General features: G+C 49.3%; 1 protein-coding gene across 1 annotated transcript; it reads right to left on the reverse strand.

Moving 5' to 3' along the window:
• Window positions 1-21,119: 21,119 nt before the first annotated feature.
• nsmfb (NMDA receptor synaptonuclear signaling and neuronal migration factor b) lies at window positions 21,120-120,071 on the reverse strand. The gene is given in 15 exon segments (XM_070862860.1): window positions 21,120-31,239; window positions 32,924-32,999; window positions 46,913-47,015; window positions 50,689-50,768; window positions 51,693-51,763; window positions 60,682-60,715; window positions 62,665-62,748; window positions 66,956-67,080; window positions 69,834-69,923; window positions 78,607-78,659; window positions 79,988-80,056; window positions 97,997-98,078; window positions 104,488-104,958; window positions 118,208-118,275; window positions 119,826-120,071. Coding segments are annotated over 15 exon segments (1,575 nt in total). The 5' UTR covers window positions 119,897-120,071; the 3' UTR covers window positions 21,120-31,141.
• Between the last annotated feature and the right edge of the window lie 24,108 nt (window positions 120,072-144,179).

Here is a 144,179-nt window from a genome sequence, read left to right on the forward strand (position 1 = left end):
CAGCGGGATCCTCTATCGCGAGGAGCACGTCATCGGCGTAAGCCGAGAGGACGACCTCCACGCCCGGCCCTTGCAGAGCCAGTCCCGTCAACCTCGTCCGCAAGAGGCGCAGGAAAGGCTCCACGCAAACGGCGTATAACTGGCCGGACATGGGGCATCCCTGGCGCACCCCTCTCCTAAAGCGAAGGGGCGCCGTCAAGGACCCGTTAACCTTAATCAGACACTCCGCGGCGGCGTACAAAAGTCGGATCCGGGCGACGAAATGCGTCCCGAACCCGAAAGCGCGCAGAGTTCCGAGCAGATAGTCGTGATCCACCCTGTCGAACGCCTTCTCTTGGTCGAGGGATAGGAAGGCGACCGACAGACCAGCCTCCTGGGAGCAATGGATGAGGTCCCGGACCAGATGGATGTTGTCGTGGATTGTCCGGCCCGGGACCGTGTATGACTGGTCGGGGTGGATCATGTGGTCCAGCACGGCACCAAGGCGAGCAGACATCGCCCTGGCGAAGATTTTGTAGTCCGTGCTGAGGAGGGAGACCGGGCGCCAGTTCTTAAGGAGGCGGAGATCGCCCTTCTTAGGCAGCAGGACGATGACTGCCCTGCGCCAAGAGAGGGGCATCTCCCCGGTCGCCAGACTTTCCCCCAGGACCCGCGCGTAGTCGCTCCCCAGGACGTCCCAGAACGCCCTGTGGAACTCCACGGTCAGCCCGTCCAGCCCCGGGGATTTTCCCCTCGAGAGCCGGGCGAGGGCACCGGTCAGCTCCGCCAGGCTTAGCGGAGCTTCCAGATTTTCGGCGCCCTCCGGGCCGACCTTCGGCAGGTCCTCCCACAAAACTCTACGCGCTTCCTCGCTGGACGGATCCGGAGAGAACAGAGCCCCGTAATATTCACGGACCCTGTTGTTGACGCCCTCCGGATCCGAGACGAGAGAGCCGTCGTCGGCCAGCAGCGTCAAGAGCTGCTTACGGACACTCTGCCTTTTTTCCAGCGAGTAGAAGAAGGGGGAGCCGCGGTCCAGATCCCGCAGGAACCGGATCCGCGACCTCACGAACGCGCCTCGGGACCCGACGAGCTGCAGGTCCTTCAGCGCGGCCTTCTTCGCTTCGTACACCGTCCGCAGGGCCGGGTCCTGGACGACTTGACCGAGACGGGCTTCCAGGTCGAGCACCTCTTTTTCTAGGCGCCCGACTCTGGCCGCCCGCCTCTTGGTCGACCCCCTCGCGTACTCTTGACAGAAGACGCGGACGTGAGCCTTGCCCACGTCCCACCATAGCCTCAAGGAGGGGAAGCCCCCCTGCTTCCTTCTCCAGTCGGACCAGAATCGACGGAACGAGTCCTGGAACCGCACGTCCTCCAGCAGCCGGTTGTTAAAGTGCCAGTACGCGGACCCCGTCCTCGCGCGGAGCGAAGCGAGCTCCGCCCACACCAGGTGGTGGTCCGAACACGGCACCGGCCGCATGGAGGCCGCCGGGACGCAGGAAACGTACGCCCGAGACACGTAAAGGCGGTCGACTCTAGACCATCCAACTCCAGGCCTCACCCAAGTAAAGGCGCTGGAGTCGGGGTGGAGATTTCGCCAGACGTCCACCAAGTCGAAGGACCCGACCAGGTCCCTCAACTTCTCCATCGCCGTCATGCACTGCGGGGCACCGGAGCGGTCCCTCGCCTCGAGGGTGCAGTTAAAATCCCCCCCGAGGACAATGCAGTCGCCGACGTCGACGGAGCCAAGAAGAGCGGACACCTCTTCAAAGAAGCGCGTTTGCTGCGGGCCGGGATGAGGGGCGTACACGTTCACGAGATGGAGCGGCACGTCCCCCAGGCGAACCGTTACGTGCAGCAAGCGGCCTGGCACGGGCTCCTCGACCCCCAAGATCTCCGGCTGAAAATGCGGGCCCAGCAAGATGGCCACCCCACTAGAAATGGCGGTGAGGTGGCTCATGCGGACCTCTCCTTGCCATTCCAGGAGCCACGTGGCTTCGTCTCCCGGAACGGTGTGGGTTTCTTGCAGGAAGCACACCGCATATTTCCCCTCCCGCAGGAGCGAAAAATTGTCAAATCTACGGCGTGCCCCTCTGCCGCCGTTGATGTTGAGGCTGGCTATGGTTATCTTCATGGCAAAAGCATAGTGCAACCTCTACCTTAACCTATTGTGGGGGAGGGAGCGGAGTCTTTTGTTGAACTCCGCTCCCTCCGCAGCCCAGCGAGGAGTCCCTCGAGCTCGCGCAGCTCAAGGTGCTGCTCCTTTGTCAAGGGCCCGCCCGCGGCCAAGGTTTTAACGGCGGCGCGGACGGACCCCTTGATCAGCTCCGGCTCGGACCATTTTTCCAGGGCCAGTCGGGCTTGGTCGCGGCGACCCCGGCTCTGGGCCAAAAAGTCCCGGAGTTCCTTTGCAGGAACGAGGAGGGCCTCAGCGGCGGCCGCGAGCAGATCCACCGCCTCACTGGCGGTGGTCTCTAGGTCTTCACCCGCGTCCCCCACCGAGTCCCCGTCCTCCTCCGGGAGGTGGCCGCCAGCAGCCGGCCCATCGACCGCACAAGGTACGGCAAATGAACCGGCCGCTCCAACCGGCCCTGGCACTGCCCCGATCCCACCCCCAGGATCGTCGGCAGAGGAGTCCCCACTGGGCTCTTTTAAAAATGGTGCTGGGTCGGGAAATGACAGCGGAAGGGGTTCCCCCTCCGCCCCAGGAACCGGAGAACAAGGAGAGACCCGGCCATAGGAAATCCCCAGGCCCTCCAAGTGCTCCAGCTCCAAAGTAAGGGGCGAGGGTGGGTGTTCCTCCCCCTCCCCGCTGCCACCCCCCGGCCCAGCATCTACAGTTTCATTAAAATCAATATATTTTGTTTCTGCCGGGTCGAGCAACTCCCGGGGGAAGTTGGGTAATAGCTGGGCGGGCTCAGGTTCGGCCTTTTCGGCCTCGCCCGCCTCAGTCCCCGGGACGCCCGGCCCGGCGGCTACGCATTCCTCCGCGGTCCCCACGCCCCCCACGACAGGCAGATCTTCCACTCCATCCCCGGGAGGCAGAGGCTGGGCAGCCTCAACTGTCTCACCCTCCCCGGGGAAAGACTCCTCGCGCCTGCAGCGCAATTTGGGGGCGCTGGTGGGGGACGCGGGACACGCGGCGGGCACCGACTCCTCCGCGGAGGGATATTGTTCCCCCTCCGCGTCATTGGGGCGGTGCCTCTTTTTGTTCCTGGGGGTGCGCAAAGGCAGGGAGACCTCTGTGTCTGCCGAGGCCTCCCGCTCCGCCCCCCCCTTTTCCTTTTCTTGCCCGCGCCCGGGCCCCTCCGCGGTATTGGTCAAGGGCTCAGGCACGGGCTCAGGGCACCCCGCGCTCGCCGGTGACGGGGTTGGGCTGAGCGCGGTGGTCAAATTTTCCGGCGCACTGAGGGGACCCGCCTCGAGATGTTTCGCCTTCTTCCGCGCCTTCTTTCCGGTCGAACGCTCTCCCTCCCCCCCGCCGGAGGCCCTGAAAACAAAGGCCTCCGACGATGCCCGCGCACCCATGGCTCCCGGCACGCGGACGCAACTAGGGGGAGGGGTGGCGGCGGTGCCAGCCTTGGCCGCCTTCGGTGGTTTGGCGGCCTTGGAGGCGGGGCAGTTCTTACGAACATGCCCCACCTCCCTACAGGCATGGCACCGCACGCCGTCCGACGTCCAGAAGACGCGGTAGGCAGTCCCCTCGTGCACCACATTAAAGTTCCCCTCCGTCGTCTCCTCCCGCGCCAGCCGGACAAAGAGCTGGCGGTGGAAGGAGAACACGTGGCGCAGGCTGTTCTCCCTGAGGCCGAGCGGTATGGGGTTGATCCCCGACCTTACCTCCCCCAGTTGGTGTAGGTGAGGGAGGAGGAGCTCAGCGGGAACAAAGGGCGGGACGTTTGAAATGATGACCCTCTGCGCGGTGGCCTCGAGAGGGTCCACCGGCAGGAACGTCCCGCCCACCGTGAGCCCCTTTTCAAGGGCCAGGGACACCGCCCGCTCCGACCCCAGGAAGAACACGGCCTTCCCAGACATCTTGGAGGCTGCGACAATGGCCGAGGGGCCGACTACCCCAGCCATCGCCCGCACGCACTCCTCAATGCTCATTGTGGGGTGAGTGTAGCTCTTGACCCCGTGTTTTTTGGTTATAAGTCTGAACGGTGGCAGGGCAGCGGGTGGCGCAGGAGGTGCTGTGGAAGCGGTTGCCACCTGCGCATACGTCCTTGCTGGCCCTGCCACCGGCGTGGATGGGGTCGCCATCACGGGGTCCCTTTAAGGGCTACACCCACCCCAGAGTCACAGGCCTTAATGGTCTTTAATGGCCTCGTATGTTAACTGAGCAGAGGAGCCCTTAACGAGGCACCTCTCCCCTCGTTGACAATTGGGGAGAGGCCTTGCTCCCTCTGCTCAGTTGTCTTAATTGGTTTTTTTTTTTTTTATTAAATTTGGAAGGAAAGGGTTCTCAGAGAGAGAGGGGAGAAACAGAGTAGCAGAGAAAAGAGAGAGGGGGGTGGGAAGGGGGGGGGGGCTGCGAGGGCAGGTCTCTCCTCGCAGCTGTGGGTGGGTGCTCTCCCCAGATGGCAAAACACAAAAGTCTTTGAGGTGGTCTTCAGGTGGGGGGAGAAGATGTCTTCACCTGGGGTAGCTGGAGCCACCAGGCACTCCTAACGATCTTTAATAGGGTGATTAATAACAATCTTCAGCCTGGTAGCTCCAGCTATCCCAGGCTAGGCAAATGTGGGGGGTGGGGGGGGTTCCAATTGTGGGGGGGGGGCCTAGTTGTAAGCACGGCCCCCACGCACACTTCCACACACACACACACCCCCCGCGATGTTCCGGCCCTCAGTGGTCTTCTTTCCTCCCCCCACCGAAACAACAAAGTCTTTTGGGGAAATGCACCAACACCCACCTGTTGAAATGTAGAGTCTCCCTCCTTCCACACTGGATGGTTGTTGTGGTTTTTCCCCCTCTCTCCAACTCCTTGCAGAAATGATAAAGTTGTTTAAAGTTTTCTGCTTTCTCCTCCTCTCCCTCTGGATAAAGTTGGTGGTGAAACCCCTTCCTTCCTTCTGTTCCTGGGCTGGTCTCAGGGCTCCCCAGGCAGGAGCTCAAGTTGCTTGCTGCTTCCCTCACTGCTCACAGCTCCAACTGTGCAGGACACGCCTCCACTGCTTCACGATTGGTCCCTTGTGCATGAAACTCTTTTAGAGTCTACCTGTGAAAACATAAAACAATAACGGTGCCACCCAACCTGGGTGACACTCCAGACATTTACAAGGCCCTTTTTTTCCCCCCCTTTTTTTTTTTTTTGTGTTTTTCTTTTTTTTGGTTTTTTTTTGGGCACTAAAATCACAATTTTTCCCCAGTGCCCCCTATAAAAGGGAAGGGGACACTAAAAGCACCGGCAATTAAAACAAATTAACTTTAAAACGTAAAATCAAATTAAAATTTGGTTGCCGGGCGTGATGATGCACTCCAGTCCCTCCGGTGCCCACCTCTCGCGGAAGGCCGCGAGCGTACCGGTGGACACCGCGTGCTCCATCTCCAAGGACACCCTGGACCGGATGTAAGAGCGGAAGAGAGGCAGGCAGTCAGGTTGAACGACCCCCTCGACCGCCCGCTGCCTGGACCGGCTGATGGCACCCTTGGCCGTGCCCAGGAGCAGTCCTACGAGGAGGCCTTCGGACCTTCCCGCTCCCCTCCGCACAGGGTGCCCAAAGATCAGGAGGGTGGGACTGAAGTGCAGCCAGAATTTCAGGAGCAGCCCCTTCAAATAATGGAACAGGGGCTGCAGCCTCGTGCACTCAATAAAAACATGGAACACGGACTCCTCCAGACCGCAGAAATTGCAGGCGGCCTGGGAGTCCGTGAACCGGCTTAAAAATTTGTTGCACGGCACTGCTCCGTGCACCACCCTCCAGGCCAAGTCCCCGATGAATAGTGGGAGGACCCCTGCGTAGAGTGCCCTCCATCGGGGACCCCCGCCTCCTCCGGACGGCAAGATGGTACGCCATGGCGTGTCCGGACGGCCGGCGAGGATGGCAAAGTTGAGGGTGTGCAGGAGCAGCCCGTACAGGAAACCCCTCCGCGCGGAACTGAAAGGCACGGAGGGGATTTCCCCGAGGCGGCTCAAGTTGTGAGGCGCCGGCCCCCGAGGGAGGTTCCGGGGTTTGGCGCCGATGAGGAATTCCGTCCGGACGGGGGTCAGTTCGGACGGGATCTCCCCACGTGCTTGAGCCTCCTCGATGCACCTAACGGAGTCAGGGCCCAGAGCTGTTTTTAGCGACTCGATGGCATCGGCCGCGTGGCGGACGTTGGCAGAATTTAGGCGCCGCGCCAGCGTGACTGGCGCCATCCAGCCCGCTCCTCCGCCATCGAGCAGGTCCCTGACCCTGGTCACCTCACCAGCCACAGCCCTCTCTTCCGACCGCCACATGAAGCCTCGGCCGTGGAGGTACGGATTCCCGAGCAGCGGCTCCTGCAGGACGGCCGCCACTCCAGCCGGCGGAGAGCTGCGCTTGGTGGAGACTTTGTTCCAGACCCTGATGAGTTCCCTGTAAAAGACAGGCAGCTCCCGGAGGGCGGTCCTGGCACCCCCCAAGTTCACAAACAGGAGCTGCGTGTCATAATTGAGGTCGAGCTGCTGGCGGAAGAAATACCTCGCCAGAGCACACCACCTAGGAGGGGGCTCGACGTAAAGGTATCTCTGCAGGGTCTGAAGACGGAAAGTCGCGAGCTGGGCGCTGACGCACACCAACGACTGACCGCCCTCCTCAAGCGGGAGACTCAAGACCGCGACAGAGACCCAGTGCTTCCTGTTGTTCCAGAAGAAGTCCACCAGCTTCTTCTGTATCTTGGCGACAAACGCAGGGGGAGGGGTCAAAGTGACCAGCCGGTACCATAGCATTGCGGCCACCAGCTGGTTTATGACTAGCGCTCGACCCCTGTAGGACAGCACTCGGAGCAGTCCTGTCCAGCGCCCTAGGCGAGCGGCGACCTTGGCCTCCAGCTCCTGCCAGTTCGCCGGCCAGGCTTCCTCGTCGGGGCTAAGGTAGACTCCCAGATAGAGGAGATGGGTCGTGCTCCAGGCAAAAGGCCTGAGCTCCTCCGGCAGGGAGTCCACCCGCCACTGACCCACCAGGAGTCCGGAACATTTCTCCCAGTTGATCCTGGCGGAGGACGCGGCCGAGTAAATCTCCTGGCACTCACGCATCCTCCGCAGGTCAGCGGGATCCTCTACCGCGAGGAGCACGTCATCGGCGTAAGCCGAGAGGACGACCTCCACGCCCGGCCCTTGCAGAGCCAGTCCCGTCAACCTCGTCCGCAAGAGGCGCAGGAAAGGCTCCACGCAAACGGCGTATAACTGGCCGGACATGGGGCATCCCTGGCGCACCCCTCTCCTAAAGCGAAGGGGCGCCGTCAAGGACCCGTTAACCTTAATCAGACACTCCGCGGCGGCGTACAAAAGTCGGATCCGGGCGACGAAATGCGTCCCGAACCCGAAAGCGCGCAGAGTTCCGAGCAGATAGTCGTGATCCACCCTGTCGAACGCCTTCTCTTGGTCGAGGGATAGGAAGGCGACCGACAGACCAGCCTCCTGGGAGCAATGGATGAGGTCCCGGACCAGATGGATGTTGTCGTGGATCGTCCGGCCCGGGACCGTGTATGACTGGTCGGGGTGAATCATGTGGTCCAGCACGGCACCAAGGCGAGCAGACATCGCCCTGGCGAAGATTTTGTAGTCCGTGCTGAGGAGGGAGACCGGGCGCCAGTTCTTAAGGAGGCGGAGATCGCCCTTCTTAGGCAGCAGGACGATGACTGCCCTGCGCCAAGAGAGGGGCATCTCCCCGGTCGCCAGACTTTCCCCCAGGACCCGCGCGTAGTCGCTCCCCAGGACGTCCCAGAACGCCCTGTGGAACTCCACGGTCAGCCCGTCCAGCCCCGGGGATTTTCCCCTCGAGAGCCGGGCGAGGGCACCGGTCAGCTCCGCCAGGCTTAGCGGAGCTTCCAGATTTTCGGCGCCCTCCGGGCTGACCTTCGGCAGGTCCTCCCACAAAACTCTACGCGCTTCCTCGCTGGACGGATCCGGAGAGAACAGAGCCCCGTAATATTCACGGACCCTGTTGTTGACGCCCTCCGGATCCGAGACGAGAGAGCCGTCGTCGGCCAGCAGCGTCAAGAGCTGCTTACGGACACTCTGCCTTTTTTCCAGCGAGTAGAAGAAGGGGGAGCCGCGGTCCAGATCCCGCAGGAACCGGATCCGCGACCTCACGAACGCGCCTCGGGACCCGACGAGCTGCAGGTCCTTCAGCGCGGCCTTCTTCGCTTCGTACACCGTCCGCAGGGCCGGGTCCTGGACGACTTGACCGAGACGGGCTTCCAGGTCGAGCACCTCTTTTTCTAGGCGCCCGACTCTGGCCGCCCGCCTCTTGGTCGACCCCCTCGCGTACTCTTGACAGAAGACGCGGACGTGAGCCTTGCCCACGTCCCACCATAGCCTCAAGGAGGGGAAGCCCCCCTGCTTCCTTCTCCAGTCGGACCAGAATCGACGGAACGAGTCCTGGAACCGCACGTCCTCCAGCAGCCGGTTGTTAAAGTGCCAGTACGCGGACCCCGTCCTCGCGCGGAGCGAAGCGAGCTCCGCCCACACCAGGTGGTGGTCCGAACACGGCACCGGCCGCATGGAGGCCGCCGGGACGCAGGAAACGTACGCCCGAGACACGTAAAGGCGGTCGACTCTAGACCATCCAACTCCAGGCCTCACCCAAGTAAAGGCGCTGGAGTCGGGGTGGAGATTTCGCCAGACGTCCACCAAGTCGAAGGACCCGACCAGGTCCCTCAACTTCTCCATCGCCGTCATGCACTGCGGGGCACCGGAGCGGTCCCTCGCCTCGAGGGTGCAGTTAAAATCCCCCCCGAGGACAATGCAGTCGCCGACGTCGACGGAGCCAAGAAGAGCGGACACCTCTTCAAAGAAGCGCGTTTGCTGCGGGCCGGGATGAGGGGCGTACACGTTCACGAGATGGAGCGGCACGTCCCCCAGGCGAACCGTTACGTGCAGCAAGCGGCCTGGCACGGGCTCCTCGACCCTCAAGATCTCCGGCTGAAAATGCGGGCCCAGCAAGATGGCCACCCCACTAGAAATGGCGGTGAGGTGGCTCATGCGGACCTCTCCTTGCCATTCCAGGAGCCACGTGGCTTCGTCTCCCGGAACGGTGTGGGTTTCTTGCAGGAAGCACACCGCATATTTCCCCTCCCGCAGGAGCGAAAAATTGTCAAATCTACGGCGTGCCCCTCTGCCGCCGTTGATGTTGAGGCTGGCTATGGTTATCTTCATGGCAAAAGCATAGTGCAACCTCTACCTTAACCTATTGTGGGGGAGGGAGCGGAGTCTTTTGTTGAACTCCGCTCCCTCCGCAGCCCAGCGAGGAGTCCCTCGAGCTCGCGCAGCTCAAGGTGCTGCTCCTTTGTCAAGGGCCCGCCCGCGGCCAAGGTTTTAACGGCGGCGCGGACGGACCCCTTGATCAGCTCCGGCTCGGACCATTTTTCCAGGGCCAGTCGGGCTTGGTCGCGGCTACCCCGGCTCTGGGCCAAAAAGTCCCGGAGTTCCTTTGCAGGAACGAGGAGGGCCTCAGCGGCGGCCGCGAGTAGATCCACCGCCTCACTGGCGGTGGTCTCTAGGTCTTCACCCGCGTCCCCCACCGAGTCCCCGTCCTCCTCCGGGAGGTGGCCGCCAGCAGCCGGCCCATCGACCGCACAAGGTACGGCAAATGAACCGGCCGCTCCAACCGGCCCTGGCACTGCCCCGATCCCACCCCCAGGATCGTCGGCAGAGGAGTCCCCACTGGGCTCTTTTAAAAATGGTGCTGGGTCGGGAAATGACAGCGGAAGGGGTTCCCCCTCCGCCCCAGGAACCGGAGAACAAGGAGAGACCCGGCCATAGGAAATCCCCAGGCCCTCCAAGTGCTCCAGCTCCAAAGTAAGGGGCGAGGGTGGGTGTTCCTCCCCCTCCCCGCTGCCACCCCCCGGCCCAGCATCTACAGTGTCATAATTATTTGTTTCATTCTCTGCCGGGTCGAGCAAATCCCGGGGGAAGTTGGGTAATAGCTGGGCGGGCTCAGGTTCGGCCTTTTCGGCCTCGCCCGCCTCAGTCCCCGGGATGCCCGGCCCGGCGGCTACGCATTCCTCCGCGGTCCCCACGCCCCCCACGACAGGCAGATCTTCCACTCCATCCCCGGGAGGCAGAGGCTGGGCAGCCTCAACTGTCTCACCCTCCCCGGGGAAAGACTCCTCGCGCCTGCAGCGCAATTTGGGGGCGCTGGTGGGGGACGCGGGACACGCGGCGGGCACCGACTCCTCCGCGGAGGGATGTTGTTCCCCCTCCGCCTCATTGGGGCGGTGCCTCTTTTTGTTCCTGGGGGCGCGCGGAGTCAGGGAGACCTCCATGTCTGCCGAGGCCTCCCGCTCCGCCCCCCCCTTTTCCTTTTCTTGCCCGCGCCTGGGCCCCTCTGTGGTGGTATTCAAGGGCCCGGGCACGGGCTCGGGGCACCCCGCGCTCGCCGGTGACTGGGTTGGGCTGAGCGCGGTGGTCAGACTTTCCGGCGCACCGAGGGGACCCGCCTCGAGATGTTTCGCCTTCTTCCGCGCCTTCTTTCCGGTCGAACGCTCTCCCTCCCCCCCGCCGGAGGCCCTGAAAACAAAGGCCTCCGACGATGCCCGCGCACCCATGGCTCCCGGCACGCGGACGCAACTAGGGGGAGGGGTGGCGGCGGTGCCAGCCTTGGCCGCCTTCGGTGGTTTGGCGGCCTTGGAGGCGGGGCAGTTCTTACGAACATGCCCCACCTCCCTACAGGCATGGCACCGCACGCCGTCCGACGTCCAGAAGACGCGGTAGGCAGTCCCCTCGTGCACCACATTAAAGCTCCCCTCCGTCGTCTCCTCCCGCGCCAGCCGGACAAAGAGCTGGCGGCGGAAGGAGAACACGTGGCGCAGGCTGTTCTCCCTGAGGCCGAGCGGTATGGGGTTGATCCCCGACCTTACCTCCCCCAGTTGGTGTAGGTGAGGGAGGAGGAGCTCAGCGGGAACAAAGGGCGGGACGTTTGAAATGATGACCCTCTGCGCGGTGGCCTCGAGAGGGTCCACCGGCAGGAACGACCCGCCCACCGTGAGCCCCTTTTCAAGGGCCAGGGACACCGCCCGCTCCGACCCCAGGAAGAACACGGCCTTCCCAGACATCTTGGAGGCTGCGACAATGGCCGAGGGGCCGACTACCCCAGCCATCGCCCGCACGCACTCCTCGATGCTCATTGTGGGGTGAGTGTAGCTCTTGACCCCGTGTTTTTTTGTTATTAGTCTGAAAGGTGGCAGGGCAGCGGCTGGCGCAGGAGGTGCCGTGGATGTGGACACCGCCTGCGCATACGACCTTGCTGGCCCTGCCACCGGCGTGGATGGGGTCGCCATCACGGGGTCCCTTTAAGGGCTACACCCACCCCAAAGTCACAGGCCTTAATGGTCTTTATTAGGCCTCTTGTAGATTGACTGAGCAGAGGAGCCCTTAACGAGGCACCTCTCCCCTCGTTGACAATTGGGGAGAGGCCTTGCTCCCTCTGCTCAGTTGTCTTAATTGGGTTTTTTTTATTAATTTGGAAGGAAAGGGTTCTCAGAGAGAGAGGGGAGAAACAGAGGGTAACGGAGAAAGAGAGAGGGGGGTGGGAAGGGGGGGGGGCTGTGAGGGCAGGTCTCCCCTCGCAGCTGTGGGTGGGTGCACTCCCCAGATGGCAAAACACAAAAGTCTTTGGGGTGGTCTTCAGGTGGGGGGAGAAGATGTCTTCACCTGGGGTAGCTGGAGCCACCAGGCACTCCTAACGATCCTTAATTGGGTGATTAATGACAATCTTCAGCCTGGTAGCTCCAGCTATCCCAGGCTAGGCAAATGTGGGGGGGTGGGGGGGGTTCCAATTGTGGGGGGGGGCCTAGTTGTAAGCACGGCCCCCACGCACACTACCACACACACACACACCCCCCGCGATGTTCCGGCCCTCAGTGGTCTTCTTTCCTCCCCCCACCGATACAACAAAGTCTTTTTGGGAAATGCACCCACACCCACCTGTAGAAATGTTGAGTCTCCCTCCTTCCACACTGGATGTTGTTGTGGTTTTTCCCCCTCTCTCCAACTCCTTGCAGAATGGTAAAGTTGTTTAAAGGTTTTCTGTTCTCCTCCTCTCCCTCTGGATTAAAGTTGAAGGTGAAGCCCCTTCCTTCCTTCTATTCCTGGGCTGGTCTCAGGGCTCTCCAGGCAGGAGCTCAAGTTGCTAGCTGCTCCACTCACTGCTCACAGCTCCAACTGTGCAGGACACGCCTCCACTGCTTCACGATTGGTCCCTTGTGCATGAAACTCTTTTGAGTTTATCTGTGAAAACATAAAACATTAAACGGTGCCACCCGACCTGGGTGACACTCCAGACATTTACAAGGCCCATTTTTTTTTTTTTCCCCCTTTTTTGTGTTTTTTTTGTGTTTTTTCTTTTTTTTTTGTTTTTTTTTTTTTGGGCACTAAAATCACAATTTTTCCCCAGTGCCCCCTATAAAAGGGAAGGGGACACTAAAAGCACCGGCAATTAAAACAAATTAACTTTAAAACGTAAAATCAAATTAAAATTTGGTTGCCGGGCGTGATGATGCACTCCAGTCCCTCCGGTGCCCACCTCTCGCGGAAGGCCGCGAGCGTACCGGTGGACACCGCGTGCTCCATCTCCAAGGACACCCTGGACCGGATGTAAGAGCGGAAGAGAGGCAGGCAGTCAGGTTGAACGACCCCCTCGACCGCCCGCTGCCTGGACCGGCTGATGGCACCCTTGGCCGTGCCCAGGAGCAGTCCTACGAGGAGGCCTTCGGACCTACCCGCTCCCCTCCGCACAGGGTGCCCAAAGATCAGGAGAGTGGGACTGAAGTGCAGCCAGAATTTCAGGAGCAGCCCCTTCAAATAGTGGAACAGGGGCTGCAACCTCGTGCATTCAATAAAAACATGGAACACGGACTCCTCCAGACCGCAGAAATTGCAGGCGGCCTGGGAGTCCGTGAACCGGCTTAAAAATTTATTGCACGGCACTGCTCCGTGCACCACCCTCCAGGCCAAGTCCCCGATGAATAGTGGGAGGACCCCTGCGTAGAGTGCCCTCCATCGGGGACCCCCGCCTCCTCCGGACGGCAAGATGGTACGCCATGGCGTGTCCGGACGGCCGGCGAGGATGGCAAAGTTGAGGGTGTGCAGGAGCAGCCCGTACAGGAAACCCCTCCGCGCGGAACTGAAAGGCACGGAGGGGATTTCCCCGAGGCGGCTCAAGTTGTGAGGCGCCGGCCCCCGAGGGAGGTTCCGGGGTTTGGCGCCGATGAGGAATTCCGTCCGGACGGGGGTCAGTTCGGACGGGATCTCCCCACGTGCTTGAGCCTCCTCGATACACCTAACGGAGTCAGGGCCCAGAGCTGTTTTTAGCGACTCGATGGCATCGGCCGCGCGGCGGACGTTGGCAGAATTTAGGCGCCGCGCCAGCGTGACTGGCGCCATCCAGCCCGCTCCTCCGCCATCGAGCAGGTCCCTGACCCTGGTCACCTCACCAGCCACAGCCCTCTCTTCCGACCGCCACATAAAACCTCGGCCGTGGAGGTACGGATTCCCGAGCAGCGGCTCCTGCAGGACGGCCGCCACTCCAGCCGGTGGAGAGCTGCGCTTGGTGGAGACTTTGTTCCAGACCCTGATGAGTTCCCTGTAAAAGACAGGCAGCTCCCGGAGGGCGGTCCTGGCACCCCCCAAGTTCACAAACAGGAGCTGCGTGTCATAATTGAGGTCGAGCTGCTGGCGGAAGAAATACCTCGCCAGAGCACACCACCTAGGAGGGGGCTCGACGTAAAGGTATCTCTGCAGGGTCTGAAGACGGAAAGTCGCGAGCTGGGCGCTGACGCACACCAACGACTGACCGCCCTCCTCAAGCGGGAGACTCAAGACCGCGACAGAGACCCAGTGCTTCCTGTTGTTCCAGAAGAAGTCCACCAGCTTCTTCTGTATCTTGGCGACAAACGCAGGGGGAGGGGTCAAAGTGACCAGCCGGTACCACAGCATTGCGGCCACCAGCTGGTTTATGACTAGCGCTCGACCCCTGTAGGACAGCACTCGGAGCAGTCCTGTCCAGCGCCCTAGGCGAGCGGTGACCTTGGCCTCCAGCTCCTGCCAGTTCGCCGGCCAGGCTTCCTCGTCGGGGCTAAGGTAGACTCCCAGATAGAGGAGATGGGTCGTGCTCCAGGCAAAAGGCCTGAGCTCCTCCGGCAGGGAGTCCACCCGCCACTGACCCACCAGGAGTCCGGAACATTTCTCCCAGTTGATCCTGGCGGAGGACGCGGCCGAGTAAATCTCCTGGCACTCACGCATCCTCCGCAGGTCAGCGGGATCCTCTACCGCGAGGAGCACGTCATCGGCGTAAGCCGAGAGGACGACCTCCACGCCCGGCCCTTGCAGAGCCAGTCCCGTCAACCTCGTCCGCAAGAGGCGCAGGAAAGGCTCCACGCAAACAGCGTATAACTGGCCGGACATGGGGCATCCCTGGCGCACCCCTCTCCTAAAGCGAAGGGGCGCCGTCAAGGACCCGTTAACCTTAATCAGACACTCCGCGGCGGCGTACAAAAGTCGGATCCGGGCGACGAAATGCGTCCCGAACCCGAAAGCGCGCAGAGTTCCGAGCAGATAGTCGTGATCCACCCTGTCGAACGCCTTCTCTTGGTCGAGGGATAGGAAGGCGACCGACAGACCAGCCTCCTGGGAGCAATGGATGAGGTCCCGGACCAGATGGATGTTGTCGTGGATTGTCCGGCCCGGGACCGTGTAGGACTGGTCGGGGTGGATCATGTGGTCCAGCGCGGCACCAAGGCGAGCAGACATCGCCCTGGCGAAGATTTTGTAGTCCGTGCTGAGGAGGGAGACCGGGCGCCAGTTCTTAAGGAGGCGGAGATCGCCCTTCTTAGGCAGCAGGACGATGACTGCCCTGCGCCAAGAGAGGGGCATCTCCCCGGTCGCCAGACTTTCCCCCAGGACCCGCGCGTAGTCGCTCCCCAGGACGTCCCAGAACGCCCTGTGGAACTCCACGGTCAGCCCGTCCAGCCCCGGGGATTTTCCCCTCGAGAGCCGGGCGAGGGCACCGGTCAGCTCCGCCAGGCTTAGCGGAGCTTCCAGATTTTCGGCGCCCTCCGGGCTGACCTTCGGCAGGTCCTCCCACAAAACTCTACGCGCTTCCTCGCTGGACGGATCCGGAGAGAACAGAGCCCCGTAATATTCACGGACCCTGTTGTTGACGCCCTCCGGATCCGAGACGAGAGAGCCGTCGTCGGCCAGCAGCGTCAAGAGCTGCTTACGGACACTCTGCCTTTTTTCCAGCGAGTAGAAGAAGGGGGAGCCGCGGTCCAGATCCCGCAGGAACCGGATCCGCGACCTCACGAACGCGCCTCGGGACCCGACGAGCTGCAGGTCCTTCAGCGCGGCCTTCTTCGCTTCGTACACCGTCCGCAGGGCCGGGTCCTGGACGACTTGACCGAGACGGGCTTCCAGGTCGAGCACCTCTTTTTCTAGGCGCCCGACTCTGGCCGCCCGCCTCTTGGTCGACCCCCTCGCGTACTCTTGACAGAAGACGCGGACGTGAGCCTTGCCCACGTCCCACCATAGCCTCAAGGAGGGGAAGCCCCCCTGCTTCCTTCTCCAGTCGGACCAGAATCGACGGAACGAGTCCTGGAACCGCACGTCCTCCAGCAGCCGGTTGTTAAAGTGCCAGTACGCGGACCCCGTCCTCGCGCGGAGCGAAGCGAGCTCCGCCCACACCAGGTGGTGGTCCGAACACGGCACCGGCCGCATGGAGGCCGCCGGGACGCAGGAAACGTACGCCCGAGACACGTAAAGGCGGTCGACTCTAGACCATCCAACTCCAGGCCTCACCCAAGTAAAGGCGCTGGAGTCGGGGTGGAGATTTCGCCAGACGTCCACCAAGTCGAAGGACCCGACCAGGTCCCTCAACTTCTCCATCGCCGTCATGCACTGCGGGGCACCGGAGCGGTCCCTCGCCTCGAGGGTGCAGTTAAAATCCCCCCCGAGGACAATGCAGTCGCCGACGTCGACGGAGCCAAGAAGAGCGGACACCTCTTCAAAGAAGCGCGTTTGCTGCGGGCCGGGATGAGGGGCGTACACGTTCACGAGATGGAGCGGCACGTCCCCCAGGCGAACCGTTACGTGCAGCAAGCGGCCTGGCACGGGCTCCTCGACCCTCAAGATCTCCGGCTGAAAATGCGGGCCCAGCAAGATGGCCACCCCACTAGAAATGGCGGTGAGGTGGCTCATGCGGACCTCTCCTTGCCATTCCAGGAGCCACGTGGCTTCGTCTCCCGGAACGGTGTGGGTTTCTTGCAGGAAGCACACCGCATATTTCCCCTCCCGCAGGAGCGAAAAATTGTCAAATCTACGGCGTGCCCCTCTGCCGCCGTTGATGTTGAGGCTGGCTATGGTTATCTTCATGACAAAAGCATAGTGCAACCTCTACCTTAACCTATTGTGGGGGAGGGAGCGGAGTCTTTTGTTGAACTCCGCTCCCTCCGCAGCCCAGCGAGGAGTCCCTCGAGCTCGCGCAGCTCAAGGTGCTGCTCCTTTGTCAAGGGCCCGCCCGCGGCCAAGGTTTTAACGGCGGCGCGGACGGACCCCTTGATCAGCTCCGGCTCGGACCATTTTTCCAGGGCCAGTCGGGCTTGGTCGCGGCGACCCCGGCTCTGGGCCAAAAAGTCCCGGAGTTCCTTTGCAGGAACGAGGAGGGCCTCAGCGGCGGCCGCGAGCAGATCCACCGCCTCCCTGGCGGTGGTCTCTAGGTCTTCACCCGCGTCCCCCACCGAGTCCCCGTCCTCCTCCGGGAGGTGGCCGCCAGCAGCCGGCCCATCGACCGCACAAGGTACGGCAAATGAACCGGCCGCTCCAACCGGCCCTGGCACTGCCCCGATCCCACCCCCAGGATCGTCGGCAGAGGAGTCCCCACTGGGCTCTTTTAAAAATGGTGCCGGGTCGGGAAATGACAGCGGAAGGGGTCCCCCCTCCGCCCCAGGAACCGGAGAACAAGGAGAGACCCGGCCATAGAAAATCCCCAGGCCCTCCAAGCGCTCCAGCTCCAAAGTAAGGGGCGAGGGTGGGTGTTCCTCCCCCTCCCCGCTGCCACCCCCCGGCCCAGCATCTACAGTTTCATTAAAAACAGTAAATTGTGTTTCTGCCGGGTCGAGCGTCTCCCGGGGGAAGTTGGGTATTGGCTGGGCGGGCTCAGGTTCGGCCTTTTCGGCCTCGCCCGCCTCAGTCCCCGGGACGCCCGGCCCGGCGGCTACGCATTGCTCCGCGGTCCCCACGCCCCCCACGACAGGCAGATCTTCCACTCCATCCCCGGGAGGCAGAGGCTGGGCAGCCTCAACTGTCTCACCCTCCCCGGGGAAAGACTCCTCGCGCCTGCAGCGCAATTTGGGGGCGCTGGTGGGGGACGCGGGACACGCGGCGGGCACCGACTCCTCCGCGGAGGGATGTTGTTCCCCCTCCGCGTCATTGGGGCGGTGCCTCTTTTTGTTCCTGGGGGCGCGCGGAGTCAGGGAGACCTCCATGTCTGCCGAGGCCTCCCGCTCCGCCCCCCCCTTTTCCTTTTCTTGCCCGCGCCCGGGCCCCTCTGCGGTATTGGTCAAGGGCTCGGGCACGGGCTCGGGGCACCCCGCGCTCGCCGGTGGCTGGGTTGGGCCGAGCGCGGTGGTCAATCCTTCTGGCGCACTGAGGGGACCCGCCTCTAGATGTTTCTTCTTGTTCCGCGCCTTCTTTCCGCTCGGACGCTCTCCCTCCCCCCCGCCGGAGGCCCTGAAAACAAAGGCCTCCGACGATGCCCGCGCACCTACGGCTCCCGGCACGCGGACGCAACTAGGGGGAGGGGTGGCGGCGGCGCCAGCCTTGGCCGCCTTCGATGGTTTGGCGGCCTTGGAGGCGGGGCAGTTCTTGCGAACGTGCCCCACCTCCCTGCAGGCATGGCACCGCACGCCGTCCGACGTCCAGAAGACGCGGTAGGCAGTCCCCTCGTGCACCACATTAAAATCTCCCTCCGTCGTGTCCTCCCGCGCCAGCCGGACAAAGAGCTGGCGGCGGAAGGAGAACACGTGGCGCAGGCTGTTCTCCCTGAGGCCGAGCGGTATGGGGTTGATCCCCGACCTTACCTCCCCCAGTTGTTGTAGGTGAGGGAGGAGGAGCTCAGCGGGAACAAAGGGCGGGACGTTCGACACGATGACCCTCTGCGCGGTGGCCTCGAGAGGATCCACCGGCAGGAACGTCCCGCCCACCGTGAGCCCCCTTTCGAGGGCCAGGGACACCGCCCGCTCCGACCCCAGGAAGAACACGGCCTTCCCAGACATCTTGGAGGCTGCGACAATGGCCGAGGGGCCGACTACCCCAGCCATCGCCCGCACGCACTCCTCGATGGTCATTGTGGGGTGAGTGTAGCTCTTGACCCCGTGTTTTCTAGTAATTAATCTAAATGGTGGCAGGGCAGCGGGTGGCGCAGGAGGGGCCGTGGAAGCGGTTGCCACCTGCGCATACGTCCTTGCTGGCCCTGCCACCGGCGTGGATGGGGTCGCCATCACGGGGTCCCTTTAAGGGCTACACCCACCCCAAAGTCACAGGCCTTAATGGTCTTAATTGGCCTCTTGTATAATGACTGAGCAGAGGAGCCCTTAATGAGGCACACCTCTCCCCTAGTTGGCAATTGGGGAGGGGCCTTGCTCCCTCTGCTCAGTTGTCTTAAATGGGTTTTTTTTAAAAATTAAATTTGGAAGAAAGAGGCTCTCAGAGAGAGAGGGGAGAAACAGAGTAACAGAGAAAGAGAGAGGGGGGTGGGAAGGGGGGGACTGCGAGGGCAGGTCTCCCCTCGCAGCTGTGGGTGGGTGCACTCCCCAGATGGCAAAACACAAAAGTCTTTGAGGTGGTCTTCAGGTGGGGGGAGAAGATGTCTTCACCTGGGGTAGCTGGAGCCACCAGGCACTCCTAACGATCTTTAATTGGGTGATTAATTGAAAATCTTCAGCCTGGTAGCTCCAGCTATCCCAGGCTAGGCAATTGGGGGTGGGGGGGGTTTCAATTGTGGGGGGGGGCCTAGTTGTAAGCACAGCCCCCACGCACACTACCACACACACACACACACCCCCCGCGATGTTCCGGCCCTCAGTGGTCTTCTTTCCTCCCCCCACCGATACAACAAAGTCTGTTTGGGGAAATGCACCCACACCCACCTGTAGAAATGTTGAGTCTCCCTCCTTCCACACTGGATGTTGTTGGTTTTTCCCCCTCTCTCCAACTCTTTGCAGAATGGTAAAGTTGATGAAAGATTTCTGCTTTCTCCTCCTCTCCCTCTGGATAAAAGTTGTAGTGAAGCCCCTTCCTTCCTTCTATTCCTGGGCTGGTCTCAGGGCTCTCCAGGCAGGAGCTCAAGTTGCTAGCTGCTCCACTCACTGCTCACAGCTCCAACTGTGCAGGACACGCCTCCACTGCTTCACGATTGGTCCCTTGTGCATGAATCCCAAAAAGTTAGTTTGCAGGTGCAGCAGGTAATCAGGAAGGCGAATGGAATGTTGGCCTTCATTGCGAGAAGGATGGAGTACAAAAACAGAGGTCCTACTGCAACTGTACAGGGTATTGGTGAGGCCGCACCTGGAGTACTGCGTGCAGTTTTGGTCACCTTACTTAAGGAAGGATATACTAGCCTTGGAGGGGGTACAGAGACGATTCACTAGGCTGATTCAGGAGATGAGGGGGTTACCTTATGATGATAGATTGAGTAGACTGGGTCTTTACTCGTTGGAGTTCAGAAGGATGAGGGGTGATCTTATAGAAACACTTAAAATAATGAAAGGGATAGACAAGATAGAGGCAGAGAGGTTATTTCCACTGGTCGGGGAGACTAGAACTAGGGGGCACAGCCTCAAAATACGGGGGAGCCAATTTAAAACCGAATTGAGAAGGAATTTCTTCTCCCAGAGGGTTGTGAATCTGTGGAATTCTCTACCCAAGGAAGCAGTTGAGGCTAGCTCATTGAATGTATTCAAATCTCAGAGAGATAGATTTTTAACCAATAAGGGAATTAAGGGTTACGGGGAGCGGGCGGGTAAGTGGAGCTGAGTCCACGGCCAGATCAGCCATGATCTTGTTGAATGGCGGAGCAGGCTCGAGGGGCTAGATGGCCTACTCCTGTTCCTAATTCTTATGTTCTTATGTTCCATAGACTCAAGCACAAAATCTAGGCTGGCACTCTAGTGCAGTGCTGAGGGAGCGTTGCACAGTCGGAGGTGCCGTCCTTCAAATGAGGCGTTAAACCGAGACCCTGTCTGCCCTCTCAGGTGGATGTAAAAGATCCCATGGCACTATTTCAAATAGTAGCAAGGGAGTTCTGCCCGATGTCCCGGACAATATTTATGCCTCAACCCACATCACTAAAACAGATTATCTGGTCATTATCGCATTGCTGTCTGAGACCTCACTGTGCACAATTATCTGCCACATGTCCTATCTTACAACAGGGACTACACTTCAAAAGTACTTTGTTGGCTGTGAGGAGCGTTGGGGCATCCTGAGATTGTGAAAGGCGCTATAGAAATGGAAAAAAATCTTTCCCTTATGTCTTTTGGATGAGATATTAAACTCGGTAAATGTAGATGATTTCATGGCACTGTTTGAAGACTAGGGAGTTCTTTCTCCCAGTATCCTAGCCAAACTTTCTCCCTCAACCAACACCACCATAACAGATTAACTGGGCATTTGTTGGTTGTGGGACCTTACTGAGTGCAAATTAGCTGCTGCATTTGCCTGCACTCTTCCTCTTAGACCTGCGTATAAGTCCAACGCATTACGATGAGTATAAATGGATTCAAAGATTCTGGATGTCTCAAAGCACTTCGAAAGCTTCTATAGTCATGTTGGAAGGGGAGGAAGTTGAGTGTCTGACTCGCTGAACTGCTCAAAGCATCATCATTTCACGGCTGTCTGAGACAAGCAATAAATAAAAGCCAGCAAAAAAATATTTTTTCTCAAAATAGTTTATTAAATAACATCCTGAAACTGTAAAACGATAAAGATTATTCAACTTGGTATCGAATGTTAAATACAGAAAGTGCGGAGCTTTAGAGGTCCAGAAGGAAACCACTGTCTTTACATTTCTATATTAATCAGAGAGTGGTGGGTAAAAGACGCGGGGTTGAGGGAGATGGCGTCCCTTGGCCTGGTCAGGCTGCATTATAACTCATTTTTATAAAATGAATAAATGTTGCACAATATGCTCACACTTTGCAAAAGGACCTTTCGGTTTGGCTGCATTTTTTATTTCTTACGGCTAATCTTTTGCAAATGGTACACATTGTATTGTTTTTGGAAGACTAGACTACATGAGATGGCGGTTCAATGGGGAAGGGGCTGATCGCTCATCTCTCGCCAGGTTGCACTGGGTTTCTCTGGAGTCCTCTGAGCGTTCCTGACACTCGGCGAGAAGCTGAGATGAGGCGTGACTATTGGGACACCTGTTTGGCGTCAGATTTCCGAACAATGAGGCACGTTGGTAGGTTCCACACATTAAATGTCTGCCTCACAAAGCGCTGGATGCTTTCATTGTAAGACATGGACTAGAGAAGCAACACTGCCTGCACCAAACCGCAACTGGAGAAAAATAAACTGATCAATGTAGGAGGGAGGGTAGAGAGGGGACGAGGGTACAGGGGATGGGCAAAAGAACAAAGTAGCGGGTGCGGGGTAGAGTGAAGAAATGTCAATTGTTTTGAAGCTAAGGAAGAGAGTGGTTGGACGCAGGCGAGCGGATAAAATGAGCATGTTTTCAGGCAGCGCAGAGCAGGCTGACACCAGGGCCCAACCTGTAGCAATCAACATTGAGGGCAAGAGAGGGAAGAATGGGAATGTTTGGCTGAAACTGGAATCAACTCTGTTCTGAGCGGTTGCAAAATGCGATTAACATTAATAAGATGTTGAAAAGGTACAATTGCAAATTGAATCCAGCCAGATTGTAGAATTTGGCCAAGACCTTGCAGCTAGCTCAAAGTGGCAGTCTGCTTTGGATGGAGTTGGGTTTTTGTTGGTGATTTGTCAGAATGTCCACCCTCCCAAGCCTGAGGGTCTGTCACCGGGACAGAGAGCTGAAAAACTCAACACAGCCTAGGACTAGGATTTCAGCAAAGGGTTTAACCAACCAATAACCACCCAGTTGGGACCTATATGTCCCCGGTTAGAGCCGTTCCCCCTCCTGGTTAACCAGGTTACGTGCTTTCTCCTCGTTCCTTTTGCAATCACAGTACAAATAATAAGTGGTGGGATTGGTATGAGTGCAGCCTGTACAGGGGAGCGAGGGAGCCATCTCTCATAACGCCAGCACTGCAGTGTGACTTTATTGCTCCAAGTGTTCAACACAGTTATTTCACTGAGATAAAATAGAAAATCTGTGCTTTAAAGAAACTATATAAAGGCAAATTGAAACAAGCTCAGACATGACACATGGCAAAGGACCAAAGAAAGGCAGATCTGGTCAAACTCTCCTAACCAGCACCTCACCAAACATCAAACTCTCTTAACCAGCACCACACCAAACATTAAACTACCGTAATACCAACACCAAGCCAAACATCAAACTATCTTAACTAGTACCACGCCAATCAAACTCTCCCAACCAGCACCATGCCAAACATCAAACTATCTTAACCAGCACCACGCCAAACATCAAACTATCTTAACCAGCACCACACCAATCAAGCTCTCCAAACTAAAGTGTCGTGACCTACAGGGCTACGGACCAAGAGCTGCAAAGTGGGATTAGGTTGGATAGCTCTTGGTCAGCCGGCACGGACAGGATGGGCCGAAATGGCCTCCTTCCTTGCTGAAAATTTCTTTGATTCTAACTAGAATTATGCCAAATATCAAATTTCTAACAAGCACCATCCTAAATATCAAAAACTATTCTTAGTCAGTATGATGGCAAATAACAAACCATCATTGGCCAGCACGGTGCCAAACATCAAGCTCTCCTAACTAGCATTATCAAACACTTAACCAGGACAATGCCAATTAACAAACTCTTCTAACCAGCACTGTGCCACATCAGTTTATGATGTGTTGGTTTATGATATTGGTTTATGATACCCACAGCGGTTTATGATAGGCTGAAGGTGCACAGTGAAATTGAATCAGTTTACACGTTGTTTGAATTGCACCTTCCTGTGCCGAGAGAGTCATTTCAAAGGATCTGATCCCAGAAGCCTGATCAGGATGATTTATTCTTAACCTACTATTCCAAGCACAGTGTAGGTTGTAAGGACACAGGGAGTCAGAGAGGTGTCCTTCGCCGCGATGTTTAGAGTTTCCAGTGTTTGGCATTACTCTTTTAACATGTGGTTCATCTCGTGTTCTAACTCAGACCCGGCATTCTCACCACCTCTGCGACTTCTTGATCTGAAGTCATGGTATTTGGGCAGCAAATTGCACTGCATGCAATGTGTGCAGAAATTAGTGGGATTTACCGCAGGGGATCACACTGTGGCACCCATGGGTCAGTCCCAAAATAGCCAGGGAAAGGGAGGTTCAGGGAAAGGGGATTCGGAGACAGGTGAAAGGGAGGTTCAGGGGAAGGGAAAAGGGAGTTTCAGGGGAAGGGAATTCGGTTAACAGGAGAAGGGGAATTCAGGGAAAGGGTAACGGGGGAGTTAACACAAGGAAGATTTTTTTTGTAGTGCATTGAACTTGTTGGTAATATCAACTGTGGTTTAAATCGTAACTTGGCCTCCGACACAAGACGTGCCATCTTAAAGCTGGTAAATTCAGCCCAGCCGAGCCCTTCTTACCTGAAGCAGCAGGTGAAGTATGCACCCTCCCATTGCACATGGTCAGGTTGAGCAGCCTTTAAATGTACTGAGATTTAAACACCTGCTAATCAATAACCTAAACTCAATTATCACCATCTCACACTAATCTCACGAGGTGAATTCTTTATATACTGTACACTAGGACTGCAACCTGGCAAAACAATGATTCTTCACTTATTTATATGAAAGAGTACCCATCACTGGCGTCAGCCTCCGCCATCCTGTGTGATGTGTGAGTCAGCAGTTTATCCAGCAGGGCGAGGGGCACTCGCGTGACACTAAGAGTTTGGAACGCAGTAGCAAGTCAGCTGTGCCAACTTCCAATAACCCCCCTCTGACAGCAGCAGGGGGCGAGGGGGAGAAGTTAATGGGGTCGGGTGACCATTTCGGCACAATTAAAGAGACACGATCACTCTTCAGATATGAAGCTTAAAAAGGATTTTAAAGGGGCAGGGTTGGTGTGTCCATTTGATCACACTAACTGAATGACCCTGCTAACTGGCTCTAAGCTCACCTGTTCTCCTGTTTCTTTAAGGGGGGGGGGGCAGTGGTTAGATGTTTGTATTGTTTTATCACGCGTCTGAAAATGACGGATAGCTACCGATGCCCTCCAGTATTAGACCGCAGTCTCCAGATACAAACTCTGCCATCTGTGCAAAGACAATGCAGGCATGCTGGCGCTAACAGGGGCTCAACATCTTTCACTCAATCCGAGAGACCCCCAGCTTCGAGAGTCAATTAACAGTACGGAAATGAAGGACCTAGGAGCCCAAGGACTATTAATATCCCAAACAAACCCCGCTGCTGAGACCAAGATAATGTCAACAGGCAAGCAACGTATCCCAGGATGAGGCGTTGCCTTCAGGGATGGAGAATGTTAAATTGGCATTTGCTGTCAGCCATGGCTCAGTGGGTAGACCTCTCGCCTCTGCGTCAGAAGATTGTGGGTTCAAGGCCCACTCCAGAGACCTGAGCACATAATCTAGGCCGACATTCCAGTGCAGTGCTGAGGGAGTGCCACACTGTCAGAGATGCCATCTTTTGGATGAGACGTCAAACTGAGGCCCCGTCTGCCCTCTCGGGTGGATATAAAGGATCCCATGGCACTATTTCGAAGAGCAGAGGAGTTTTCACCGGTGTTTTTTTTAAATTTTTTTAAGGGCACTAAAAACAGAAATTATACAAGTGCCCCCTGGCTAAAAGGGGGGCAGGGGCATTAAAACCGGCAAATAAAACAAATTAAACTTTAAACTTAAATGATCAAATTAAAATTTGGTTGCCGAGGGTGATGATGCACTCCAGTCCCTCCGGCGCCCACGTCTCGCGGAAGGCCGCGAGCGTACCGGTGGACACCGTATACTCCATCTCCAGGGACACCCTGGCTCGGATGTAACCGCAGTTTTCACCAACAACCAACACCTAAAACAGATTATCGGGTCATTTATTTCATTGCTGTTTGTGGGACTTTTCTGTGTGCAAATTGGCTGTTTCCTTTCCTACATTACAACAATGAATACACTTGAAAAGTACTTCATTGACTGTAGAACACGTTGGGGCATCCGGACGTCATGAAAGGAGCTATAGACATGCAGTTTTTTTGTTATTTAGGATCTTCTCTTCAATAACAGAGGCCTGAGGTACTTCACAATGAAAACCCAGCTTCAGAACATCAACCCCACACTAACTTGTTTATTTAGGATGAGCCAAAGGCCAGCAGTTTAATTATGTTTAATCAGTTGTTCAAATCATTTTGAACTTGCAGTCCAGTCAGATTGAGACCTGGTGCTTGCACATGGAGCAGCGTCCCTAGCATGTCACTAGATCAAAACTTATGCCATTTTCTCTACGGTAGTTAACACTCATATTGCCTATTAATGACTATCAATTAATACTGTTAACAAGTGACCTGAGTATTGCACAATATAGATTCCCTGTACAACAAGCAGGACTGACCAAGGGCTTGCAGCCAAGACAAATCATACAAGAGTTGATCCGTCTCTTTGAAGCCAATCCACTTTGCTTCCTGTTGTAACGTCAAACGCAAATACAGACGGAGTACGTGACTGGGGTTACATGCTCACTTTCATACGTCATAGCATAAACAATCTAAGCCAACTGAAACCCAACCTATCTAGATAGCTTCCATGGGGACTGTTGCCGATGTTGTCACGAGGACTTCAAATAAAGTGTAATGGCGGGTGCATCAACAATATGGATTTATACAGGGCCCATCGTTTAGAAGATCTCAGAGTGTTTTACAAAGTGTGCGGGGAGAAAGTATAGAGTAGGAGATGGGAATGGTTAAGAGGTTTGGGGGGGGGGGGGGGTGAAGGAGAAGTGCTGAGCCTTTTTCATTTCAACAGTGAAAAGCATCGAGCAGTGCAATTATAGATTTTGTTTTTCCAAAATTAGGTTATGTCTCGAGAGAGAGGACCTGGAGCTGTATTCACTGGTGACGGCTGTGGTTGAAGCCATTACAGATGACCAATTAAGAGCATCATGCAGACATGTGAGATTTCGCTCATGTATTGTCGCCAATACACCTCAATAAACCTAAAGACAGCACTATAACGGCCCACTGCCAACCCCAATCAACAGTAACGCTTGTGCTGCACAGGATATCCTTGGAACCAATTTGAGGAGCTGTCATCTGTGTGGGAGAGGATGGTCCTTCTCCACTCCCTGCCAACTGATACCAGTGTGCATCGGTGTTCAACAAGCAGGCCTTCACTGTAAAGCACAGTCTGCACCAAAGTGGGGAAATCAAAGTTTTTTTATAACGGTATTTTAGCCCGGTGAACCACCACGCATTAAGCATGCACTGGTACCCAGGGAAAAGACCACAGCTTCATTTCAGATAATGTTTCCCCGCTGGTGACGGGAGCTGAGGGGCAGAGACATGCAGGGTCTTCACGTTTGACCCTTCCGCCTTGCTCAGACCTTTTCTTGGATGAGCTTTTTTTGTCATGAATTTAAGTGCAAAGTGTGTAGTGAGACCAACACTGACTTGCCATCTCCAATCTACTGCCCCTCGGTTACAAAGGCCTTTAAAAATCAATTCAGTTTCCTCCTTCCATAACCCTCCAGCCAATGTTTGGCCCCTCAAATACCCGTCACATTTACCAAACCTACAAAAATCTTTGCTCAATGTGACCCACAGAAATTCTTAATGCTGTACATCAAGCCGTTGGGATATCAAGAGCAACTCAAGGCGGGTGTGTTATAAGCAATACACAGACACTCATCACGATATCCCTCAGGCCAGTACTTTAACACGAATGACTCTTCATAATGAGAATTTAATGGGTTTCCGTTCTTACCAATCTAGTTTAATCAATAAAAAATTATTCTGCCCCAACAGTTAGTCAAACAGCCACAATTGTACTCTTGGGCTTTGCCTGTGAGGGCTCACATCTACTCTTGGCTTAATGTGCATGTATTTTAAATGATTATATCTCTATATTATACTGATTATAAGTACAAGATCTCCCGCTAATCCTCAATCTTGCTAGGCTCACGTCACCAATTTGATTGATCAGTGAAGATGTGAAGTCTGCCATAACAACTGCCTCCCCTCCTCCAAAACAAATATAGTAATCAAACACAGGCTAGCATTATTCCAAATAACACTACTCTATCTATTACAATTCATACTGGGTTGGTGGGAGTGACCATGAGGGATCTTCTTCCTGGGCTCACATGCGCTCTGGTGGCTTATAACTTCATCTGAAGCAATGTGTAAGCTCATCCACTTACCTCTTACCCTGCGCTTAACCTGCACCAGAGTTGGCCTAATGTTGGAGATCAAGGTAAATAAATAAAAACTCAGGTTTGCAAAAACAGTCCAACTCAATTGTGAAGGGATTGTTATAGGCTCTAGCAACTTTCAGGCCATTGCCTCAACATCAGGTTTAAAAGCGGCATCAAATGCAAGGATAGATCCATTAAGATATGATCGTAGTAACCACACAGGCCTCAATGTTGAGCGGCAGTAGGCCGTGGGGGTTATTTTTGTTGCCCACCATTCAATGCAGGCAGCAATGGAATGAGAGAACTCTGGACCACCATCTTAAAACATCCACACAGTTTATAAAATGTTTACATTTCTCCTTTCTCTCAGGTAGCGTTGCCACCTCCGTCAAGGCTAAAACTAGATGGGGGCAACGAATATGGCGGGCGGGGGTTGTGGGAGCAAGGCTCGAGTTCGGAGGTCTGCCTCAATGTTGATGACAAGCATCAATAACTCATGAGACATGGAAATGGGTGGGGAAAAATGTACTTATTTTAAAACGCGAACGATTACTGGACTTCTGATAACTGGACTGTCACTAAACTGGAGGTGGCAACCCAATTTTTAGAGAGTACTGTAAGAGGTGAGGAAAGAAAAGAAAGACTTGGATTTATATAGCGCCTTTCACGACCATCAGACGTATAAAAGCGCTGTACAGCCAATGAAGTACTTTTGGAGTGTAGTCACTGTTGTAATGTAGGAAAGGCGGCAGCCAATTTGCACACAGCAAGCTCGCATTAATAGCAATGTGATAATGACCACATCATCTGATTTTTTTGTTATGTTGATTGAGGGATAAATATTGGCCAGGATACCAGGGATAACTCCCCTGCTCTTCTTCGAAATAGCGCCGTGGGATCTTTTACACCCACTTGAGAGAGCAGACGAGGCCTCGGTTTAACGTCTCATCCGAAAGACGACACCCGACAGTGCGGTGCTCCTTCAGCATTGCACTGGGAGTGTCAGCCTAGATTTATGTGCTCAAGTCCCTAGAGTGGGATTTGAACCTTCTGACACAGAGGCGAGAGTGCTACCCACTGAGCCACGGCGGATTCTGACAAGACGGGACAGTTAAGGGAATGCACAAGTTAAATCTGCAATTTTAATTTTAATTAAACTGCGACAGTGGGACAGACGGCCACAGGTTGAAATCAGTAAAAGGTAAATGTAAAAGACTGAATTTCTGGGTGCGGTGGGGGGGGGATGTGTCTCCGATTGCCTTGCGTAATTCTGATGGAAGATCTGAGCTAGACCTGGAGAAATGAGGTAAGCATTGTTTACGTCATTTCTCCAGGGTTTCGGTGGATCTTATGCTGAAGTCACAACGGGGAACCCCTGAGGAAATTCAACCCCCAAGTCTGATTATCAGGAAGTTCTTCATGATACGGAGTGATCAATACTTGGAATGGACCCCCCCCCCCCCCCCACACACACAGAAGAAATCCCTGGAATCAATCCAAGAACCAAGCAGACACTGAAATGGCGAATGGTCGAGTGCTTCTGGAGGAATTCATTACGATGGGCTGACTGGCTTTCCTCATCCATAATTAACCTGCGATTCTTGCATTAACACATTGTTCCCACTGCATTCCATTACATGGAGACGACACGTTTCACTGACTAATGGCGCGTGATTAGGCTGAGCTTTATTAACATAAACACTTGAAGTGTATATCTGAAATTACCTCTTTGAATGTTAGTCCCTTTAAATAGTGAAAAAAAAAATCATCTGATACGATCACATTAAGTGTTTGCACGATAATATCGCACCATGTAATTTACGGGTTTATGTTGAGAAAATTGTGATTGAAAAATCCATTTGGTGCTCATAAACCTGAAAGTGGAACCCTTTGGGCCTCGGAGGGTTAAAGTCATTGATGTCTCCCCTCCATCCATCCCGGAACACAAAAGGAACAATTTGGCTATTGAAATTAGCCAAGTTGTTGGCATATTTCACCGTGACAGAAAATGAAACCTTACTGCTTAAAACGGTCTGACATCCCATCACAAGAATTGAAGGAGTTACCTGAAAGTAGCTGAATGAAAATGAGTTTGAGTGGTTCCCCTTCAAATGGCATAGACTACATGGCAATACATGCTAGAATATTCTTTACTGAAAGGCTTCGGGCTACAGTAATATCTTGAGTAAAGGGGCATCTTCTAACCTAGACAACCTAGCCTAAATCGCAACACTAAAAGATCTCCATGGCGATGTCAAGCAGCCATTTTACTACTACTAATTGCCATGACAATTTAATGGAGTGGAGTATAAATAATCTTTAAATGCAATCGATACCAGTGTATCTATCAATAATAGTCAATAGCTCACATTCAGACCTTCGCTAGTGCAACAGATCTATCCTGGAGTGGAGATGAATCCAGAATTGGACAACAAAGACTCTCCAATCAGGTAAAAACAATGCTGCTGGTATTCATGATGGATCTAATGACGCTTATATCACAATAGGTTTCACCCAGCTTCTTTCATAGTCAATACTTTTATTCATAATTTTACCCAATAAGCTCATTCTGGATTCTTCATGATTATGATGTCGCACCTTCAGCCACGTTTGTTTAAAACACAATAAAACTTACGTAGCTGTTACGACTACTCTCACACCTATTAGACACAAGGATGTTAGAACTGCAATCAACAAAGTAAAGACTATGAGGTTACTTCATCACAGAAAGGTACCCTATGATGCTTCTGCCTGGAGAATCGACCTTTGAACTTTGTGAACCATTGAATTGGTTCCTTTCATGCTTGTTGTCACTGCTTGACGGAAAACAATGTTAATGGGAATCCACTGCGTCATATTCTCAAATAGATGAAATATCCTCCTAACTACTGCGACATTCTTACCGAATAACTCTTATAATTACCACTATTTGATTAAAAATCCAATGTACCTATATTCAATAAAATCTTTAGCTATTGTTTTAATAACGAAACCGGTCTCTACACCAAGGTCCTCAAGAACATCTCGTGGACGCTCCAGGCCGCGCCCATGGATAATTTCCAATTTTCCATCGTTAGAACCTTCAAAGAACCTGGTTTGGCACGCTGTGGTTTTGCCAGGGTTTCAACAGCTGACCCGTCGGTCCCGTACTTTGCATAAGGACTTTAGGATGAAAAAAATAACCCAAGCTCTCCTGTCTTGACCTGGATTGGCCTCATTCTGCAGAAAGAAAAATTCAGATTCCTGCTCCAACTACTCAGAGACAAAGTCCTAACCTCTCTCTCCTTCATTCTTTACCACGTCTTCCGTTAAGTCTTTCTTCATCCGAATAAGATACAACAGAGATGTCTTCTGCCTCTTCTCCGTCTCTTCGGAGACCCTCTGTCATCTGGTTGCCTCCAGTACTGAGGAGACGTCTTTCTCGATAAGAGCGGTTACAAGTGATTATTCCAATTCTGAGTCTTCCTCAGCCTCACAAGATATCATCATAGTCCAGCAGCTTCGAGTGCTGCCTGGATTTCCAGAGTCTATAGAGACGAAAGTCAAAGTACGTCTCGATCATCCGCTTCCCTGTAATTCAACGTGACAACCGTCAGTAAACAGGTTAATGAAAGATAATGGTCATCAAATCATGAGAGTAAAATATTACATTCAAACATGAGAGCCAAATTATTACTGATCTTGTCATCCCATATTACTTGGTACTCAGGAATTCTGCACCTTGTGAAAGTTCCACTCAGGGTCCAACTGTTTTCTAACTTTTAGAGACTTCTTCTAAAGACGATGCCTAGAATTGAGCCCATGCCACACTTTGAGTAGAAGACATACGTTTCTAACTCTTATTGTAATTATGTATGTAATATTTTTCCCCCGTTTTCTTCCCTTCTTTCCTGCAAGTGCTACCTCATACTGGAGTATGGTTCCATGGCAACATCTCCTGTACCTCACCCAAGTGCCCAGTCTTTACGTGTGGGCCTTGATAGTCAGCACTGGCAGGCTAATTCACAGTGCAAGCCGTCACGGCCAAGTCCAATCTCGGCTTCACAAAACTTGCACCCTCAAACGTCCAGCAGGGCTCACTAGCACCAGGAGCCTCGGCTGATCTTTACTCTCGGTCTAGTTTAGGGATGCTGATAGAGGCCACGTAGTGTGGACTATGGGATTTTCTATCTGTGTGGTGCAGTCGACACCAGAGGGTGGTGGAGGATCTGGAACTCACTGTCTGAAAGGGTGGTAGAGGAAGAAACCCTCATCACATTTAAAAAGTCCTTGGATATGCACTTGAAGTTCCGCCACTTACAATGCTACGGATCAAGAGCGGGAAAGTGGGATTAAGCTGGATAGCTCTTTTTCAGCCTGCAAAGACACAATGGGGTATAAGGGCTACCTTCTGTACCATAAACTTCCATGATTAACCCCCTGAACTACTGAGGAGGACGTAATACCATTTTTAAATATATTTACCACATCCCATCTTTATGGCTGCCATTCCCCAAGCATAAAGGCAGTCTGTTTGACCCAGACCACTCAGGAGTGAAATCAGGAAGCACTTCTTCACTCCGAGTGTAGCAGAAATCCAGAACTCTAAGCCCCCAAAAAGCTGTTCAGGCGAAGTCAATTGAAACTTTCAAGACGGAGATCAACATATTTTTATTAGGTAAGTGGATCAAAGGATATGGAACAAAGGCAGGTAAATGGAGTTTAGATACAGATCAGCCATGATCTCATTGAATGGCAGAACAGGTTCAAGAGGCTGAATGGCCTCCTCCTGTTCCTATGTTCTACCAGTGGAGATGCTAGATTAACCAGATACTCTCGTTCCTCCTGAGCTCCCGTTACACTATCCTACACACTCTTCCTCCTCCCTGCATTCTCGCTGCATTGAACAGCATCCTACCCTATCTCATTGTACCCTTATTGTCCTCCTACACTTCATAGGTTTGTTTGGCATGACTGTGATAGGGATTTTGCATTTCCATCCTTGGCCCTTCGATCAGGTTTCTTAATTAAAAAAAAAAAGTGCAAGCATAAGCCACATTTTTCAGTAATACTTCCTTGGGGGTTGGAATGAACCAGCTGATTAGCCTTCAAAAGAGAACAAACCTGCTACTCATTAGCCCATTAATGAGTTCATCTCTCACCTCACCAATAGTATCAGGCATGTGTCGAAAGTCCCCAATTCTCCCAACATTTGCTGTGATGAACATTGAACAGTCGACTAACATATATCGACAGCAGGAAAACCTCGACCTACCTTGCGCTGAAAGCTCCAACGGAGACTCGAAGGATATTCGGTGAGGGGTCATGAGGTTTTTCAGGCTCTGAAAAAGCTGAAAGCAACAAACAGTGATTTAAATGTGTGAAAGAAGTTCCTGTGAACATGGAGTGTTTGAGTCCAATGATACAGTTGCTGAGAATCTGGGACAAGCCAGCCCATCAATTGCCGTTCTAAGCCCATGGTCCCTGTGGATCGATGGTAACCCAATTATAATAATGAATGTATCTAGGCCTGTGGAACAGTTGCCCTCAGTCAGACAACCCACCCTCCAACTGGCTCAAAGAGAGCTCACACCTGAATGGAAGTCCATTGCCCTGAACTGCCGCACAATCCTAAATGTTATATTGAGAGCTAGTGGCCTCACTGTGGTATACAAGTGCCTCGCTTAAGGCGATATCTGTCTGCTGACTCGAGATTCTCAGTCATCTCCTCTTCAGTATTTTATACGTTGAAGCTATTGATCAGACGCAATCAGTAGCAGAAATTTTGTTTAGTAATTTCATGAATGCGGACGATGGGTGGGGTAGGGGGGCAGAAAGAGAAAGAGAGAGAGATAGCATTCTCATAAAAAGAAAGAGAGAGAGAGAGGGGGGGGGGGAAAGAGGGAGAGGAAAAGAGAGAGGGGGGGGGGGGAAAGAGAAACAGCATTCATAGAGAGATGGACAGGACTCCCATGGAGAGGGAAAGAGATGGGCAGGACCAAAGTGGGGAGATGGAGTTATGATCTATATCTAATTGAATGGAGGGGCTGAATGACCTATTCTTGCTCCTATTCCTAGAAACAGTGGGAGGGTTGAAGAGCACTCAGAAACAGAGATGGACAGGACTCTCATAAAAAGGGCGAGATAGGTAGCACTCTCAGAGATAGAGAGGGACCAATGGACAGCACTCTGAACGTTTAGACATATTGAGGGGAAATTTCAGGCTGACCGTCCTTGGAATACACCGCAATAGATTCCTCTAGAAAACTGCTTGTATCGCCTGCAGTATTAATGTCTTACAATTTGTGCTTTTGTTTCAATTCAAATGATAATGATTTGAAAAAAACCTACAAGAAATTGCCAAGGAGGGTGAGGAGGATCAGGGTCCGAGACAGAACAGAGGATAGGATTCGTGTACTGTTGATGCTTTTAGTTCAAGCTCGAATCTGATGGGGAGACCCAATGAATTAAAAACAAAATCACTCAGCTCCTGGTGATGGGAGGTGCATTAGGTCAAAGGGCAGAGTCACAGAGCGGAACAGAAATGTTGTTTGACAGAGAGATGTCATCCACTTTGGACCCAAGAAAGATAAATGAGTATTTTCTAAACGGTGAGAATCTGGGAACTGTGGATGAGCAGATAGATTTAGGGGTTCATGGACAGAGATCACTAAAAGCTAGTGGGCAGGTATAGAAAATAATTAAAAAGGCGAATGGAATGTTGGCTTTTATCTTGGAATACAAAAGGGTGGAAATGATGTTATATAAAGCTCTGGTTAGACCCCATTAGAGAACTGTGTTCAGTTCTGGGCACGGCACCTCAGGAAGGATACATTGGCCTTGGAGGGTGCAGTGCAGATTCACCAGAATGATACCGGGGCTTAAAGGGTTAAATTAGTAGGACATCTTGCATAGACTTGGCTTGCATTCCCAAGAGTACAGAAGATTAAGGGGTAATCTAATTGTGGTGTTTAAGATGATTAAAGAGGTTGATAGGGTAAATAGAGAAACTATTTTCTTTGGTGGGGAGTGCAGAACAAGGGGGCGTAACCTTAAAATTTGAGCTAGGCTGTTTAGCTGTGATGTCACAAAGCACTTTTTCACACAAAGGGTAGTGGAAATCTGGAACTCTCTCCTCCAATAAACACTTGAGGGTAGGTGAATTGAAAATTTCAAAACTGAGATCGATAGATTTTTGTTAGGCAAGGGTAGTAAGGGTTACGGAACCAAGGCAGGTAGGGTAAGTGGAGTTAAGACACAGATCAGCCCATCATCATCATCATAGGCAGTCCCTTGGAATCGAGGAAGACTTGCTTCCACTACTAAAGTAAGTTCTTTGGTGGCTGAACAGTCCAACACGACAGCCACAGCCTCTGTCACAGGTGGGACAGATAGTCGTCGGGAGAAGGGGGGGTGGCACTGATTCACCACACGTTCCTTCCGCTGCCTGCGCCTGACTTCTTCACGCTCGCAGCATTGAGATTCGAGGAGCTCAACGCCCTCCCGGATGCACTTTCTCCACCTAGGGCGGCCTTCGGCCAGGGTCTCCCAGGTGTCAGTGGTGATGTCGCACTTTATCAGGGAGGCTTTGAGGGTGTCCTTGTAACGTTTCTGCTGCCCACCTTTGGCTCATTTGCCGTGAAGGAGCTCCGCATAGAGCAATTGCTTAGCGAGTCTCGTGTCTGGCATGCGAACTAAGTGGCCTGCCCAGCGAAGCTGATCGAGTATGGTCAGTGCTTCAATGCTGGGGATGTTAGACTGGGCGAGGACACTGATGTTGGTGCATCTGTCCTCCCAGGGGATTTGCAGGATCTTGCGGATCATTGGTGATATATCTCCAGTGACTTGATGTGTCTTCTGTACTTCGTCCATGCCTCTGATCCATACAGGAGGCTGGGAATACTACAGTCCTGTAGACCATGAGCTTGGTGGTACATTTGAGGACCTGGTCTTCAAACATTCTTTTCCTCAGGTAGCCAAAGGCTGCACTGGCGCACTGGAGGCGATGTTGAATCTCCGCATCAATGTCTGCCTTTGTTGACAAGAGACTCCCGAGGTATGGGAAATGGTCCACGTTGTCGAGGGCCGCGCCGTGAACCTTGATGACTGGGGGGCAGTGCTGTGCGGCGAGGACAGGCTGGTGGAGGACCTTTGTCTTACGGATGTTAAGCGTAAGGCCCATGCTTTCATATGCCTCGGTGAATACATCGTCTATATCCTGGAGTTCAGCCTCAGAATGTGCGCAGACGCAGGCGTCATCCGCGTACTGCAGTTCAACGACAGCGGTTTGGGTGATCTTGGACCTGACCTGGAGGCAGCGTAGGTTAAACAGCTTCCCACTGGTTCTGTAGTTTAGTTCCACTCTGGCGGGGAGCTTGTTGACAGTGAGGTGGAGCATGGCAACGAGGAAGATTGAGAAGAAGATTGGAGCGATGACGCAGCCCTGTTTGACCCTGGTCCGGACGTGGAATGGGTCTGTAATTGATCCGCTGGTAAGGATCACGGCCTGCATGTTGTCACGGAGCAGGCGAAGGATATTGACAAACTTTCAGGGGCATCCAAAACGGAGGAGGACGCTCCATAAGCCCTCACGGCAGACAGTATTCAAAGGCCTTTGTAAGGTTGAAAAAGGCCATGTATAAGGGCTGGCGCTGCTCCCTGCATTTTTCCTGCAGTTGTTGTGCTGCAAAGATCATGTCCGTTGTTCCCTGTAGGGGACGAAATCCGATCAGCCCATGATCTAATTGAACGACGGAAGAGGCTCGTGGGGTTGAATGACCTACTCCTGTTTATATTCCTATGTTCCAGAGATAGTCAGAAAGAGGCAGATAGTGAGAGAGACGGATAGACAGAGAACTAAACAGAGAGATACGAGACAGTGAAGAAGAAACAGAAAGAGATAGACACAGAGAAACAGGCAGACAGAGACATTCAGAGATATGCAGGGAGATATAGAGAGACAGCTAGACACACAGGAGGGATATAGAGAGAGAGACAGAGGCAGAAAGAGATAGAGACGGAGATTGACAGAGATATACATAATAACAAGTCAGAGAGATACAAAGAGTCAAACACAGAAAAAATAGACTAGATTGAGAGAGATAGAGATAGAAAGACACAGGTAAAATGAGCCAGAGTATAGAACCGGATATAAAAGGGGTCAGAGGGTCGAGTAAGGAGGAGGAACTGAGGGAAATCCTTATTAGTCGGGAAATTGTGTTGGGGAAATTGATGGGATTGAAGGCCGATAAATCCCCAGGGCCTGATGGACTGCATCCCAGAGTACTTAAGGAGGTGGCCTTGGAAATAGCGGATGCATTGACAGTCATTTTCCAACATTCCATTGACTCTGGATCAGTTCGTATCGAGTGGAGGGTAGCCAATGTAACCCCACTTTTTAAAAAAAGGAGGGAAGAGAGAAAACAGGGAATTATAGACCGGTCAGCCTGACATCGGTAGTGGGTAAAATGATGGAATCAATTATTAAGGATGTCATAGCAGCGCATTTGGAAAGAGGTGACATGATATGTCCAAGTCAGCATGGATTTGTGAAAGGGAAATCATGCTTAACAAATCTTCTGGAATTTTTTGAGGATGTTTCCAGTAGAGTGGACAAGGGAGAACCAGTTGATGTGGTATATTTGGACTTTCAGAAGGCTTTTGACAAGGTCCCACACAAAAGATTAATGTGCAAAGTTAAAGCACATGGGATTGGGGGTAGTGTGCTGACATGGATTGAGAACTGGTTGTCAGACAGGAAGCAAAGAGTAGGAGTAAATGGGGACTTTTCAGAATGGCAGGCAGTGACTAGTGGGGTACCGCAAGGTTCTGTGCTGGGGCCCCAGCTGTTTACACTGTACATTAATGATTTAGACGAGGGGATTAAATGTAGTATCTCCAAATTTGCGGATGACACTAAGTTGGGTGGCAGTGTGAGTTGCGAGGAGGATGCTATGAGGCTGCAGAGTGACTTGGATAGGTTAGGTGAGTGGGCAAATGCATGGCAGATGAAGTATAATGTGGATAAATGTGAGGTTATCCACTTTGGTGGTAAAAACAGAGAGACAGACTATTATCTGAATGGTGACAGATTAGGAAAAGGGGAGGTGCAACGAGACCTGGGTGTCATGGTACATCAGTCATTGAAGGTTGGCATGCTGGTACAGCAGGCAGTTAAGAAAGCAAATGGCATGTTGGCCTTCATAGAGAGGGGATTTGAGTACAGGGGCAGGGAGGTGTTGCTACAGTTGTACAGGGCCTTGGTGAAGCCACACCTGGAGTATTGTGTACAGTTTTGGTCTCCTAACCTGAGGAAGGACATTCTTGCTATTGAGGGAGTGCAGCGAAGGTTCACAAGACTGATTCCCGGGATGGCGGGACTGACATATCAAGAAAGACTGGATCAATTGGGCTTGTATTCACTGGAGTTCAGAAGAATGAGAGGGGACCTCATAGAAACGTTTAAAATTCTGATGGGTTCAGACAGGTTAGATGCAGGAAGAATGTTCCCAATGTTGGGGAAGTCCAGAACCAGGGATCACAGTCTAAGGACAAGGGGTAAGCCATTTAGGACCGAGATGAGGAGAAACTTCTTCACCCAGAGAGTGGTGAACCTGTGGAATTCTCTACCACAGAAAGTTGTTGAGGCCAGTTCACTAAATATATTCAAAAAGAAGTTAGATGAAGTCCTTACTACTAGGGGGATCAAGGGGTATGGCGAGAAAGCAGGAATGGGGTACTGAAGTTGCATGTTCAGCCATGAACTCATTGAATGGCGGTGCAGGCTAGAAGGGCCGAATGGCTTACTCCTGCACCTATTTTCTATGTTTCTATGTTTCTATGAGTCAGGAAGAGTCAGACAGATAGACAGAAAGAGATACAGACAGAAAATTACACAGGAGGCACAGAGATTAAAAACAGAGAAATACAGGCAGAGGGACAGATCAATAAGCAGAGAGATAAGTACACACATAAGTCAGCAGAGTGTGTGTGGAAGGGAGTCAGAAAGGTCAAACAAGGTAGAAAAAGAGAGGCAGACCGACAAAGAGAGAGAGACAGAGTCAAAAAGAGGGGAATAGCTAAAGTCATGGAGGGAAAACAGAAAAAAAAATTGAGTGTTAGGCAGACAAAGAGAGGCAGAGGGAGAGGGGATGGGAGATAAGATAGAGCGTGACAAATCAGGGAGATGGCAATCTGATTGTAAATGAAGTGACTGATGAAATCCTTTGTTATCGACTAATAAATACAATAAATAAATATAGCACGACAGGGAGTAAGGGTCAACAGTAAGTTACTCAAAAATTAAAAATTGTGTTTGTATTTGCTTCACAATTATCTGCACAATTGTACAAATATCTCAGTCTTGTGCCCGTGGCTTGAAGGGAATGAAATAATGTTATCTTCAGTGTGATCTGGACAAGATTGCAATTGCCTTCCCTGCAGGTAATTAAAAGCAGGCTCCCCGTCCACCCTTTCCTTCAACCACTATCTGTCCCACCTGCGACAGAGACTGTGCTTCCTGCATTGGACTGTATAGTCACCTGAGAACTCACTTTTAGCATGGCAGCACATCTTCCTCGATTTCGAGGGACTGCCTATGATGATGATGGAGTTAAAACAAAACAAATATCCAATGTAGATTGAGAAAAAGAGTCACCTCTTTAACCTTACCGGCACAGACATATTGGTTACATTTATGATCGTCACAAATGAGCCCGGTTTGTCAGTCTGGCTTATCAGGCATTGCTGCTCAAATGATGAATAATACATCACATTGCAACAGAAATGGAAAGACCTGCAGGCACTGAGAAGATTGGTAAATCAAATGTGTAGATAACTGCTTGGAGATTGCTGCCAATGCTGTTAGTCGCCATAGAGCACTACATAGAATCATACAGCACAGGAGGCCATTTGGCCCATTGTGCCTGTGCCAGCTCTTTGAAGGAGCGATCTGATTCGTCCCACTGCCCAGCTCTTTCCCCATAGCGCTGCATTTTTTTTCCTTTTCAATTACATATCCAATTCCCTTTTGAATGTTACAACTACCCTTGCAGGCTGCTTCCACCAGCCTTGCAGGCAGTGCATTCCAGATCATAGCAACTCACTGTGTAAAACAAATTCTCCTCATCAACCCACCCCCGCCTCCCTGTTCTTTTGCCAATTATCTTAAATCTGTGTCCTTTGATTGCCAACCCAACCGCCAGTGGAAACAGTTTCTCCCGATCTATTCTATCAAAACCCTATGTACTTTTGAACAGCAGTGTCAGCCATGGCTCAGTGGGTAGCCGGAGTCAGAAGATTGTGGGTTCAAGTCCCACTCCAGAGACTTGAGCACAAAAATTTAGGCTGACACTCCAGTACAGTGCTAAGGGAGTGCTGCACTGTCGGAGGTGCTGTCTTTTGGACGAGACATTAAACCGAGGCCCCGTCTACTCTCTCAAGTGGACGCAAACGATCCCATGGCACTATTTCGAAGAGGAGCAGGGAAGTTATCCCCGATGTCCTGGCCAATATTTATCCCTCAATCAACATTAAAAAAGCAGATTATCTGGTCATTATCACATTACTGTTTGTGGGAGCTTGCTGTGCGCAAATTGGCTGCTGCGTTTCCTACATTACAACAGTGACTGCACTCCAAAAATACTTCATTGGCTGTAAAGCGCTTTGAGATGTCCGGTGGTCGTGAAAGGTGCTATATGAATGCAAGTCTTTCTTTTTTCTTTTTCTATTACACCTCCTCTTAACCTTCTCTGCTCTGAAGGAGAGTAATCCCAGCTTCTCCAATTTCTTCACACAACTGAAGTCCCTAATCCCTGTATCATTCTGGTAAACATCCTCCGTACCCTGGCCAAGGCCTTGATATCCTTCCTAAAGTGTGGTGCACAGAATTGGCCACAATACTCCAGATGAAACCTAACCAGTGATTTATAAATATTTAGCATTAACTTCCTTGCTTTTGTGCTTTATACCTCTATTTATAAAACCAAACACCCCATATGCCTTTTAACAGACTTCTGAACTTGTCTTGCCACCTTCACCGATTTATGTCTGTGAACCCCCAGGGGTCTCTCTGTTCCTGCACCCTCTTGAAATTGTACCATGTAGTTTCTATTGCCTCTCTTCAGTCTTTACATTTCTCTGCATTAAATTTCATTTGCCACATGTCTGCCCATTTCACCAATTTATGTCCTCTGAAGTCTGATATTGTTAACTACATTTCCAGGTTTTGTGCAACTGCAAACACTGAAATTTATGCCTTTTATACCCAAGTCCAGGTCATTAATATATATCAAAGAGCAGTGAGCCCAACACTGACCCCTGAGGGACACCATTGTATACTTCCCTCTTGTCAAAAAACAACCATTCACCACGACTCTTTGTTTTATGTCTCAGAGCCAATGTTGTATCCACGCTGCCATTCTTTTAATCCCATGGCCTTCAACTTTGCTAACAAGTCTTTTACATGGCAACTTATCAAACACCTTCTGAAATTCTATATCCACACTACCCTCATCAACCTTTTCCATATTTCTTCCAAGAACTCAATCAATTTTCTTAAACGCGATTTGCTGTTAACACATCCGTGTTGGCGGTCATGAATTAACCCATGTTTTTTCCAAGCGAACATTAATTGTGTCCTGGATTATGATATCTAGAACTTTCCCCACCACTGATGTTAAGATGACTGGCTTGTAGTTACCAGGTTAATCCCTCTCCTGTTTTTTGAACAGGGATGTAACATTTGAAACCCTCCAGTCCTCGAACACCCCCATATCCAAGGAGATTGAAAGATTATGGCCAGAGTCTCTGCTATTTCCACTCTTACTTCCTTCAGTAAACTAGGATGCATCCCTTCCGGACTGTCGGACTTTTCCACTTTGAGCGCTGCTAACCTTTTAAGTATCTCCTTTTTATCCTATCTAACATCACTACTACCTCCTCCTATACTGAGACAGTGACAGCATCCTCTTTTCTAGTGAAGAGGGATGCAAAGTACTCATTTAATAATAACTTAGCCATGTCCTCTGCCTCCACAAGAAGATTTCCTTTTAGGATTCTAATCAGCCCCACCATCCTTGACCATCCTTTTACTCTTTGGGCTAGAATTTCCACTCCATTCCGGCCGGGTTTTTCGGTGGTGCTGCTCGTTTTCGGTGGAAAATCACCTGGCGAGAATTTACATAAGAACATAAGAATTAGGAACAGGAGTAGGCCATCTAGCCCCTCGAGCCTGCTCCGCCACTCAACAAGATCATGGCTGATCTGGCCGTGGACTCAGCTCCATTTCCCTGCCCGCTCCCCATAACCCTTAATTCCCTTATTGGTTAAAAATCTATCTATCTGTGATTTGAATACATTCAATGAGCTAGCCTCAACTGCTTCCCTGGGCAGAGAATTCCACAGATTCACAACCCTCTGGGAGAAGAAATTCCTTCTCAACTCGGTTTTAAATTGGCTGCCCCGTATTTTGAGGCTGTGCCCCCTAGTTCTAGACTCCCCGACCAGTGGAAACAACCTCTCTGCTTCTATCTTGTCTATCCCTTTCATTATTTTAAATGTTTCTATAAGATCACCCCTCATCCTTCTGAACTCCAACGAGTAAAGACCCAGTCTACTCAATCTATAATCATAAGGTAACCCCCTCATCTCCGGAATCAGCCTAGTGAATCGTCTCTGTACCCCCTCCAAAGCTAGTATATCCTTCCTTAAGTAAGGTGACAAAAACTGCACGCAGTACTCCAATACCCTATACAGTTGCAGCAGGACCTCCCTGCTTTTGTACTCCATCCCTCTCGCAATGAAGGCCAACATTCCATTCGCCTTCCTGATTACCTGCTGCACCTGCAAACTAACTTTTTGGGATTTATGCACAAGGACCCCCAGGACCCTCTCCACTGCAGCATGTTGTAATTTCTCCCCATTCAAATAATATTCCCTTTCACTGTTTTTTTTCTCCAAGGTGGATGACCTCACATTTTCAAACTCGTTGAATGGCGGTGCAGGCTAGAAGGGCTGAATGGCCTGCTCCTGCACCTATTTTCTATGTTTCTATGTTTCTATGTTTCCGACATTGTATTTCATCTGCCAAACCTTAGCCCATTCGCTTAACCTATCAAAATCTCTTTGCAGCCTCTCTACACAACCCGCTTTCTCACTAATCTTTGTGTCATCTGCAAATTTTGTTACACTACACTCAGTCCCCTCTTCCAGGTCATCTATGTATATTGTAAACAGTTGTGGTCCCAAAGAGTTCCGCCGGCGGTTTCAAAATACCGCTGGGGAGCGGACCGCCGGCATGTACCGCCGAAAAACCAATACTACCCAAGTTTGGTCTCAGCGGTGACTCGTGGGCGAGTAGAAAAAAAAAACGACCCATGAGAAAGCAGCCGGAGCTGGGCAGTAGGTACGTAGCCCTGCAAAGAAAAGGTAAGTTGAATGTTTTTTTACAATTCTTTTAAAATAATTTTACAGCAATTAAGTGGAAAAGGATCCCGAGAATGTTTTCTGATTTTTTATTTTTTGGAAAAAATGTGCGTGCTTTCCCCCCTCCCTAGGCCCAACACGCAGCCTCGGACTAAATTTGAGTAAGTACCGCCCAATTTTCCCAGGATCGCGTTTTCTTCCGGTAAGACCCATTTTTCCTGCCGGTCGGAATTTTTTCCTTTTTTTGTGCAATTTTTGGCCAGCGTTAATTTAATAATCTTAGTGGTTTTTTAGGCGGCAATCCGGCGGTGGAGGATTTTAATGGAAATCGAGTCCTTTATATATTTATAAAAGACTTGAGTTCACTTTTGTGTCACCCGCTAATCTTTTCTCATACATTCTCTTTGCTCCTTATTTCCTTCTCAGTTCTCCTCTGCACTTTTTGTATTCAGCTTGATTCTCTGCTGTATTATGAACTTGACATTTAATCATAAGCCTCCTTTTTCTGTTGCACCTTATTGAAGAATAGCAAGGAGTTTCCCAATGTCCTGGCCAACATTGATCCCTTAAATGACAACACTAAACTGATCATTTGTTAGATCTTACTCTGCACAATTTGCGACCTCGCTGGGTCCGTACAAAGTGCGCATGCGCCGAAAACCGGCTTTTCTGATCGGTCAAGATTTCTCTAGACAGATCCTCTGCATCCCCGGGAGAAGGACATCCGTGGGGCTATTTACCCACCTCATGCCCAGCGAAAGTCCTTCAAACTTTTACGCCTTGTAAAAGCAGGCGCATAGCTTACTTTGACCAATGTAACATTTTTAAAACATAGAAAAGTTAAGTTAAATCAAATCATTCATTTTTAAGTTAAAAAAACCCTATCCATTAAGGTAAGTTTACTTTTAACCCTATTAAAACACAAATAAAAATCCAAAAAACATATATTTTTCTAAAACATTTAATTATATTTCATTTCAATTAATTTTAAATATGTGGGTGTTTTAAAAACATAAGAAATAGGAGCAGGAGTAGGCCACCTGGCCCATCGAGCCTGCTCCGCCATTTAATAAGATCACGGCTGATCTGATCATGGACTCAGCTCCACTTCCCTGCCCGCTCCCCATAACCCTTTATTCCCTTATCGCTCAAACATCTGTCTGGCTATCTCTGCCTTAAATATATTCAATGACCCAGCCTCCACAACTCTCTGGGGCAGAGAATTCCATAGATTTACAACCTTCAGAGAAGAAATTCCTCCTCATCTCAGTTTTAAATGGGCGGCCCCTTATTCTGAGTATATAAGAACATAAGAATTAGGAACAGGAGTAGGCCATCTAGCCCCTCGAGCCTGCTCCGCCACTCAACAAGATCATGGCTGATCTGGCCATGGAATCAGCTCCACTTACCCGCCCGCTCCCCATAACCCTTAATTCCCCTATTGGTTAAAAATCTATCTATCTGTGATTTGAGTACATTCAATGAGCTAGCCTCAACTGCTTCCTTGGGTAGAGAATTCCACAGATTCACAACCGTCTGGGAGAAGAAATTCCTTCTCAACTCGGTTTTAAATTGGCTCCCCCGTATTTTGAGGCTGTGCCCCCTAGTTCTAGTCTCCCCGACCAGTGGAAACAACCTCTCTGCCTCTATCTTGTCTATCCCTTTCATTATTTTAAATGTTTCTGTAAGATCACCCCTCATCCTTCTGAACTCCAACGCATAAAGACCCAGTCTACTCAATCTATCATCATAAGGTAACCCCCTCATCTCCGGAATCAGCCTAGTGAATTGTCTCTGTACCCCCTCCAAGGCTAGTATATCCTTCCTTAAGTAAGGTGACCAAAACTGCACACAGTACTCCAGGTGAGGCCTCACCAATACCCTGTACAGTTGCAACAGGACCTCCCTGCTTTTGTACTCCATCCCTCTCGCAATGAAGGCCAACATTCCATTCGCCTTCCTGATTACCTGCTGCACCTGCAAACTAACTTTTTGGGATTCATGCACAAGGACCCCCAGGTCTCTCTGCACCGCAGCATGTTGTAATTTCTCCCCATTCAAATAATATTCCCTTTTACTGGTTTTTTTCCCCAAGGTGGATGACCTCACATTTTCCGACATTGTATTCCATCTGCCAAACCTTAGCCCATTCGCTTAACCTATCTAAATCTCTTTGCAGCCTCTCTCTGTCCTCTACACAATTCGCTTTCCCACTAATCTTTGTGTCATTTGCAAATTTTGTTACACTACACGCTGTCCCCTCTTCCAGGTCATCTATGTATATTGTAAACAGTTGTGGTCCCAGCACCAATCCCTGTGGCACACCACTAACCACCGATTTCCAACCCGAAAAGGACCCATTTATCCCAACTCTCTGCTTTCTGTTCGCCAGCCAATCTCGATCCATGCTAATACATTTCCTCTGACTCCGCGTACCTTTATCTTCTGCAGTAACCTTTTGTGTGGCACCTTATCGAATGCCTTTTGGAAATCTAAATACACCACATCCATCGGTACACCTCTATCCACCATGCTCGTTATATCCTCAAAGAATTCCAGTAAATTAGTTAAACAGGATTTCCCCTTCATGAATCCATGTTGCGTCTGCTTGATTGCACTATTCCTATCTCGATGTCCCGCTATTTCTTCCTTAATGATAGTTTCAAGCATTTTCCCCACTACAGATGTTAAACTAACCGGCCTATAGTTACCTGCCTTTTGTCTGCCCCCTTTTTTTTTTAAAAACAGAGGCGTTACATTAGTTGCTTTCCAATCCGATGGTACCTCCCGAGAGTCCAGAGAATTTTGGTAGATTATAACGAATGCTTCTTCTATAACTTCCGCCATCTCTTTTAATATCCTGGGATGCATTTCATCAGGACCAGGGGACTTGTCTACCTTGAGATCCATTAGCCTGTCTCAGCCATTTCCACATATCCCATTATTAAATCCCCCTTCTCATCTTCTAAGGGACCAACATTTACTTAGTCACTCTCTTCCGTTTTATATATCGGTAAAAGCTTTGTCCCCTAGTTTTAGTTTAGTGGAAACATCCTCTCCGCATCTACCTTGTCGAGCCCTCTCATTATCTTATATGTTTTCATAAGATCACCTCTCATTCTTCTGAACTATGAGTATAGGCCCAACCTTCCTTCATAAGTCAACCCCCTCATCTCTGGAATCAACCAAGTGAACTTTCTCTGAACAGCCTCCAATGCAAGTATATCCTTCCTTAAATATGGAGACCACAATTGTATGCAGTACTCCAGGTGTGGCCTCACCAATAGCCTGTACAGTTGTAGCAGGACTTCTCTGCTTTTATACTCTATCCCCCTTGCAACTTTCCATTTGCCTTCCTGATTTTTACATTTATTTTGTTGCGTTTCTTGTTTTAGAGGTTTCTTCTCATTGATAGTAATGGGAACTTGTACAAACAGAGTTCCCATTATGTTCAATGAGAATACTACCTAGTGATTGGTGGTCCAGGCCCATGTGATTCCAACATAGTCGACCTTACGAGAAAGACAGATCTCCATGCGTTGCACAATGAATGAAGGCCTCAGACCGGAATCGTACGTTTCTCCGGGAACAACAGTAATATTTTCAGAATCCTACACAAATTGCCTTCTTAAAACGTCATTTGTTAATAAATCATTTTCTTGTACTGAATATGTTCCTTAGAAAGTGCAGTAAGTGACAGAAGGTGGTCATTGGATCGGACCTATTGCTGGGTAGCGCTGCAGAGAGATGCTGGGGGCACCAACATGGAGAGCTTGGGCTCCTCCCCGTGCATTTGCTATTAAGAGGCTGCAAGGCTGGTTCCCTCCTCGGTGAGGCATACCTTTTCTCCGTTGGGGTTTCCCAGGATGTAGCAGCCCATTATATGGATGACATTTGGCTCTGGATTGATTTTACTCATCAGTCTGCTCAGTCGCTTCCAAAACCTGTAAGAGACGGGAACACAAAACCGTTACCAGACACTTCTGCCGCTGACAGGGAAAGCACAGCAACGGGAATCGGAACCCCAACCCCAAGTGGGCAACATGACAACGGCAGGATTACAGCACCGGGCCGTTTCCCCATTTCATTCTGGGCGAGAGAGAAAAAAAACTTCCTGACGTAAAAGGGCCGACCTTTCAAATGTGGTCCCATCCACCCTCCAGATGTGGAGCCGCACCCACTGCCAGCACATTTGGAGAAATCCGGGAGCGCTCTCCTCAACCACCAAAACATTGTTTGTGCCGTTGTGGCCTAAGGGCACTGCAGTAGACCTCAGTGCCTCGGAGTATAGAGACGAAAACATTCGGCCATCTGCACCCTGCCTTGAGATTCGGGTTTCCTGCCCCATCTCCTCCAGCCCTACAACCCTCCGTCAGCACAGCAGCCATTCCCAAATTGCTGCTTCCAGCGGGCAATTGCTCTGGCCCCAGAACCGCACTTGGAACATCAGCCCCTGAACGTGCTGTTTGGTGACAGGGTCCCTGCTGTTGGAATACTAACTTCATCACAGTCGAAAGAACAAACTTGCATTTATATAGCGCCTTTCACGGCCTCAGCATGTCCCAGAGTGCATTGGATGGTTAAAGTTCGCCATGGCACCTCCACAAATGCACCAATCACATAGTAACAGACTTGTAGCTTGGGCTATAAATATCACTGCTGTATATGTTATAGAGAGCCAAAGGTGGGCAGCAGAAGGACACCCTCAAAGCCTCCCTGGTAAAATGCGACATCACCACTGACACCTGGGAGACCCAGGCCGAAGACCGCCCTAGGTGGAGAAAGTGCATCCAGGAGGGCGTTGAGTTCTTTGAGCCTCAACGCAAAGAGTTCAAGCGCAGACAGCGGAAGGAGCGCATGGCAAACCAGCCCCACCCACCCCTTCCCTCGACGAATGTCTGTCCCACCTGTGACAGGGTCTGTGACTCTCGTATTGGACTGTTTAGCCACCAGAGAACTCACTTTAGGAGTGGAAGCAAGTCTTCCTCGATTCTGAGGGCCTGCCTATGATGATGATATATAAAGTAAATACAAAGCTATTTCCTTTGGCATTAGGCTTGGCAACCAAAGTAGACAGATTTAAGATACATTAAAAAAAAGAGGTTAGACAAAGAGAATTTGTGCAGAAGTGATTAGACAGGGAACAATCCCTGCAGTATCTGGCCCATACTTCACGTAAGAGCCTAGACAGTGAGTGTTGGCCTGGGGGACACTGCGGCAATGCATCACGGAGTCCTCACCAGATATCTACACGCCCCGCACTTTCCAGCCAGAGTCACTGGATGGCAGGAACAGGAACAGGAACACTGGCTCTGACTTCTCCCTTCATGGGTTTCAGAGTGCCTCAACCAATTGTAGTGTCCTTACCAGCCTCTCGGACACCACCGGCTGACTCACTGCAAATCAGGCACTGCATCTGCTGCCCTGCATGGCTCAGCTTCATCGTGGACTGTGCATTTACCAACTAATAACTCAAGGAGCCCTGGTTATTTTAATCCCATGGACACAAATTAATCTGAAGAATATACATCAACCTTTACAGGAATGAAAGTCTATCAACAAAGGTTCTCCACTGACGTTCCTTCTGTGCATTGCTTTCCCATTATCGCCCTGCCCTCTACTGCAGTCCAAACTTCAAAACACTGTTTAATTTAAAAGATTATTTTGTACTGTGCGTCCTTTTACAGAGCAGCTACATTCCGTGCTGTCACACGGACCTTCAGAGTGTAATTGCAGGCCGATGGAATTTTCATACTGTGCCCACTCGAGCTGCAAATGACACTAAGCAGTACGATTGAAGGTACATGCCCGTCCAAGCTTAGGCTGTGTCTGGAGAGACCATTATGAGCTGGTGCTAAGGTGAATTACTGGTGGTCACTGGTTTGTCGCTGGTACTGGCAGCAACTTGAGATGGCCAATTAAGGGCACCAGCCAAGAAGGGATTGGTCCATGGGTGATATCTCCCATAGAGTGCCAGCAGCAATACGCTAATATAACCCCATTTTTTAAAAAAGGAGGGAGAGAAAACAGGGAATTATAGACCGGTTAGCCAGACATCAGTAGTGGGGAAAATGTTGGAATTAAAAATATAAATCGCAGCGCATTTGGAAAGCAGTGACAGGATCGGTCCAAGTCAGCATGGATTTATGAAAGGGAAATCATGCTTGACAAATCTTCTAGAATTTTTTTTGAGGATGTAACTAATAGGGTGGACAAGGGAGAACCAGTTGATGTGGTGTATTTGGACTTTCAAACGGCTTTTGACAAGGTCCCACACAAGAGATTAGTGTGCAAAATTAAAGCACATGGTATTGTGGGTAAAATATTGACGTGGATAGAGAACTGGTTGGCAGACAGGAAGCAAAGAGTAGGAATAAACAGGTCCTTTTCAGAATGGCAGGCAGTGACTAGTGGGGTGCCGCAAGGTTCAGTGCTGGGACCCCAGCTATTTACAATATACATTAATGATTTGGACGAAGGAATTGAATGTAATATCTCCAAGTTTGCAGATGACACTAAGCTTGGTGGCAGTGTGAGCTGTGAGGAGGATGCTAAGAGGCTGCAGGATGACTTGGACAGGTTAGGTGAGTGGGCAAATGCATGGCAGATGCCGTATAATGTAGATAAATGTGAGGTTATCCACTTTGGTGGCAAAAACAGGAAGGCAGAATATTATCTGAATGGTGACAGATTAGGAAAAGGGGAGGTGCAACGAGACCTGGGTGTCATGGTTCATCGGTCATTGAAAGTTGGCATGCAGGTACAGCAGGTGGTGAAGGCAGCAAATGGCATGTTGGCCTTCATAGCGAGAGGATTTGAGGAGCAGGGAGGTCTTACTTCAGTTGTGCAGGGCCTTGGTGAGGCCACACCTTGAATATTGTGTACAGGATCAAGGGGTATGGCGAGAAAGCAGGAAAGGGGTACTGAGGTGAATGATCAGCCATGATCTTATTGAACGATGATGCAGGCTCGAAGGGCCGAATGGCCTACTCCTGCACCTATTTTCTATGTTTCTATGTTTTGGTCTCCTAATCTGAGGAAGGACATTCTTGCTATTGAGGGAGTGCAGCGAAGGTTCACCAGACTGATTCCCGGGATGGCAAGACTGACATATTAAGAAAGACTGGATTGACTAGGTTTATATTCACTGGAATTTAGAAGAATGAGAGGTGATCTCATAGAAACATAAAATTCTGACGGGATTGGACAGGTTAGATGTAGGAAGAATGTTCCCGATGTTGGGGAAGTCCAGAACCAGGGATCACAGTCTGAGGATAAGGGGTAAGCCATCTAGGACCGAGATGAGGAGAAACTTCTTCACTCAAAATTGTTTACCTGTGGAATTCTCTACCACAGTAAGTTGTTGAGGCCAGTTCATTAGATATATTCAAAAGGGAGTTAGACGTGGCCCTTACTGCTAAAGGGATCAAGGGATATGGAGAGAAAGCAGGAATGGGGTACTGAAGTTGCATGATCAGCCATGATCGTATTGAATGGTGGCGCAGGCTCGAAGGGCCGAATGGCCTGCTCCTGCACCTATTTTCTATGTTTCTAACACTGCACCAAGCTCGGGCCCGCCAGACACTAATTTGCATATGAAATGTCATTGGGGCTTACAGGATCAGGTCCTCCTCTTTCTCCACTTTCGCAAAGGTGGCAACCTTGTTCTTCAGCAGGTACAGGTGGCCAGGTCCCCCCTACAAATAAAACACAAACTGTCAATACGCAAAACATAGCCATGGCAACATCACATTAACGTCGCTCTGTGACAATGCACTTTAGGCAGATACAACAAATTGTGTCAAGAAGGCAATTTCCCACGATGCATTGGACTAGAAATTCGGGAGAGCTCGGTGTGTGGGTGTCGGGGGAGCGGGGTGGGTTGGATGCAGGGCAATGTTCCCTCTAATTTTTTTTTTGTGGGGGGGGGTGCCCTTTAACGGGCAGCGCGGCCCATTCAAAATTCCACACATGCGCGGTTTTTCTATTCAGAATCCAGCTCACTGGATGCGTGGGACCTCCAGAACACAAATACCCTGTGTTAAAATGGTGAGGTCCCAGATGTCACTGATAGTGGGACTCAGACCTCGGCGCAAGAGAGGAGGCATGGCATTACATTACAGCCGCCTGGTGAAGAGTGGGGGTGGGGCGCAAGACAACGCAGGTCGGGTCCGCAGATTGGGTCGGGGTCGGGGGGGCCTGGAGTTGCAGGACCCCACGCAGAGACAGATAAGGAGCACCTCGTGGAAATTCCGGCCAGATATCTTTTAGCCTTCGGCAAACAGCCTTCGAGTGCTGAGACCGGCGGCGATGCCGCTATAACACCAAAGGTGGAGTGACCGCACACACGTCCGTCCTCTGTCCAATGGCGTGCAGGATGCAGAGCGGGATGGTGGTTGAAGGGGCACGGTCGGTTCCGTGAAGGCTAGGAAGCAGGAACAGTGCAGAACTGACACTCGGCTCACTAACAACTAAAGGCTCTTGTCTGATGGCACATCCAGCGCAGTCCGCGGGCGGATCTGGTAAGATTCACCTGTGTTGCCGAGTGAGAGACCAAGTGGTGTCCCAACGACCATGGGCAGTGCCTGCGGTAGCTGGAATGGCATCACCGACACACTCACCTGACAGAAGATCAGCAGCTTACGGATCTTGCAGCCCCTCCGATAGGTGGTCAGCTTTTTCTCGATCTCCTCTGCAAAGAAACAGACAGGTCAGGCCACATTTCATGCACTTTCCCGAAAAACAACAAGACAAGCAGCAACACCTCGACATGATTTAATACCCCATTTAGATGAACATAAGAACATAAGAAATAGGAACAGGAGTGGGCCATACGGCCCCTCGGGCCTGCTCAGTCATTCAATAAGATCATGGCTGATCTGATCATGGACTCAGCTTCACTTCCCCGCCCGCTCCCCATAACCTCTTATCGTTTAAGAAACTGTCTATCTCTGTCTTAAATTTATTCAATGTCCCAGCTTCCACAGCTCCCTGAGGAAGCGAATTCCACAGATTTACAACCCTCAGAAGTAATTTCTCCTCATCTCAGTTTGAAATGGGCGGCCCCTTATTTTAAGATTATGCCCTCTAGTTCTAGTCTTCCCGCATCAGTGGAAACATCCTCTCTGCATTCACCTTGTCAAGCCCCCTCATAATCTTACACGTTTCGATAAGATCACCTCACATTCTTTTGAATTGCAATGAGTAGGGGTCCAACCTCCTCAACTTTTCCTCATAAGACAACCCCCTCATCCCTGGAATCAACCTAGTGAACCTTCTCTGAACTGCCTCCAAAGCAAGTATATCATAGCATTGCAGCTAAAGCCCCATCGCTGTTGTGGGAAAGGAGCGTGGAGTTTTATGCATCTCCTCTGGCAGGATAGGTGCAAATCTTACGCCCATTGTTCAGCCTGGGGCTGGGCTGAAAGCTCAGTCTCATCCATACAGAGTAGCAACAGCAGCAAATTATAGTCGCACTGACAACTTCTAAACAACCGGGGCGATGAGGGTTAAATGATGAGGACAGGTTGCATAGACTAGGCTTGTATTCGCTTGGGTATAGACGATGAAGGCGTGATCTGATTGAGGTGTTTAAGATGATTAAAGAAGTTGATAGGGTAGATAGAGAGAAACTATTTCCTCTGGTGGGGGAGTCCAGAGCAAGGGGGCATCACCTTAAAATTAGAGCTAGGCCGTTCAGGAGTGATATCAGGAAGAACTTCTTCACACAAAGGGTAGTGGAAATCTGGAACTCACTCCTTCAAAAAGCTGTTGAGACTGGGGTGGGGGGGGGGGGGTCAATTGAAAATGTCAAAACTGGGATTGATAGATTTTTGTTCGTCAAGGGTATTAAGGGTTTCGGAAGCAAGATGGGTAGATGGAGTTAAGATATAGATCATCAATGATGTAATTGAATGGTAGTGCAGGCTCGAGGTGCTGAATGGCCTCCACCTGAACGCATGTTCCTAAATGAGCCTGCTCACTATTGGCCCATGTGCTATTCTTTCTCCAACGAGCCAAAGGTTGCAGGTTCTACACCACCATAAGAACTTAAGAATTAGGAGCAGGAGTAGGCCATATGGCCCCTTAAACCTGCTCCTCCATTCACTATCATGGCTGATCTTTGACCTAAACTCCACCTTCCCGCACTATCCCAAAAACCTTCGATTCCCTTCATGCCCAAAAGTCTATCTATCTCAGTCTCGAATATACTCATCAACTGAGCATCCATATATCTCTGGGGTAGATAATTCCAAAGATTCACAACGCTCTAGAGTGAAGAAATTTCTCCTCATCTCAGTCCTTAATGGCCGACCCCTTATCCTGAGACTATTATCCCAAGTTCTAGACTCTCCAGCCAGGGGAAACATCCTCCGAGCATCCACCCGGTCAAGCCCTCTATAAATTTTATACGTTTGAATGGAGATCATCTCATTCTTCTAAATCCCAGAGAATATTGGCCCATTCTACTCAATCGCACCTCATAGGAAAAGTCCTTTCATCCCAGGAATCAATCTCCGAGGAGCCGCCGAGATGTTACACAACCACGTTAATTAGGGGTAATAAATGTGGTCGGGACCCAGGAGAGGCGTGAGTTCGGGCCAGGGGCCCAGGGCCAGCCCACACTGTGATATGTGTGCACACTAAGTCCATGCAGCACAGCAGGTCTCCAGTCGTCTTGGATAATCCTTGCCACTGGACCAAGACCTAGCTCGGTCAAGCCCGTGTGGTGGCTGGTGTGCAATGGCCACCACACATTAATAAAATCCATGCACAGGCATCTTCCACCCTTCAGGATGTAGTTCAGGACCTGGAATATTAGGTCCTTCATTGAAACACCTGGGAACTCATCTTTTTCTGGCGTGGAAGCTAGTCATCCTCGATTTGAAGGACTGCCTATGATGATGATGATGAATTAGGAGCAAAGCTGCGATATTGATCGGGTGTGAGAGACTGTGGACCCAGTGTAGGACAGAGGTAGAACATGGGCCATGCATGGCTGGGGGCGTCAGCACAGTGCAAAGATCCTGGTTATGCTACTGCAGTAAGTCTGGGAGTGAACTCTCGCAATCTCCCTGACCGTTTAATAGCAGTTTATTTTACTGTAAAGTTCCCTACAATTCTTCGGGACTGTTGTGTATCTGCAAAGCATGCACTCCCATGTTCCACCACCAGGGAGCGCATCCCCTGAAGTCCCAAGGGATCCCAGCATCCCTTGGGAGCACTGGATATAAACCGGCCCCTAAGGCCTGTTGCTCACTCTGGAGTGTCTTAATAAAGACTGAGGTCACTGTTACTTTAACCTCCCCGTCTGCAGTCTCATCTGTGTTAGGAACACAATAACTGGCGACATGTATACGAATCCAACGCAAAGATGCAGCAAACTGTGGGCATCCTGGAGAAGTTCTCGGAGGGTGAGGACTGGGAAGCCTATGTCGAACGGCTAGACCAGTACTTTGTAGCCAACGAGCTGGATGGAGAAGGAAGCGCTGCAAAAAGGAGAGCGATCCTCCTCACGGTCTGCGGGGCACCGACCTACAGCCTCATGAAGAATCTTCTGGCTCTGGTGAAACCCACAGATAAGTCGTATGAGGAGCTGTGTACACTGGTTCGGGAGCATCTTAACCCGAGGGAGAGCGTGCTGATGGCGAGGTATCGGTTCTACACGTGCCAGCGATCTGAAGGTCAGGAAGTGGCGAGCTATGTCGCCGAGCTAAGGCGACTTGCAGGACAATGTGAATTTGATGGCTACCTGGAGCAAATGCTCAGACTTTTTTGTACTGGGCATTGACCACCAGACCATCCTATGAAAACGTTTGACTGTAGAGACACCGACCCTCAGTAAGGCCATTGCGATAGCACAGGCGTTTATGTCCACCAGTGATAACACCAAACAAACCTCTCAGCACACAAGTGCTAGCAATGTTCATAAATTAACTGCAACTGTGTTTGCGAGCAGAAATGTACAGGGCAGAAACCACGAGTCTGCAACTGCCAGCAGGCCTCAGGTGACCCAGATGACTCAGATGAGCTGCAAGCTCTGCAAAACCACCACGTGGCAGAGGAAGATCAGTCCATGGTGGATCAAAGCAATTTCGAGCCTGACAGAGGAGGCAGATGCTGAAGTACATGGAGTGCACACATTTGAGACGAAATGTCCACCTATAATGCTAAATGTAAAATTGAATGGCATACCCATAGCCATGAAACTGGACACTGGCGCTAGCCAATCCATCATGAGTAAAAAGATGTTTGAGAGACTGTGGTGCAACAAGGCATTCAGACCAGCCCTGAGCCCCATTCACACGAAACTGAGAATATACACCAAAGAGCTCATCACTGTCCTGGGCAGCGCCATGGTCAAGGTCACCTACGAGGGCATGGTGCACGAACTGCCACTCTGGATTGTCCCGGGCGATGGCCCCACACTGCTTGGAAGGAGCTGGCTGGGCAAAATCCACTGGAACTGGGATGACATCCGAGCGCTATCACATGTCGATGAGGCCTCATGTACCCAGGTTCTTAACAAATTTCCTTCCCTTTTTGAGCCAGGCATTGGAAATTTTTCCGGGGCAAAGGTGCAGATCCACTTGGTCCCAGAGGCATGACCCATTCACCACAAGGCGCGAGCGGTACCTCACATGATGAGGGAGAGTGGAAATCGAGCTGGACAGGCTGCAATCGATGGCATCATCTCCCCAGTGGAATTCAGCGAGTGGGCCAGCCCAATTGTTCCAGCACTCAAAAGTGATGGCACGGTCAGGATTTGTGGCGATTATAAACTAATTAATAATCGTTTCTCGCTACAGGACCAATACCCGCTACCAAAGGCAGATGACCTATTTGCGACGCTGGCAGGAGGCAAGACGTTCACCAAGCTCGACCTGACTTTGGCCTACATGACGCAGGAGCTGGAGGAGTCTTCGAAGGGCCTCACCTGCATCAACACGCACAAGGGACTGTTCATCGACAACAGATGCCCGTTTGGAATTCGGTCGGCTGCAGCGATCTTCCAGAGAAACATGGAGAGTCTACTCAAGTCGGTACCACGCACGGTGGTTTTTCAGGATGACATATTGGTCATGGGTCGGGACACCACCGAGCACCGACAAAACTGGAGGAACTCCTCCAGCGACTGGATCGTGTAGGGTTGCGGCTGAAGAAGTCGAAATGCATCTTCATGGCAACAGAAGTGGAGTTTTTGGGGAGAAAGATCGCGGCAGACGGCATTCGGCCCAAAGACGCCAAGACCGAGGCTATCAGGAATGCGCCCAGGCCACAGAATGTCACGGAGCTGCGGTCGTTCCTGGGACTCAACTATTTTGGTAACTTCCTACCGGGGTTAAGCAGCCTCTTAGAGCCCCTACATGTGTTATTGCGTAAAGGTGAGAACGGGTATGGGGAAAAAAAACAAGTAACTGCTTTTGAGAAAGCCAGAAACATTTTATGCTCCAACAAGCTGCTTGTATTGTATAACCCGTGCAAAAGACTTGTGCTAGCATGTGATGCATCATCGTACGGAGTCGGGTGTGTATTACAACAAGCTAACATTGCGGGGAAGTTGCAACCTGTCGCCTATGCCTCCAGGAGCTTGTCTAAGGCTGAGAGGGCCTACAGCATGATTGAGAAAGAGGCATTAGTGTGTGTGTGTGTTCGGGGTAAAGAAAATGCATCAGTACCTGTTTGGCCTCAAATTTGAGCTGGAAACCGATCACAAGCCGCTCATATCCCTGTTCGCTGAAAACAGGGGGATAAATACTAATGCCTCAGCATACAAAGGTGGGCACTCGTGCTATCAGCGTATAACTATACCATCCGCCACAGGCCAGGCACCGAGAACTGTGCGGATGTTCTCAATCTGCTACCATTGCCCACCACGGGGGTAGAAATGACGCAGCCTGCAAACTTGCTGATGGTGGCGCAGCCCGCAGACTTGTTGATGGTCATGGAAGCGCTGGAAAATGATAAATCACCTGTCACAGCCTGCCAGATTAGGACTTGGACCAGTCAAGATCCTCTGCTGTCCCTAGTAAAAAACGGTGTACTGCATGGGAGGGAGCTGGGCCAGCATCCCTGTTGAAATGCAAGAGCTAATCATTCCAGCGGCAAAAGGACGAACTGTCCATTCAGGCAGACTGCCTGTTCTGGGGTAACCGCATAGTGCTACCCAAAAAGGGCAGGGAGACGTTCATCTCAGATCTCCAAAGCACACACCCGGGTATAGTAATGATGAAAGTGATAGCAAGATCCCACGTGTGGTGGCCCGGTATTGACTCTGACTTAAGAGTCCTGTGTACGGCAATGCAGCATGTGTGCTCAGTTGAGCAACGCGCCCAGAGAGGCACCACTACATTTGTGGTCCCTCCAGACCATGGTCAAGGATCCATGTCAACTATGCGGGCCCGTTTCTCGGTAAAATGTTCCTGGTGATGGTGGATGCTTTTTCAAAATGGATTGAATGTGAAATAATGTCGGGAAGCACCGCCACCGCTACCATTGAAAGCCTGAGGGCCATGTTTGCCACCCACGGCCTGCCTGACATACTGGTTAGTGACAACGGACCATGTTTCACCGGTGCCGAATTTAAAGAATTCATGACCCGCAATGGGATCAAACATGTCAGCTCGGCCCCGTTTAAATCAGCCTCCAATGGGCAGGCAGAGCGGACCGTACATCAAACAGAGCCTTAAACGAGTCACAGAAGGCTCACTCCAAACCTGCCTGTCCCGAGTACGGCTCAGCTACCACACGAGACCCCACTCGCTCACAGTGGTGCCCCGGCTGAGCTACTCATGAAAAGGACACTTAAAACCAGACTCTCGCTGGTTCACCCCAACCTGCATGATCAGGTAGAGAATAGGCGGCAGCAACAAAATGTAAACGATGGTCGTGCCACTCTGTCACGGGAAATTGATCTAAATTACCCTGTGTATGTGTTAAACTATGGACATGGTCCCAAGTGGATCGCGGGCACGGTGATAGCTAAAGAAGAGAGTAGGGTGTTTGTAGTCAAACTAGACAATGGACAAATTTGCAGAAAGCACCTAGACCAAACGAGGCTGCGGTTCACAGACTGCCCTGAACAACCCACAGCAGACACCACCTTTTTCGAGCCCACAACACACATCCAAAGGATGAACGACACCACCCCAGACCAGGAAATTGAACTCACCACGCTCAACAGCCCAGCAAGCCCAGGGTCACCCAGCAGCCCTGCAGGGCGAACAACACGCCAGCCCAGCGAGGGCACAGCCAACACACCAGAACAGGCATTTGTACCGAGGTGGTCCACCAGGGAAAGAAAGTCTCCCGACCGCTTCACCTTGTAAACAGTTTTCACTTTGACTTTGGCGGGGGAAGTGATGTTGTGTATCTGCAAAGCATGCACTCCCATGTTCTGCCACCAGGGAGCTCATCCCCTGAAGTCCCAAGGGATCCCAGCATCCCTTGGGAGCACTGGATATAAGCCGGCCCCTAAGGCCTGTTGCTCACTCTGGAGTGTCTTAATAAAGACTGAGGTCACTGTTACTTTAACCTCCCTGTGTGCAGTCTCATCTGTGTTAGGAACACAATAGTACCACGATGAGAGAGTTGGAGGTAGCCACCGAGAGGCTGCATTGTTAATCATAATGGCTGTAGTTTTGCAGGCAATTCTTTTTATTTAACAGACTCTAAAACAAAATGAATCTAAGAGTAGAGTGGACAGCATTAAAAAAAAAAACTTTTGCATTTATATAGTTCTTTTCAGCACATCCCAAAGTGCTTTACAGCCAATTTAATACTTCTGAAATGTTGTCATTGTACAAAACGTGGCAGCAAGGTCCCACAAACAACAATGTGATAATGACCTGATCATTTGTTTTAGTAATGATGATTGAGGGATAACTGTTGACCAGGACACTGTGGAGAACTCCCCTGCTCTTCTTCAAGTAGTGCCGTGGAATCTTTTAAATCCACTTGAGGGGGCAGACAGGACATTGGTTTAATGTCGCATCCGGAAGATAGCACTCCCAACAGTGCAGTACTCCGTCAGTACTGCACTGAAATCTCTGGTGTGGGACTTGAACCCACAACCTTCTGAGTCAGAGGCAAGTAGTAGCCCACTGAGTCAAGGCTGGCTCTTTAAGCTAGTGTTTCACAGCAATTCCTCCAAACTTGCTTAATGATGTTAGAAGCAACTCTGTATTAGGAGACAGTGTCTTACAGGGCACATTTTTGTCAGAAGGTTGTGGGTTCAAGCCCCACTCCAGAGTTTGAGCACAAATTCTATGCTGACTCTCCAGTGTAGTGTTGAGGAAGTGTTTCACTGTCGGTGGTGCCGTCTTTAAGGCAAGATGGTAAACCGAGGCCACATCTTTCTGTGCATGGTCAGATGTAAAAGAGCCCATGGCACTTCATTTGAAGAAGAGCAAAGGAGTTCTCCTGGTGCCTTGGACAAAGTTATCCCTCAGTCAGCACCTCCGAACACAGATAAACTGGCTGTTCACCTATTGTTGTTTGTGCCACCTTGCTGTGAGCAACTGGCTGCCGCATGTGTCTACAAAATGAGAGCGGCGACATCTCGAAATTAATTTATTAGCTGTGAAGTAGTTTGGGTTGCGAAAGACGCTATATAAATAAATGCAAGTGCATTCTTTATTCTCAATAATCCAATGCAAATGTACAAGGGCCCAACATTCTTTGGGTGCTCTGATAAACATTATTTCAAATGGTTAAATTAAAAACCTGGGATTAAAACAGCTATCACCCGCTGGCAGTAATGGACGGACACTCAAACCAAGGATCCGAGGAGTGACCGACTTCAGGTCAACCCTCCTTTGTCCAACCTGTCCTCCATTTTGGAAGATGGCCCCACGAATTCACCCAATTGCTACAGGTCACACTGTCATACTGTCATCAAGGGGCAAACATTGCATGGGCTCTTAGAAAATGAATGCGTGCATTGCCTGAGGGAGCGGTCCAGTCATTGGCCAGTTGCTCTGAAGTGGTTCCGCTAATAAAGTCCTGCATTTATATAGCGCCTTTCACCACCTCAGGACATCCAAAGGGCTTCAGTCAATTAAGCACTTTTGAGGTGTAGTCACTATTTTAATGTAGGAAACACGGTAGACAATTTGCACACAGCAAGCTCCCACAAACAGCAATGAGATAATGACCAGATAATCTGTTTTTTTAAAAAAAACTGATGTTGATTGAGGGATAAATACTGGCCAGGAGACTGAGGTGAACTCCACTGCTCTTCTTCGAAATAGTGCCATGAGATCTTTTACATCCACCTGAGAGCGGATGGAGACTCAGTTTAACGTTTCATCTGAAAGACGGCACCTCTGACAGTGCAGCACTCCCTCAGCATTGCACTGGAGTGTCAGCCTAGATTTTTGTGCTCAAGTCTATGGAGTGGGACTCGAACCCACAACCTTCTGACTCAGAGGCGAGAGTGCTACCCACTAACGTTTAACTTTGTTGGCTACACCTCAGTGTAGCATTTCTCATGGATTTAGTTTAGGATCTGTAACTTAAGACAAGGTGAGGCTTTTAAACACTGCTCTCATTGGCTTCTAACCACCAAGTGATACCGACAACCAGTCAAACTTATTGAGACCCACTCACCTAAGATGTCATCAAATGTGGCATGTTCATGGTCCTGTAGGAGAAATGAAAGGTCTCGTTATTCTTGTAAACATTTAGTACCACTGAGTGACCCTCTGCCCATTGCTTTTCCTGTCTTTTTTTAAACTTTTCTGCTGGTATGGCCAAGCAAGGTGAAGTGTCAGACTAAAGCTCTGATCTCTCTTGTTTCAGAATGCTACTATGAAAAAGCTAACAAAATAAAAAATGCTTTGGAAGATGAACGTGCAGTGGGTTCGAGATTGTCCTTTCTCCAGCATAACACTGGTTCAAATCCAGCCCCGACTAATGCAATTCTGCTAGATGGCCAGTGAAGTGAGTTGGACAGTCTCAATCCAGTTCTTACTAGTGTAAGTCAAGAGTGCAAACGGGCAGCGATTTGTATTTGTTCTTGGGATGTGGGCAGTATTTATTGCCCACTCCTAATTGCCCCGAGGGTGCCAAGAATCAACCACGCAATGTGAACATAAGAAATAGGAGGAGTAGGCCACTTGGCCACTCGAGCTTGCTCTGCATGTGGGACTGAAGTCACATGTAGGCCACAGCCTGTAACCTTGTTAATTGGGCAATCTCACCCAGAGAGCCCACAAGGCACGGAGAATGTGAAGTCGTACTGGCAGTGCTTATCCGAGGCACATTGTTGGGTCGGAGTAAAAGGAGCTCTACCCTTCAAGCTGTCTCCTCCTAACTAGGAGAATCCCTGATGCTGGAGTCCCAAAATGTCTCAGTCCCCAGCGCTAATATATTTGATGAGAGCACAAAATTCACCGTCGAATCATACGGCACAGAAGGAGGCCATTTGGCCCATCATGCCTGTGCCGGCACTTTGAAAGAGCTGGTCAATTAGTCCCACTCCCCTGCTCTTTCCCCAGTCTTGCCAATTTGCCAAATATATATTTTTTCAGAAGCAGTGGCAGTGCCACCATCACAGCGATGGTGTGTCAGTGGCATTGAGTGAGGGCTAATCTCCCCTCAGGGCAAGTACCTATTGGAAGGAAGTCCCACACCTTTTTTTTTCCTAAGAGACAATAGTCACCATCAAGACCCCCTTTATGAAGAGGAAAGGCCTCCATTCAAACACTATTTAAATGTATTGGGCTCACTGGCCAGTATCATAACCACTGAAATAAAACCACACCTGGGAATCCCTGGCCCAAGACCGCTCAAAGTAGAGAGGCAGCATCCGGGAAGGCACCGAATACCTCGAGTCTCTTCGCCGGGAGCACGCTAAAGTCAAGCGCAAACAGTGGAAGGAACGCACAGCAACCCAAGCACCCCACCCACCCGTCCCTCCAGCCACCGTCTGCCCCACCTGTGACAGAGACTGTAGGTCCCACATTGGACTCAGTCACCTGAGAACTCAGTGTGGATACAAGTGATCCTCGACTCCGAGGGACTGCCTAAGAGAGAGAGAGAAATAAAACCCAGAAAGTGCTGGGTGTGCACTAGCAGGTCATCAGCACGAGAGAGAGATAGGTTCATGCTTTGGGAGAGATTATTCATGATTTTGTTTTCTTACGCAGTAAGTTATGATGATCTGGAATGCACTGTCTCAAAGGATGGTGGAAGCAAATCCAGTAATAACTTTCAAAAGGAAATTGGATAAATACGTGAAAGGGAAAAATTTGTAAGGCCATGGGGAAAGAGCGGGGGCGTGGGATTAATTGGATAGCTCTTTCAAAGAGCCTTTTCTTTGATCCTTCTCCAATATTTTTATAACTAACAAAACAAAACTGAAAAATACACACCATTTTTTTTTAATAAAAGATGTTGGATGTTGCTTGCAGAAGGGTCCTTGAGATTCACCTTTAATTCCTGGAGACTCCAGGGCAATCCTGGAGGGTTGGCAACCCTACCTGACCACTGCGCATGAGTAACCCCCCCCCCACCACACAGCTCTCGCTCACCCAGCGTGAACCAAGCCGAGATACCCGAAACCCAAGGCCCAAAACTCGCTGTACTCACGTAGAGGATGGGGATGACAGAGGGGTCGTCTCTGCGAATGATGGTCGGGATGTACTCCGCCTTGGGGACCTTGGATGAAATGAGCTGTGAATGAAGCAACGCAATTATCTGAAGTGATGGTCACAATGCGGGGCAACCTCATCTGAGAGTTGGTGTTGTCACACCACTCCGAGATCGCCAGAGTTACTGGCCAATTCAAAACTCTGCTCCAACACTTGCTTTACGGCGGGAAACAGCCCATTTGATTAACGCAGAATAAAGAAAATGAAAGTTTGATCAAACAGTTGTAATCCGGCAGTTTATAACATCACACATTTATATTGTTTTTTAAAACTACAGTGTTGAGAAATACTAGTGTGTTGGCAATAACAATTCCAACATTTGAAGGTGTATTGCTTTTAAACAATCTCATTGGCCAATTGTAATCACGTGATTTTACAATGCTTAGTGACACTTTTAAACAATCTCATTGGCCAAGTGATCATGTGACTGATCTGGTTGCATTGCTTTCTGGTAATCTCACTGGCTCCTGGTAAGCACCTGACTAACCCAGTTGTTCAGCGTCTGATTGGCGGGGCTCTGAACCAATGCCAGTAAAGGTAGGCCAAGTGGAAGGAGTAGGCTTCTCTATCTGTCGCAATGGGTTGCCCGCTCCGTTCCAGCCACTCCCACCATGGACTCCAGCTCCATGACAGCCCAGATAAAGCCACTGCCCCAGCCCCGCAGCTCTAAAGATTATGGGGCACTACCCAAGTTCAACAACAAGTTGGATTTATATAGCGCTTTTAACATAGAAAAACGTCCCAATGCGCATCATAGGAATGTTATCAGACAAAATTTAACACCGAGTCACATTGGGAGTTTGGTCAAATAGGTAGGTTTTAAGGAGCATTTTAAAGGAGGAGAGAGGTGTAGAGGTTTAGGGAGGGAATTCCAGAGCTTAGGGCTTAGACAGCTGAAGGCACGGCCGTCAATAGTTTGAGCAATTAAAATTGGGGATGCCTGAATTGTAGGAACGCAGTGATCTCGGAGGGTTGTAGGTGTGGTGTATGTAGGCACCTTTAGTAATGACTCCACAAGGCAGGGTATGATACTTAAACTGTGTAGACCTGCAGTCCTTTACTTGCAGCCCCTGAGTGACAAAAAGCTGTGAGTTCCCTTTTATACTGGTTTACTTGTCGTGTGCAGGCAACCCCTAGGTCTCCAGCAGCACCCTCTGGTGTAACGGTAAGGTGTGTACAGTATAAGGGTACATTCAATGTGGCATAACAGTGTTACAGACATCACACAGTAAACAGGCATGCATACACAACAATACTCCCCCCTGAGCATTTTTCATATCCTTATTGTAATGACCAGGGGAGGTGATCAGTGGTGGGCTATGGGAGGTTGTGGTGAGGGTTGTGTGGTTGTCAGGTGTGACCCCTGTGCTTGAGGCTGGCCTCGTACGTTTCCCCTCCCTCACACACAGACCAAGTGGGTGTCACTGTTGTGGGATCCCTCGGGAAGGTAGCCACAGCAGCAGTGGGTGGTGTGTATACACTGTGATGTGGGTAGTTGTGGGGTAGTGGGCAGGGCCACAAGACTGGGTGGGCTCCTTGTCCACCAATTGGGATGAGGGTCAGGTCATCCCAGGGTTTGCCAGGGAAGCTGGAGGGTATTGGCCTCATGCTCCTGGTGTTGGCCCTGGTGGCCAGGGGCTGGTCTGGTGCAGGTTACCATTGGTGGTGGTTGGGCTGCCCATTGACCACCGTCTTTGAAGTGGGTCTGCTCCCACTGCCCGAGTGTGTGTCCTGCAAGGGGCATCACATTCATTCCAAAGGTAGCCTGCTGGACCTGGGGGTCTCCCACAGGGGGATTCCATTGGCATCAGCATGGTCCCTGTAGGACCCAATGTCCTTTGGCAGTGTCCTACCGGAATACATGACACCTTGGCTCTGATCACACATTGTCGAGCCTGCATTATACATTCTAGCATTTGCATCACTTTTGGGTGGTCTGGTTTCAACAGACATGGTTACATTAGGCATTTCATAATCTCTATCATTATTGTTAAGCGTAACAAACTTGTTCTTAACCTTACTGACATCTGCATTCATATCATTAGTCACATTAGTTAAACCAGCATCACAATTCATTGTTACATTGCATACATTTTCATACTTGCACCCAAAATCGCATCTTTAGCTTTAAAGTCCGTGTACTCAAATAGTTGAAACTTCCCCTTTAAATTTCTTTGGTTACCGGTCTCCTTTAAGGGAGCCTTCAAATCCGATTGGCCGCTCGGTGTCATGTGATGCTCCTCCATGCTCACTGGTGGCATGGTGGTGGCCATTTTGATTACAAGTGTTTCTCCTTGTGCTGCAGCCATTTCCTGGCTTTTCTGCAGGAGGGCCGTGGTGGTCTTTTCTTCCACAGGGTCACTTCGCCTGATGTGGACCCGGCTCATCCAATTCCTGCCCAACAGCTTGGGACCGTCACCGACTACAATCCACAGGGGGAGTTTGTTTAACACGCCGCCCTGGGAGACCTGGACATCTACACTGCCAACGATTTGGATTTTACCTTTGGTATAGGTGAGCAGCTTTGCCTGGACAGGAGACAGTTTTGGTCGAGTGGCAGGATTCATCCAAATTTTTTCAAAGGTCATTTGGCTCATCACAGACTGGCTCGCCCCTGTGTCGCTCTCCATGGAGACTGGGACCCCATCAATGTCCACTTCCATCATCCACAGAGAACTTCCGGTGAACAGGTAAAGATTCCATACTCTTCTTCCAGGGTTTGAGCAGCTTCATCTTCATCTGTGTCGGAGCCCCGGTGATCAGCCAACTCATCAGAGACGCGGTGAGTACAGCTTTTTCTGCACATTCTCTGAAGGTGCCCTTTCTCTTTGCAGCCTTTGCATGCATAGTCTTTGTAGCGGCACTGGTGGGCCCTGTGGTTTCCTCCACAGCACCAGCACGGGGCCATCCGGTCTGCCCCATGTGGCGGACTCAGGGTTGCGGGACTCGGGGCAGATTTCTGTCTTTAGAAGTATCCATGAGGCGCACTGCGCTCGTCAGTTTAGAGTCCTGGGTCAGTATTCGCCTGGAGTCGCTGGCCGAAATCATATAGGCCTGGCTCACTTGAATTGCTTTCTGCAGGGTGACCGTGATGTCAGCCGAGAACAATTTGTGTAGGAGGCCTTCGTGGCCGATTCCGATGACAAATATGTCCCTTAATGCTTCATTAAGGTGGTTGCCAAAATCACACGGTGCAGCTAGTCTTCTTAAGTGTGCAGCATATTTGGCAATTTCTTGGCCCTCTGGTCCCCAGTAAGTGTAGGTGCCTGGCTGTGAGGATGCTTTCTTTTGGTTTTAGTTGTTCCTGTATGATTGTTACAAGTTCCTCATAGCTCTTGGTGGTTGTCTTCTCCGGGGCTAGTAAGTCCCTGATGAGACCGTAGACGGTGGGCCCACAACTGCTAAGCAGGATGGCCCTGCGTTTGTTCGGTAGTGTAGCTGGTGTGTCCCCATCCAGGTCGTTGGCTATAAAAAAGTGTTCCAATCTTTCCACAAAAGCGTCCCAATCTTCCCCCTCTGTAAATTGCTGAAGGTTGCTGAGGTTAGACATGTTGAGCGTGTAGTTCGTGACCTCGTATTCCCGTCGCCAGTTGTGGTGGATGTAGGCACCTTTAGTAATGAGGTAGGCAGGGTATGATACTTAAACTGTGTAGACCTGCAGTCCTTTACTTGCAGCTCCTGAGTGACGACAACAAGCTGTGAGTTCCCTTTTATACTGGGTTACCTGCTGTGTGCAGGCAACCCCTAGGTCTCCAGCAGCAGCACCCTCTGGTGTACCAGTAAGGTGTGTACAGTATAAGGGTACATTCAATGTGGCATAACAGTGTTACAGACATCACACAGTAAACAGGCATGCATACACAACAGTAGGGTTGAATGAGGTTACATAGGTAGGGAGGGAAGAGGCCATGGAGCAATTTGAACACAAGAATGACAGTTTTAAATCTGAGGCGTTATTGAACTGGGAGCCAATGTAGGTCAGCGAGCACAGGGGTGATGGTGAATGGGACCTGGTACGAGTCGGGACCTGGTATGAGTCAGGACACGGTCAGTATAAAGGACTCGAATTCCCCTTGGGAACCACCCAGAGAAAGATTTGTGACAATTGAATCCGGGCTACCATGGGGAGTGCTGCTCGAGAGCAGGAGCGACTACGTGAATCAGCTAACTTGGCTTCAGTGTTGAAAGGTTTGGACTTTGAACGCAGGGCTTCACACTGAAAATCTTACCATAATTTTGGGCGAGACAAAGTCTTCGCCGTCACATGACAACAGCTCCAACTCCTTCTCTGCCTCCCAGCTGAGATCGTCAAAGTCGTCATCTAAAGCACTGCACGAGCTCTGCAACTCCTGACCTGGTGTGATGCAAGGAGGAGATCAGACAAGGGTTACCATGGAGACGTAGGCTTGGTTCCAGCTGTGCGGCCTTTCGAATAAACCTTTCATAAAGCAACTCTGTTGGGGCTGGGTTCAAAAGAGGGCCCATCTGTTGCTCGGATGTTGTGCGTCTTCATTACGCACGGCAACGAGCATCTCTCCTGAGGAGACGCAGTTACAGAGACTCTGCAATGGCAGGGCCAGTGAGACAAACGATGAGCGCAACAACCAGCAATCTGGATTATCGGGTACCTTCAGGGACTAACAATCAGAAAGCACAGATCACACACACAATAGAACAAGACAGTCGTCTCCCCTTCATGAGTGCACTGGGTCACTGAAAGCAAATGGGCGATTGGTCACCTTACTATACAACAAGGATTTGTAACACAATTAAATAAACTGGGCTTGAATTCAATTTTGTTCCACTTTGGATGATTCAGTCCTGTTACTTTATATTTGACCTGGCCCCTGCCTATGCAATGCCTTATCGTCCATCTTCCACATTGGTGGCTATCACAGACAGCACAGCATTTATCCTCACTGTGCTTTGATTTAATATTTCTCTCCTAGTGTTCATCAGCTAAAGGATGCCTGAAGAAATATAGAATATTTTTCGGTTCTGTTATCATCAAATACTCCCAGGTACAGCATAGGCTAGATATAGGACGGGGAGAAATGGCTTCTCTCAGAGGGTTGTGAATTTTTGGACATCTCTACCCCAGAGGGCCGTGGATGCTCAGTCGCTGAGTATATTCATGACTAAGATCGACAGATTTTTGGGCAATAAGGGAATCAAGGGATATGGGGATAGGGCGAGAAAGTGGAGTTGGTGTAAAAGTTCAGCCATCAACATCATCATCATCATCATCATAGGCAGCCCCTCGAAATCGAGGAAGATTTGCTTCCACTCCAAAAGTGAGTTCTTAGGTGACTGAACAGTCCAATACAGGAATTACAGTCTCTGTCGTAGATGGGACAGTCGTTGAAGGAAAGGGTGGGTGGGGAGTCTGGTTTGCCGCACGCTCCTTCCGCTGTCTGCCCTTGTTTTCTGCATGCTCTGGATGACGAGACTCGAGGTGCTCAGCGCCCTCCCGGATGCTCTTCTTCTATTTAAGGCGGACTTTGACCAAGGACTCCCAGGTGTCGGTGGAGTGGCACTTTATCAGGGAGGCTTGGAGGTTGTCCTCGAAACGTTTTCTCTGCCCACCAGGGCTCGCTTGCTGTGTAGGAGTTCCAAGTAGAGCGCTTGCTTTGGGAGTCTCGTGTTGGGCATGCGGATGATGTGGCCTAGCCAACGGAGCTGGTCGAGTGTGGTCAGTGCTTCGATGCTGGGGATGTTGACCTGAGAGCATAAGAAATAGGAGCAGGAATAGGCCATACGACCCCTCAAGCTTGCTCCACAATTCAATAAGTTCAGCCATGATCTTATTGAATGGTGGAGCAAGCTTTAGGGGCCGTATGGCCTATTCCTGCTCCTATTTCTTATGTTCTGAGGATAGGTTTCCTTTACACTATCCTATCACACACTTCCAGGTTATGTACAACATGGGCTAGATATGTTGCAGATATAGAGTATGTTCCATTTACACTGTCACACATTCCCAGGTCAGGTACAATATGGGCTACATATAGAGTAGGTTCCATTTACACTGAACTATCACGCATTCCCAGGTTAGTTACAGCATAGGCTAGATATAATTTAAACTGTCCCATCAAGCCCACCAGGTCAGGCACAACATGGATTAGATACAGAGCAAGTTCCATTTAAACTCCCATCAAGCACCACAGCCAGATGTGTCAGATTTCTTCCAGAAGCTCTGAACCCAAAGTCTCAATTCTCCTGAGTACTCTTCCCAAGTGATTCCTTTGGACTGTGCTTTGGTTACCGTTAGAGACTGCGCCTGAACTATAGTCCGGTGTGACTGTGCAGGTAAAGACGTTGTGGTCAAATCCGTCTTGGTCTCGTATCAGGCAGCCCTGCAGCCTCACTATTCACCCACGGGTCCTTGTAACAGACTCATGTTAACTTTGGGCAATAGTGTAAAATGGCCAACATTGGATTATCCACCCGTTAAGACACCTTTGCCTATTCTTGTTCCCATTGAAGTCACTGTAAATGAGAATGACGAGGGATGGATAACGAGTGGCATATCTGATAACTCACGTTTTACAATATCGCCCAAAGTTCAAATGACCCACTTACTGTTTGCAACCCAACTACCTCATCAGACAGCTGGATTTCAGACACGAATTGGCAGCTTAAGGGGATGTGCAAGGTATAGAGAGAGAAAAGTTGCCGTTATATGACACTTCATCGTATTTTCAGGATGTCCCAAGGTGCATCACTTCCAACAGCTTCCTTCTGAAGTACAGTCATTGTTGTTCTGCCGGCAAACATGTCAGCTAGTTTGCTCAAAGCAAGATCCCACAAACAACCAATTAAATGATCAAATACGCTGTTTTGGTGGCGCTGTTTGAGGGAGGAATGTTGGCCAAAACCAGGAGACCTCTCGGCTCATTTTCAAGAAGTGTCCTGGGAGGCTTTATGTCCATGTGAGCAGGCGATATAACTCAGTTTGAGTCTCATCCGTAAGACAGCATCACCAACAATGCAGCACACCCTCAGCCTGAATTATGTGCTCAAGTCCCAAGTGGGGCTTGAACCCACGACCTTTTGAGTGAAAGATGAGACAAATAAAGTGAGGTGAAAAGTAATCGATGAACCTACTGTCTCGAGGGTCGCATATCAAATCGGACTTCACTGGTGTGGGGTCACTCCAGGAGCGGCCGAAATTCTTCTCATGTCGTTCAGAAAAACCTGCATATGGAAAAGAATATGGGATATACCAAGATGTATAGATACACGTATATAAAATGTATATCACATAATACATATACTGGTAGGGTACACAGACATATTATATAAATAAATATATATTATATAAATATATAAAATATATTATATATTAAATAAAAAAACATGGATCTGGTCATGAACACACTGCCCACAATTTCCCCATCCATTCATTTTATAATATGTAAATATAGTATGTACATATAATAGACATATATACATATAACACATATATAAAGATATGTGTAGACATATATGTTACACATGTGTACGTGAATCTAAGGTACACATGTGCATATAATGTATGTGTTTATAATAACCTATCCAATTCATTTAATACATAAATATATAATACATGTATAATTTATAGGCAGATATACAATATATAGGTGATGTAAATGCAACATATACAATGCACATATAACATGTATACTATATAATAGATAATGTAAACACATGTACACATCATAACTAATGTATAATATAATATATCAAAGCAAAATACTGCAGATGCTGGAATCTGAAATAAAAACAGAGAATGCTGGAAATCTCAGCGGGTCAGGCAGCATCTCTGGAGAGAAAATCAAAGTTAACGTTTTGGGTCGACGACCCTTCGTCAAGACTGCCGCAAAGATGTATATATGCACATAGATATAAATGTAAATAACATGTATAGTACACATGTATACAACACACACAACATACACACACAGCGTAAACATGAATAACACACATGTATCGTGTATATAACACTCTTATATAATAACATTTCTCCTGCTGTCATTTGCGTCCAGTTATAGGTCAGTTTTCCTACTCACCGATTTATCTCATTTATTTTATGCTCATCAAGTTGAGGGATGTCAGTGCTGGGGAATTGGGACTCTTCCCATTCTCACACCAAGCACAGGGCAGAGGTCAGGGGGTCGAGCAGAGAGGTCAGCTTGCACAGGGTAGAGGTCAGCTTGCACAGGGTAGAGGTCAGCTTGCACAGGTAAGAGGTGAGGGGGCCGAGGGGACAGGTCAGCGTGCACAGGGGAGGGGTCAGTGTTTGCACTCCTTGTGCTGCTGATACGCAGCAACTCTCTGTCAGCACTACGGAGCCTTGGCATCTAAATCGCACGGCTGACCGCTCACCACTAAGGTCCATTTTATTAATTTCCCCCACGTGCTGCAGTCATTAGTGCTGAGTCTCGCCAAGAGTAAGCTGCTCGGTGTTCTTAATCAAGTCTGACACTGACGCCCGAGGGGATGTCTTTAATTAGTCTGTAACATAAGCACGGCAATAATGTAGTTAAAGTGCAGATTACCGTTAAATAATGCATGAAAGGACTGGGCTGGGGACGGGTGACGTAATCCACTGGAGGATTTAATAAGCAACTATACACATACTCTGGCATCAGAACGGCTGCCCTGTCCTCTGTCGCAGCTCACAGTCGATTGTTAATCATTTTGCCCCTTTACTTTGCTTCTTCCTTTCCTGAGGTCATCGTCTTCACTTGGATTCCGCGGGTGCCAGTTGCCTGGTTAGCACCTCGGCCAAGTGGCAATTTCTCCGTGGGAGCGAGGGCGCTCTATTGCACCATGGGGGGCATCACAGTCTGATCCTGACCATGCCCAACCCCAGCAGATTGCAGGAAGGATCCTTCACCACAATTCAAGGGTAGGAGCCTTGAACCATTTCCCCCCTCTGTCTAGCCCAGGGTGGGCTGGCCTCTCCCTCCCTAACCGAAGGGATGCAGGAAAAACAGCAAGAAACAAGGAACTTGCAATTATGTCGCTCCTTGTCTCTGAGGCAATGAGTCACACCGTGCAGTTAGTGCGGTGATGTGGATAAACTGTCACACCACTAACAATGGGCCAGAACTTCACTTCAAATGGTACGTCATAGTCGGTAAAGCACTTTGGGACATCCTGAATTCATGAATGGCGCTATATAAATGTAAGTCTTTCGTTCTTTGGCACCTCTTGCCAACCGTAAACACGCAGGTCTTGCACCATCAACAGCAGGGGTGTATAAACGCCCCAGAAAGCCGGGGCTTGTTACATTGTGGTTAAGGTGGGATACCTGGGACCTGCTGACTGTCACACTGCCCAGTGCGCCTGTTGTCTGCATCAGGAAACACCCGTGTGGGTCTATGGAGTAGCGGGTCTCCCAAGTTTACAGTCGGCCTACACTGATGATCAGAAGCAGAAGGTACACCAGCGCACACAGATTGGTTTCCTGTTGCTACCCTGAGATCTGGACTAAAAGTAAATGTGGCTCGACTCCCCAGTCACTGACTGTGAAGATGCTCACAGGTTTGTAGAGCTGTTGCATTCTGAGTGGCTTAGCCAGTCACGTGATGTTCACAAGACTCAATAAAACCCCAGCCAGTTGGGTCTAGGTCATCCACGATGAGGCGTGCATTTGTGAGCCTGGTGGATGAACTGATAATGTGTTGTCTGATTGTTAAACCTTTTGTTAATAAACCAACTAGTTCTTAATAGCAATATGTTGCTATGAATTCCTAAGCATAGTGCCCAATGAGTACTCAGCTGTGAGGTTTTGCTAGGCCTACACACGGTTCTCGATCCTCCTCGTGTCGTCCGGTGAAGGAAAGAGAATGAATGGAATGATTTTGGACAGTGAGGCTATCCCATCATCCTTGGAGGAAGTGGAAGGGCCTAATTCAAACTACAGAACTTCTTGTTTCAATGTAAGCATCAATCCTTTTTGTTTAATGCATTCTCAGGATGTGGGCGTTGCTGGACCATCACTTGTTGCCCTGAGAAGGTGTTGGAAGGCCTACTTCTTGAACCGCTGTACTCCATGTGGTGAAGGTGCTCGTATTGGACTGTACAGCCACCCGAGAACTCATGTTAAGAGTGGAAGCAAGTCTTCCTCGATTCTGAGGTGGGGTGGGGGGGGAAAGAGATGGATGGATGGATGGTGATGGTGGTGGTGGCGGCGACAATGACGCTAGCAGTTTGATACAACCCGGTGGCTTGCTAGCTCACCTCAGAGAGTAGATAAGTGAACCACGTTGGTGTGGGACTGGAGTCACGTGTAGGCCAGACTGGGTAAGGACGGCAGACTTCCTTCCCTAAAGGACATTAGTGAACCTGTTGGATTTTTACAACACTGTACCGATGCCAGCTTTTTATTTCCAGATTTTTTAAACAATTGAATACAAATTCTCAAACTGCCATGGTGGGATTTGAACTTGCATTCTCTGGATTATTAGTCCAAGCTTCTGGATTAGTTCAATAACAGGACCACTACACTACCGTAATTAGAACTTAATAAAGCGCCCTCGCTCCCCCCACAGGACGTCACTTGGCAATTGCCCTGGGTACCATATTTGCAATCTGGAGCTCTCTGTGCGGGAATCATACAAATCATAGAAGTTTACAGCACGGAAGGCGGCCATTCGGCCTATCATGTCTGTGCCGGCCGACACAGAGCTATCCAGCCTAATCCCACTCTCCGGCTCTTGGTCCGTACCCCTGTAGGTTACGGCTCTTCAAGTGCACATCCAAGTACTTTATAAAAAGTGATGAGGGTTTCTGCCTCTATCACCCTTTTAGGCAGTGAGTTCCAGAACCGCACCACCAGCTGGGTGAAAACATTTCCCCTCAAATCCTCCTACCAATTACTTTAAATCTATGTCCCCTGGTTGTTGACCCCTCTGCGAAGGGAAATAGAGTGGACCTATCTAGGCCCCTCCTAATTTTATATGCCTCAATAAGGTCTCCCCTCAGCCTCCTCTGTTCCAAAGAAAACCCCAGCCTTTCCAAATAGCCAAAATTCTCCAGTCCAGGCAACATCCTTGTAAATCTTCTCTGTGCCCTCTCTAGTGCAATCACATCTCTCCTGTAATGTGGTGACCAGAACTGTGTGCAGTACTCCAGCTGTGGCCTAACTAGTGTTGGCCTGTGTCCCATCACCAGGTTTCTCAGGGTTGTCCTTGAGCTGTAGATTGTGCCCTGTGCCATGGAGTTGGTGAATAACACTGCTCACAGCAGGTTGGCCGCACCATTGTGTGATACAGCATCTGCTGCGTGATCGTCACTCTCTCCGGGACAAAGCGCCACTGCTACAACAGTTGTCTTGTTCGGGAGCGCCACATAAGCTGATGTATTCACTTTGTCTCGAAAACTCATTGAACGGCACCTGCTGAAAAGGCAGCCGGACAGGATCGAATGACGCACAGACAGCGACAAGTGAGGAGTGCGAACAGGAAGGTTCCATCCATTTGCTTCCACACGCTCCTTAAACCAGCAGACAGCAGGAGCAGTCCCAATGTGAAGAGAAGAGCTGACACCCTTGTCAACAATGCACTCCGATTAGCTCAGCTCCTGCCAGTGTTTCGGTACAGTGGAAATGGTTAATAAAGCAAGTCTCTCACTTTCGGAGCTCGGCCTGTATCGAGGCCCACAGAGCTGGTCAACAGGGACGTGTGTGGGAGGATCATGGGAACACCTTCAAACAGCTCTGGATATAAACACCGGAGCTGGTTTACGAGACGGAATCTCCTGAGATAAGGGCTTACGGGGTTGGGGATAATATATTAGCATGTACAGAGGATTGGCTAATGGACAGAAAACAGGGTAGGGATAAACAGGTCATTTTCCAGTTGGCAGGCTGTCATCATCATCATAGACAGTCCGTCGGAATCGAGGAAGACTTGCTTCCACTGCTGAAATGAGCTCTGTTATGTATGTAAACTTTACTAATGTGTAAGATTTGCCACCAGGGGACGCAGCTGTTGGAGACCCAAGGATCACCTGCACACCCTGAGCAAGCAGGTATAAAAGGCAGTCTACCATGCTGCTTCCTCACTCTGGAGTTACATTAAAGAGATCAAGATCACAACAGTTTGAGCTTACAGTATACAGTCTTGTGGAGTCATTCTGAACATAACAATTGGCGACGAGTAACAGATCACGAACTTTCATGTGGTTATGGCTGCCGTTGGTATTCGTGAGAGATTTGTTGAGGGTGATGATTGGGAAGCCTTTGTTGAGTGTCTTGACCAGTACTTCGTGGCCAACGAGCTGGATACGGAAGATACCGCGGTCAAGCGCAGGGTGATTCTCCGCACCATTTGTGGGTCCGTGATATATGGCCTCATCAAAAATCTGCTAGTACTGACGAAACCAACGGACAAGACATATTGCAGGGTTGTGCACGCTGGTTCAGGAACACTTCAAGCCGAAGGAGAGCACCTTAATGGCCAGGTATCGCTTTTACACGTACCATCGCTCTGAGGGCCAGAACGTGGCGAGCTACGTCGACGACCTAAGACGCCTTGCGGGACCGTGCAAATTTGCTGGATCTTTGGGGGAAATGTTGCGGGACTTTTTCGTGCTTGGATTCGGCCACGGGGTCATTCTTCGCAAACTGCTGTCTGCCGAATCCCTAGATCTGAGCAAGGCCATCACGATAGCCCAGGCTTTCATGTCCACGAACGATAACACTAAACAGATATCTTTGCAGCATCGAAGCTCACCGGCAAGTACTGTACGTAAAATAAAACCATCAGCAGGCAGAACTGTACATGGCAGGGTCTACATGCCTGCAGAGCCCAGACCTAGGATGACTCAGAGTCCGCCGTGGTGCGTGAATGCGAATCCATTAACACCATGTTGGCGCTGCAGGGGCAATCATCGAGCCCATCAATGTCGATCCAAGCACTACGTGTGCAAGGGCTGTGGAACAATGGGGCACCTCCAACGAATGTGCAAACGTACTGAGACTCACCACGTGGCATAGTCGGCAGAAGATGACCGATCTGGCGTGGATCACGTTGAACGAGTAAGAGAGGCAACTCAACCCGAGGCTGAAGAGGAAGTGTATGGGGTACACACCTTCACCACCAAAAGCCCTCCGATAATGTTAAAATTCAAATTAAACGGCATTCCAGTTTCCATGGAATTGGACTCAGGGCGAGTCAGTGAATTATGAGCCAGAAGGCTTTTGAGAAACTGTGGGCAACAAGGCACAAAGGCCAAAACTAAGCCTGATTCACACAAAGCTGCGCACTTACACCAAAGAGCTCATACCAGTCATTGGCAGTGAAGGTATCGTACGATGGGAGTTGTGCATGATTTATCACTATGGATTGTACCAACGCTGTTCGGCAGAAGCTGCCGAGGAAAGATCTGATGGAACTGAAACGACATCAAAGCACTGTCTTCGGTGGATGACGCCTCGTGCGTCCAAGTGCTAAACAAATCCCCCTCATTATTTGAGCCAGGCATTGGCAACTTCACAGGTGCCAAAGTGCAGATGCATCTAGTCCCTGATGCACGGCCCGTTCATCACAAGGCCCGAGCGGTTCCATATATGATGCAAGAGAAAGTCGAGATCGAGCTGGACAGACTTCAATGAGGGAATCATATCGCCAGTTGAGTTCAACGAGTGGGCCAGTCCAATTGCTCCAGTGTTGAAAAGTGATGGGACGGTCAGAATCTGCGGAGACTACAAGGTAACCATCAACCGAGTCTCGTTACAGGACCAGTACCCACTACCCAAAGTGGCCATCTTCCAGAGGAACATGGAGAGTCTGCTGAAATCGGTTCTGCGCACTGTGGTGTTTCAAGATGACATCCTGATCACTGGTTGCAACACCACCGAACACTTGCACAACCTGGAAGAGGTTCTAAAGCGACTGGACAGAGTGGGACTCAGGCTGAAACGCTCCAAGTGTGTTTTCCTGGCGCCAGAGGTCAAATTTTTTGGGAGAAAGATTGCAGCGGATGGCATCAGACCCACGGACTCCAAGACAGAGGCCATCAAGAATATACCCAGACCACAGAATGTGACAGAGCTGCGTTCGTTCCTGGGACTCCGCAACTATTTTGGTAACTTTCTACCGGGGTTGAGCACATTGCTGGAACCTTTGCATTTATTGCTACGCAAGGGGGACGACTGGGTTTGGGGTAAATCTCAAGAGACAGCCTTTGAGAAGGCCAGAAACTTGCTATGTTCTAACAAGTTACTTGTATTAGCTTGTGATGCATCTTCGTACGGGGTTGGTTGTGTGTTACAGCAAGCCAATGTGTCAGGAAAACTGCAACCGGTTGCATATGCGTCCAGAAGTTTATCGAAGGCTGAAAGAGCCTACAGAATGGCTGAGAAAGAAGCATTAGCATGCGTATACGGGGTTAAGAAAATGCCCCAATACCTTTTTGGACTCGGTTCGAGCTCGAAACCGACCACAAACCGCTAATTTTGCTGTTCTCAGAAAGCAAAGGTATTATCACCAATGCTTCGTCCCGCATCCAAAGATGGGCACTAACGTTATCTGTGTATGACTATGTAATCCGCCACAGACCAGGCACTGAGAACTGTGCTGATGCCCTCAGTCGGCTACCATTGCCCACCACCGGGGTGGAAATGGCGCAATCTGCAGACTTGCTTCTTGTAATGGATGTTTTTGAGAGCAAGGGGTCACCCGTCACGGCTCGCCAGATCAGGACCTGGACTAGCCAGGACCCTGTTCTATCACTAGTAAAAAGCTGTGTCCTCAATGGGAGCTGGTCGGCTGTTCCCAGGGAATTGCAAGACGAAATTAAGCCATTTTACCGACGCAAGGATGAAATGTCCATCCAGTCGGATTGTCTCTTATGGGGGAATCACGTGGTTTTGCCAAAAAAAGGCAGGGAAACGTTTAAACGCGAGCTACACAGTACCCACCCAGGCATAGACATGATGAAGGCTATCACCAGGTCGCACGTTTGGTGGTCCGGCATTGGCTCGGAATTGGAGTCATGCGTACACAATGTAACACTTGCTCACAGTTGAGCAATGCACCAAGGGAGGCCCCACTGAGTCTGTGGTCATGGCCCTCCAAACAGTGGTCCAGGGTCCTCGTAGATTTCACTGGCCCCTTTCTAGGAAAGATGTTCCTTGCAGCAGTAGACGCTTACTCTAAATGGATTGAATGTATAATAATGTCATGTACGTCCACTACCAACATTGAAAGCCTCTGGACCATGTTCGCCACCCATGGTTTGCCCAATGTCCTTGTTAGTGACAATGGACCATGTTTCACCAGCTCGGAATTCAACGAGTTCATGACCCGCAACGGCATCAAGCATGTCAAGTCTGTCCCGTTTAAGCCCGCATCCAATGGTCAAACAGAATGGGCAGTCCAAACTATCAAGCAGAGCTTGAAACGTGTGACTGACGGTTCCCTGCAGACCCAGTTATCTCGGGTTCTGCTCAGCTACCGGATGCAACCCCACTCGCTTACTGGTGTTCCCCGGCAGAATTGTTAATGAAGAGAGCACTCAAAACCAGGCTCTCCTTAGACCACCTAGATCTCAATGATCATGCAGAAACCCGGCGTCACCGGCATAATGTGTACCATGATCGCACAGCTGTATCACGTGACATTGAAGTTAATGACCCTGCCCTTTCAAAATCTGCAATGGAATCTTTTATATCTATCTGTACTTGCAGACAGGGCCCAACACTCATACAGGTCGAATGAGACAGACCAACTAACACACAAACAGGCAGACAGATACACACACGGCGAGTGAGACAGACAGACAGACATGTAAACAGGCAGAATGAGACAGAGTGACACACAAATGGAGAGTAATGGACAGACTGACACACACAGGCAGAGTGACAGACAGGCCACCCGTGACTTACTTTGAATTCTGATTCTTCGACTCCCAACCATTCGAAGATGTTTGCGGAAATTTCTGCAGGTAAAGAAAAGTACATTGAAGGTCGACAATAATTAATCTGAGTTTCTTAAAGGGCACAACTGTGCAATGACATCACTGTGACTTCTGTTGCATGTGGTTCTGTGCATTTTATTAGTGAAAATAACAGCCACGCAAAGCCACAATGTACTGGAGCAGCAGAGACTGTGCTGGGGATATCTCCAGGCGAGGGTCTGCACTGATTCACATTCCCAGTTCCCCATTGCAGCTGCATTGATCCAGGATGCTGTGCAATAGGCGAGAGAATTTATATCGGGTCTCCACCTGGTGGTTACATTCAGACCGACACAGGGCGCCTGGTAATGGGTCACTTGGTCACCCACAGATAGTGCCTGGCAATGGGGACATCACACCTGGTCAACGAAAGACACAGAGACAGTGCCTGGCAATGAGAACATCACACCTGGTCACCCACAGACAGCGCCTGGCAATGGGGACATCACACCTGGTCACCCAGAGACACAGAGACAATGCCTGGCAATGGGGACATCACACCTGGTCACTGAAAGACACAGAGACAGTGCCTGGCAATGAGAACATCACACCTGGTCACCCACAGACAGCGCCTGGCAATGGAGACATCACACCTGGTCACCCAGAGACACAGAGACAGTGCCTGGCAATGGGGACATCACACCTGGTCACCCTCTCGCCCACAGACAGCGCCTGGCAATGGGGACATCACACCTGGTCACCCACAGACAGAGGATGCCAATGCTCTGGAATGGAAGGCTCTCATTCAGGCACTCACTTTCAGTATCAAGCACCGCCAGACACAGCGTGAAGATTGCACTGCTCCGCTCCAGCAATGTGCCTCAGGTACAGCGGCCATCATTGCATCAATCGGAAATTTCTCCATCCCCCACGGAGGGGGCAAGATCCTGCCTCCACTGTCCTGGTGCATCCTGAGAATGCGCACCATTCCTGTGGTTGGCGACTTCCCATCCACTAAAATTAATGGCCAGGTGTTTGCAAATTCAGGATACATGCTCCCAGCATGCCCCAGGAGTGCGGGAGCAGAATATTTACTCCACGGTGTCAATTAGTGCTGAGTTAGAGTTAGGGGTAGGTTTGTGCTATCGCACCGACACCAGGAACTGGACTAAGGGGACCCAAAATATTCCTCACAGGACCCGAACTGCCAGCAGACTGAGGAGACGGTCATCTGCGCTAAGGCAGAAGGACAGTGTCAAGCCCCCTGGCACCACCACTCCCATTGGAGCACACCTTTTGGTTATGTGAAAGGCTGTTAAGTCTTCACTAAAAGGAGCCAATGGGATTCAGCAGGTGACACAGGCCCATACCTCTGGATCACAGTCGCACACTCGTTCTCCCGCTTCCTTCTCTTTCTGTCCGAGAAGCCACGGAAGGCCCTGAGGAAAGATGTGATCAACGTTCACCTCAAACTGAGTTGTAAAACGAAAATAATGCACAGGTTTTCCAGACAAAGAGGAAAGAGTTGCTATGGAAATAAACCAAAGTACTCACGATATCCTTTATGACAGACAGGTTGATGGGCAGGAAAAAAGAGAAAAGGAAAAGATCATATTAGTGATCCTCAGAAAATCATTAATTAACAGAGAGAGAGACCGTTACAGTTACAGCCCATTAACCCCCCCACTCACACAGACTGTTACACTTACAGCCCATAAACCCCCCCCACTCACACAGACTGTTACAGTTACAGCCCATAAACCCCCCCACTCACAGACGGTTACACTTACAGCCCATAACCCCCCCACCCCCACCCACACACACACCGACTGTTAGTTACAGCCCATAAACCCACCCTTTCCCTCAACGACTATCTGTCCGACCTGTGAGAGAGACTGTGGTTCTCATATTGGATTGTACAGCCACCTAAGAACTCATGCTAAGAGTGGAAGCAAGTCTTCCTCGATTCCGAGGGACTGCCTATGATGATGAAACCCACACACAGACTGTTAGTTACAGCCCATAAACCCACACACGCAGACTGTTACAGTGTCACTAAATATATACTCTACCCCTCCCCCACTTGCACACCCCTGACAATGGGCTCAATTTTCCCCAATTATCTCTGCCGTTTTTATTGCGAGCACAGCTTTTTTTGGAGTAAATTAAAATCTTCAAGTTTCCCCAAAGTTCCTGCACTAGAGTAATTCATTTAAGTAGGATGTTTTCAGGCTATGATTTTTTCACCTCATTGGGGGCGTAACCTGCCATCCGCGCCAATTCTGGCTACTTATGAAAGTTTGGCTAGTTCCGATTTACTATAATTTTTCTTAAGACGGTGTATGTGACCACTCTGGAAAAACCTTCGGGGCAGTTAACAAAATCGGCACAGGTAAAAAAATTAGTGCAGCAGATCCCGTTCCACGGCCGGGACAGCAGCAGCAAAGAGGGAGAGGAGAGAGCAGGGTGGGCCTTTCAGCTAGGGTTAGGAGCGGTACCCGGCCCCAGGAGGGGGAATAGACTTTTGGCATAAACACTAATAATTTAACGCTGGAATGCTGCTGCAATGTGCAAGGCGCTTGTTCAGGTTGCTGTGAGCTGGCCAGAATGTGTTGTATGTTTCACTTTCCAGCCTCAGCCCACAGTGTGTCCCTCGTTACCCTGGCAACCCAATCTTCTTGGCACAGATCTTAGGCTCCACTCCCAAAGCTAAAGGACAGGCAACGGGGCGCCAAAATCAACAATTCAAACGGGGAAAGCTGGATTTTTTTTGTGGTGTAGTTGGGCCCAAAAAAAACGGGCGTAATTCTTCAAGTATGCCAAAAAATAGCATTGGGGGAAAAGTGAGCCCATAAAATCCTCATTTCTCAGGTTTAAGGTGCGAGAGAAAACATTTTCCTATTTCGCTGTTTGATGAACCGCTCCTTCATTATTAGGAGCTTGAGGTGCCATTCAATCTGAAATGGTGTAGCGTAATATGGTGACGTGTGTTTTTTGTTATTGCTCATTCTGGGGATGTTGACATTGCTGGCAAGGCCAGAATTTAGTGCCCACCCCAACCTGCCCTGAGCAGGTGTTGTTGGGTCTACTTCTTGAACCGCTGGTAGTGGTTCGATACAACGGAGTGTGTTGCTGGGCCTTTTGAGAGGGCAGTTAAAAATCAACCACGTCAGTGTGGGTTTGGAGTCACATATAGGCCAGATCAGGTAAGGACTAAAGAACATTAGGACCAGAAAGGAAATAAAGGACATCTGATTAACACATTCAGATGAATTTCCTTTGTTAGCTATGTTAACTAATAACTTAACCGGTTTAAAAATATCATCTCAGTTAAATGGCAGACAGAGGACTTTTAGCCGAAAGCTTTATTCTTTGAGGACAAAAAATTGGTTAAAAGCAAGCACCAGTTCTGTGCTCATTACTAACATTGCACATGTTGGATTATGTGAAATTCTCTCCTCATAGACCCAGCTTGAAAGTAGCTGTTGCGGTATCTGTTGGGTTAACTATCCTGTTTATTCAGCGGGGAAAGGGTTAAGAGCGCCTGGTCATTATTTTACTTCTTTCACTCATCACTCCATATTCAGATCCACCTGGATTGTCGGTGTTGTACTGTTAGTGATTTTATTCAGTCGGATTGCTCCCTACAAACGGATGGTGTGACATATTAGAAACATAGGAAATAGGTGCAGGAGTAGGCCATTCAGCCCTTCGAGCCTGCACCGCCATTCAATGAGTTCATGGCTGAACATACAACTTCAGTACCCCATTCCTGCTTTCTCGCCATACCTCTTGATCCCCCTAGTAGTAAGGACTACATCTAACTCCTTTTTGAATATATTTAGTGAAATGGCCTCAACAACTTTCTGTGGTAGAGAAACCCAATGTGGGTGAAGAAGTTTCTCCTCATCTCAGTCCTAAATGGCTTACCCCTTATCCTTAGACTGTGATCCCTGGTTCTGGACTTCCCCAACATTGGGAACATTCTTCCTGCATCTAACCTGTCTAAACCCATCAGAATTTTAAACGTTTCTATGAGGTCCCCTCTCATTCTTCTGAACTCCAGTGAATACAAGCCCAGTTGATCCAGTCTTGCTTGATATGTCAGTCCCGCCATCCCGGGAATCAGTCTGGTGAACCTTCGTTGCACTCCCTCAATAGCAAGAATGTCCTTCCTCAAGTTAGGAGACCAAAACTGTACACAATACTCCAGGTGTGGCCTCACCAAGGCCCTGTACAACTGTAGTAACACCTCCCTGCCCAAGTACTCAAATCCCCTTGCTATGAAGGCCAACATGCCATTTGCTTTCTTAACCGCCTGCTGTACCTTCATGCCAAGCTTCAATGACTGATGTACCATGACACCCAGGTCTCGTTGCACCTCCACTTTTCCTAATCTGTCACCATTCAGATAATAGTCTGTCTCTCTGTTTTTACCACCAAAGTGGATAACCTCACATTTATCCACATTATACTTCATCTGCCATGCATTTGCCCACTCACCTAACCTATCCAAGTCACTCTGCAGCCTCATTGCATCCTCCTCGCAGCTCACACTGCCACCCAACTTAGTGTCATCCACAAATTTGGAGATACTACATTTAATCCCGTTGTCTAAATCATTAATGTACAATGTAAACAGCTGGGGCCCCAGCACAGAACCTTGTGGTACCCCATTAGTCACTGCCTGCCATTCTGAAAAGTCCCCATTTACTCCTACTCTTTGCTTCCTGTCTGCCAACCAGTTCTCAATCCACATCAGCACACTACCCCCAATCCCATGTGCTTTAACTTTGCACATTAATCTCTTGTGTGCCTTGTAATCCCTTGTCGAAAGCCTTCTGAAAGTCCAAATACACCATATCAACTGGTTCTCCCTTGTCCACTCTACTGGAAACATCCTCAAAAAATTCCAGAAGATTTGTCAAGCATGATTTCCCTTTCACAAATCCATGCTGACTTGGACCTATCATGTCACCTCTTTCCAAATGCGCTGCTATGACATCCTTAATAATTGATTCCATCATTTTACCCACTACCGATGTCAGGCTGACCGGTCTATAATTCCGTTTTCTCTCTCTCTCCTTTTTTAAAAAGTGGGGTTACATTGGCTACCCTCCACTCCATAGGAACTGATCCAGAGTCGATGGAATGTTGGAAAATGACCGTCAATGCATCTGCTATTTCCAAGGCCACCTCCTTAAGTACTCTGAGATGCAGTCCATCAGCCCCTGGGGATTTATCGGCCTTCAATCCCATCAATTTCCCCAACACAATTTCCCGACTAATAAAGATTTCCCTCAGTTCCTCCTTCTTACTAGACCCTCTGACCCCTTTTATATCCGGAAGGTTGTTTGTGTCCTCCTTAGTGAATACCGAACCAAAGTATTTGTTCAATTGGTCCGCCATTTCTTTGTTCCCCGATATGACTTCCCCTGATTCTGACTGCAGAGGACCTACGTTTGTCTTTACTAACCTTTTTCTCTTTACATATCTATCGAAACTTTTGCAGTCCGTCTTAATGTTCCCTGCAAGCTTCCTCTCGTACTCTATTTTCCCTGCCCTAAACAAACGCTTTGTCCTCCTCTGCTGAGTTCTAAATTTCTCCCAGTCCCCGGGTTCACTGCTATTTCTGGCCAATTTGTATGCCACTTCCTTGGCTTTAATACTATCCCTGATTTCCCTTGATAGGCACGGTTGAGCCGCCTTCCCTTTTTTATTTTTACGCCAGACAGGGATGTACAATTGTTGCAGTTCATCCATGCGGTCTCTAAATGTCTGCCATTGCCCATCCACTGTCAACCCCTCAAGTATCATTCGCCAATCTATCCTAGCCAATTCACGCCTCATACCTTCAAAGTTACCCTTCTTTAAGTTCTGGACCATGGTCTCTAAATTAACTGTTTCATTCTCCATCCTAATTAAGAATTCCACCATATTATGGTCACTCTTTCCCAAGGGGCCTCGCACAACGAGATTGCTAATTAATCCTCTCTCATTACACAACACCCAGTCTAAGATGGCCTCCCCCCTAGTTGGTTCCTCGACATATTGGTCTAGAAAACCATTCCTTATGCACTCCAGGAAATCCTCCTCCACTGTATTGCTTCCAGTTTGGTTAGCCCAATGATAACTGCTGCACCTTTTTTGCATGCACCCCTAATTTCCTGTCTGATGCCCTCCCCAACATTACTACTACTGTTTGGAGGTCTGTACACAACTCCCACTAACGTTTTTTGCCCTTTGGTGTTCTGCAGCTCTACCCATATAGATTCCACATCATCCAAGCTAATGTCCTTCCTAACTATTGCATTAATCTCCTCTTTAACCAGCAATGCTACCCCACCTCCTTTTCCTTTTATTCTATCCTTCCTGAATGTTGAATACCCATGGATGTTGAGTTCCCAGCCCTGATCATCCTGGAGCCACGTCTCTGTAATCCCAATCACATCATATCTGTTAACATCTATTTGCACAGTTAATTCATCCACCTTATTACGGATACTCCTTGCATTAAAACACAAAGCCTTCAGGCTTGTTTTTTTAACACCCTTTGTCCTTTTAGAATTATGATGTAGTGTGGCCCTTTTTATTTCTTGCCTTTGTTTACTCGGCCTTCCACTATTGCTTTTTACCTTTCTACCATCTGTTTCTGACTCCATATTACTTCGCCCTGTCTCGCTGCATAGGTTCCCATCCCCCTGCCATATTAGTTTAAACACTCCCGAACTGCAATAATGAGACAACACCAGCTAGGGTCTTGGCTGCGTCCTGTACATCAGTGATGCGGCACAAAGACGGTCTAGTCATGCTCGTCGTGCCTGAATGGGCATTGTGTAAGAGGCGGGTCCCTGGTCCTGAGCACGCTGCTGTTCTTTTGATGAACGGACCATTGATAATTTACATCTTCCCAACATGTGTTTAGCCGGATCGAGCACATTGGCACAAGCAGAGAAACCAGTGTTGACATGAAGCATGCCATCTGCCTGTCGTTTTGTGATTAAAATCCCTGATGGCCCCAGCGATATTAACTCTTCCACTCCATTCGGATTGTAGAACCCTTTGAAAGCGATTCTGCAATGGGGTGGGACTATGTCCCAAAATAAACCGGCAGCCCCAAAGGCAACCTTCTGTCTCCGTATCTTGGGGGCAAAATTCAATGCATTTGCACCTCCAGTTAGTGTCCGCAGGAAGCACTAACGGAGCATAAATGAATGACCAACCGGGCGCGGCATTGACAACGACAACTCCCACCATTTTGGGCGGGCGTTTAGTAGCACCGTTATGGCTTTGCGCCCCGATCTCCTGCGCCCGGAGATCGTGACGTCATCGCCGCGCGCATCGCCCCATTAGCGAGTTTCGGCCCCTGCAGCAACGCCGGGCGAAAAACACCGGCACCTGCAGGAGGCGGGGTAATTCCCGCCATTGGTCAGCACGGCGCTGTGGGGGATCTGGCTATGATCGCTCAGCCCAGCACTCTGCTGATCGCACAGCAACCCTGCTCTCTTGCGGGGGCGGGGGTCCAGCTCGGTCCTTTTTAATTTGCAGAGCCTGCAGCGTGGGCCCTTCCCTGTAAGTGAGGGAAAGGCCCTCGGACGGGACAGCGCTGCACGGCCTAGTGTGCAGCGTTGCTGAGGCAACCGCCTCGTTAGCGCCCCAGGAAGGAAGGGGACGCCTGATTTAATGCTCCACTTCCTTCCAGGAGCACTAATCCAAACTTTAGCGTCTGGCGGTAATACATTTCTGCCCACTTATCTTACCAGGGAACAGTAGCATTGTGGTTATGTTACTGGACTATTACTCCAGAGGCCTGGACTAATGATCTGGAGATAGGAGTTCAAATCCCCCACAGCAGCTGGGGAATTTTAATTCAGTTAACTAAATACATCTGGAATTTAAAAAGCTAGTATCAGGTGACCATGAAACTACCGGATTGTCGAAAAAACCCATCAGGTTCGCTAATGTCCTTTAGGGAAGGAAATCTGCCGTCCTTACCTGGTCTGGCCTATGTGACTCCAGACCCACAATGTGGTTGACTTTTAACCACCACTTAACTCTCAACTAGAAAGCCATTTGGTTGTACCAAACCGCTATGACAAAGTCAGCAACATGGGAGTAACTTTCAACACAATTTGGTTCAAGAAGGTGGCTCACCATTACCTTTTCAAAGGCAATTAGGAATGGGCAATAAATTCCGGCCTTACCATCGACGCCCACATCCTATGAGCGAATAAATTAAAAAGAAAATCTCCTTCCCCATCTCCCTCCTTCTCCACTCCACTTCCCTCTTTGCCCCTGCCCTGTCCTGCCCTGGCTGGGTCAAACAATTCCCCTTCTCGCTCTGAAATCTGCGCCTGGTCCTGACTCCCCATGTGCCACACCACGGGGAATCGACTCGTGGTTACTAAAGAAAGAAAAAATAACTTGCATTTATAGAGTGCTTTTCATGATCGGAGGACATCTCCAAGTGCTCGACAGCCAATGTAGAACTTTTGAAGTGCAGTCACTGTTGTAGGAAATACAGCAGCCAAGTTGCACACAGCAAGCTCCCACCAGATGATCAGATAATCTGTTTTAATGATGTTGGTTGAGGGATAAATATTGGCCATGATACTGGAAGAACTCCCCTGCTCTGCTTCGAATATTGCCATGGGATCTTTTATATCCAATTTGCATATAGAGCAATAGACAACAGTCATTGATGTATGTGGGAACTGAAATTACACTGTGGACTATGAGCACACAATGTGCTAAACTGTCCACATGAAAAGCCCCTGTTTTTCCATTGGCAAGTTGATACATTCATATCAAACAGCTTAACGTCACATCATAGATGTTTATAAGTGAACATAATCATGAAATTAACTCCTTGGGGGAGAAATTCCGTAGGGTTCCGTCTGGAGCGTTAACTTTTTACATTTTGAAAATTTAGCGCCAGGCACAAAGGAATCTTAACTGCTAAATTGGGCGCCCCAGGAAGGGGGGCAGTAAATCACGCGCTATTGACCTAAGTGGGGCGCTACAACCAGAGCGCTACTAAATGTCAGGTGACTTGCATTCAGCAATCATCCTTCAATCATTCACACTGGTTCCAGCTCTTAAAAGGGGAGGTTATGTAATGCTGCAGCTGCTCATTTTCACTAGTCCTGCATCTGAAAGAGACGGGAGAGGAACTGCAAGAACTTTTTGCTATGGCTGCTGCTAATCCAGCTGTAAGGGAGAGAGCTCATCGTTTTAATGACGTGGCATTGGAGGCTGTCGACAAAGGAGCGAAGCACTCTTCCCGGCATGTGGAAAGAGGCCATTGCCCCAGATCTTCAGGCCCACATGGAGGGAAGTGCACAGGAGGTGTCGGCCAGGACTGTCATTCAACGCAGCCTCACACAGTGCGGGAAGAAATTCAACGACCTCAGGCGGGTGGTGAAGGTGAGTACATGCTTCCACACCCCCTACATACCAGCCTCTGATCCTCTGTCTGTGCACACTGAGCAAAGCACCACTTCCCCCATCACTCAGCCACAAAACATGTGCTGCTACTCAAACTCACATCCTTATCCAACGCCTTGCCGACATTCATAGCTATTCAGTGATGGCAGGCATGTCTCCCACACACATAGCTGGACTCTGACTCTCACACATTCCTTTCTTTTGCAGGCCAAGATGTCACACAATAGGAGGACAGGCGAGGGTACACCTCTGCTTCAGCAGCTGTAAACCTGAGGAGCAAGTGCTGCAACTCATTGGCCATCGGCAACATCGCTGGGAGCAACAACGGTTTCTTCATCCCCTTTCCTTTTCTCATCCACATCCCCCTCACGCCTTTATGCATTCAGATAATCAGCAAGCAGATGAGCAGCCTGTCCCTGAGCCCCCCAATGGTAGTGAAGAGGAGGAGGACCCAAGCGCCGTGTCACTGCATCTCTTACCCGCAGTCGCCAGCTCAGAGACTGGCACTATGTGTCTGTTAGAGGCAAGCTGAGCAGAGGGGTCTGCACTGGGGACAAGCGGGCTGCAGCAAGGCCAAGGGGAAAGGGTAGCTCGGGAGCCAGCTCCCCGGAGGGAGAGTTCACATGCGAGTTCTGTTGCACTGGACTCAGATGAGGACCTCGATGGGGAGGCGTTCAGAGAGAGTGATGGCCATGCACACCGACATGATAGGGGCAATGGCAAGAGTCTCTCGGCAGTGGTAAGAAGCATGGAGGAGTCCGCCTCCAACATTACAGAGCTCTGCACACACCTTGGAGCCCAACATTTCTAATCTGCAGACGATGGCGGACTCCCAGAGACACTGTGGAGATCCAGACCATTACATGCGTCAAGGGCGATGTCGCAGCTTCCATTGCAGCACAGCCGGATACCACACGTAGTCTTAGTGTTGTCATACAGTCAATGACTGCTGGCATGGAAGTTCAGACTGCTCTCATACAGTCTCAGCTGGATGCCACACAAGCTCGGACTGCTACCATCACCGCTGGGTCCACCCCAGTCGACCAGGGATCTCACGGTGTCACAGCAGGCCACCAATCTGTGCTGCAGCAGGTTGGTGGGGATGTTGAGGTGCTGCCCGGGAGGAGTGGCAGTGGGTCAGTGGAGCGGGAACATTCTGTCCTCTCTCACGATGACCGCATTCCTGATCCCACCACTGCCACTCCGCCATTGCACTTGCCACTACCGGTCACCCAGCCTGAGGTGGTGCAGTCTACAACTGGGCCTTCCAGATCCTGAGCTGGTCGAGGGCGTCCTGCAAGGCCTTCTGTTGTCTCTGGCCGGGACACTCAGCAGCCTTTCACCAATGTGAAAAAGCAATATGGGTGCAGTCAATGGTGCCTTGCACCATGGGGAAGCCCACTATCCTGGCAAAGTCACATGCACACTCGTGCTGCTTCTCTCTGGTCATGGGGAAGGAAATGTATTCCCTTCTCCTTCAGTAGAGAGCGTCGGTGACCTCGCGGATGCAGCAACAGACGGTGCAATATGGGCGCTGTCTCCTGTTGTACACTGGAAGGATCCACTGGCGTAGAAATGGAGGGCAATGGTGACCTTGAATGCCACTGAATACCACGTCCTCACCCTGGTCTGAGGTGCGAGGTCTGGTTGCAGGAGGTGGCAGAGCTCTGTGACCACGTCCTTGGTGAAGCGCAGTCTTCGAACTCGCTGTTCCTCAGTGAAATTGATGTAGGAAAACTGTTGCCGGAATACCCTGGGAGGGTAAGGTCTCCTATTGACAGCTCTGTTGGCCCTCCTCTCTCTGGCCACATCTTGCTGTCTTTCTTTCTGCCTAAGTTGCCTCCGACGGTGATGTTGGGAGCGCAATGTCGAGTGCCAACACAGCCCCCATGAAACAATGTACATGTTGGATTTTCAAATCTGCCCTCAATGAAAGTCATAAATCAAAGTCATAAATCTTTAACAGCCAGAACTCTCCTACAATTGGGAGGTGCAAAGTAGCCCAATTTCTCCCCACTTGCCTTGACTGAAGTGCTCGTGTCGGGTCAGTGCCAGGAGCAGTGTGAACTGACCAGCATGAGTCCCGCTGTGCAAATATCCCTGGGAGACTGAGGGGCAATAAAGTGTCACGATCAGTCGATAAACAAACCGTGAACACAATGGTATCTGTGCCACAAGTGATTGGACAGGATGTCGTCTCACCTCGTTCTTAAATGAGGGAGGGTCTCACAAAAAAAAAACTATCCCTTCTCCATCTTCAACAAGGTCAAATATCTCACAATGGAACACACATCATGAGCTCACAGGGCAGTTAAGAATGAGGGAGGCTATTCTGGCCCACGTAGCTCATTCAACAGGCCGGAACTACTCTAGGATTCTATTGGATTATAAATGGTGGGTCTGAATATGAATCAATGAGTGAAAGAAGTAAAATTATGACCAGGCGCTCTTAACCCTTTCCCCGCTGAATAAACAGGATGGTTTACACAGTAGATACTACGACTGCTGGTTTTAAGCTGAGCCCCGTGAGGGGAGATTTTAATTTATAATCCAATGGAATCATAGAATGGTTGCAGCACAGGAGGCCATTCGACTCATTGAGCCTGTGCTGGCAGTCTGAAGAGCTCTTGCAGAGAGCCGGCACAGGCTCGATGGGCCGAATGGCCTCCTTCTGTGCTGTAACCGTTCTATGATTCTACAAACTATCGCTTCTCCATCTGCACAATTAACCCGCAACATGAGGAAGGCCATTCTGACCCATTTAGCTCAATCAACTGTTCCTTGAATGATTCCAGAGTGTTTCCGTTCTCCCCTCTGAGTCAGAAGGTTGTTGGTTCAGGGCTGCAGTACTGAGGTAGTGCAGCATGATTGGAGGTGCCAGCTTTCAAATGAGACATTAAACCAGGGATTTCTCCTGGTGTCCTTGCCAAAATTGATTCCTCATGCAACATCTAAAATGATGTTTAAGCACATTGTATGCTCGGGGAGCCGCATGGAGGCCCCGAACTGCGTGAGATCGCCAGAGGCAGGTCGGGGCCATAAAAGGAGCGGAGGTGAGTGGCCCGGAAGCAGCGTGGAGGCATACCACTTCAGGGAGCAGCAGGAGCTGGTGCAGGAGGGCGACGGCAGCGAAGAGTGATGTTATCAAGGTCCAGGTTGGTGATTGGAGCGTGGGCAGGTACAGCAGGATCAGCGAGATCGAGTCAAAGGAACAGCAAGAGACTGTAGAGGGACGTGATCGGGGCCCAGGGGCAGCACAGGCCAGCCCACACTATGATATGTGTGCGCATTAGGTCCGTGCAGCAGAGTTGGTCTCCAGTCGTCTTGGGTAATCCTTGCCACTGGACCAAGCCCGTGTGGTGGCTGGTGTGCAATGGTCACCACACGTTAAATAAATCCACGCACAGGCATCTTCCACCCTTGAGGATGTAGTTCGGGACCGTCATTGAAACACCTGTGAACTTACGTTTTTTTGGCTGGAAGCAAGTCATCCTCGTTTCGAGGGACCGTCTATGATGACGATGCTGCTCATATTGCAGAGTGTGTTTTTAGTTGTCCATATACATCTTTCTTTCTTTCCATTCCTCCCTCCGCCAATAACACCCCATGTCATTTATCTCATTCGCTATTTGTGGGAGCTTTCTGTACGCAAATTGGTGCCGCGATTCCTACATTCCAACAGTGACTACACTTCATTGGCTGCAAAACGCATTGGGACGTCCTGAGGTCATGAAAGGTGCTATATAAGAACAAGTCAGTCAGTCTTTCTTTCGTTCTCTCCGTCTGCCAATACCACCAAAACAGATTAACTGGTCATTTATCTAAATCGCTATTTGTTGGATCTTGCTGTATGCAAATCGGCTGCCACGTTTCCTACAGTGACTATTCTTCAGAACTATGTAATTGTCTGTACAGTGTTTTGGGATCTCCTGAGGTTTTGAAAGCTTTTTCTTTATTTCCATTCCTCCCTCTGCCAATACCACCAAAATTGGTCATTTATCTCGCTCACTGTTTGTGAGATCTTGCTGTGTGCAAAATTGGTTTCGCATTTGCCTAGAAAACAAGTGACAGCACTTCAAAAATAACGGGCTCAATGATCCTCAGTGATCTGCGCTGTTTTTTTGGAGCAAGCTGCTTTTTTTGGCCTAAGTTTAAAAAAATGCAGTTTCCCCCATCAATTTGCACCAGCGTAACTCAGTTAGTTACGATTTTATTAAGTAAGCTTTTTTTTCCAGCAACAGGGAGCATAACCTGCTACCCAACCCGGAACAGCACTCGGGGCTGGGGGAGCTGGAGCTGGAGCTGGACCAGCACTGGCAAGCAGCGGGCTAGGCAAGCAGAGCAGCAAGCCTTCTGCCAGGGCTAGGGGCGGGGAGCGGGACCGGCTTTAATAATTGGAGGTAAGTTGGCTGCAATGTGTTTTATGTGTTTCAGTTGATGCAGTGTGTATTAATGTGTTGGGAGCAGCTGTATGTTTTACTTTACAGCCTCAGCTCGCATTGTGTGCCTGGTTACCATGGCAACCCAATTTTTTGGGCACAGATCAAGGCTCCACCCCCAAAACTAAAGGACAGGTTAGGCCGCGCCAAAATGAACAAATCCAACGGGGAAACTTAGAACATTTTTTATTTGGCGTACTTGGGGCCCCCTAAAAAAATGGGCGTAAATCTTCAAGTACGCCAAAAAAAAGCTTTGGGGAAAAATGAGCCCAATTTGGGCGTCACGCAATTTAGGACGTCCTGAGAACCGGAGAGGCGCTACAGAAATGCGAGAGGTTTTATTTCTTTCTGCCTCCAGTCCTTACACAAAAGCCCATTCCACGTCTTTGCCTTTCATCGTGTGAAGCAAAGCATCCCGACATTCGTCCCGAATTAAATTCTGGCTGGTTTGTCTGCTTCTCCCACTGCCATGGTCACAATGACATTGTGCTCCAGATTTACTTTTTCTATCCCATTTTTTACGGTTTTAAACTTTTCCATAAGGTGCTTTCTTAGTCACCTCTATTCAAGGCTGACTAACCCTGGATTTCATAACTCGGGTGCCAGGGATCAGCCTCCTGACTCTTCTCCACATTATCTCCAGGGCTTGAAGGCCACCTTTGTGTCTCAGTGACCAAAACTGGCGGTGGTGCCCAAGGTGCTGCCGGACTGCACAGTTTAAGCCCCAGCGCTGACTCCAGCAACAAACTGGTATTTATTGGTACAAAATTGGCAATCACTCCATAAATAGTTGAGGCGGGAGATTGTATCGAGATGCCGTCTTTCGGATGAGACACTAAACAGAGGCCCAACCCCGTCTGCCCTCTCAGTTGGACGTAAAAGACCCCATGGCACTATCTCAAAGAAGAGCAGGGGAGTTATCCCCAGGTGTCCTGGCCAATATTTATCCGTCAATCAATATCATTAAAACAGTTTATCTGGTCATTATCACAACGCTGTTCATGGAAGCTTGCTGCGCGCAAATTGGCTGCCGCGTTTCCCACATTACAACAACTACTACACCCCAAAAGTACTTCAGTGGCTGTAAAGCACTTTGATATGTCTGGTGGTTGTGAAAGGCGCTATATAAATGCAAGTCTTTCTTTTCTTTTACACGTTCACATTAACTGAATGAAGCAGGTTAACAATTCACACCAAATCTCGCCTCACCATTGTTAACTCAGCCTGCCTTTGGAGTGATCGAGGGATTATACATGCGGAACCACAAGGCTCTGGTTCAGGCCACTCTTACACCCCTGGGTTATGCCAGTGTGCATGTATTTATAGGGCAGAGGGCATCAACTCCTGTAAAAGACATCAGACCCCTGAAAGGGGAAATTGTTGCCACTAAGCCCGAGGCAATGTCTACAGCACTTCTGTTAGTTAGTAACGAAGGTGGCAAAAGGATGAGCAACTTAAAAAAAAAGTTTAAACCATCGCCTAGGCAACAGAAAGAAATCCAGGCCACGTGAAATACAAGTGATATTATCAGGGCTTTGAAACCTCTCTGGATTCAAGATCAATGTAAGCACTTATCCCCTTCGTGACTTGATCTGTTCACTGCCACGGTGAATTATCATCAAGAAAGCAATTGGTGGAGAGGCTGGGGTTATTACATAATGCATGGTGCCCAGCTGGTGCATTAAATTTATACCCACTTGTAAATTCACAAATGGAGTGCGCGCTGTACATGCGAGCAGTCTGAACCCACTGCTATTAATATTCAGCGCGAGCTCATTAAACACCAAACTCAACTCTCAAGTGCTGGCATATCTCACATGTTTGACAAAACCCACTGATAGGTCAGAAGTGTTCCGGCAAAGGCTCGATTGATGGGCGACACCCAATTAGTTGCGGATTACTGGAATGCTACTTAGGGTGTAGGGAGCAGGAGTACCAGTGTTCAAGCCCCAGTAAGTAAGGGGTGCTTCTGTTACTACTGAATTCAGACACAGCTTCCTTTCATGTACTGGATAGAGAGAACAAATCACATCAGTAACTGTGCAGTTCATGCACGTCTCTGTGTCAGCTCCTTTACATAAACAGTACATACAAAACAAAAAAGGGAACGGTTCATTCCATCTGGTACTTTGCAGCTTCTGCATGTCTCCGTGTCAGCTCCTGTATATGTATTTAAGGCAAAAGGGAACGATGCATTTTCTGCTCCTTGTATCCTAACTCACACCAAGTCCCGTTCACCATTACTCCTATGTTTGCTGACTGGCATTGGCTCTCAGTCCCCGAATGTCCCAATTGTAAAATTCTGATCCTTGGGGTCAAATCCCTCCGTGGTCTCGTCCCATCTTCGCTCTGTAATCACCTCCAGCCCTACAATGCTCCTAGATCCCTGCGCTCCTCCAATTGTGGCCTCTTGTCTATCCCTCACTTCCTTCTCCCCAACCATTGGCAATTGTGCAGTCAGCAGTCTTGGCCCTAAGCTCTGGGATTCCCACCCTAAACCTCTCCACCTCTTTTAGGACACTCCTTAAAACCTACCTCTTTGAGCAAGCTGTTTTTCAAATGCCACCTTTTTTGGCTCCGTGTCAATTTTTTTGTCTGATTACATTCCTGCGTAATGCACTGGGACATTTTATTATGTTAAAAGGTGGTATACAAGTGCAAATTGTTGCTGTTGGTACTGTATGGCTTGTGTATGTTTGTGTACAGTACATACAAGGCAAAAAGGAATGATCCACTGCAGTGGGTACTGTACAGTCCGTGCAGGTCTCAGCTTCAATTCTTTTCAATATATAATGGTTTTAAAGGCAATAATTCATTCCAGTCAGGTACTGTACAGCTCGTGTGTGTCTCGGTATCAACTCCTGTGCACGCACTGTTTGAAAAAGGGACAGCTTTCTCCCATCCTATACAGCAACTTCCAGCACCTCCAACGTAGTAAAACGTTCAACGGGGCTTCACATGACCGCTACAGCTACCAGCATTGAAGCACTGACCACACTCGATCAGCTCCGCTGGGCAGGCCACATTGTTCGCATGCCAGACACGAGACTCCCAAAGCAAGCGTTCTACTCGGAACTCCTTCACGGCAAACGAGACAAAGGTGGGCAGAGGAAACATTCCAAGGACACCCTCAAAGCCTCCCTGATAAAGTGCGACATCCCCACTGACACCTGGGAGTCCCTGGCCAAAGACCGCCCTAAGTGGAGGAAGTGCATCCGGGAGGGTGCTGAGCACCTCGAGTCTCATCGCCGAGAGCATGCAGAAATCAAACGCAGGCAGCGGAAAGAGTGTGCGGCAAACCTGTCCCACCCACCCTTTCCCTCAACGACTATCTGTCCCACCTGTGACAGAGTCTGTGGTTCTCGTATTGGACTGTTCAGCCACCAAAGAACTCACTAAGAGTGGAAGCAAGTCTTCCTCGATGCCGAGGGACTGCCGATGATGATGACAGCTCCTGTGTTTGTGTCTCAGTGTCGGCTGCAGTGCACAGCAGGCAAGGGAGAATGACTCACTGCTGCCTGGTACGATACAACTGATGTGTGGCTCTTGTGTCTGAAGTTTGAACCCGGGAACATTATCTGCACATTGAAAGAGAAGCTTATGTCTGAAAGCACAATTCCTTTGTGAGGAATTCCCATGACAGGGAATTTTTAGCTTAGGAAGTCTCTTTTAGGTGTCAGCTGTGGCTCGGTAGGTAGCACTCTCGCCTCAGAGTCAGAGGTTGTGGGTTCACATCCCACTCCAGGGACTAGAGCACATAAATCTAGGCTGACACTCCAGCGCAGTGCTGAGAGAGCACTGCACTGTCGGAGGTAGCGTGTTTCAGATGAGACATTAAACCAGCTCTCTCAGGTGGATGTAAAAGATCCCATGGCACTATTTCGAAGAAGAGCAGGGAAATTATCACCGGTTTCCTGACCAATATTTTTCCCTTAATCAACATAACAAAAACAGATTATCTGGTCATTTTCACATTGTTGTTTGTGGGAGCTTGCTGTGCAGAAATTGGCTGCCGTGTTTCCTACATTACAACAGTGACTACACTCCAAAAGTACATCATTGGCTGTAAAGCACTTTGAGACGTCTGGTGGTCGTGAAAGGCGCTATATAAATGGAAATCTTTTGTTCTTGAGAGACGACAAAGCTACTTGTAAATAACATTTTACTGAGCCTAAAGACGACTTTCTACACCATCTGAATTATTGGTGCTTCTAACCAATGGTAGTCAATTAAAGAATTTGCATTTGTATAGCACCTTTCACACCTTTGTGACATCCCGAAGGACATCACAGCTAACTCATTACTCTGAAGGGCAGTCACCGTGCTCACGCAGGCAATTGCGGCAGCCAATGTCCCACAAACAGCACTCACATCAATGTTTTAGCGATGTTTATTGAGGGATGAATGTTGGCCAGGACAACCGGGCGAACTCCCCTGTTCTTCTTCAAATAGTGCCGTGGGATCTTTCACGTCCACCCGAGAGGAAAGACAAGAGCCTCGGTTTAAACATCTCACGTAAAAGATAGGAGCTCCAACAATGCAGCAATCCCATAACCAGAAAATAAATATAAATCTGGTTATAAATGCTGTTTTTAAGATGAAGCTGCAATCCTTTTTCGATCAGTTGAATATCATCAAGTTTAGAAACAGAGGTGACTTGGGCCAAGAAATTGGGTACCGCCCCGTTTGGGGGCTGTAACACTCACGAGGCGGGAGACTTTGCACCAGGTGCAGAGCTCTTGCCCCTCGCGATAAATTGGGGCTACCCAGGAAGGAAGTAACGTGCTTGATTTAATGCTCCACTACCCTTTTGAGAGTGGTGCGCATGGCTCAGCAGCGCTACGCACTGGGCCGTGTAGCGCTGACACATACAAGCGACTCTTCCCGGAGTTAAAGGGAAGGGCCCAAGCTGCATACACTGCGTAATAGGAACCCACTTACCTCGACCACCGGGGAGCAGAGGTGGATGCGCGATCAGCCCGCCACTGAAGCAGACTCAAGCGGCTGAGCGATCGCGGCACTGACCCTGCGTACAAAGCCTCACCAGCGCGGAAAGGAAAACGGTAGATTTTTTTGCAGCAGCAGTCAGCCAACTCCCTTTAAATCTTGTCCCGGTAGCAGCCGACTGCCGGGTACACGTCCCTTGAAGCTGTCTCTGTCATTGCCCTGCGCAGCTTCAGAGTACAAAACCCAATTTAGGGGCTGGGGCGCTAACGGGGCGATGACATCACTATCTCCAGGTGCAACGCTGTAGCGCTGCCGCTAAACTCCCGATGAATTTAGCGGGAATCGTTAGCGGTGCCGCCCCCAGTCGCAAACTCATTTGCGCCCCAATAGTGCCCCCAGAGCGCTAACGGGAGGCACAAATGTACCCAATTTCTCACCCTTTGTGTTTTCAGTGACACTGGCAGTCCTACAGTTACCGATTCTGTTTGTAGGCTTTTATATATCAATACAGCAGATTGATGAAAAATAATGATAATGTGTTATCACACTCACGCCTGCATTGTAGTGGTTGCCGTCTGGAAGTTGAAGAGGTTTTCCTTTGGGAACCAAGTCCGAATTGGAACGTCGTCTGAAAGAAACCACATTTCACTCCAGATTATCCAAAACAAGAGGAATTAGGAAAACGGTTCAGTAAAGATCACTTTAAAATGGAGAGCAGTGAACACCAGCCACTATTGCTGGCTGAAGACCAATTGTGGCAACTACCGGAGCCAAATCTCTATAGTCACCTCTTTCAAAACCCTAGGATGTAGGCCATCAGCTTTCAGTCCCATTAATTTCTCGAGTACTATTTTTTTTATTAATACTAATTTCTCCCAGTTCCTCATTTTCACTAAACCCTTGGTTCTCCACTATTTCCGGGAGATTTTTTGCATCTTCTTCTGTAAAAATAGACACAAAGTATTCGTTTAATTTCTCTGCCATTTCCTTACTCCCCATTATAATTTCTCCCGTCTCAGCCTGGAAGGGACCCACATTTACTTTCGCTAATCTTTTCCTTTTTACATAACCAGAGAGGCTTTTACAATCTGTTTTTAATGCTGGTAATCTCAGCAGGTCAGGCAGCATCTGTGGAGAGGAAGCAGAGTTAACGTTTTGGGTCAATGACCCTTCGTCAGAACTGGAGAGAGTGTTCAGAAAGAACAGATTCTTAACAAGCACTGAAAGGGAGAGGGGAAGAAAGAACAAAAGGGAAGGTCTTTGATAGGGTGGAAGACAGGAGAGATCAGAGAGACAAAAGGAATGATGGCCCAAATTGAAATGGTAATGCCAGGAGTTAGAAAAACATTAGTCAAGATAGGGTGGAATGGCGGGATAATGACCAGCTGCCATTAGAGACAAGGAGAGAAAAAAAGAAACAGGCTCGGGGGGGGGGGGGGGGGGAAACATGGGGCAAAGATTAGCAGTGGTTACGCTCTGAAATTGTTGAACGATGTTGAGTCCAGAAGGCTGTAAAGTGCCTAAACAAAATATGAGATGCTGTTCCGAGCTGGAGTTGGAAGAGTGTAGGAGCCAGAGGACGGAGAGGTCAGAGTGGGAGTGGAATGAAGAATTAAAGTGACAGGCGACTGGAAGCTCAGGGTCACGCTTGCAGACTGAACAGAGGTGCTCCGCAAAGCGGTCACCCAATCTAGGCTTGGTCTCCCCAATGTAGAGGAGACCGCATCGTAAAAAATATTAAGTACTAATCCCTGTTCCCATTGATTTGCATATATCCCAAGCTGCTGATACGAACAGAACTTGGTGTTCCGATTCTGGATTTATCCATCAATGAGGCAGTAACACCACGAACAGGATGCCCAAACCTCCGAGTCTTAAAGGCTGGATTGCCAGGGCTTGGGAGCCGCACGTGCCATAGGGCCTCAGGTTGGATATCCCTATCCTGGGAGACCTGCGCCCAGATCCTAAGAGCCTGTTCCCAGAATTTCATTGGCCTTTGTCACAAATCCTGGAAGACCTGTTTCCAGATTCCAGTAGTCTTGTCTCCAGCGTTACACAGGCCTGTCTCTCAATTGCAGGACACCCGGTCAGTGAGGGTTGTTTGCAGCCCAGAGTAGACTCAACTGCATAGCAACTGGTTGCAATCCTCCTCCTCCATTACATTAGATTGAACAACAGATTGCTATAGCGTCCACTTCTCATGTGTTTCAGGAGGAGGGAACTGGCAGAAAATGGCAATCGATTATTTTTATTGTGGGTAATAGTCGATTCTATTCACCAATACCCAGGGCTGAAGGACATCAGGTCATAGCTGCAATTCCCGTTGCCCATTTTCAGATCATTTAGCATTACACATATAATCATCCCAGTATGGATATTCAGCAAGACTGTAACCCAGTAACCCAGAGTATCTTACTATCGAGTGTATGCTGACTGTCAAGTTTCCTAGCAACCAATTGCAAATTATTTCGCAATAAGATTGCAGTCAAAGTGTCAGAATAGTAAGCCAACTGTTCCTGAACTTGTTTCAGTGGGGGAGAAGATACGATTGTCCCTGTTCTCCTCCGAACACCAAGGGCCTGGATTTACCTCGAGGGTGGGTTTGCCAACAGAGGCGGGTCTAGAGCAGGGCTTCTTCCTGCCGTCCTCCCGTTCCAATTTCCTGGGTTGCGGCTGGTTAATTATGCAAGGCAAATGGGGGGGGGGGGGGGGCAGAGTCCTGCCACACAGAGGGAGCCTAGCGCTGCAGCCATGGGTGAAATGAGATGGCACCGGTCACCAGCTGCAAAGCGCTGAAGGTCCAAGATGTCTGAAAGGAGGCGGGAATGCCCTGAAGAATTATTCCCGAAAATCTTTTTTTTCCCCCCCACCCCCCCAACATTTTTTTTTGTTAGGCCGCTTGACAGCAAGCATCAAGGGACTACCCATTGGCGATTCAGAAATTTCACCGGGGTCCTAGTGACAGCTCACGACCCCGACGTGCATAGGCTGATGAGATGCCTGCTTGTTTACAGCGAGGGCCTGTGTCACCTATTTTAAGGCTCCCACCAAAATGGTGGACATCTGAAGGAACAAGACAGTAAGTGCTAAATTGCCATTTTCATCGCGCGGTTACCCTCATCACGCCTCGTTGGGAGGTGGCAGAGGTGGGCGGGAGGATAAAAAGCAGCCCCACTATCTATCATACCCCTCAGTTACTGTCTATCCAATTGCTCCTCGAGTATGCCAACACTATCTGCCCCACTGCTTCCTCAGACAGATCTTCCCATACGTACAACAGCCTTTCACTTTGCTTACCTCCTTCCTAAAGGAATACTGAACCTCTCACATGAATCTGGCATCTTAAAGTGCCCGACTTTCCACTTGTGGGGGAGTCCAAAGTTAGGGGCCATTACTATAAAATAGTCTCTAATAAATCCAATAAGGAGTCCAGGAGAATTTTCTTCACTCCATAGTGGTGAGAATATGGAACTCACTGCCACACAATCATAAAGATGCATTTAAGGGGAAAACTAGATAAGCAAGAGGGAAAAAGGAATAGAAGGATGTGTGATAGAGGAAGATGAAGTAAGGTAGGAAGGAGTCTCATGTTGAGCATTAACACGAGCATAGACCAGTTGGGCCGAATGGCCTGTTTCTGTACTGTAAAATTCCATGGAGTTCTATGTAAATCTTTGACGAAGTAGCAGGGAGGGCTGGTGAGGGTAATGTACTTGATGCTATGTAGATAGAATTTCAAAAGGCACTTGACAAAGCACCACATAATAGAAGTGTTCGCAAAATTAAAGCCCATGGGATTAAAGGGATAGTGGCAGCATGGATACAAAATTGACGACGGGACAGAAAGCAGGGGTGACTGGTTGTTTTTCTGACTGGAGGCAAGTGTACAGTGGTGTTCCCCAGGGGTTGGTACTGGGATATATATTGAATGACCATGACTTGGGTATACAGGGCATAATGACACGAAACTCAGAAATGTAGTAAACAATGGAGGAGGATAGTAACAGACATCAGGAAGACTTAGCCAGACTGGTAAAATGGGCAGTCAGTGGCAGCTGAAATTAAGCGTGAAAAGTGTGAAATGATTCATTTTGCTAGGACAACTGAGGAGAGGCAATATGAACTAAATGGTACAATTTTAAAGAGAGGGTGCAGGAACAGAAAGACCTGGGGGTGTACGTACAGAAGTCTTTGAAGGTTGCAGGACAATTTGAGAAGGCTGTTAAAAAGCATATGGGATCCTTGGCTTTATTAATAGAGGAATAGAGTACAAAAGCAAGGATATTGTACTAAAACACTGTTAAGGCCTCAGCTGGAGTATTGTGTTCAGTTTTGGGCACCACACTTTACGACAGATGTCAAGACCTGAGAGAGGGTGCAGGAGGTTTATTTGAAGGTACCAGAGATGAGGTGCCATAGCTTCAGTTATATGGAGAAACTTGAGAAGCTGGGTGTGTTCTCCTTCAAGCAGTGAAGGTTAAGAGGAGATTTGATAGAGGTGTTCAAAATCATGAAGAGTTTTGATAGGGTAAATAAGGAGAAACGGGTTCCAGTGTCAGAAGGGTCAGTAACCAGGGGACACAGATTTGAGGGGCTTGGCAAAAGAACCAGAGGTGACATGAGGAAACATTTTTTTGTTTTTACACAGCGAGTTGTTGTGATCTAGAATGCAATGCCTGAATGGGTGGTGGAAGCACATGTGATGGTAACTTTCAAAAGAAAATTAGGTAAATACTTGAAGGGAAAAAAATTTATAGGGAAAGAGCGGGGGATTGGAACTAATTGCTAACCACTAACAAAGAGCTGGCACAGAGAATCACAGAAATTTACAGCACGGAAGAAGCCATTTCGGCCCATCGTGTCCGCACCGGCCGGCCAAGAGTTATCCAGCCTAATCCCACTTTCCAGCTCTTGGTCCGTAGCCCTGTAGATTACGGCACTTCAAGTGCACATCCAAGTATTTTTTTTTAAAAAGGTGGCGAGGATTTCTGCCTCTACCACCCTTTCAGGCAAGTGTGTCCCAGACCCCCACCACCCTCTGGGTAGAGAAATTTCCCCCGATATCTCCTTTATACCTCCCCCAATTACTTTAAATCTATGCCCCCTGGTTGTTGACCCCTCTGCCACGGGAAACAGGACCTTCCTAGACACTCTATCCAGGCCCCTCATAGTTTTATACACCTCAATCAGGTCTCCCTTCTGTTCCAAAGAAAATAGACCCAGCAGCTCCAATCTTTCCTCATAGCCAAAATTCTCCAGTCCAGGCAACATTCTTGTAAATCCCCTCTGCACCCTTTCCAGTGCAATCACATCCTTCCTGTAATGTGGTGAATGTGATTCGATGGCTCCAATGACCTCCGACTGAGCGGTGTCATTCTATGGGCTAGAATTCCATTAAATCCTCCACCCCCAGATTGCCACCCAAAAACCGCTAAGATTATTAAATTAACGCCAGTGAAAAATGGCACAAAAATAGGAAAAAATTCCACCCAGCAGGAAAAATGGGTCTTACACGCAGATTCTCGGTAGAAAATGCGATCCTGGGCAAATTGGGCGGTACTTACTCAAATTTAGTCCAAGGCTGTGGGTTGGGCCTAAGGAGGGGGGAAAATACAAAAAATATTTTTTCCAAAAAACAAAAACAAAAAATCAGAAAACATTCTCAGGACCATTTTCCACTTAATCGCTGTAAAATAATTTAAAAAGAATTATAAAAAATACTTTAACTTACCTTTTTTTGCAGGGCTACTTACCTACTGCCCAGCTCCCGCTGCTTTCTTGTGGCCATTTTTTTCCTACTCGCCTACGGGTCACCGCTGAGACTAAACTTGGGCAGTAGCAGTTTTGTCAGCGGTGCTTGCCAGCGGTCCGCTCCCCATTTTCCAAACCACCGGCGGAACTCTTTGTGGAAATTCTCGCCGGGTGGTTTTCCGCCGAAAACAAGCACTACCGCTGAAAAACCCGGCGGGAATGGAATGGAAATTCTAGCCCAATAAAAAGTTCTCTATTTCTACCCTGTCCAGTGTCTCTCCTTGTGGGGTAGACATGGTTACGTGTTTCGCCCATTCCTGGTGGCTGGCTGAAATCAGCATTAGACCAATTTAAATACGTCTACTTCAGGACCGTTCTACAAAATTCATGATAAAGTAGTCATACGCTGACTAGTGTTCCCAGTTCTACACCCTCAAAGCTTCCCTGATAAAATGCAGCATCCCCACTGACACCTGGGAGTCCCTGGCCAAAGACCGCCCTAAGTGGACTATCTGCCCCACCTGTGACAGAAACTGTGGTTCTCGCATTGCACTGCCACCTAAGAACTCATTTTAAGAGTGGAAGCAAGTCTTCCTCGATTCCGAGGGACTGCCTATGATGAGTGTTCCCAGCTCTACAATGGTCTAAGCCAGCTACACACCAGATACCCTGTCCACTGTCCATCCACTCCAGTTACTCACCGGATACCCTGTCCACACACTCCAGTTACTCACCGGATACCCTGTCCACTGTCCATTCACTCCAGTTACTTACCGGATACCCTGTCCACTGTCCATCCACTCCAGTTACTCACCGGATACCCTGTCCACACACTCCAGTTACTCACTGGTTACCCTGTCCACTGTCCATTCACTCCAGTTACTCACCGGATACCCTGTCCACTGTCCATCCACTCCAGTTACTCACTGGATACCCTGTCCACACACTCCAGTTACTCACTGGTTACCCTGTCCACTGTCCATTCACTCCAGTTACTCACTGGTTACCCTGTCCACTGTCCATTCACTCCAGTTACTCACCGGATACCCTGTCCACTGTCCATTCGCTCCAGTTACTCACTGGATACCCTGTCCACACTGTCCATTCACTCCAGTTACTCACCGGATACCCTGTCCACTGTCCATTCGGTCCAGTTACTCACTGGTTACCCTGTCCACTGTCCATTCGCTCCAGTTACTCACTGGATACCCTGTCCACACTGTCCATTCACTCCAGTTACTCACTGGATACCCTGTCCACACTGTCCATTCGGTCCAGTTACTCACCGGATACCCTGTCCACACTGTACATCCGCTCTAGCTTCTTGCGATGTCGGGCCGCCTCGCGGGACTGGAGGAGTTCGAGATCGAGGGAGTTCTGCGAGGAGGCGGGGGCCTTTGCGCAGCTGGGGCAGTCCCGGGAGCTCTGCCGGCTGCCGGCCCAGCTCCTGCAGCGCCCGGCCATGCTGTGCAAGCTGCCGAGGCCGTGAGGGGCTGGGTGCCCCGCCTTCCCGGGCCGCGTGCCCTTGGCCGCCGCTGACCCGCCTTCGTTCTGCCGCTCCGACAGCAGTTGGCTCTCCCCGGAGATGGTATACACCCGGGGCTTCTGGCCCTCGGCCGGCTTCTCCGCTCCTTCCTCCGAGAAGCTGCGCTCGAACCTGCCCCGCGAGATCATGGAGAGCCGCCGCTTGTTCTGCACAGGCTGCTGGAGCTGGGCGGGGTCCTCTGGGCCCATCAACGTCTCAGCCACTAGTTGATCTGAGAGGGAAGGAGAGGAGCAGATTATATCACTGGCCGCCAGTTCTCCTCTCGTCCAAAGTACCCCCCCCCCCCCCCGTCCCCGTCCCCGGCTCTCCTCTTGCCCAAATTTCCCTGAATTACCACAGCTGTCAGCCCTGGCTCAGTGGGTAGCACTCTCGTCTCTGGGTCAGAAGCAGAGAGGGTTGACTTATGAAGAAAGGTTGAGGAGGTTGGGCCTCTACTCATTGGAATTCAGAAGAATGAGAGGTGATCTTATCGAAAAGTACAAGATTATGAGGGGGCTTGACAAGGTGGAATCAGAGAGGATGTTTCCACTGATGGGGGAGACTAGAACTGGAGGGCATAATCTTAGAATAAGGGGCTGCCCATTTAAGACTGAGATGAAGAGAAATTTCTTCTCTGAGGGTTGTGGATCTGTGGAATTTGCTGCCTCAGAGAGCTGTGGAAGCTGGGACATTGAATAAATTTAAGGAAGAAATAGACAGTTTCTTAAACAATAAGGGAATAAAGGGTTATGGAGAGCAGGCAGGGAAGTGGAACGGAGTCCATGATCAGATCAGCCATGATCTTATTGAATGGCGGAGCAGGCTTGAGGGGCCATATGGCCTACTCCTGTTCCTAGTTCTCATGTTCTTATGTAGAAAATTGTGGCTTCAAGTCCCACTCCAGAGACTTGAGCACCTTGGCTGACACGCCAGTGCAGTGCTGAGGGAGCGCTGCACTGTTGGGAGGTGCCATCTTTCAGGTAAAACATTAAATCGAGGCCTCGCCTGCCCTCTCGGGTTGACTTGAGAGATCCCATGGCATTGTTTCGAAGATGACCAGATGAGTTATCTCCAGTGTCCTGGCCAATATTTATCCCTCAGCCGATATCACTAAAACAGATAATATGCTTATTATCACATTCCTGTTTGTGGGAGCTTGCTGTACACAAAATTGGCTACTACGCTTCCGACATTACAACAGTGACTTCAAAAAAATACGTAATTGGCTGTGAAGCGCTTTGGGACATCCTGGTCAATGTTCAGTGACCCCGCCCCCCCCGCTGGATGTTATGTGCGTGGATACTGGACGAGGGCAGGAGCAGACTCGATCGCGATGTGTGTGGATACTGGACGAGGGCAGGAGCAGACTCGATCGCGATGTGTGTGGATACTGGGCGAGGACAGGAGCAGACTCGATCGCGATGTGTGTGGATACTGGGCGAGGACAGGAGCAGACTCGATCGCGATGTGTGTGGATACTGGGCGAGGACAGGAGCAGACTCGATCGCAATGTGTGTGGATACTGGGCGAGGACAGGAGCAGACTCGATCGCAATGTGTGTGGATACTGGGCGAGGACAGGAGCAGACTCGATCGCAATGTGTGTGGATACTGGGCGAGGACAGGAGCAGACTCGATCGCGATGTGTGTGGATACTGGGCGAGGACAGGAGCAGACTCGATCGTGATGTGTGTGGATACTGGGCGAGGACAGGAGCAGACTCGATCGTGATGTGTGTGGATACTGGGCGAGGGCAGGAGCAGACTCGATCGCAATGCCACCCATGGTCACACAGCCTACCGATACCCGCTGTCCACACGGAGAATGACCACTTGGGTGACGAGGGCGGCGTGGACGTCCCGGCTGGAATCTGCCGACAGGAGAGGAAAGGGGTTTTTGTTGTTCAGTGTGTAATGTTACCAGTGCACAGCGCAGTGTGAACCGCAGAGAGCAGCTCAGATCTCAGCCTTGAATAAACTCAACAACTGAGCCTCCACAGCCCTCTGGGGCAGAGAATTCCAAAGATTCACTGCCCCAGAGTGAAGAAATTCCTCCTCACCTCAGTTTTAAATGGGTGGCCCCTTATTCTAAGATCATGCCCTCCAGTTCTAGTCTCCCCCATCAGTGGAAACATCCTCTCTGCATCCACCTTGTCAAGCACCCTCATAATCTTATACGTTTCAATAAGATCACTTCTCATTCTTCTGAACTCCAATGAGTAGAGACCTAACTTACTCAACATTTCCTCATAAGTCAACCCCCTCATCCCCGGAATCAACCTAGTGAACCTTCTCTGAACTGCCTCCAAAGCAGGTATATCTTTTTGTAAAAATAGAAACCAAAACTGCACGCAGTATTCCAGGTGTGGCCTCACCAATATCCTGGACATTTGTTAGTGCAGGTTAACAGCAGTATTTGATGAGCGATCATTGGGGCCACATGAACAGATGGAGTTTATCAGGATTATACAGTACCAGATATGCACTGAACAGACCCACAGCGAGTGCGGAGTAGACATCTTAGACTGGGTGTTGTGTAATGAGAGAGGATTAATTAGCAATCTCGTTGTGCGAGGCCCCTTGGGGAAGAGTGACCATAATATGGTGGAATTCTGCATTAGGATGGAGAATGAAACAGTTAATTCAGAGACCATGGTCCAGAACTTAAAGAAGGGTAACTTTGAAGGTATGAGGCGTGAATTGGCTAGGATAGATTGGCGAATGATACTGAAGGGGTTGACTGTGGATGGGCAATGGCAGACATTTAGAGACCGCATGGATGAACTACAATAATTGTACATTCCTGTCTGTCGTAAAAATAAAAAAGGGAAGGTGGCTCAACCGTGGCTATCAAGGGAAATCAGGGATAGCATTAAAGCCAAGGAAGTGGCATACAAATTGGCCAGAAATAGCAGCGAACCCGGGGACTGGGAGAAATTTAGAACTCAGCAGAGGAGGACAAAGGGTTTGATTAGGGCAGGGAAAATGGAGTACGAGAAGAAGCTTGCAGGGAAGATTAAGACGGATTGCAAAAGTTTCTATAGATATGTAAAGAGAAAAAGGTTAGTAAAGACAAACGTAGGTCCCCTGCAGTCAGAATCAGGAGAAGTCATAACGGGGAACAAAGAAATGGCGGACCAATTGAACAAGTACTTTGCTTCGGTATTCACTGAGGAGGACACAAACAACCTTCCGGATATAAAAGGGGTCGGAGGGTCTAGTAAGGAGGAGGAACTGAGGGAAATCCTTATTAGTCGGGAAATTGTGTTGGGGAAATTGATGGGATTGAAGGCCGATAAATCCCCAGGGCCTGATGGACTGCATCCCAGAGTACTTAAGGAGGTGGCCTTGGAAATAGTGGATGCATTGACAGTCATTTTCCAACATTCCATTGACTCTGGATCAGTTCCTATGGAGTGGAGGGTAGCCAATGTAACCCCACTTTTTAAAAAAGGAGGGAGAGAGAAAACAGGGAATTACAGACCGGTCAGCCTGACATCGGTAGTGGGTAAAATGATGGAATCAATTATTAAGGATGTCATAGCAGTGCATTTGGAAAGAGGTAATATGATAGGTCCAAGTCAGCATGGATTTGTGAAAGGGAAATCATGCTTGACAAATCTTCTGGAATTTTTTGAGGATGTTTCCAGTAGAGTGGACAAGGGAGAACCAGTTGATGTGGTATATTTGGACTTTCAGAAGGCTTTCGACAAGGTCCCACACAAGAGATTAATGTGCAAAGTTAAAGCACATGGGATTGGGGGTAGTGTGCTGACATGGATTGAGAACTGGTTGTCAGACAGGAAGCAAAGAGTAGGAGTAAATGAGGACTTTTCAGAATGGCAGGCAGTGACTAGTGGGGTACCGCAAGGTTCTGTGCTGGGGCCCCAGCTGTTTACACTGTACATTAATGATTTAGACGACGGGATTAAATGTAGTATCTCCAAATTTGCGGATGACACTAAGTTGGGTGGCAGTGTGAGCTGCAAGGAGGATTCTATGAGGCTGCAGAGCGACTTGGATAGGTTAGGTGAGTGGGCAAATGCATGGCAGATGAAGTATAATGTGGATAAATGTGAGGTTATCCACTTTGGTGGTAAAAAGAGAGAGACAGACTATTATCTGAATGGTGACATATTAGGAAAAGGGCAGGTGCAAAGAGACCTGGGTGTCATGTTACATCAGTCATTGAAGGTTGGCATGCAGGTACAGCAGACGGTTAAGAAAGCAAATGGCATGTTGGCCTTCATAGCGAGGGGATTTGAGTACAAGGGCAGGGAGGTGTTGCTACAATTGTACAGGGCCTTGGTGAGGCCACACCTGGAGTATTGTGTACAGTTTTGGTCTCCTAACCTGAGGAAGGACATTCTTGCTATTGAGGGAGTGCAGCGAAGGTTCACCAGACTGATTCCCGGGATGGCGGGACTGACCTATCAAGAAAGACTGGATCAACTGGGCTTGTATTCACTGGAGTTCAGAAGAATGAGAGGGGACCTCATAGAAACGTTTAAAATTCTGACGGGGTTAGACAGGTTAGATGCAGGAAGAATGTTCCCAATGTTGGGGAAGTCCAGAACCAGGGGACACAGTCTAAGGATAAGGGGGAAGCCATTTAGGACCGAGATGAGGAGGAATTTTTTCACCCAGAGAGTGGTGAACCTGTGGAATTCTCTACCACAGAAAGTTGTTGAGGCCAATTCACTAAATATATTCAAAAAGGAGTTAGATGAAGTCCTTACTACTAGGGGAATCAAGGGGTATGGTGAGAAAGCAGGAATGGGGTACTGAAGTTGCATGTTCAGCCATGAACTCATTGAATGGCGGTGCAGGCGAGAAGGGCCGAATGGCCTACTCCTGCACCTATTTTCTATGTTTCTATGTTTCTATGACACTGAGCAGGTACGGGTTATCAGCAATCTGCACTGCCACTGCTGCTGGTGAGTACGTGTATTGAAGCAGATTCTGATTTCCCCCGGATGTTCGCCTCACTGACTCCAGGAAAGGAAAGACTGTGCATTACGTCATGTGAAAATAACTGAGGATCTATTGCTGCCATTAGATACGGGAGCTGTCGGCTCGGTGTGAGTGACAGTGGGACAGCTCCGTGCATTCTGCGAGCGCTGGCATTATATTTCGTGTAATGGGAGCCTGCCGCCCAGCTGGGACCAAGCATTTACTCCCCAACCAGCACAGGGAAGGACGGCACACAATTTCTCGGCTTCTCGCCATCCTCTCGGGAGTGGGGACTGTTTTTGTCAATGAAGAATGAAGATATAGATCAATCATCATCATCATCATAGGCAGTCCCTCGGAATCGAGGAATACTTGCTTCCGCTCTAAAACTGAGTTCTTAGGTGGCTGAACAGTCCAATACGAGAGCAACAGTCCCCGTCACAGGTGGGACAGATAGTCGTTGAGGGTAAGGGAGGGTGGGACTGGTTTGCCGCACGCTCTTTCCGCTGCCTGCGCTTGATTTCTGCATGCTCTCGGCGCCGAGACTTGAGGAGCTCAGCGTCCTCCCGGATGCACTTCCTCCACTTAGGGCGGTCTTTGGCCAGCCCAGGTGTCAGTAGGGATGTTGCACTTTATCAGGGAGGCTTTGGGGAAGATATAGATCAAACTAGAATAGTGACTACCGGGTTTCAGATATAGCTGATACGATTTGCTCTAAAATTGGCTTTATAATCCCTTCTGTTGAAATCATTGGTGAGCAGAACTGGTTGGAGCAGAAATGTATTGATGGGTGTTGTTTAAACTCCTGATGACAACAGCCAGCTTTCGAACTGCTCCTTCGTTTATAAGCTCACTGATCACCAGCAGCAGGTACACGTCTATAAACATGTACTGGACCCAAAAAGGGACTGGGCTTCAGATCTGAGCTGCTCTCTGTGGGTCATATTGTGCTGTATGCTGGGAACATGGACTACTTCAAACAACACCTGCTCAGTGGCTGCTCCGCATTTGCTGTGTGGCTGTTCAGTGCACAGCTGATACCGTTTAACTATCACTGTATAATCCTGATAAACTCGAGCTGTTCACTGTGTGGTCCCAATGATCGGCTCATCAAATACTCCTGTTAACCTGCACCAATAAACGTCCAGTGTACATACCTGATTCAGTGTACATAAAAGATTCTGAGGGGGCTTGACAGGGTAGATACTGAGAGGTTGTTTCCCCTGGCTGGAAAGTGTAGGATTAGGGGGCAGAGTCTCAGGATAAAGGGGCAGCCATTTAGGATTGAGATGAGGAGAAATGTCTTCACTCAGAAGGTAGTGAATCTTTGGAATTCTCTGCCCCAAAGGGCTGTGGATGTTCAGTCATTGAGTTTATTCAAGGCTGAGATTGATAGATTTTTGGACACTGAGGGAATCAAGGGATATAGGGATAGGTCAGGAAAGTGGAGTTGAGGTTGAAAATCAGCCGTGATCTTATTGAATGGCAGAGCGGGGCTCAAGTGGCCGTATAGCCTACTCCTGCTTCTTATGTTCTTATGATACGCTTTACCTGTTCAGCATACATTCTGACAGTCTGATCTGATCGAAGTTATCAAGATTAAAGGGGAGCAGCTAGTGTAGCTAAAGAGAAACTATTTCCACTGGCTGAGGAGTCTCGGACTAGAAGGCACAGTCTAAATATGAGAGCCAGGTCTTTCAGGAGAGAAGTTAGGAAACACTTCTATACGCAAATGGTGACAGAAGTTTGGAACTCTCTTCCGCAAACTGCAGTTGATGCTAGATCAATTGTTCATTTTAAATCTGGGATTGATAGATTTTTATTAACTGAAGGGATTAAGGGATATGGGGCAAAGGCAGGTATATGGAGTTAGGCCACAGATCAGCCATGATCTCATTGAAAGGCAGAACAGGCTGGATGGATTAAATGGCCTCAATGGCCTCCTCCTGTTCCTGTGTGTGCTCAGTGTATACCATGACAGCCAGGACACTGAGGAGAACTCCCTTGCTCTTTTTTAAAGTAGTGGCATAGGATGTTTTACATCCACTTGAGGGAGCAGACAAAGCCTCGGTTTAATTCTCATCTGAAAGACGGCTCCTCCGACAGCGCAGTGCTCCCTCAGCACCCCACTGGAGTGCCGGTCTAGATAGAGTGCTCAGGTCTCTGGAGTGGGACTTGAACCCACAACCTTGTGACTCAGAGGCGAGAGGGCTATCCACTGATCTACTTGGACAAATTAATGGATGGTGACCGGTATCCGTGGATTGGTACCCCAGCAGGAATCAGCACCATCATGGAGCTGATCAAGAGGGAATAAAACAGGGGGAGATGACAGGAGAAGGCACAACCTCCTCAAACATCAAATGTCTGGAAACGCTTCGATAAACCCTTTGCTAACGACGAGACCTATTTCAATTATCCAGCTGCACACCTGCCCCCGCACTGTTTCTGCCCCCATCAGTGGCTCCGGCCCGCACTGATCCCTGTGTCAGTGTGAACACTTAAAACCAGGAAACACATCATCACTGCCATCTTCCGCTGGTGAGCCGCTGATTTACTGGAAGCTCCTACGGCAGAGAAATGCTCAATTGAGGCCACGGTCGTGCTGCAGGAGAAAATACAGAGATGCATTTCACAGCGAGAGCTCGCCATTAACCCTTTCTCTGCTGGGCCCTCCTCACTGTTGGTGGCCCTGGGTTCTGGCCTTCGTTACTTTTGATTTCGTCCATTAACGGACGAAAATTATTTCACTTTCATGACTGTAGAGTGTTGTGAATGAAACGGAAGAGACTCAATGAGGGTCATTCATTTAGAGGCAAGTGCAACTTTCTGTGAGCTTTGATTGGCAGGTCAAGGTGCTGAGTGACATCATTCTTCCAGGTGCACTGGTCAAAAACAGATACAGGTCGAGATGCACAGCGATGGGGCACAGGCACATCAACACACACACACACACACACACACACACACACACACACACACACACAGATACAAACATGCACACACATATACACAGACACACAAACAAATATGTGAACACACATACAGCCATACCCTACATACATATACAAAAACATGAAAATACATGCAAATCCTCTCCATATACAAAGTGTGTTTATGTTCAAACACACGAATACAGATGCAAATGCATTCACAAGCAAGCACATAAATGAGTCCATAGATACAAACACATACAGACACACATCTTGATAGTCAGCCACACATTCCGACAGATGCACACCTACAATATGCACCTTCACATACAGATCCACACTCATACATAGGTACAAACACGGGGGTGGGGAATTACAGAAACCTAGCCACAGAAACACAGCCCGACACCCACAGGCTGAAGTGGCTGAAGCTTGTTCTAGACTTGGCTGGAATGGGAACACGCAGGCTGAGTGACTGCAGACAAGAGGATGTGGGCCAACACACTCCAGCTTAACAGCAGCAATTAGTTACTCGCTGTAATTACATTTTAATCTCTAGCTCTGAAAAATCTGCTGGAATTCTGTCGCATTTGGAAATGGACATTTAAAATGCCGAGCTACAGGAATATCCACAGGCATAAATACATCACCCACCCTGGCACAAATTCCTCTTCATTATGTACTGTACGCAGTAGCAAATCAATAGATTTGCAGCTTGAGTAGCCAAAAGGCTCCAGATCAGGCCAGGGCACGTAAAAAGAACTTGTGTGTCAGTCCAGCCCAGCTTTCGGTGTGGTTATAGAAAGGGGGCTGGTCCCACAGGACCGGAGGAAGGAGGAGACCAACAGACCTCTCCGAACATGCAGTAACGGGCGCTCCATGCCAATCCCCAATACCCACAGCTCAAGCTTAACCTGGAACAATTAAGGAGCAGGACAGGCCGACATAGGGAAGCAAAAACAATGAAGAAAAATCACAAAGGCTGAAAATCAGGAAAGAGATGGGGAATGTCAGTTACTGACTGATCGAGAGACGATGAATTGAGTTCCTGAGGGTGGCAATCAAGCGTCAGGCGCAAAAACGTTAACCTATTTTTCTCTTTCATAGCTTCTTCAATCTCCGGCACGTTTCCAGCATTTGTTCTTCTGATTTTAAATAGGACTAGAGGTTGACAGCAGCACACACAAAGGGACAATTCACTCCTTGCAAACCACACTGCAGCACATCAGAACCATCATTAAATGAGGAGAGAGAGCAAGAGAGGCAAGGTTTACGGCAGGTATCAAACAACACACAATCACACACCTATCTCCACACACACACCCACACATCTATCTCCACACACACACCCACACATCTATCTCCACACACACACCCACACATCTATCCTTCTTCCCTCTTCTTCTTCGCAGTCCCCCGGAGTCGAGGGTGACTTGCTTCCAAACTAAAATGAGTTCTGTGATTGATAAGACCAATGTGCGCCTGATGTTCCAGGTCCTGAACTTCATTTTAAAGGGTGGAAGATGCCTGTGCGTGAATTCTTTTAACGTGGGGTGGCTATTGCACACTAGCTATCACATGGGCTTGACAGAGCAAGGTCTTGGTCCAATGGCAAGGGGATCCAAGACGATTGGAGACTAGGCTCTGCTGTATGGGCCTAGTACACACACAAACACACACATATTCCTACTGACCTGCTCCCTCCCTCCCTCCCTCGGGTCCTCTCTCCCTGGTTTTCAGAGACCACAACGTAGGTGAGCGCGGTGATCTTGGAGCAGTTTGCGAATATGTCCATAAAATACTGGCACTATACCCCGAGCCCCCTGGCTTCAGTGCGCTGCTCTCCCACATTTTTCCGTTCTCTCTCTCCAGCCGCTCATGCTTTGGTCATTGGTTCTTTGCTAGTGACCACGCGTATTCTGACCTCATATCTCGACCTCGATGCTGGCCTTGGCTTCTCTGCTGGCCCATGCTGTACCTTCTCTGGGACCCGATCTCTCTGCTGGCCCGTGCTGTACCTTCCCTGTGTCCCGACCTCCCTGCTGGCCCATGCTGTACCTTCCCTGAGTCCCTGGTTATAAAAGGCTGTTCTGTACTGAGTGTGCCACTGTCACCTTATCAACAGAAAACAGTCAAAATCTATACTTTTGACATCTAGACCCTGACTGTTCTGGATCCTTGTGTGCAGTTGTAGGTGGCAGCAGAAAGAGAGTTATTTCCGGTTCGCCCTCCACTTGGGACAGCTAAAGCTGTTAAAGAGGGAAAGCAGTGCTGGGAGGTCAGCAGTCACTCCTTAAGTGCAATTTCATAGAGCTCCAAGATCAATATAAAAGTGCTTTACATGGTTAGCTGGATTTTCATATACTACACCGACCCAAATGGAGAGCAGTGTGAATCGTAGTATCTTGTTTCATCATGTATAAAATTCATTAACTGACTGTGCACTAAAAGGCTGTCTCCTTTTCTTAATGCCCTGAAACAATATCCACGCACACCTACCACCTACACACACACACACACACACACACCTACACCCCTACACACACGCACACCCCTACACACACTCATCATAAGCAGTCCCTCGGAAACGAGGAAGACTTGCTTTCACTCCTGAAGTGAGTTATTTGATGGCATAACCACAGACTTTATCACAGGTGGGACAGATAGTCATTGAGGGTGGGACAGGTTTGCCGCACGCTCTTTCCGCTGCCTGTGCTTGATTTCTGCATGCTCTCGGCGTTGAGACTAGAGGTGCTCAGCACCCTCCCGGATACACTTCCTCCACTTAGGGCGGTCTTTGGCCAGGGACTCCCAGGTGTCGGTGGGGATGTCGCACTTTATCAGGGAGGCTTTAAGGGTGTCCTTGTAACGTTTCCGCTGCCCACCTTTGGCTCGTTTGCTGTGAAGGAGTTCCGAAAGGAGCACTTGCTTTGGGAGTCTCGTGTCTCGCATGTGAGCTATGTGGTCTGCCAGTAGAGCTGATCGAGTGTGGTCAGTGCTTCAATGCTGGGGATGTTAGCCTGAATGAAGGACACTGATGTTGGTGAATCTGTCCTCCCAAGGGATTTGTAGGATCTTGCGCAGACATCTATCCACACACGCACACACAAGCGCACCCCCCCAACCCCCCCATCCCCACACGCGCATCCCCCCCCGCCATCCACACACGCGCACCCCCCTCCCCATCCACACACGCGCACCCCCTCCCATCCACACACGCGCACCCCCCCCATCCACACACGCGCACCCACCCCCCTCCATCCACACACGCGCACCCACCCCCCTCCATCCACACACGCGCACACCCCCCCCATCCACACACGCGCACACCCCCCCCATCCACACACGCGCACACCCCCCCCATCCACACACGCGCACACCCCCCCCATCCACACACGCGCACACCCCCCCCATCCACACATGCGCACACCCCCCCCATCCACACGCGCACAACCTCCCCCTCCCCATCCCCAGACACGCACGCACACGCAGCTCCCTATCCCCAGACACGCACGCACACGCAGCTCCCTATCCCCAGACACGCACACACAGCCCCCTATCCCCAGACACACACACGCACACCCCTATCCCCACACACACGCACACCCCTATCCCCACACTTTCAATCACACCTATCTACAACAACAACCTGTATTGATATAGTGCCTTTAACTTATTAAAATGCCCCAAGGCACTTCACAGAAAACCTCACAGACATGTAATCCGACTCAGAGGGGAGATGAGGAGAAATGTTTACATTCAGAGAGTTTGAGATCTTGAACGCTCTACCTGAAAAGGGAGTTAGACGTGGCACTGAGCACAACTGCTCTTTCCAAGAGCCAGCACAGGTACAACGGGCCGGATGGGCTTTTGTGCTGTAAGTTTCTATGATTATTTGATCTCCCTCTCTCGCTCACGCACATATATAAAGTCTCAAGGAGCAGTAAGATTTAGGGGTCCATGTAGGGGTCACTAAAAGCTAGTGGAAAGTGTAAAAGATAATTAAAAAAGCGAATGGAATGTTGTCCTTTATCTCCAGGGGACTGGAATACAAAGTTATGCTACAGCTTCATAAAGCTCTGGTTAGCCCCCATCTGGATAACTGGGTTCATTCTGGGCCCCACCCCTCAGGAAGGACATATTGGCCTTGGAGGGAGTGCTGTGCAGATTCACCAGAATGATACCAGTGCTAAAAGGGTTACATTATGAGGTCAGGTTGCATAGACTAGGCTTGTATTCTGCTGAGTATAGAAGCATAAGGGGTGATCTAACTGAGGAATTTACCATGATTGAAGGAGTTGATAGGGTAGATAGAGAGAAAATATTTCCTCTTGAAAGGAGTTCAGAACAAAGGGGGCGTAACCTAAAAATCAGAGCTAGGCTGTTCAGGGATGATGTCAGAAAGTATTTCTTCACACAAAGGGTAGTGGAAATCTGGAAAACTCTCCCCAAAAGCTGTTGAAGCTGAAGGTAAATTGCAAATTTCAAAACTGATAGATAGATTTTTGTTAGGTAAGCATATTAAAGGGATATGGAGCAAAGCTATGATCTAAGTGAATGGCAGAACAGGCTCGAGAAGCTGAATGGCCTCCTCCTGTTGCTATGTTCCTGTAACAATTACTTGCATTTATATATCACCTTTCACATAGTAAAACATCCCAAGGCACTTCACTGTTATCAAACAAAATTTGACACCGAGCCACACACCTATTGACACGTCATCCCACCGAGTTATTAGGGCAGATGACCAAAAGCTTGGTCAAAGAGGTAGGCTTTAAGGGGCATCTTAAAAAGGAAGAGACGGAGGGTTTATGGAGGGAATTCCAGAGCTTAAGGCCTAGGCAGCAGAAATCACGGCTGCCCATGGTGGCCGATTAAAATCAGGGATGCTCAGGAGGCCAGAATTGGAGGAGAGCAGATATCTCCCGGGGAGGGGAGGGGAGGGGAGGGGGGGGGGGGCGTTGTGGGGCCAGAGGAGATTACAGAGATAGGGAGGGGCGAGACCATAGAGAGATTTGAAAACAAGGATGAGAATTTTTTAAATCGAGGCATTGCTCAACCGGGAGCCAATGTCCGTCAGGGAGCACACACTGAAGCATACGCACACACACAATCTCACAGACATACGTCCCCACTCAGAGTCTCTCTCACACACACCACACCACACAACACAGAATTTCACTAAGATACAATCCCACTCAAAAGCATCAGCGAGTCCTGTGCGTGGCAGGAACCCAATCGGAAATCAGCAGCAGTCTGAGCATAAGAGCCAGGGGACTTCCCCAGAGAGCATCAGCACCTTCACCAAAAACAGCACTAGGAAGAAAATATATCACCAGGTTGTCTTCTAAGCCACTCTGCTGCCTTTGGAGGAAAGGGGACCATGTCCGGGGTGGGGTGGTTGGCGAGTGTCTCCGTGACACGCAGGAGGTGAGAGATGGTCCCTTACCTGGCACTGTGTTGGAGGGGGGGTGGGGGGAGAGCGTCTCCGTGACACGCAGGAGGCGAGAGATGGTCCCTTACCTGGCACTGTGTTGGAGGGGGGGTGGGGGGAGAGCGTCTCCGTGACACGCAGGAGGAGAGAGATGGTCCCTTACCTGGTACCGTGGTGCTGCTGGTACTAGCCTCGGTCTGCGACAGATACTCTCCGAAAGCTCGTGCTGCTCTTCATATTCGAATCCGCAGCAGGACAGCAAGGCAGGGAGAGACAAGGAGATAAATGTGAGGGATACAAATCTCACAACTGCACAAAGCCCCCAACCCCACAGTGACCAATTCATTCAAGTGCTTAAAAGGGGTGGGAATGATAAATTGACACTGAAATACAAACGGGGTCACCTCGCCTGCAGCTGCAAGGAGACAAGTGAATGAGCGTTTCCTAAACAATCAATCACTTCCAGTAAAACCAGCATTGTAAATATCATTCCATTACAGTCAATACCCATTACCAAACAATCAAGTGTATTTACTGTTTACACATTTCCAATTCTGACAAAGGGTCATCGACCCGAAGGGTTAACTCTGTTTCCTCTCTACAGATGCTGCGTGAACCGCTGAGATTTCCAGCATTTTCTGTTTTTATTCCAATTGTTGCATCTTTAAGTGTTTCATTAAAAAAAAAGTGATGGATGTAGTTCTGCTCACTTGCTGGGTGGTGTAAACGAGGGAACCTCTAACTTAGTGTGCTGTGGAAGAGAGAGACAAGACAGAGAGAGACAAGTAGAGTGGAAAGAAACCACACAGACAGGCAGCAGAAATAAGAGCAAAATAGTAGAGGAAGAGAACAGAAAAAGCAGTAAGCTAGAAATGACTGGTTGTGATGTTAGCGTACGAATGCTGCGCACATCATGGAGCACTCCACTCTGCTATTTTAGCTGATTTATTTTAAATGGGCCAACACCTCCCTTTAAACCGTGGATACAGGAATGTTCTACAAGCCCTCAAGTGCTGTCAGGCTGATAGTGCGAAGTGTCATTTACAGGGTAGGGAGAGGAGTAAGAGGGGCAATAGAACAAAGAAACATGAGGGACACAGGGTGGGCAGAACAGAGAGATTAAATTGTAGAGGAAGAGGCAACAGAAACGAAAGACTAGGGACTAACAAAGCGAGACAACACAAAGATAAATAACAGAACAGACCGAAAGAGACAACAGTAGAAGAGAAACCGAAATAAGGCACAAATACTCACTGGAGACTTAGACAGAGAGAGAAGGATACAACAGGGAGAGCGATGGAAGAGCAACAATACAGGGATAGGAAGAGAAAGGAACCCCAAGAGACAATTCCAGAGGTTGGAAGACCCAGGGGAGGGAGGAGGAGAGAGAGAGAGAGAATCAGCCCCACACACCTTTACAATGAGCTGCACAGAACCAGCAATAAACAGAATGAATGATCACTCGCCCTCTGCCATGACTGAAGCATGGCTTCCCAGGGCAGGGGCTTTGATACCAAGTCAATGAGGTTTGATTTTCTCTTCTTAAACAGGAGCGAGCAAACTTTCGTCACATCAACTTTGGCAAGTAAGGGGAAAAATAAATCTCATTGCTTTCGGTGTCCGTATCAAAGACAACCGCCGCTTAAAGGGGACTGAGATGTAACTTGGCGAAGCCATGCAGCAGGACTGGGTGCAACATTGCACATCTCTATCACATTGCAGAGTGGGTGCTGTAAAGCTGGCTCTACCTGTGCCCAGCTCCCGAACCCGCTGCCACTTACCTAACCTTGCATTCAGCCGAGGAGATGGCATCGCTCCGCAGGGTTTTCCGCTTGGAAACAGCGCTGCCCATCCTGGATCCGGGGCTGGAGAATGGGACTCATCGCAGTGACAGGGCGGCCGGGGCTGAGCCCAGGGCCATGCCGCGCCGTGCCAGGCTCCGGGAGCTGGGTGCCGCCTGCAGGTCCTGCCCGCCGCCCATGCTCCGCTCCGCCGCTCCGGGGACACCGCCCAGCACGGCCACACACCGCCTCTGCCGCCTTGTTCTGGACCCGGGAGCTGCCAGGGAGAGGCTCAGCGGGAGGGGCGACCGCCACATATGGGCAGGGGAGGGGGCAAGCCGCAGTGACGCGGTCCCGATCCTCCTCCGGGGGGAGGAGATATCAGCACAGGGGCAGATAGAGGGAAAGGGGGAGAGGGAGGGAGGGATAGGATAGAATAGAATAGAGAGAGTGGGAGAGAGAGGGATAGGATAGGATACAGAGAGAGAGGGAGGGGGAGAGAGGGAGGGAGAGAAGGATATGATAGGATAGGATAGGATACAGAGAGGGGGAGGGAGAGAAGGATAGGATAGGATAGAGAGAGAGGGAAAGTATACAGAGAGGGGGAGAGGAGGGGATAGGATAGAGAATAGAGAGAGAGAGTGGGAGGATAGAGAGAGAGAGGGGGGATAGAGGTAGAGGGGAAGAGAGAGAGAGAGCAATAGAGGTAGAGGGGAAGAGAGAGAGGGATAGAGATAGAGGGGAAGAGAGAGAGAGGGACAGGATAGGATAGAGAGAGTGGGAGAGAGAGAGTTAGGATAGGATACAGAGAGGTCGAGGGGGATAGAGAGATAGGATGGGAGAGAGAGGGATAGGATACAGAGAGAGGGAGAGAGGGGGGAGAGGAGTGGATAGGATAGAAAGAGAGGGAGAATGGAGAGAGTGAGAGGATAGAGAGCGAGAGCGAGAGAAAGAGAGAGGGGTAGAGGTAGAGGGGAAGAGAGAGAAAAAAGGAGAGAGGGATAGGATAGGATAGTGAGAGAGGGAGAATAGAGAGAGAGAGTGGGATAGAGAGAGAGAGTGGGATAGAGAGAGAGAGAGGGTTAGAGGGAGAGGGGGAGGGATAGAGAGCGAGAGGGGAAGAGAGAGAGGGGATGGAGAGAGTGGGAGAGAGGGGGCAATCATCATCATCAAGTGAGGGTGAATAGAGAGCGAGAAGGGGAAAATAGAGAGAGAGGTAGATAGATAGAGAGGAGCAAATATCGAGAGAGGGGCAACAGAGAGAGGTGGAGCGGTAGCTGGAGAGAGAGGGGCAGATCGAGAGAGAGGGGATCAGATAGAGAATGGGACAGAGAGAGCAGCAATAGAGAGATATAGAGGCATATAGGAGAGAGAGAGGGCTAATAGAGAAAGAGAGGCAAACAGAGAGAGGGGCATTGTGGGAGGGGCAAATAGACAGAGGGACAGATAGAGGCAGATAGAGAGAGGGGCAGATAGAGAGAGGGGCAGAGAGAGGTAGACAGCGAAAGAGAGAGAGGTAGACAGCGAAAGAGAGAAGCATAGAGAGGGGCAAATAGAGGGAGGGGGCAGAGAGAGAGGGAGGCAGATAGAGAGAGGCAGCTAGAGAAAGAGGCAAATGGAGTGAAGGGCAGAGAGAGGCAGTTAGAGAGAATGTGATATATCCTTACAACATCGCCAATAAGCACACTACACACAAAATGTTCTATTAACAAAGAAACTGTCATCATGTGACTTTGCTACATGATTCTTTATTATTTATATCAGCAGTTGCTATGTGGAGCAGTAGTCCACAAGGGGGAGCTCTAATACACTTCTCCCTCCTTATTGAAGAAGTAAACAAAACAAAATAATCATCATACATAGCTTGCATGGTATACGCAGCAAAAGATATGGACTTATTTTTCCATATTTACAAATCAAACTTAACTATCGTTTTTCTGTTTTGAAGACGATGCCATCGCTCTCGAACAGAACTTTCCAAATTTGGTCTTAAACTTAGACTCATTCTAGACTGAGCCTGAGGAGAGTTTTTCTCCCAGGGATGCCCTTGATCCAATCAGATTGTTTGTCTGCCTGACTTGGACTCAGGCTTAAATTCTGACTTTCTCTTGGACTTGTTTCGAGTACATCTGATGTAGGATTTGCTACTGGTACTCTACTTGTAACAAGACATAAGAACATAAGAACATAAGAATTAGGAACAGGAGTAGGCCATCTAGCCCCTCGAGCCTGCTCCGCCATTCAACAAGATCATGGCTGATTTGGCCGTGGATTCAGCTCCACTTACCCGCCCGCTCCCCGCAACCCTTAATTCCCTTATTGGTTAAAAATCTATCAATCTGTGATTTGAATACATTCAATGAGTTAGCCTCAACTACTTCCTTGGGCAGAGAATTCCACAGATTCACAACTCTCTGGGAGAAGAAATTCCTTCTCAACTCGGTTTTAAATTGGCTCCCCCGTATTTTGAGGCTGTGCCCCCTAGTTCTAGTCTCCCCGACCAGTGGAAACAACCTCTCTGCCTCTATCTTGTCTATCCCTTTCATTATTTGAAATGTTTCTATAAGATCACCCCTCATCCTTCTGAACTCCAACGAGTAAAGACCCAGTCTACTCAATCTATCATCATAAGGTAACCCCCTCATCTCCGGAATCAGCCTAGTGAATCGTCTCTGTACCCCCTCCAAAGCTAGTATATCCTTCCTTAAGAAAGATGACCAAAACTGCACACAGTACTCCAGGTGCGGCCTCACCAATACCCTATACAGTTGCAGCAGGACCTCCCTGCTTTTGTACTCCATCCCTCTCGCAATGAAGGCCAACATTCCATTTGCCTTCCTGATTACCTGCTGTACCTGCAAACTAACTTTTTGGGATTCATGCACAAGGACCCCCAGGTCCCTCTGCACCGCAGCATGTTGTAATTTCTCCCCATCCAAATAATATTCCCTTTTACTGTTTTTTTTCCCCAAGGTGGATGACCTCACATTTTCCGACATTGTATTCCATCTGCCAAACCTTAGCCCATTCGCTTAACCTATCTAAATCTCTTTGCAGCCTCTCTGTGTCCTCTACACAACCCGCATTCCCACTAATCTTTGTGTCATCTGCAAATTTTGTTACACTACACTCTGTCCCCTCTTCCAGGTCATCTATGTATATTGTAAACAGTTGTGGTCCCAGCACCGATCCCTGTGGCACACCACTAACCACCGATTTCCAACCCGAAAAGGATCCATTTATCCCGACTCTCTGCTTTCTGTTCGCCAGCCAATTCTCTATGCATGCTAATACATTTCCTCTGACTCCACGTACCTTTATCTTCTGCAGTAACCTTTTGTGTGGCACCTTATCGAATGCCTTTTGGAAATCTAAATACACCACATCCATCGGTACACCTCTATCCACCATGCTCGTTATATCCTCAAAGAATTCCAGTAAATTAGTTAAACATGATTTCCCCTTCATGAATCCATGTTGCGTCTGCTTGATTGCACTATTCCTATCTAGATGTCCCGCTATTTCTTCCTTAATGATAGCTTCAAGCATTTTCCCCACTACAGATGTTAAACTAAGCAGCCTATAGTTACCTGCCTTTTGTCTGCCCCCTTTTTTAAACAGAGGCGTTACATTAGCTGCTTTCCAATCCGCTGGTACCTCCCCAGAGTCCAGAGAATTTTGGTAGATTATAACGAATGCATCTGCTATAACTTCCGCCATCTCTTTTAATACCCTGGGATGCATTTCATCAGGACCAGGGGACTTGTCTACCTTGAGCCCCATTAGCTTGTCCAGCACTACCCTCCTAGTGATAGTGATTATCTCAAAGTCCTCCCTTCCCACATTCCCGTGACCAGCAATTTTTGGCATGGTTTTTGTGTCTTCCACTGTGAAGACCGAAGCAAAATAATTGTTTAAGGTCTCAGCCATTTCCACATTTCCCATTATTAAATCCCCCTTCTCATCTTCTAAGGGACCAACATTTACTTTCGTCACTCTTTTCCGTTTTATATATCGGTAAAAGCTTTTACTATCTGTTTTTATGTTTTGCGCAAGTTTACTTTCGTAATCTATCTTTCCTTTCTTTATTGCTTTCTTAGTCATTCTTTGCTGTCGTTTAAAATTTTCCCAATCTGCTAGTTTCCCACTAACCTTGGCCACCTTATACGCATTGGTTTTTAATTTGATACTCTCCTTTATTTCCTTGGTTATCCACGGCTGGTTATCCCTGCTCTTACTGCCCTTCTTTTTCACTGGAATATATTTTTGTTGAGCACTATGAAAGAGCTCCTTAAAAGTCCTCCACTGTTCCTCAAATGTGTCACAGTTTAGTCTGTGTTCCCAGTCTACTTTAGACAACTCTGCCCTCATCCCACTGTAGTCCCCTTTGTTTGAGACACTACTTCCTCACTCTCAATCTGTATTACAAATTCAACCATACTGTGATCACTCATTCCGAGAGGATCTTTTACTAGGAGATCGTTTATTATTCCTGTCTCATTACACAGGACCAGATCTAAGATAGCATGCTCCCTTGTAGGTTCTGTAACATACTGTTCTAAGAAACAATCCCATATGCATTCTATGAATTCCTCCTCAAGGCTACCCCGTGCGATTTGGTTTGACCAATCGATATGTAGGTTGAAATCCCCCATGATTATTGCCGTTCCTTTTTCACATGCCTCCATTATTCCCTTGATTATTGCCCGCCCCACCGTGAAGTTATTATTTGGGGGCCTATAAACTACGCCCACCAGTGACTTTTTCCCCTTACTATCTCTAATCTCCACCCACAATGATTCAACATTTTGTTCATTAGAGCCAATATCGTCTCTCACAACTGCCCTGATATCATTCTTTATTGACAGAGCTACCCCACCTCCTTTCCCTTCTTGTCTATCTTTCCGAATTGTCAGATACCTCTGTATGTTTAATTCCCAGTCTTGGCCACCCTGCAACCACGTTTCTGTAATGGCCACCAAATCATACCCATTTGTAATGATTTGTACCGTCAACTCATTTACTTTGTTTCGAATGCTGCGTGCGTTTAGGTAGAGTGTTTCAATACTAGTTTTTAAACCATGATTTTTAGTTTTGACCCCTCCTGCAGCCCCTTTATATTCATACATATTGTCCCTTCCTATCACCTTGTGGTTTACACTTACCCCAGTTCTACTCTGCTCTGTTGCCTCCTGCCTTTTGCATTCTTTCTTGGGGTCCTGTTCTTCTGAGCTCTCACCCACTCTAACTAGCTCAGAGCCCTCTCCTGGGTTCTGAATACTCCTTGCATTGAGGCACTGAGCTTTCATGCTTGCCTTTTTATTACACTTTGACCCTTTAGAATTTTGCTGTACAGTGGCCCTTTTTGTTTTTTGCCTTGGGTTTCTCTGCCCTCCACTTTTACTCATCTCCTTTCTGTCTTTTGCTTTTGTCTCCATTTTGTTTCCCTCTGTCTCCTGCATTGGTTCCCATCTCCTGCTATATTAGTTTAACTCCTTCCCAACAACACTAGCAAACACTCCCCCTAGGACATTGGTTCCGGTCCTGCCCAGGTGCAGACCGTCCGGTTTGTACTGGTCCCACCTCCCCCAGAACCGGTTCCAATGCCCCAGGAATTTGAATCCCTCCCTGCTGCACCACTGCTCAAGCCACGTATTCATCTGAGCTATCCTGCGATTCCTACTCTGACTAGCATGTGGCACTGGTAGCAATCCCGAGATTACTACTTTTGAGCTCGTATGTTTTAATTTAGCTCTTAACTGCTTAAATTCGTCTCGTAGGACCTCATCCCTTTCATCCTCATCTCGTAAGACCTGATTCATCAGAAATAATCAAATTATCCCAACTTTCAACTCCTTCCGCATCTGTAGGTAAAATATGATCAATGTGAGCAAACCTAACCTTCCCATGATCAAACATCTTGACCAAATATGTGCAAGAACCACATAATCTTCACTACTCTTCCTGGTAACCACTTTAACCATTTATGGTGGTGGTTCTTCAATCTAACCTTCTGATTCAATTGTACACTTCTCTCTCTTATGCTCTTCTTAGACAGTCCCTCAGAGTCAAGGATGACTTGCTTCCACACTAATATGAATTCTCAGGTGACTGATGAGTCCAATGCAGGACCTACAGCCTCGGTCACAGGTGGTTGAATGATGGGTGGGTGGGGTGCTTGGGTTGTCGGCGCTCCTTCACTGTTTGTGCTTGGCTTCCACGTGCTCCCGGCGAAGAGACTCGAGGTGTTCAGCGTCTTCCCGGATGCTTCTCCTCCACTTTGAGTGGTCTTGGGCCAGGGATTCCCAGGTATCGGTGGGGATGTTGCACTTTTTCAAGAAGGCTTTGAAGGTGTCCTTGAAGCATTTCCTCTGCCCACCTGGGTCTCGCTTGCCGTGTCGGAGCTCTGAGTAGAGCGCTTGTTTTGGGAGTCTCGTATTGAGCATGCAGATGATGTGGCCCATCCATCGGAGCTGATCGAGTGAGATCTATGTTTCGATGCTGGGGATGCTGGCTTGAGCGAGAACATTGACGGTGGTGCACCTATCCTGCCAATGGATTTGCAAGATCTTGCGGAGGCAGCGTTGGTGGTACTTCTCCAGTGTGTTGAGGTGCCTGCTGTACATAGTCTATGTCTCTGAAGCATATAGGAGGGTGGGTATCACCACTGCTCCGTAGACCATGAGCTTGGTGCCGGGTTTGAGGTCCTGGCCTTCAAACACTCTCTTCCTCAGGCGACCGAAGGCTGCACTGACACACTGAAGGCGGTGTTGGGCTTCATCATTGACATCTGCCCTTGATGACAGTAGGCTCCCGAGGTATGGAAAATGATCCATGTTGTCCAAGGCCTCATCATGGATCAGGGTCAGTACTGTGTGGCGGGGGCAGGTTGATAGAGAATCTTTGTCTTATGGATATTTAGTGTAAGGCGAATACTCTCATATGCTTCAGTGAAGGTGTTGATGATGGTTTGGAGTTCGATCTCCAAGTGTGCGCAAACGCAAGCGTCGTCTGCATACTGTAATTCAATGACCGAGGATCTGGACTGGAGGCATCGGAGGTGGAATAATTTCCCGTTCTGTAGATTAGCTCCACTCCAGCGGGAAGCTTATTGAGGGTGAGATGGAGCATTGCAGCAAGGAAGATCGAGAAGAGCGTTGGTGCGATGACACAGCCTTGCTTGATCCTGGTCCGCACATGTATTGGATCTGTGGTGGAGCCGTTGGTCAGAATCACGGCTTGCATGTCATCATGAAGCAGGCGGGGGATGGTGACAATCTTTTGAAGGCAGCCGGATTTGTGGAGGACACTCCATAATCCCTCACGGTTGACAGTGTCGAAGGCTTTTGTGAGGTCAAAGAAAGTCACTTACAGAGGTTGGTGCTGCTCCCTGCATTTTTCTTCAATTTAGCGCATGGTGAAGATCATGTCCTTTGTGTCCCTTAGTGGGTGGAATCCGCATTGCGACTCTGGGAGGAGCTCTTCAGCCACTGGGAGTAGGCGACTGAGAAGGATTCTTTCGGAGACTATCCCTGTGGCAGACAGCAGGGAAACTCCTCTGTAATTATCGCTATTGGACTTGTCATCTTTTTTGAAGATGTCACGATTACAGTGTCTCTGAGATTCCCTGACATGCTCTCCTCCTTCCAAATAAGAGAAATGAGTTCATGGATTCGCTCTAATATTCTCCACCATGCTTTAATGTTTCGGCAGGGATTCCATCTGCTCCTGAGGCCTTGTTGTTCTTCAGTTGTCGGATGGTCTTTTCAACCTCATTCCGGGCTGGGGTTGTGCTGAGGTGGTGGCAGGTAGCATGCTGTGGAATGGAGTCGAGGACACTCATGTCAAACTCAGCGTCTCGGTGAAGGTGATATTCGAAGTGCCCTTTCCAGTGAGCACTGACTGCCTCTCTGACCTTGATGAGTACCTCTCCGTTCTTGGCCCTCAGTGGGGTAGGACCTTGAGTGCTTGTGCCGTAGGTGGACTTGAATGCGCTAAAGAATCCACGCATGTCATGGTTATCGGCTAATTGCTGGATCTCCTGCGCTTTTTCCACCCACCACCGCGAGTTTTATGTTGGACCTCAGCCTTCAGACGTCTATAGAGCTGCTTTCTTGCTCTCAAATTGTGTTGCTGTTTCCAGTTCAAGAATGACTTGTGTTTGCGGCTTATTAGCTCCTGGATCTCCTGGTCGTTCTCGTCGAACCAATCTTGATGTTTCCTGGTGAAGTGCCCAAACATCTCTTCGCAGGTGCTAATTATGGAGGCCTTGAGGGCACACCAGGCACTGTGGACTCTCTGCATCTCAGGTTCACTGGAGGTCGTCAGGTTGGTTGTGAGGCGCTGGCTGAATAGGGCTTTCTTAGCAGGGTCTTTGAGTGCTCCAGCGTTGATTTTCCTGCGGCAGCTTTTCTGTTGCTGCTGCTGTTTTGGGGCTACATTGATGGAAATGACAGAGCGGATTAGACGGTGGTCAGTCCAGCAGTCGTCAGCTCCTGTCATGGTGCGGGTGATGTTGATGTCCTTGTGGTCTCTCACTCGGACGATGACGCAGTCTAGTCTAACAGATGCCAGTGCTTGGAGCAAGGGTGACTCTTACTCTAGCTTTATCATGACTCTCTTTCTGTCTTAATTGTTTCTCTTCTACTGACTATGGCAAGTTTGGATTTAACAACGAGAACCTGGTTCGTGGCTGTCATTTGAGAAACAACTCTGCTGGTGTTCTACCAGTTGTTGTATGAAGAGTATACGATTACTAATTCGAAAATTTGCCAATTTGTGGTCCAATGACAACTGCCTTTTTCTTGGATATGGATCCAAAATTTGTTTGATGAGGGCACATTTTACAATTTGTACAGTGTGCTCTGCTGCACCATTTGAAGCAGGGTGGTATGGAGGAACTTTGGTATGTTTCACACTGTTTCTGCTTGTGAACTGTGTAAATTCTTCTGAACAAAATAACGGCACATTATCAGACGCAATTTCTTCTGGGAGGCCATATGAAGAAAACAATCTTCACAAATTGTCTAGTGTTTTACTTGTTGTTATTTTCCGCATCGGAAACAACTCTACCCACTTCGAATGACTATCAATCATAATGAACAACTGTTGTCCTTCTAGCTCAGCAAAATCTATATGTAACCTTTGCCACACCCTGGGAGGCCATTTCCATGGTTGTAATGGTACTGATGGTGGTTTCTTGCTTACCGATTGACGTGTTGCACACTGAATAATGATGTACTCTATGGGCTCAATTTTCCCCAATGCCGTTTTATAGCGTATTTGAAGATGAACACCCATTTTTGGGGGACCCGACTACGGCAAAAAAACAGTTGAAAGTTTCCCCGTTTTAACTTGTGAATGTGGCCCGGCGCACATTGTCCTTAAGCTCTGTGGGTGGAGCCTGAGATGTGCGCCAAAAAGATTGGGTTGCCAGGGTAACGAGGGACACACTGCGGGCTGAGGCTGGAAAGTGAAACATATAAGACATTCTGGCCAGCTCACAGCAACCTGCACAAGCACCTTGCACGTTGCAGCTATTTAAGGCAGCAGCTTACCAATATGAAAATATTAAAGAGTCTTTGTGCCAAAAGTCTATCCTGTAAACTGAATTGAAAAGGCCCCCCTCTTCCCCCCCCCCCGGCTCTTTCCGGTGCCCGGTGCCGCTCCTAGCCCTGACCGAATGCTCCCCTCTACCTCTCTGCCGCTGCTGTCCCGGCCGTGGAACTGCATCTGCTGCGTTAATTCTCTTACCTGTGCTGATTTTGTTAATTGCCCAGAAAGTTTTTCAGAGCGGTCACATACTTCTTAAGCCGTCTTAAGAAAAATCGTTGCTGGCCAAACTTGCTTAAATAGCCAGAATTGGTGCGGGTGGCAAGTTACACCCCCAATGAGATTTTTTTAAATTGTAGCCTGAAAATGTTTTACCTAAGTGAATTACACTAGCGCAGAAACTTTGGGGAAACTTGGAGATTTTCATTTACTCAAAAAAAACGGTGCATGCCAAAAAAACAGCGCAGATAATTGGGGAAAATTGAGCCCAATATCTTTATCTAAATCTAGCCATCATGAGTAGCTGTGTGCAAAAATATTGGTCAAGCATATTCCCAGGTGCTGGTCATGAAGATTTCCTAACAATTTGGATTGAACTTATTTGGAATAACTACTCTTGCACCCCACATGATACAAGCTTTATTCACTGATAATTCATTCCTACGAACAAAGTATGGATGAATATCTTTCTCTGATACTGGGATTGGCCAGCCATTTGCTATGTAATCATAGACCTTTGACATAACTGGGTCATGTTTGGTTGCTCTACCAATTACTTCAGTTGTAACTGGCAGTTCATCAATGCATGAAAAATAGAACACTTCTTCTACCATAGCGATAATGTTCTCAGTTTCTAGTCTTTTGAGTTCTTGCTCAACTTTCTCCTTGAGTGTGTATGGTACGGGAAGTGGCTTGCAGTAAACTGATCTTGCGTCCTTCTGTACTCTGACACTCTCCTTGAAGTCTTGGATTGGACTGTCTGTTTCATAGAACACCTTCGGATACAGCTTGATGACATCACCTTTCAATGCAAATCTCGTTTCCACATGAAAATTCTCAATCCAATCCAGCTTCAGTGATCCCAACCAATTTCTACCTATTAAAGCAGGCTTGTCTTCTGCCACTACTATGAGAGGCAAGCTCTGAAACTGATCCTTGTATTTCACCAGTATGGTGATACATCCTACAACAGGGATTTGCTCTCCTGAGTAGCCTCGCAACTCTATCTTCAATTTCTCCAGTCAAAAATCACGTAATTGTCGAGATATAGCGATTCTGGTACTACAATCGTGGATGCACCAGTGTTCCATGGGTATCCTGGTTCCTGCAACATCTACTTGGATGACGATACTTCACAAATCGCTGTAGATACCCTCGTGTTCCTGATGACGTGTATCTCCAGAACCTCCTTGTCCTGTTGCTTCTCTTCAATGCTATTAGTCGGCCATATCCATTGATATAGCTGTCTGAGAAGCTAAATCTAAAGACAAGTTAGAGGTTGTCAACAACTTCCTTCTGATTGCTTCATTTTTCATCCCACAAACAAAGCCGTCACACAATGCTCGGTCCTGAAAATTTCCGAAATGACAGTGAATGGATAGCTTTTTTAAAGCTGCAATGTACTCACTGATACTCCCGTCAATTAATTGAGCTCATATTCCAAAATGATAACATTCAGGAATTTCCACGGGCACAGGACTGTAGTGCTGATCTCCGTCAGTGGCGCATCCTTTGGCTTGACAGGAACAAGCTCATTTTTCAGGGTTTCATACACCTCGGGGCCTGCTTCAGTTAGGAAAATAGCCCATTTTCTTTCTAAAACCACCCGGTTACGGTTTTCATCATCGGGGACTTCGACGATACGATTGGCAGTGAAAAACATTTCTAGCCACTCCACGTACACTCCAAAAATCTCTCGATCACGCCCTATTATTTCTATAGGTGCGGCCATCTGGACTCTGGCAATGTTGACAGTTCAGACAATTGTGCTTGTAATTTACCTTGGATTTTCAGCTGTTCTGCAAATCAAAGATCCTCTCAAAGTCTCTCTGTTGATTGGCAGGAACAACCACCAACAAAAAGAGAAAGAGACAGATAGAGGGAGAGTGAAATAGAGATAGAGAGCAGCAATAGAGATATAGAGGCAGATGGAGAGAGAGGGGGCCAAAATAGTGAGAGAGGCAAATAGTGAGAGGGGCAGATAGAGAGAGGAACAGATAGAGAGAGGGCCTGAGAGAGAGGCAGATAGAAAGAGCAGAAAGAGAGGGAGAGATAGAGAGAGGAGCAGAGAGAGAGGCAGACAAAGAGAAGGGCAGAGAGAAAAGGGCAGAGAGCGAGGGAGGGAACAAAGAGAGGGAGGCAGAGAGAGAGAAGAGCAGAGAGAGAGGGGCAGATAGAGAGAGGGGGCTGATAAAACAAGGGTCATATAGAGAGAGGGAGGTGGGATAGAGAGAATAGGCAATAGAGAGAGGTCCAGAGAGAGAAAGGCAGATAGTGAGAGGGGATAGATAGAGTAAGGCAGTAGATAGAGGAAGGGCAGAGAGAGAGAGAGAGGCAGATGGAGAGAAGGCTAGAGAGAGAGAGGGGCAGATAAAGAAAGAAGGGCAGAGAGAGTGGGGCAGATAGGGAGTGGGGACAGACAAAAACAAGGGGTAGATAGAGAGAGGGGGCAGATAGAGTGAGAGGAGGCAATAGGGTGAGAACTAGAGAGAGGGTAGATGGCTAGATCGAGGGGCAGATAGAGAGAGTGGGGGTAATAGAAAGAGAGATACGGGACAATAGAGACAGGGAGGGGCAGATAGAGAGAGAGGGGGCATTAGAGAAAGGGCAATAGAGAGAGAGAGGGGCACATAGAGAGAGGGGCAGATAGAGGAACAGATAGGGAGAGGGGCTGAGAGAGAGGCAGATAGAGAGAAGGGCAGAGAGAAAAGGGCAGAGAGAGAGGGGGAGACAGAGAAAGGGAGGCAGAGAGAGAGAAGAGCAGGAGGGGGGGGGCAGATAGAGAAAGGGGCAGGTAGAGCGAGGGGCAGAGAGGAAGGGGCAGATAGAGAGAGAGGGGCAATAGGGGAGAGGGGCAATAGGGAATAAGAGGGGCAATAGAGAGGGAGCACATAGAGAATGAGAGGGGCAATAGAAAGAGGGGCCAATAAAGAGAGAGGGGCAGATAGAGGGGGAAGATAGAGAGAATGAGGCAATAGAGAGCGGCAGATAGAGAGAGAGAGAGGAGAGAGGCAATAGAGAGAGGGGCAGATAGAGAGAGGGCAGAGAGAGAGAGAGAGAGAGGCAGATAGAGAGTTGGAGGTCAGATAGAGCGAGAGAGGGCAGATATAGAGAGGGAAAGATAGGGAAGGGGCAGATAGCGAGAAGGTCAATAGAGAGGGAGAGAGGGCAGACAGAGATCGAGAGAGGGGCAGATTGAGACATAGAGAGGGACAGATAGAGCAAGAGAGGGGGCAGATAGAGAGAGATGGCAAATAGAGAGGGGGCAAGATAGAGACAGTGAGGCACTAGTGAGAGAGGGGCAGATAGAGAAAGGTCAGATAGAGAGTTGGAGGTCAGATAGAGAGAGGGAGCAGATATAGAGATGGGCAGATAGAGGGAGGGTCAATAGAGAGGGAGAGAGGGCAGACAGAGATAGAGAAAGGGGGCAGATTGAGACATAGAGAGGGGCAGATAGAGAGGGGCAGATTGAGACATAGAAAGAGGCAGATAGAGAGAGATGGCAATAGAGAGAGGAGGCAATAGGGAGAGAGAAGAGCAATAGAGAGGGAGGGTCAGATAGAGAGAGAGAGAAGGGCAAGTAGAGGATTGTACAGGATTACATACATAGGATGTACGATACAGAAACTGGCCATTCGGTCCAACAGTCCATGCCGGCATTTATGCTCACTCAAGCCTCCTCCCGTCTTTCCTCATCTAAATCTATCAGCATTACCCTCTGTTCCCTTCTCCCTCATATGCTTGTCTAGCCTCCCCTTAAATGCATCTATACTATTCGCTTCAACCACTCCCTGTAGTAGTGATTTCCACATTCTCACCGCTCTTTGGTAAAAAAGTTTCTTCTGAATTCCCTATTGGATTTCTTGGTGACTATCTTATATTGATGGCCTTTAGTTATGCTCTTCCCCACAAGAGGAAACTTTCTCTCTGTATCCACTTTATCAAAACCTTTCATAATTTTAAAGACTTTTATTAGGCCACCCTTCAAACTTTATTTTTCAAGAGAATAGACACCCAGGGCTAGAACCTACACTTTTGTGCTTAGCGGCCAAAAATGGACGTTATTTCCGGCGTGGGCGTTAAAGAGGGGTTTTCAGATTGCCGGCTTCTCTCCCATCTCAAAACACCTAGTTTAAATTTTTGAAAATGGGCATTACCGTGAGCGATATCAAATGGACGGTAGAGTTCAATTTTTTTGACCTTCTACCGTAAAGTGTGGCCATCCTTAGCAACAGCATGGCAACGCTCGATTCCCACGAGTCTGAAGGTCAAGGGTCATCATGACATGCGCAGAAGAGGAGACAGAGAGAGAGGGAGCTCAGAGGAACTGAAAGCATGTGTGGCTGTGGTGTTTGCCTGTCTGGCTGTTGTGAGAGGCACGACGGAGATTCACTAGGAGCAAAAAGCCTACTAAGCACCACAAACATAGTTGGAACCGGGTTTTTGTCCAACAAATAAGATATAACATGGAAGGGATGGAGGAGGCTCTGGAGCTGGTAGCCAGGAACACTGCCGCCACAGGCCTCCCAGTGGTCCCCGAGCACGGCACTCCACCGCTAGGTTCCGCACCACCACTGCGAACGACAGATGAGAGCAAGGACCCTACTTCTGCATCAGAGAATGTTCCCCCCTCGGCACCCACTCCCGCTCCCGTACCCGTACAACCATCGCATCTGCCTTCATCCCCCCTCAATGAGACACTGCCTGAGGAGGTCCTTGGCCAGGTGCCATGGAACAAGTAGGGGAAGGGGTAGAGGTGGGGAGAAGAAGGAGAGGGGGGAAGGGAAGTGAGGTGCATGTGCGCAGGTGTTATATCTCCATCTGGGTGAATGCAATTTGTTGCAATGCATGGGGGCTGGGGACCAAGCTCCTGCTTTGCCTTTGTATTCTGTGTTGCTGGACATGTTGAACATGTGATTAATGTCAATGGTGGAGAAAGTGGGTGTGGGCAGGGGTTGGGTGTTATTGGCTGTGATACTTATGATTTCAGACCAATGTTGGTACTAGACTTTTGTTATTGAAAATAACCTTGTGCATTGTCTCAGATAGCTGGACTGTTACACACTGGTGATTCCTTACCATGAAAGGGTGAAATACAACTTTACATCAATCAACGTAAACTTTAACTGGCACCAAGATGGTGGGCACCATTGATGTCTGAGCTGCACATAGACAGCAGTGTGTCAGCGTTGTCACTCACATCAGCGCGCTTTCAGGCAAATCTTTCCGATATCAGTTCCTCACGTAAGAGTGGGATTTAACAAATGCCAGCCACACCGCTGGCATTCGTTCCGGTTAGTTCCACTTTTTGTGGGCGGTTTTTTGAGCGAACGATATTGTGGGCAATATGTGTGCGAGATGGTGAAATTGACGATGGGCGATCTCCATGGCCGCTAGTTTGGATAAATATGCTCTTTACGACAAAAAACAGTGGCCGACGTTCATATTGAATCTCGGCGTTAATTACGTGCAGAAAGTTACGCTGGGCAATATTACGGGTGTTGATTTTGCGCATTCTGCTGATTCCGTCCAAAAAAAGTGAGTGGGTGGTAATACTTCTTCCCGGCGTTAAGCACACGGGGAAAATAACTCTTGGCGATAAGTCTCCTAAAAAAACCCGTCAGTTTCCATTTTGTGCCAAAATGGGTGATACATGGACGTTATATGTCATTTCAGCGGTGAATTGGGTGTTAAGTGGGAGTTAAGCATGCAAAAAAAGTGGAGGTTCTAGCCCCCAGTCTGTTCATCCTTTCCTGATATGTATACCCTCGTATTTCTGACATGATAGAAACATAGAAACAGAGAAAATAGTTGCAGGAGTAGGCCATTCGGCCTTTCGAGCATCCACCACCATTCAATAAGATCATGGCTGATCATCACCTCAGTACCCCTTTCCTGCTTTCTCGCTATACCCCTTGATCCCTTTAGCTGTAAGGGCCATATCTAACTCCCTCTTGAATATATCTAACGAACTGGCATCAACAACTCTCTGCGGTAGGGAATTCCACAGGTTAACAACTCTCTGAGTGAAGAAGTTTCTCCTCATCTCGGTCCTAAATGGCTTACCTATTATCCTTAGACTGTCACCCCTGGTTATGGAATTCCCCAACATCGGGAACATTCTTCCTGCATCTAATCCCATCAGAATTTTATATGTTTCTATGAGATCCCCTCTCATTCTTCTAAATTCCAGTGAATACAGGCCCAGTCGATCCAGTCTCTCCTCATATGTCAGTCCTGCCATCCCAGGAATCAGTCTGGTGAACCTTCGCTGCACTCCCTCAATAGCAAGAAGGTCCTTCCTCAGATTAGGGGACCAAAACTGAACACAATATTCCAGGTGAGGCCTCACCAAGGCCCTGTACAACTCCCTGCTCCTATATTCAAATCCCCTAGCTATGAAGGCCAACATGTCATTTGCCTTCTTCACCGCCTGCTGTACCTGCATGCCAACTTTCAATGACTGATGTACCATGACACCCAGGTCTCATTGCACCTCCCCTTTTCCTAATCTGCCGCCATTCAGATAATATTCTATCTTCGTGTTTTGGCCACCAAAGTGGATAACCTCATATTTATCCACATTATACTGCATCTGTCATGCATTATGCCCACTCACCTAACCTGTCCAAGTCACCCTGTAGCCTCTTAGCATCCTCCTCACAGCTCACACAGCTTAGTGTCATCTGCAAACTTGGAGATATTACACTCAATTCCTTCATCTAAATCATTGATGTATATTGTAAATAGCTGGGGTCCCAGCACTGAGCCCTGCGTATTTGAAAGTCCAAATACACCACATCCACTGGTTCTCCCTTGTCCACTCTACTAGTTACATCCTCAAAAAATTCTAGAAGATTTGTCAAGCATGATTTCCCTTTCATAAATCCATGCTGACTTGGACCGATCCTGTCACTGCTTTCCAAATGCGCTGCTATTTCATCTTTAATAATTGATTCCAATATTTTTCCCACTACTGATGTCAGGCTAAGCAGTCTATAATTCCCCGTTTTCTCTCTCCTTCCTTTCTTAAAAAGTGGTGTTACCTTAGCTACCATCCAGTCCATAGGAACTGATTCAGAGTCGGTAGACGGCTGGAAAATGATCACCAATGCATCCACTATTTCTAAGGCCACTTCCTTAAGCACTTTGGGATGCAGACTATCAGGCCCTGGGGATTTATCGGCCTTCAATACCCCCTTGACCTTGCCATCTCTCGTGGCCTTGCTACTCCCATTGTGTCAATCGCAGATTAGGCCATCTCTGACCTCTTCCTCGTATCGCTCTCCACCCACATTCCCATTCCACCACCGCACCGCCCCCCCACCCCCACCTCCATCTGTGTCCACCCCTGGAAAAAACTCTCTCCCGACTCTCTTACAACTGCACTTATGAACACCCAACTGTCCAACCTTTGGCTCTCCATTCACTGTGCTATTTCTGCAGCTATTGATCTGCTCAATCACACCCTCACCACCACCTTTGATGCCCTAGCCCCTGGTACATCTCTGATCTTCTCTCCATTAAGTCCAAGGGACGCAGACTTGAACGGATATGGCGGACAACTGGTTTAGCCATTCACCACCAGATCTGGCTGTACCACATAAAGCACTGTCGGGTCCTGCTCTTGTCTGCCAAAATCGGTCACTATTTCAGAATCATTCTGGAATGTAAAGATAAACCCCGGCTTCTATTCTCCACTGCAAGCTGACTTTTTAAACCCCTCTACCCAGTCTCCACCCTCACCTCCGACAATAATTGTGAAGAGTTCATCGACTTCTTTGTCTCTAAGATTGAGACCATCAGTTTGGCCCCTTCTGCCTCTTCCCTTCCTTCCCCTAGCCCACCGGGCCAAACTTCCTCTAAGGATCCCCCCTGCCCTAGCCCTGACCTCACATCTTTCTCCAGTTTCTCTCTGATCTCCCCTCGTGACCTTTTCGAGCTCATCCTGTCCACGAGACCTACTTCCTGCTCCCCTGACCCTGTTCCCAACAAACTGCTGACCACCCAACTTCCTTTTCTGGTTCCCATGTTAGCTGACATTGCTAACAGTTCTCTTTCCTCAGGTACTGGCCCCCTCTCCCTCAAATCTGCCATCATCACCCTTGTCCTCAACAAACCAACCCTCAATCCCTCCATCCTTGCAAACTACCGCCCTATCTCCAACCTCCCTTTCCTCTCCAAAGTCCTTGAACGTGTTGTCACCTTCCAAGTCCGTGCCCATCTTTCCCGCAGTTCCATGTTTGAATCCCTCCAATCCGGTTTCTGCTCCTGCCACAATACTGAAACGGCTCTCATCAAAGTCATAAATTACACCTTTTGTGACTGTGACAAAGGCAAATTATCCCTCCTTGTCCATCTGAACTTGTCTTCAGCCTTAACATGGTTGACCACTATCGTTCTCCGACACCTCTCCACCGTTGTCCAGTTGGGTGGGACTGCACTCGCCTGGTTCCATTTTTATCTATCTAATCGTAGCCAGAGAACCACCTGCAACAGCTTCTCTTCCCACCCCCGCATCTTTACCTCTGGTGTCCCCAAGGATCTATTCTTGGCCCCCTCCTAATTCTCAACTACATGTTGCCCCTTGGCGACATAATCCGAATACACAGCGACAGTTTTCACATGTACGCTGATGACACCCTGCTCTACCTCACTACCATGTCTCTCGACCCCTCCTCGGTCTCTAAATTGTCAGATTGCTTGTCCGACATCCAGTTCTTGATGAGCAGAAATTTTCTCCAGTTGAATATTGGGAAGACCGAAGTCGTTGTTTTCGGTTCCCGCCACAAATTCCGTTCTCTAGCCACTGTCTCCATCCCTGTCCCCAACTTATGTCTGAGGCGGAACCTGGTGTCATATCCGCAGCATAACTAAGACCGCCTATTTCCACCTCCGTAACATCGCCCGCCTCTGCCGCTGCCTCAGCTCATCCGCTGCTGAAGCCCTCATCCATGCATTTGTTACCTCTAGACTTGACTACTCCAATGCTCTCCTGGTTGGCCTCCCACATTCTACCCTACATAAACTAGAGATGATCCAAAACTCGGCTGCCCGTGTCCTAACTCGCACCAAGTGCCGCTCACCCATCACCCCTGTGCGCGCTCACTTACATTGGCTCCCAGTTAAGCAACGCCCCGATTTCAAAATTCTCATCCTTGTATTCAAATCCCTCCATGGCCTCACCGCTCCCTATCTCTGACTTGGATAGATTTGGATCACAGATCACACACACATACCCAGAGGGCCAGTGGCTATCTTGCATCAATCATTTTTTACCCATTCAATTGTCCAATCACAGGGGAAAGGGTACCGATGAGATAATTTTCTTCCTGATCTTTGTTCCAGTCCTTCTCGGGTCCCCTCTCTCACCTCTTCTGCCAGTACATTGATGATTGTATCGGTGCCGTTTCCTGCTCTCGCCCAGAACGTGAAAATTTCATTCACTTTACATCCAATTTCCACCCTTCCCTCAACTTCACATGATATATCTCCGACTCTTCCCTTCCCTTCCTCGACTTCTCTGTTTCCATTTCTGGGGATAGGCTTTCAACCAGGATTAAACTATAAGCTCACAGTCACTCCCAGCACCCCCTCCCCTTCCCACTGCACCTTCCCATGCAAGCGCAGGAGATGCAACACCTGCCCTTTTACCTTCTCCCTTCCTACTATCCAGGGCCCCAAACACTCCTTCCAGGTGAAACAGTGATTTACTTGTACTCTTTTCAATTTAGTATACTGTATTCGCAGCTCACGATGTGGTCGCCTCTACATTGAGGAGACCAAACGTAGATTGGGTGACCACTTTGCTGAACACCTCCGTTCAGTCCGTAAGTGTGATCCTGAGCTTCCGGTCGCTTGTCGCTTTAATTCTCCATTCCACTCCCACTCTGATATCGCCGTCCTCGGATTCCTGTACTGTTCCAATGAAGCTCAACGCAAGCTCAAGGAACAGCACCTCATCTTTCATTTAGGCACTTTCCAGCCTTCTGGACTCAACATCGAATTCAACAATTTCAGAGCGTAACCGCTGGCCATCTTTGGCTCCCTATTTCCCCCCTCAATTTTCTAACTTCTGTCATTACAATTTCAAGTCGGCCCATCATCCCTTTTGTCTCTCCAATCTCTCCTGCTTTCCACCCTATCACAGACCTTCCCTTTTATTCTTTCTTCCCCTGCCCCTTTCAGTGCTTAAGAATGTGCTCTTTTCAAACATTCGGCAGTTCTGACGAAGGGTCGTGAACCAGAAATGTCAACTCTGTTTTTCTCTCCACAGATGCTGCCTGACCCGCTGAGATTCCCAGCATTTTCTGTTTTTATTTCAGATTCCAGCATCCGCAGTATTTTGCTTTTGTCTTCCTTATCTCCGTCTCAGTGTCTTGTTGCCCTTTCAAGAGACAGCTTGCTTATCTTTAAGGCTCCTTGCTAAATCCTTTATCGCCATAGCTATGCCGTGAAGGCATTTTTTTCTGCCTTGACCTCGTAATAACTTTAGTTCCTGTGTCTGCTGGGCTAGCATGTTTTTCTTTTACAATTCGCATTTTCTTCAGATTCACGATTTCTTACAAGAGAGAGGGGCAGATAGAGAGAAAGAGACAGATTGAGAGAGAGGGGCAGATAAAGAGAGGGGGAATGGCAGATAGAGAGAGGGGCAGACAGATCGAGAGGGAGAGTGGCAAGCGAGAGAGAGAGAGAGAGGAGCTGATAGAGCAAGAGGGGGCAATAAAGAGCGACAGAGGGGCAATAAAGAAAGAGATATGAGTAGATAGAGAGAGAGGGCAGATAGAGAGAGAGGGTGGAGAGGGAGAGGCAGATAGAAAGAGGGGCAGATAAAGAAAGAGGCAGATAGAAGGAGAGGGGTTAATAGAGAGAGGAGGCATTAGAGCAAGGAACAGTGAGAGAGAGAAAGGGGCAGATAGAGCGAAAGAGACAGATAGAGTGAGGGGTAGAAGGAGCGAGAGGGGCAGAGAGAGAGAGGGGGCAGATATAGAAAGGGGCAGATAGAGAGAGAGGAGGCAATAGAGAGAGGGGCAGGGATCGAGAGCGGCAATAGAGAGAGAGAGACGGCGAGAGGGAAGATAGATAGATAGAGAGGACAATAGGGAGAGAGGTTGGCAATAGTGTGAGAGCGATAGAGAGAGAGGGGCAGATAAAGCGAGAGGATAGATAGAGAGCGAGAGAGGGGGGCCGATAGAGAGAGAGGCAGATAGAAAGGGACAATAGAGTGAGGAAGAGGCAATAGAGAGCAGGGAGGCAGATAGAGAGAGAGGGCAGATAGAGGTAGTGGCAATAGAGTGATGGTCAGATAGCGATAGACGGTAGAGAGAGAGGGGCAATAGAAAGCGAGAGGAGCTGATAGAGAGAGACAGAGGCAGATAGCGAGCAAGAGGGGTAATAGAGAGAGAGAGGCAGATAGAAAGGGAGAATAGAGAGAGCTGAGTCCATGGCCAGATCAGCCATGATCTTGTTGAATGGCAGAGCAGGCTCGAGGAGCTAGATGGCCTACTCCTGTTCCTAATTCTTATGTTCTTATGTTCTTATGAGAGAGAAGAGAGCGAGAGAGGCAATAGAGGTATAGAGAGGCAGATATAGGGCAATAAAGAGAGAGAGGAACAGACAGAGAGAGGGAGAACGGCAGATAGAGAGATGGGCAGATAGAGAAAGAGGCAGATAGAGAGTGAGTGGGGCAATAGAGAGCAAGATAGGAGCAATAAGGAGAGAGAGATGGGCAGATAGATAAAGATGGCAGATAAAGGGAGGGGCAAGAGATAGAGGGTCAGATAGAGAGAGGAGCAGATAGAGAGAGAGGCAGATAGAGAGATAGATAGTTAGAGAGAGAGGAGCATATAGAGAGAGAAAGAGAGAGAGAGGGGAAGATAGAAAGCAAGAGGGACTGAAGAGAGAGAGGGGCAGAGAGAGAGAGGAGCAGATAGAGAGAGAGGCAGATAGAGAGGGGCGCAGATAGAGAAACAAGCAGAGAGAGAGCTGGGCAGATAGAGAGAGACAGATAGAGAGAGGAGCAGATAGAGAGAGAGACAGATAGAGAGAGGCAGATAGAGAGAGGAGCAGATAGAGAGAGAGACAGATAGAGAGAGGCAGATAGAGAGAGGAGCAGATAGAGAAAGGGGCAGATAGAGAGAGGGGCAGATAGAGAGAGAGGCAGATAGAGAGAGAGACAGATAGAGAGAGGAGTAGATAGAGAGAGAGACAGATAGAGAGAGGAGCAGATAGAGAGAGGGGCAGATAGGGAGAGGAGCAGATAGAGAAAGAGACAGATAGAGAGAGGAGCAGATAGAGAGAGAGACAGATAGAGAGAGGAGCAGATAGAGCGAGAGACAGATAGAGAGAGGGGCAGATAGAGAGAGAGGCAGATAGAGAGAGGGGCAGATAGATAGAGGGGCAGATAGAGAGAGGAGCAGATAGAGAGAGAGACAGATAGAGAGAGAGACAGATAGAGAGAGAGACAGATAGAGAGAGGAGCAGATAGAGAGAGAGACAGATAGAGAGTGGAGCAGATAGAGAGAGAGGCAGATAGAGAGAGGAGCAGATAGAGAGAGAGACAGATAGAGAGAGGAGCAGATGGAGAGAGAGAGAGACAGATAGAGAGAGGAGCAAATAGAGAGAGGGGCAGATGGAGAGAGAGGCAGATAGAGAGAGGAGCAGATAGAGAGAGAGGCAGATAGAGAGAGGGACAGATAGAGAGAGAGGCAGATAGAGAGAGGAGCAGACAGAGAGAGAGGCAGATAGAGAGAGGAGTAGATAGAGAGAGAGACAGATAGAGAGAGAGGCAGATAGAGAGAGGAGCAGATAGAGAGAGGGAGGCAGATAGAGAGAGGGAGGCAGATAGATAGAGGGGCAGATAGAGAGAGAGACAGATAGAGAGAGGAGCAGATAGAGAGAGAGGCAGATAGAGAGAGGAGCAGATAGAGAGAGAGACAGATAGAGAGAGGAGCAGATGGAGAGAGAGAGAGAAACAGATAGAGAGAGGAGCAAATAGATAGAGGGGCAGATGGAGATAGAGGCAGATAGAGAGGAGCAGATAGAGAGAGAGGCAGATAGAGAGAGGGGCAGATAGAGAGAGAGGCAGATAGAGAGAGGAGCAGACAGAGAGAGAGGCAGATAGAGAGAGGAGTAGATAGAGAGAGAGACAGATAGAGAGAGAGGCAGATAGAGATAGAGAGAGGGAGGCAGATAGAGAGAGGGAGGCAGATAGAGAGAGAGGCGGATAGAGAGAGGAGCAGATAGAGAGAGAGACAGCTGGAGAGAAAGGCAGATAGAGGAGCAGATAGAGAGAGGGGCAGATAGAGAGAGAGACAGATAGAGAGAAAGGCAGATAGAGAGAGGAGCAGAGAGAGAGAGAGGCAGATAGAGAGAGAGGCAGATAGAGAGAGAGGCAGATAGAAAAAGAGGCAGATAGAGAGAGGAGCAGATAGAGAAAGGGGCAGATAGAGAGAGAGGAGCAGATAGAGAAAGGGGCAGATAGAGAGAGGAGTAGATAGAGAGAGAGGCAGATAGAGAGAGAGGCAGATAGAGAGAGGGGCAGACAGATCGAGAGGGAGAGTGGCAAGCGAGAGAGAGAGAGAGAGGAGCTGATAGAGCAAGAGAGGGCAATAGAGAGTGACAGAGGGGCAATAAAGAAAGAGATATGGGTAGATAGAGAGAGGGCAGATAGAGAGAGAGGGTGGAGAGGGAGAGGCAGATAGAAAGAGGGGCAGATAAAGAAAGAGGCAGATAGAAGGAGAGGGGTTAATAGAGAGAGGAGGCATTAGAGCAAGGAACAGTGAGAGAGAGAAAGGGGCAGATAGAGCGAAAGAGACAGATAGAGTGAGGGGCAGAAGGAGCGAGAGGGGCAGAGAGAGAGAGGGGGCAGATATAGAAAGGGGCAGATAGAGAGAGAGGAGGCAATAGAGAGAGGGGCAGGGATCGAGAGCGGCAATAGAGAGAGAGAGACGGCGAGAGGGAAGATAGATAGATAGAGAGGACAATAGGGAGAGAGGTTGGCAATAGTGTGAGAGCGATAGAGAGAGAGGGGCAGATAAAGCGAGAGGATAGATAGAGAGCGAGAGAGGGGGGCCGATAGAGAGAGAGGCAGATAGAAAGGGACAATAGAGTGAGGAAGAGGCAATAGAGAGATAGGGAGGCAGATAGAGAGAGAGGGCAGATAGAGGTAGTGGCAATAGAGTGATGGTCAGATAGCGATAGACGGTAGAGAGAGAGGGGCAATAGAAAGCGAGAGGAGCTGATAGAGAGAGACAGAGGCAGATAGCGAGCGAGAGGGGCAATAGAGAGAGAGAGGCAGATAGAAAGGGAGAATAGAGAGAGCTGAGTCCATGGCCAGATCAGCCATGATCTTGTTGAATGGCAGAGCAGGCTCGAGGGGCTAGATGGCCTACTCCTGTTCCTAATTCTTATGTTCTTATGTTCTTATGAGAGAGAAGAGAGCGAGAGAGGCAATAGAGGTATAGAGAGGCAGATATAGGGCAATAAAGAGAGAGAGGAACAGACAGAGAGAGGGAGAACGGCAGATAGAGAGATGGGCAGATAGAGAAAGAGGCAGATAGAGAGTGAGTGGGGCTTTAGAGA

Source organism: Pristiophorus japonicus, chromosome 20, assembly GCF_044704955.1.
Source record: "Pristiophorus japonicus isolate sPriJap1 chromosome 20, sPriJap1.hap1, whole genome shotgun sequence".
NCBI classification, from domain to species: Eukaryota; Metazoa; Chordata; class Chondrichthyes; family Pristiophoridae; genus Pristiophorus; species Pristiophorus japonicus.